This window comes from Schistocerca serialis, chromosome 2 (assembly GCF_023864345.2).
Source record: "Schistocerca serialis cubense isolate TAMUIC-IGC-003099 chromosome 2, iqSchSeri2.2, whole genome shotgun sequence".
Taxonomy (NCBI): Eukaryota; Metazoa; Arthropoda; class Insecta; order Orthoptera; family Acrididae; genus Schistocerca; species Schistocerca serialis.
This window is the reverse complement of record NC_064639.1, coordinates 975509344-975653522: the sequence shown is the minus strand read 5'-3', so window position 1 is coordinate 975653522 and position 144179 is coordinate 975509344. Positions and strand designations below refer to the sequence as shown.

Sequence of the window (144179 nt, the reverse complement as noted above, 5' to 3'; positions counted from 1 at the left end):
TCCATAATATTCGAGAGGCTTTTCACCAAGTGGCTGTGTCAGAATGTTAGGGAGGATGATCTTGCCCCAGACAAGTAATTCGGTTTTTTGAGAGGGCACTCCACTCAACAGCAATTACTTCGACTGGTGGAGCAGCCATCGTTGGTTTTGGAATACTTAGGGTCAGTGTTCTTAAGCTAGGGTCACACACGTAACTCAAGTGACGCCACAGCTTGTGGTTTACTGTAGTGGCATCATGAGCTACCGTTCGTTCAAACAGGATGTCGCAAATTCTATGTAGCTGCACACCTTTCAACATGACATCAGTTGAAATCATATGGGTTAGCATCAATGTTATAGGGCAGGTTATGGCATTAGAGCTGTGACTTGAGTTAAATATAAGGAAGATGACATACAAATGAGGGATATGTAAACAGATTTTGCACTGGGATAAATCAGGGGTCACAAACACTTTTATAAGGGAAATAACATTTCGAGACGAAAATGCTGCCTGCTATGGCAAATTAACCAAGAGCTGACATGTAAAAATCGTCTGCAGACACACCAAACGTTTACAGTTTGGTTTACAGTCTTACTTGTGTCCACTAGCAAGCAACTTCTGCAAGCACTTGCTGAGGTGTTTACATTAGAACAAAAACTTATTCAAGCTTATTTCTTCAAGCCACTGAGGCAAGTTTATTTCACAAACCTGCTGCAAGTACTTGTTGAAGAAGTGCAGTTATTCCTAAAAACCAGAGTAGTAGCCATTGTTTTTGCATGATTATTAATAAATAAAATCGCGAAAAAGAACAAAAATAAAAAAGTGATAGAGGAGTTACATTGATGTCACCAAACCACTGTTTGGTTAACTAAAATCAGAGGACTTCACATTATAAACCTTGAGGATGTCGAATGCACATTTGCAACATCTCTTGCCTATTGTATAATCAAATATTTGTTAACAGGAAACAAAAGTGCGGCTCGGAATCTCACTAGGAGCATGTGTGTAATTACCTTTCAATTTTTGCACGCAGTATTTACTATTATTATCACAAATGTATTGCATTTATGTTTACACTAACGTTAAAAAATCAGCTAAAATTTAAAGACCTCTGTACTGCCATTCTAGTTTCCCTTCTGGAGAAACTAATTGATTGGTAAATTTATTTCTCACTTCCTTTACTGATGGTGGGAATTATGTGTGTTTAGAGGTCCCAATTGTATGTCTGTTTCAGCCTGTCTGTCTATGTGCCATTCTCCTGTTTGACTCTGATGTTTTCGCACTGGTACTGAACACACACAACTTCTGTGAGTTTGAGTAAAACTGTCACGAAAAGAAATATTCTTCAAGTACCTCCAGCAAGATGCAAGAACTAGAACGAATTTTCGTCCTACAGCGGAGTGTGCGCTGATTTGAAACTTCCTAACAAATTTGAACTATGTGCTAGACCAGAAGTCGATCCTTGGAACCCATCTGGCACGCAGTTTTAATTTGTCAGGAAGCTGCATGCAAGAAACCGTTTCCACTAACTTGTGAACTTCTTTAAGTTGACTAAACTAGTGGAAATGGACGGGAGGAGGGTTACAGATATGGTGTTCCCTAATATTCCAGCCAGTTCTAGGATTGTGTGGATAATGCACAATACCACCACAGGAAGTTCGACAGAATGCTTAATAAACATGATTTCAGGATTACGATGTTAGAGTGGTTGCGAAACAGGAAAATTAACTGCAACAACTGAGTGAGGAAGGTTGAACTATTATCTAAAATAAAATAAAACAAACTAGCCATGAAAGTGTACACTGTGGATAAAATCGCTGAGAGGAGAGGCCACAAATCGTCCCTTTACCTCCCTACAACTGCGATTGAATTCCGATAGAACAGGCATGGGTCAAAATTAAGCAGTTTCAGGGAAAACAACGTCACTAGTGACATGCCTAAGGAAAAATTGCAAAACCTTGTTAATGTTGCTTTCCTTTCAGTTACTGCACTGGAGTGGCAAGGTTATTACAGGAAAGTCCAGCAACTGGAGCAAGAGTATGGACACAAGACAGAATAATGGAAATAGTCACTGATGAAGTATCATCAATGATGTTGTTGTTGATGATGATGATCTTGAACCAGACACAAGTGGTAGTGATCTTTAGTGAACATCGTTTTCAAAATTTTTTCAGGAACAGTTAATTACACTTTGTAAACATTACTGTTGTGTTATGTTTAATAAATGCAATGTACAGATTCTAAATATCAGTTTCTGACTCTCAATTCATAGTGTCCTAAGTTATACATTCATCTATTCTGATTTTTCATTATTTTCAATACATAAATAATAAATAAGTTGTAGATAAAACTCCTGATCATGAAAATGTAAACAAATTAGGTGATTTCCTATTCGACGACAGTGTCACTTAGTGAGCAATGTTAATGCTAGTGCCAGCTCCGATTTAGTGATAAGCACAGAATTCAGGTAGTAGTGCCAGCACTAATACAGCCAGCTGACCCTTTCTGCCCCTCACAGCCCCTATCCCCTTGGCAGCCATAAAGCACGGGCATGGCCATTCCTGACAACCACCGTGTTAATTGTCAACTTATCGCAGACAAAAAATGTGGGCTCCATAGCACATCACTTTCACCTTTATTATCACTTTCATCTAACAAATGACCTTCTATTTCTTTAAATTCCATACCTTTCCCTTCTTCTGTTAACTCTTCTTCTTCTGTTAACTGTTGCAAAGCACCCAAAGATTCATTACATTCGCTTAACTCATTATTTGTTTCGGAATCCAACCTGCCCCCTTCCCAATCTGCATGCAAGTCCTGTGAAACCTCTTCCTAAACATCATGTACCTGACTACTTTTTCCCACATAATTATAAAGCTCTCATGTTACCTTTAATTTTTATCTGAAGTAAGTTCGATTTGCTTTGATACATAATTAAAAATGGGCACAATTTCACTGATGTCTACAGGTATGATATGATTGTCATGTATTTTCCTAATATTCTCCTTTTCTTTTCTGCCACAAATAACTGTATTCCTAGTATGATTATGCACTATTTTTTTCTCTTTCACTTCAATACAAATCATCCCATCAAATTCTTCACAAAGTAACACATTTTCCCATTCTTCATTATCAGAATCCTCACCATCAGCATTACGGAGCATGCCATACCTGTCTGTCTCTATTTCTTAATTTTTCTCATTCTAAAGATCGCTAATAATTTCAACATTCTCTTCACAACTTCTACCTGTCTTGTTTTCTGTCCTTTTTGTACATGATCCTCATACCTTCAACCCAAGCAATAACAGTTTCACGGCCTTTCTCTACATTTTCATCTCTATTAATCTCACAATTCCCTATTAATTATAATTATTATTCTCTTTCTCTTCTGCTGACACAGGCTGGCTACTTGATTCATAAAAAACGATTGTCAAAACATCCTCACCCAGTTCTGTTTCACTGCTTTGATTCCTGTCTTGCTCATCTTTCATTTCACTCAGTACAATTTCCCAGAACTGTCTATCAAAATTAGCCAGGTATGTTCTCCATTTCTTCTCTTCTTCTGTCACCATTAGCCTTATTTCCATGCGTTTTTCTCATCCCAACCTGACATACATACATACATACATTAATCCTTGTTCCATAGATCATGAATGCGACATTTTGTAATGATGTAGACTGTGTCACCTCTACATACATTTCATTTACATAAAATCATTAATTAATTAATTTTTTTTCAGTTGCTACTTCATATCTAAGAATTCATCTACTGAATAGAAGGAGTTATCATTCAGAAATTCTTCTAATTTGCTTTTAAATGTTGGTTGGCTATCTGTCAGACTTTGGCAAATGATCAAAGATTTTTGTAGCAGCATGATTCACCACTCTCTGTGCCAAAGTGAGATTTAATCCAGTGTAGTGAATATCATCCTTTCTTCTAATGCTGCAGCTATGCACTTTGCTGTTATTTTTTAATTGGGATGGGTTATTAATGACAAATTCCATAAGTGAATATATGTATTCCGAAGGTACAGTGAATATCTCACATTCTTAAATAAATGTCTGCAAGGTGATCTTGGATGGGCTCCAGCTATTATTCTGATTATATGCTTTTTTGCAATGAATACTTTCTCTCTTAATGACGAATTGTCCCAAAATATGATGCCATAAGAAAGCAGTGAATGAAAATAGGCATAGTAGGCTAATTTACTGATATGTTTATCACCAAAATTTGCAATAACCCTAATAGCATAAGTAGCAGATCATCGATGTGTTTCTTCCAATTCATTTTCTCATCAATGCACACACCCAGAAATTTTGAGTATTCTACCTTAGCAACAGACCTCCATTCATAGTCTATATTTATCAATGATGCTATGCCATTTACTGTACAGAATTGTATAAACTGTGTTTTCTCAAAATTTAGTGAGAGTCCATTTGCAGAGAACCACTTAGTAATTTTCTGGAAGACATTATTTGCAATTTCCTCAGCTGATTATTGCATCTTGGGTGTGATTACTATACTTGTATCATCAGCAAAGAGAACTAGCTTTGCATTTTCGTTAATATTGAGTGGCAAGTTGTATATTAAGAACAATAAGGGACGCAAGACTGAACCCTGAGGGACATAATTCTTGATACATCCCCAGTTAGAGGACTCTGCTGGTTTTTGCAGTCTATCTGTACTGTTAATTTCAACCTTCTTCAAGTTAAGTATGAACTAAACCGTTTGTACACTGTCCCACTAATACCACAATACTTAAGATTATCTAGAAGAATTTCATGATTCACACAATCCAAAGCCTTTGAGAGATCACAAAATATCCCAATGGTTAATATACAGTTATTCAATGCACTTAATATTTGATCAGTGAAAGCATATATATATAGCATTTTCTGTTGAAAAGACTTTCTGAAAACCAAATTGACATTTTTACAAATATGTGATGCAATTTTCTTAGGGAAACTGTTTTCAAATATACTCACAAATCTTGAAATAGCTTAAATTTTAAATTATCATCATGTTCCCTGTACATCTCATCTGAGTCTAACTGTTGCAAGCTTTCCCTAAAATTTTGACTTCTTAAATCGTTAATGGAACACACTATTTTCGAGGACTGTTTTGCATTACTGTATGCAGCTATATCACATACTGTAACTAGCTGTGCATCATGATCAGTCAGACCACTCTTAACAGGAAAAGTTTTTCTATGATTAAATTTATCTTTGTCTATGAAAACGTTATCTATCAGTGTGCTGCTTTCCTGTATCACCTGAGTAGGAAAATCAGTAACTGATGTCAAATTGAAAGAACCAAGTAATACTTCAAGGTCAAGCTTTCTATCAGACTCTTTCAGAAATTCTACGTTGAAATCCCCAAAAACAATAAATTGCTTTCCTTTGTCAGACAGGTAGCACAATAAAGAATCCAAATTTTTCAAAAACAGTCGAAAATATCCCAATAGGGACATATACATGCCTACTATTATAAAAGTGCCATTATTAAGTTTAAGCTCACATGCACATGCTTCTATATGTTGCTCTATGTGCAATTTGTTAGTTTCCAAATTGTTCACACTATGACTGATTTTAACATGTGTGGCAATTCCTCCTCTCTCCATAGTGTCTCTACTTACATGTGCTCAAAGCTTATATCCACCTATTTCACCCTCAGTTTCTAAATCTTCTAACAAACAACAAGCTCATCTACTTTGTTCTTCAATCCCCTGATATTCTGATGCAATATATTTATTTAATTTTTCATTATGCTTTTATGTGAATCTTGTGACATACTAACATTATTTTTCACTGTACTGTTATGAGTGTTTTGTGACATTTTGGCATCTCTAGTACCTACCTGTCTGAACTTCCCATTGAGCTTAATTTCAATCAATGTAGGATGAATGGACACTGATCTTAGCCTAAAAGAGTACTCCCATGAGTTTCAATGCACCCCCCCCTAAAGATTTTGCTATCATCCCAGCCAGTTTACCCTTCCCTTTCATACTGATATGCAGGCCATGTCTTGTGAAGTTCCACCTGCCAATACCATCAACATGCACCAAACCTATGCCTCCCAATGGGATGTTTCGCAGTTTTCCTGACTGTTTCCTCTATTTTCAATCTACCTGTTGTCAAATTGTCTGCTTTTTCTTTCCCATGATCAACCTCTCTGTTCATATCCCTATTTTCATGTCTATTTCTGTCATTTCAATAGTTTTGCCTCCTATCATTACTACCCTGTTAATAATGTCTATAGCTTCCCAGCTCTCTCCTCCTATATCTCTCCTAATGATCTTGAGACCACCCCTTATTCTGGTGTTGACCATATTCTCTTTGTCTATCTCCTTGTCTTACATTTCTCTCACATAGTCTGTCTAACTTGTCTGCATATCATAGAAACATTTCTATAGAATCATATTGTTGTTGTTGTTGTGGTCTTCAGTACTGAGATTGGTTTGATGCAGCTCTCCATGCTACTCTATCCTGTGCAAGCTTCTTCATCTCCCAGTACCTACTGCAACCTACATCCTTCTGAATCTGCTTAGTGTATTCATCTCTTGGTCTCCCTCTACGATTTTTACCCTCCACGCAGCACTCCAGTGCTAAACTGGTGACCACTTGATGCCTCAGAACACGTCCTACCAACCGATCCCTTCTTCTAGTCAAGTTGTGCCACAAACTTCTCTTCTCCCCAACTCTATTCAATACCTCCTCATTAGTTATGTGATCTACCCATCTAATCTTCAGCATTCTTCTGTAGCACCACATTTCGAAAGCTTCTATTCTCTTCTTGTCTAAACTATTTATCATCCATGTTTCACTTCCATACACGGCTACACTCCATACACTTTCAGAAACGACTTCCTGACACTTAAATCTATACTCTTCAGAAACGCTTTCCTCGCCATTTCCAGTCTACATTTTATATCCTCTCTACTTCGACCATCATCAGTTATTTTACTCCCCAAATAGCAAAACTCCTTTACTACTTTAAGTGTCTCATTTCCTAATCTAATTCCCTCAGCATCACCCGACTTAATTCGACTACATTCCAATATCCTCGTTTTGCTTTTGTTGATGTTCATCTTATATCCTCCTTTCAAGACACTGTCCATTCCGTTCAACTGCTCTTCCAAGTCCTTTGCTGTCTCTGATAGAATTACAATGTCATCGGCGAACCTCAAAGTTTTTATTTCTTCTCCATGGATTTTAATACCTACTCCGAACTTTTCTTTTGTTTCCTTTACTGCTTGCTCAATATACAGATTGAATAGCATCGAGGAGAGGGTACAACCCTGTCTCACTCCCTTCCCAACCACTGCTTCCCTTTCATGTCCCTCAACTCTTATAACTGCCATCTGCTTTCTGTACAAAATGTAAATAGCCTTTCGCTCCCTGTATTTTACCCCTGCCACCTTTAGAATTTGTATTCCAGTAAACATTGGCAAAAGCTTTCTCTTTAGTCTACAAATGCTAGAAACATAGGTTTGCCTTTCCTTAATCTTTCTTCTAAGATAAGTCATAGGGTCAGTATTGCCTCACGTGTTCCAATATCTCTACAGAATCCAAACTGACCTTCCCCGAGGTCGGCTTCTACTAATTTTTCCATTTCTCTGTAAAGAATTCGTGTTAGTATTTTGCAGCTGTGACTTATTAAACTGATAGTTTAATTTTAGCTTAATTTTCACGTCTGTCAACACCTGATTTCCTTGGGATTGGAATTATTATATTCTTCTTGATGTCTGATGGAATTTCGCCTGTCTCATACATCTTGCTCACCAGATGGTAGAGTTTTGTCAGGACTGGCTCTCTGAAGGCTGTCAGTAGTTCTAATGGAATGTTGTCTACTCCCAGGGCCTAATATGGTGGCGAGTGAGTGACGTGCGTTAGCTTGGCTCGCAAGTTTACGTGAAAATTGGAGGTGTTTCTATGCAGTTAGGCTAGTCTACATATACTAAGGTCGTATATCTAGTGCCAGTGTCGTGCTTTGAATCACATACTGAGTACCAATTACACGGAATCGCACTTAAAATGGAAAATCGCCGAACAACACGCAGTGCAGCCAACGGCCAGGCCGGCGACAGTGCAGGAGTGGAATCTACAACAGGAGTTGCGGCCGCTGCGCCCAGCGTCGCTGACATCGCCGCACTCGTGAAGGTTGAGGTGAGTGCCACGCTGCAGGCTCGGGATCGTTGTTCAAACCGTCACTGATGCTGTCACTGCAGCAGTGATACACAAAATACAGAAAACTCTGGAGGCGAATGCGAGCGTGATTCGTGCACTAGACTCATCGTCAAAAGCAAGTGAGGAGAGAGCACGACTGCTCGAACAGAAACTGATCGAGAAGTCTGACGAGCTCGAACAATATCAGAGACGCAATAATCTCAGACTGTTCGGCATTCCAGAGAGCAGCAGAGAGAACACAGATGAACTAGTGATAAACCTTGCCCAAGAAAAGCTAGGCGTGTGGGTCTCTCTGAGTGACATTGACAGAAGTCATAGAATGGGGTTTGTAGGTCGCCATATTCTACAAAACCAAAACCTATAATACTGAAATTTGTGTCCTATAGCCTGTAAGAAATGATCTGAAATCTTCAGAGCAGAGAAGAATCTCGCAAAGTTGGGTCTGACAGTATGCGAGGATCTGACCTCTGAAAGACTAAACATTTTGAACAGTGCGATTTTGAAATTTTGGCTACAGAACGTATGGACAAATGATGACAGGATAATGGTTAAGACCGAAAAAGGAAAGAGAACAATTTGCAGTGTTAATGAACTCGAAAGCCTGTGCTTTAGTAGCTAAATCATGTCAAATCTTGCTGCCACTAACCTGTATGTTTATATGTTTACATTGTCATCCATAACTTGACCAATGTATTATCAACTTTTTCGTTTCTCCACACAACATTTTTATCTCTATTTTTTCTCATGTAATTTTGTTATTATTTGTGTTATCAACTTTTCGTTTCTTCACATAACTATTTTTATGTCAAATTGTTTTCTCATGTAATTTTGTTAATTATTACCTAAGTTGGTCTTACTTCCATCTGTAGTTAGCAACCCACTATCATATTTTAGTCGTTATCCTCATAAGTGCCATTACTATTACACTCTATCCTCGTCTTGAAAACTGTTATGTGCAGATTACCCCCGTTGTGTTTAGTGAGTTTCCTTCCGTTGACAGCACATAACTACTTTCAGGAACGTTGCAAACCTCGCCGACCTTGGTTATAGGTCCTGTCGCCTCCTCTGGTGGGACCTACGCCCCCCCCCCCCCCCTCTGCGCCGCTTTCCCTGCAGAGAACTGGGAGAACACTCCCCCTCCCCCCTTCTCCTCACGCCTTCCACATTCCTCATGCCAGACCCCCTTGTCAGCGCTAACCGCGACCCGCAACCATCTGTCAGCAACCTCCTCGGCCTACCAACACCTGAACGCACCAAGCTGCATATTGCACATGCAAATTTCCAGTCTCTGCCAGCTCACTTCGACGAGTTCAAATATATATTTCAAACTACTGATATACACGTAGTACTTTTGTCAGAGACTTGGCTCAAACCAAGTATTCCCACAACTTCCATAAACCTTGATGGCTATATCTTTCTCATGCATGACAGATGCAACAGATGAGGGGGTGGAGTAGGGGCGTACATACACTCTGATTTATCAGCTGCTGTGCTACATACATTCGACAATAATGTAGATAAACAGGAGGAATATATGGTCATAGAGATCAAATCCCTTAACAGAAAGTGCTTAATATGTGTCCCTTACAAACCTCCTAAAGTAGATGGGTTCGCCTTCTTCGAAACTGCCCTCTCAAGTCTCACGGTCATATGAACATGTAAAAATACCAGGTGACACTAACATTGATTTTCTGCACAATAGTCCTTCCAGTGGGAAATTTAAGAGGATGCTTTCTTCCTCAAATATGACGCTACTTCAGCTGGAACCTACTCATCACACCACTACCAATCACACTTTCATACATAGACAAGCAACGAAATCTCTAAACAGAATAATCTGCACCTCTCAAATATCTGCGCCTGGCATGTATGCCTATGACATTATTTTCATGATGTATTCACTAGCATGTCCTAGAAAGAAACCAAAACTGTTTACATACCGACACTTCAAGATAGGCACGAAGCCTATGCCTACTACAGTAGTACAAGTTTATATGCCAACTAGCTCTGCGGATGATGAAGAAACTGATGAAATGTATGATGAGATAAAAGAAATCATTCAGGTAGTGAAGGGAGACGAAAATTTAATAGTCATTGGTGACTGGAATTCGACAGTAGGAAAAGGAAGAGAAGGAGACGTAGTAGGTGAATATGGATTGGGGGTTCGAAATGAAAGAGGAAGCCGCCTGATAGAATTTTGCACAGAGCATAACTTAATCATAGCTAACACTTGGTTCAAGAATCATGAAAGAAGGTTGTATACAAAGAAGAACCCTGGAGATACTAGAAGGTGTCAGATAGATTATACAATGGTAAGACAAAGATTTAGGAACCAGATTTTAAATTGTAAGACATTTCCAGGGGCAGATGTGGACTCTGACCACATCTATTGGTTATGAACTGTAGATTAAAACTGAAGAAAATACAAAAAGGTGGGAATTTAAGGAGATGGGACCTGGATAAACTGAAAGAACCAGAGGTTGTACAGAGTTTCAGGGAGAGCATTAGGGAACAATTGACAGGAATGGAGGAAAGAAATACAGTAGACGAAGAATGGGTAGCTTTGAGAAATAAAATAGTGAAGGCAGCAGAGGCTCAAGTAGGTAAAAAGACGAGGGCTAGTAGAAATCCTTGGCTATCAGAAAAAATATTGAATTTAATTGATGAAAGGAGAAAACATAAAAATGCAGTATATGAAGCAGGCAAAAAGGAATGAAAACGTCTCAAAAATGAGATCGACAGGAAGTGCAAAATGGCTAAGCAGGGATGGCTAGAGGACAAATGTAAGGATGTATAGATTTATCTCACTAGGGGTAAGAAAGATACTGCCTACAGGAAAATTAGAGAGACCTTTGGAGAAAAGAGAACCACTTGCATGAATATCAAGAGCTCAGATGGAAACCCAGTTCTAGGCAAAGAAGGGAAAGCAGAAATGTGGAAGGAGTATATAGAGGGTCTATACAGGGGCGATGTTTTTGAGGACAATATTATGGAAATGGAAGAGGATGTAGATGAAGATGAAGTGGGACATATGATACTGCGTGAAGGGTTTGACAGAGCACTGAAAGACCTACTGATAGCCTTGGGAGAGCCAGCCCTGACAAAACTCTACCATCTGGTGAGCAAGATGTATGAGACAGGCGAAATACCATTAGACTTCAAGAAGAATATAATAATTCGTGTTCTCACACGTGCTGCCTTCATTTGAAATCAAAGAAACTGGAATTTGAGGAAGTAACTTGTTTTTCCATATCGCTCACAATGCGTTGTCAAGCATAAAAGCAGCGTCCATCAATACCTGCAGATGTCGCCAGAACTGGGAAGGTGATCTGCTGTTTAGTTTTTTTGTATAAATCGGCTGATGAACTTGTTGCTCTGGCTATTTGGACAATTATTGAGGTGAAGCTCCTTCGATGTTTGTAACTTGTGAGTGACCAGAGGTGACTGGATGAAGTCACTGATGATAGATGTATAATCGACAATATTGCACAACAAAGTAGAAATTTTGACACGTCATCAGTAATGTTGTGGGTAGTCAGAACAATCTCTGTGATGTCTAAACCAAGTCTATCGCTTTTCAGATTGAAATAAGAGCAGGTTATGTAATGAATGCTCTATTGTAGGAATGTCACTGAAATTGTGCCTGTATAGCACTAGGTTATCTGATCCAGGGGTGTCGTCATACGGAACCCCATTGATCATACACAGCTGAGGAGATAAATCACAATTCTTCTCGTGTGACCCAGTTGGTCATGTTCCATGGAGGAAGAAACGGTTTCGTCTGCTCCATTTCTGGTGTGGAAGCACAATGGAATACATATGGACATATTCTTGATGTTGAAACTGCATATGAAAACGTGGTTCAGTTACATGTACACAGTTTTGTATTGAGCTAGTGTGACCTGTCTTATTGACTCAGTCATTGTGATGAGAGGTTGTGCCACACTAATTCGTTGCAAGAGTTCCACGTGGTGTTCCACATGTGTGGGAGGGAAAACATAATCACTCTTATTTTCAACTCACAAATGGTTTGCTGCATATCATTTGTCACACCTTGTAATTCACTAAAAATAGTGTTTGGTTGGGCGAAAGGTCGCATTTACCTTTGTCTAGCTTCATCATCCACTGTTTGGCAGCCTCCTGGTGGGAGGTCACACCTCTGTAATTGGTAGTGTGAGGTGCCACGTCACCCACGCCACCGTATAAGGGAGGTGGGCTGGTCACAACCTGCTGCCCATCGGTAGAGGTCAAACTGCTGCTAGGCGAGCCTGGAGTGGTTTACCAGAGGAGTGGCGCCAAGTCCTGGAAGGAGGGCTTTGTGTTGGTAGCTGACACTGTAGCTGCAGCTGACCGGGCTTATGGTGACTGCTTATTGACCCATGGTATGGCAGAGCCTGTCCGCCCCTCGTGGTCTCGCGGTAGCGTTCTCGCTTCCCGAGCACGGGGTCAGGAATTTTTCCTGCCTCGAGATGACTGGGTGTTGTTGTGTCGTCTTCATCATCATCATTCATTCCCATTACGGTCGGAGGAAGGCAACGGCAAACCACCTCCATTAGGACCTCGCCTAGTAAGGCAGTGCGGGTCTCCCACATCGTTCCCCTACACTCTGTAAAGAAGCATGGGACTTCATCATCATCATGGCAGAGCCTGGCATGGTCGCCTCGACATAGCTGGTCTGCTGAGCTGTGAATATTTCTGCTAAAAAGTCCAGTTGATTATAGGAGAGAATGGCTTATATGTTGTGTCGATGCATCATTTCTAGTCATCTTCCAGACAACATTTCCATGGCCCACTTGTGGGGCAGCTATTGGCCTATTCTATAAGAATGCTGTCTTGCTGCTGTGCTGGGAGGTTCACTGCGCTGGGTCTTGTCTGTCTTGCAATATATAAACAGACCCTTATTGTGACTGGCATGCCGAGATCGGCACCTACCAGCTGCCTATGTCTTCTGTAATGCTGCACTGCCATGCTTGCACGGAATCACCAAAAATAAGTGGGGGCGCTACAGAACCACAAAACTTTGGAAGATATGCCCGTGGGTCTCTATCCTGGACTGCTCTACAGCAAAAGTCATCAAGCAAAGCTAACAAATTACATTTACAAAAATTTTCAGTATATTAGTACTAACCTGCTTGAAAAAGAAGTTCAGAGGTTAGGAATTTACACTACAATGATTAGCCCTTTAGATCCTTACTTACTATACAAGTGTACACTTGTCTCATACTAATTACTAGTCCTTAATTCTGTTGGGAATGTACAGAATAGCATATGACTATACTAATATCCCACTAGCCATGTCATCCTGACAGTGGTCCAGATACCCCTTATCACATTTTCAAGGTCCTCAACTCTCAAAAGTTGTGAAATACATGTCTTACTATTATCCTAATTACAATCTTCCATGCACAATTATCTTTTACTTCTCACTTTATACATACAACAAAAAATGATATGAAAATCTCTTTCTCTTTTAATAATTTATCCTGAACAAACTTTTACCAGCATATGGTGTGACTCTGTTAACCTTCAGTGCTCAGCATTACCTTTGTCTATCCAGTGGTATTTGGCTCATTGTTTTGTAATTTCGTTCAGAACTTTGTCCCTGTGAACACAGTTCCGTTTATGCTTTCCTAGAAAGCATATTCCCAACCCTATCCTCGCATGTGAGCCACATATGGTATTATGACTCAGAATACATCGACATTTAATCCCAATTACTTATCTCACTATATTGTTAATCACAGGCTGAATTCCTCCCACAAATTCTTGGCTTACTGGAACCTCTTGTGGCGTCGCAGCTATTACGCGACTGCAGATTTTTGCAGTAAGTTTTGTTACGTTATGGCAAGCTGTTTTGGAAGCCTGCAGTATAGTAGCATTCGGCGGCGGCCGACTTGTGGCCTGCCATATGCGTCATAGCCACACCTGTCGCTAAAGCGGACCATGAGAATGCTCACTGTGGCGGGTACTAAAATCACTTATTCACCTCTCCTAAGAAACTAAATAACTATGTTAAATATTGTCTGTTTTATACCAAATTTGGTACATGACCTTTTGTTATTCAGACGAACGTTATGTCAAAATTTGATACCGCTACCTATAATAATTTTGGAGCTATAAAAAACCCATTACAATGTACTTAACTGACACTTAAGAATAACAGTTTATATTTCTTTTGTTATTTGAAAGCAGTAATAGCACTCTCAGTGAGCCGATTTATTTTATAAAGACTTTCAATTCTAAGCTATCAACAATTTTTCTTTCGTAATGAAAATAACAGTTTAAAAGTTAATATTTATATTTTGTGTTAGGGTGAGAGTAAATGAGTGTGAATGTGAGTGTGTATGTGGGACATATGTCAAATTTCAATTCTACGAGGGTAATCCCAAAAGTAAGGTCTCCTATTTTTTTTATAAGTACATAGACCTGTTTATTTCTACAATGGTTTACATCAGTTTACAGCTTGAACATTTAACTATTTCTCGACATAATCACCATTTCTGTTGATGCATTTTTGTAGAATCTGTGGCAGTTTTTGTATGACCATGTCATACCAGCTCGCCGCCATGCTGTTCAGAAAGTTATGAACCTCTTCTTTCACCTCATCGTCGGAGCTGAATCGCATTCTGGCCAAATGTTCTTCTAACCTAGGGAACTGGGCACCAAGTCAGGACTATAGGGCAGGTGGGTGATTATGTTTCACTGAAACTGTTGCAAGAGAGCAACGGTTTGTTGAGCGACGTGTGGGCGAGCGTTACAGAGATACCTACATACGTCCATTAATCCTTGTTCCATAGATTAGAATACGGCATTTCGTAATGATGTGTAACGTGTCAATTTAACATAAGTTTTCTTTACACAAAATAGTTAATAAATTTTTTTATAGAAACTACTTCATATCTAAGAATTCATCTATTGAGTAGGAGTTGTCATTCAGAAATTCTTTTCATTTCCTTTTAAATGTTGGTTGGCTATCTGTCAGACTTTTAATACGATTTGGCAAATGGACAAAGATTATTGTGGCAGCATAATCACCCCTTTCCGTGCCAAAGCGAGATTCAATCGAGAATAGTGAATATCATCCTTTCTTCTAGTGTTGTAGCTAAGCATTTGGCTGTTATTTTTGAATTGGGATGTGTTATTAATGACAAATTTCATAAGTGAATATATGTATTGCGAAGGTACTGTGAATATCCCGAGTTCCTTAAACCAATGTCTGCAAGTTGATCTTGGATGGGCTCCAGCTATTATTCTGATTACACACTTTTGTGCAATGAATACTTTCTCTCTTAATGACGAATTGCTCCAAAATATGATGTCGTATGAAAGCAGTGAATGAAAATAGGCATAGTAGGCTAATTTACTGATATGTTTATCACCTTAATTTGCAGTAACTGTAATAGCATAAGTAGCTGAACCTAACTGTTTCAGCAGATCATCGATGTGTTTCTTCCAGTTCAATTTCTCATCAATGCACACAACCAGAAATTTTGAATATTCTACCTTAGCAACAGACTTCCGTTCATAGTCTATATTTATCAATGGTGTTATGCCATTTGCTGTACAGAATTGTATAAACTGCGTTCCTCAAAATTTAGTGGGAGTCCATTATGGAGAATGTGTACGCCCTTGCTCAACATTCCTCTTCTCCGGTTCTGAATTGCCCGTTTGTGTTTTTCAGAGTCTCACAGTACCTGTCAACGTTAATTGTGGCCTTAGCGATTCAGCTCCGACGACAAGGTGAAAGATGAAGATCATAACTTTCTGAGCAGCCTGGCGGCGAGCTGGTATTACATGGGCATACAAAAACTGCCACAGCATCTACAAAAATGCATCGACAAAAATGGTGCTTATGTCGAAAAATTGATAAATGTTCAAGCTGTAATCTGATGTAAATCATTGTAGAAATAAACAGGTCTGTGTACTTATAAAAAAAAATAGGAGATCTTACTTTTGGGATTACCCTCGTATTTTGTATTACCTTACGTAACTAGCAAGTTTTACGCTACCAGGGTGTCATGAAAAATGTAAATCCCCCTAACTGGTGGATGACGTATGTCTGCGAGTGTTTGCTTTTGTAATAAGTCACTCAGAAAAGTAATAACAGGATAATCAGTTCTAAAGTATATTTCAAGCAAAGATTCTCTTAGTTTTCGTTTCGTTTGATTTGGTGGAACATTTTGTTAATATTTGCAGCATGAAATGACGTAAATGCCTCTGCGAATTCTGATTGGAGTTATACCGTTTAAGTGGAAATATGATCTTGTATGACCTGAAAGCAACGGCATTCGGTCAGTCGTGGATTAGCTGAAGGACGAGAGGGTAATGTTACACATGTCCGAAAAAATTATTTGTAAAACGGAGAAGTTACTGTTATTTCCCATTCGGTTTATATCGCCATGCAAGCAGATGCATTTACGGACAGTTCTGTGAAGTTTGAGAGATTTTGGAGAGTTTCTTGTAGAGAAAACTGCGTGTGAAACTATCGGCATTTGTGAAGAATTCTGCGTGGCACGTTCAGTGTGCATTTACAGTACATTTTTTGGCGAGTATCTTCCTTTGTAGAATCTACTGAAAAGAACCGAGCGTGAAATTCATTTCGTAGCAGAGTATTGACTGTATTAATCTCGTAATATTTCGGATGAACTTGTACATTTCTGGCTGTCTTGCGTGTGATATAAGCTGCATGAATTAGTAGTAGATGTACTATCGACGTAAATGTGGACTTGTTGACACCATTACTAAAAGACAATAAACAACATTAGTTTGGGGAAGCGGACATTTTCAATGAATGAAGGAAGTATCCACCTTTGCCCGTTACTACCAGAGATTTACAGGTTTATTTTTTTACCTGAGTTACACGGACTATTCAGTCGTAAGTATGGACGACGGTTTTCTTCAACGCTGCTTTAGCATCGTTTACATAGTACCTACGAATGCAGAGCAACGGATGGTGAACGAACGCTGTACTCAGGTAGGTGTACATTAATTTGCAGCTTGCTTCACTCGGTGTTAGCGAACATTTTTAACTCCGCTCCGCCGCACTCTGATCACCAAAAACAATTTCCTGGTGACTTCTGATACTATAGCACACGAATTAAGCTTTAATGGTTTTATTCTCAATTTAACTGGCTTGCCCTGTAATGTGGACGAACTTCATGACAGCATTGCGTTGACGACAGTGTGCCCTAGCTGGAATTTTGCCCTTCTAAGTTTTACGGTGCATCACCAAAGGTCAATTTTGGCATGATGTTCACGCAGAAAGTTTACTCTCAGGTTTGTCTCATAACCTTCACTTACATTATGCTCAGGCCGGCCGAGCGGTTCTAGGCGCTTCAGTCTGGAACCGCGCGACTGCTACGGTCACAGGTTCGAATCCTGCCTCAGGATTGGATGGGTGTGATGTCCTTAGGTTAGTTAGGCTTAAGTGGTTCTAAGTTCTAGGGGACTGATGACCTCAGATGTTAAATCCCATAGTGCTCAGAGCCATTATGCTCATGCACATCAAACTGGGTTCATTGTAAATGGATCAGAATGGACTTCAGCAGGTTGCTGTGCTAGGATGTGACCTTTGTTTGCACTATTGATAATACGCCCTGAACCTCTGGCATACACTCTTCGAAATACTCTGCTTTGTCGATCCAATCATTAACTTCATGAATTGGTCTTCTCTTCCTTTTCCTATGGTCACCCAGCTTCTGAGGAAATATATGCATCTATATTGTTTCTTTCACAAGATCTGCAACACCTGAAACACGACTATCAAAATTAATGGCTTCCTGTGCATTTCTTGTAATATGTACAAGAACATCATTTTCTGCAGTTCTGCACTGAATGACACAAAAATCAGTGTCACTTGTACTTCTGTGTACCTCTGGCCCAGCCTCCATGGTCCTAAACTAAAACCATTATCACCCAGTGGGATATAGGTACTACTGCACTTAAATCATCCATGTTGCTATCTGCACACTTATTCACTTTGGTGCAGCCCACAGTTTCCCCATCTGGCACTATGGCTACATGATATTCTAAAGTTTCACGTGATACCAGAGCTGATGCTTCCCTGTAACTCCTTTCAACTTCCACAATGATAGTACTCTGTGTATTGCACAACCTGTCACAACGCTAGGACCCTCTTCATTAACTATCTTAATTTTCCCACTTAAAAGATCGTCCCACAAGTTGTCAAATTTCGTCCTACTCTTCACTGGATTGACAGGTTTAACTACACCAGCATTTCTCACACATCTTACAGCAACAAGCAAACTAGACAAAGCCTGTTCCTCTCCCTTTCAGCTTTCTCCTTTACCTTACACTCTTCTCCCTCTTTTACCTTTTTCCCCATCCCATCCAAAATCTTCCTATTCCTCATGTTCTGAGGCTTGTTTTTAATCCACAAGTCACTGAGTCTTCTCTGCATCTCCTCTCCATACTCTAGGTAAGTACAGAAAACTATGTCATTCTCCTAGCCAGAATTACTTACAGTCCTTTAGACAACTTCACATTGTCTACTTGCATCCTATCTATTTTGGCTTCTACAGTTTTTAACAACTCCCTTGTAGTAACTCTGTTCCCTCTGGCTCTGACCATGACATAGTTACCCTTCATCAATCACACACATAGAAACGACAAAGACACTTAAGTACACTACTCTCCAAACACTCTTCATTATTTGACATTCTTATATACCAAGCCATATTCCTTGCTCAGCACTACTGCCCTTCTCAACTGCACAAACTAACACACTTAAGGCCAATTCACACTGGCTATCACAGCACTATCACATCACATCGCACCACTGTCACGTCAAGTACAGTAGTACACGCTGTCCATCGCGTCTTGGCATGCCAAGTGAGTTCAATTTATCTGATTCAACTCGCATGGCTCTCCTCAATTATTTTTTGGGGTAATTGCGCTCTTTGCAAGATGATTTTCAATTGTTTTTACACACAAAGTGTACATACACAATGTGGTAGCTCTTGTACATGGATGCTGGAGTCCAAATTTGTACGAAAATGATATTTATCGGACTCAAATTTGCAGTTTCCAGGGATAGCTTGTATATTATAGAAGACAGCAGAGGCACAAAACAACGTAAAAAATGAGTGTGGATCCAAAAATGTCATTATGTGGTATAGAAAGGGAATTTAACATACCATAAAAGGATTATGAGGTTATTTTTGATCCGTCATTGCAACTACAAAAATGTGTGATTTCTTCACCAGACCCGTTTCGCTTTATTAAGGTAAAGCATCATCAGTGGTCTATAATTAAATTTATTTACATTTTGATTTGCTTTTTAGATCGAAAAACAGTTCGTTAAGAATGGGTTGGTTTGTAATTACGGTGATTTTTCGGCTGATTTCTCGCTTACGTCGTGGAATGCCGTCTGCTAGCACATCGTTGTTTTTCTGTGTTAGATGCAGATGTAAGCGAGAAACCAGCCGAGAAATCACCGTAAGTACAAACCAACCTATTCTTAATGGACTGTTTTTCGATCTAAAAAGCAAATCAAAATGTAAATAAACTGAATCACAGACCACTGATGATGCTTTACCTCAATAAAGCGAAACGCCTGTGTTGAAAAAAATCACGCATTTTTGTAGTTGCATCGATGGATCAAAAATATCCTCATGAATTATGAAGCAACTACGGACACTATGGCCACACAAATGAAGAATTTAGATCCATAAAAGAAGTTCTAGGAAGAGGAATCTGCATTTATAAATCTTTTAGAAAATCGAAGCACCAGTTTTTCTCATTTGTTATGTCAAGTAGGAGTCAGAATTACTAAAAGGGACACAATGTTGCGAGCTGCCATCACATCCTATGAAACATTGGTTTGTTTAGCGTTTAGTTGCAGTTCAGTGCAAATTTTTATGCAATTATATAACTCCCCCAGTACCTCTCGCTTCAAGATTTATAGGTTCTCTTTACATCTTGTATTTGGGTTTTAATAGTTCAAGTGCCTTATTTGTACTGGGGTTCACTAGTAAAATCACATATATATGGTCCACTGGTGCTTGCAAAATTGTTTCAAACACAGTCCAGAGAGCTACTTAGCAAAAGATAAGTCTGCCACAAACACATATTTAAATGGACAACTATAGTACATAACATGATGTGCTTTACAAATATGCTGATGCTTCACAAGAAAAGCATTTTACCACTCTTGTAGTGTTTGGTTTCAGTCCATTTCTGTGTAAAACACTGCAAATGCCTGGCAACATACAAATAAATTCCACTAATTAATCTCTGGTTCCACCTACAGCAATTCTTTCACTTCGAGTTTCAGCCATATTGCAGTCCATTTCATTGTAAAATACTAAATATGATAACATAATATATAAAAATCGCCATTATATATGTAGTACAGGGCAAGTAATTTAGTAGGCTTATATCGTACAATTTAGACTGCTGCTTCACTGCTTCAATTAGTCTTTCATCATTTATTACAAAATTATAAATTTTAACAAAAGAAATAATGAAATAAAACAATTTATAACAAACACTGAATAACTGATATCAAGCATGAAAACAATGATGAAATGAAATATGGAGATCTGCATTGGCCATGTATTGTGAAGAAATGAGCTTGGTGTGTCATGTGCTCAACAAGGGATAGAAGATCTCAGCTGTCAAAACTTCCTTCCCAAAAACCTTGATGGTACCAGGATGTGACAAGACATGATGGAACACCCAGAGTGGACACAGCCATTTTAAATGCATTGCAGAATGTTTTGACAGAATGTGACATGATAGCCAGTGTGATTTGGCCTTTATCCTATTATTCTCAGACTTCAGCAGTGTGAAAACTGAATACTTCTTACAGCACTCAGTTTCCTCTCCTGAATCACTTGGCATGATTAACACATTACATACTCCTACCCAAAGAGGCATACCCCTTGCTTGAGACAAAACGTACTAGACAACAAATTCTTATTTACTGCCCTACCCTTACTGATCTTAGCAATAAAAATACCCATTGTCTCTCCATGATATTTCAATAAAACATAAGCAAAAAGGCTGAACCTATGTTCGTGAATCTACAACCCTACAGTTGTCAAGTCCCTTTCCTCATCGAGAGATGACAGTTGTAGGCTTTATTGGGCCCTCTTCCATTACCAATTGAAGCCGATCTGGGGGTGACGGAAGATTTCTGTTCTGGATTGGGCAGTGATGGTGGGTCACTGTGATATTTAGGCTGGTGGCTGCTGGGTAAAACAATATCAACAAGTCCATCACTTTATTATAACTAATGGAGATACACTCAGATGCCAGGGTGTGGTAGCCACACCCATCATTGCATGTGGTGAACTAGATTTATGCAGTGCAGTTTTAGCTGGGACCAGCCAATTGGTCCCGGTGTATGGGCCCCAGAATGCTGATGTCTGCAGCCTGTTAGCAGCCTGTATCCTTGTTTAGTATGCCACACAGTGCGAGTTCTATCAGCATTGCAGTAAATGACTGGAACACTTGCAGAGAATGCCAGCCTCTGTACAGGAAGCCCCCATCTCTGTGTGTGGCAGTGCAAACGGTCATAGCACCCACACCATCATAAATGGGAGAGAGGCTGTACTGCCCTCATCACGACCCACTGCCCACTGGGCAGAATTCGACTTGCTGCTGAGGCGAGCCTGTGGCAGCAACATGTGTCATAAAGAGGACCTGGTGCTAGTAGGTAGTGCTGTAGCTGGGCTAGTGGTGGCTGCTTACTGATCCCTGGTGTGGTAGTGCCTAGCATTACCCCCTTGTCGTGTTTGGTCTGTCAGACTGTGAATATCTCTAATAAAAACTCACGGCTACTTACACAAGACAGCGACTCATATTTCGTGCCAATGCATCACTACACCTACATAGATACTCAGCAAGCCACCTTACAGTGCGTGGCGGAGGGTACCCTGTACAACCACTAGTCATTTCCTTTCCTGTTCCATTCACAAATACAGTGGGGGAAATACGACTGTCTATATGCCTCTGTATGAGCACTAATTTCTCACACGTAATATATGTTGGCGGCAGCAGAATCGCTCCTTGTCATGTTCCTGACAACATTTCTGCTAGCGGCCGGTGGGGAAACTGCTGGCCTCATTCTGTAGGACTCTTGTCTTACTGCTGTGCTGGTAGGTTCGTAGTGCCACGGCTTGTCTGTCTCGCAGTGTATAAACAGTCACGTTTCTTTGATGTCTACCAGTTGCCTGTAGCTTCTGCAATGCTGCATTATCATGCTTCCACGAAATCGCCAATAAATAGTGGCAGCGCTGCAATACTTAAAAATAAATTGCTTCGGGAAATGCATAGAGAATGAGATGTGGAGACAACATGGAACACAGTTGTTGTCATAATAAAGACATCTGTAAATGTGTCACAAGTAAAAATACAAGTGATATATCAGTATGGAGAAACGTACAATGCTGTGACTGAGAAATGGCAACAGACTTTGTTCGATACCTGGATGAATTTAGACGTACCATACGGTATCTTTCAGAATTTATTAGTAGATGCAGATGTAACTGACAAGAAAATGTTCCCAAATGAAGAACATCTGTTTATTTCTATTTAAATTTAAATTTTTGCTCCTTGAAGTCATTGTTTCAAAACTTGTGTGTTGTGACCAACGAATTGAAACTGAACAAGTTAAGGAAAAGTGGCGTACAGCAACTGCGTTGGTTCAGGCACCTTCGAAGGTTCGCATTCGCTAAACGAGTTCGGATGTAGACACGGTGACTTGTCTTTGCATCAGGCGGGTGAGAGACAGCACCTTGGATGCTCGAGCAACTTTATATTCTGGAAGCAGCCTGGTTGCAAGAACGGAACGAATCTGTGAGACGTGATAGGCAAACGCCGTAGAAAGAAAAACAATCTAGAAAAATCGTCACAGAGTGAACATACTTATGCACTAAGATCTGCTTTGTAAACTACTGACTGCTTTGGAAAGAGACACGTGTTGTATACGCGCTAGGGGATGAAGGCGATCACAGCAAAATAAAATAGTCATCTGTAAACGATGTTGGAGTATCTTCGCGCTCTTTCTGTCTTTGAGCTCGCTGTTGTAAGAGTTGAACGGCAGATTTTGGCAGATATTGCGTGATTATGAGGGTGATTGGTAGTGGTTGTTTGCTTCCTAATTGAATCACCTGTGACGAATCGATTTGAGCAAGCTACTTAATCGTTTGGTAGTCATATTTGTGCCGGTTTGGTTCATGTTGTGACATCAACCATGTCTGAGTTGGAAAATAAAGTTAACCTACTGCATAACGCCCTTCATCGGGCTTTGAGTATGCTTGTTAAGCCAGCGGATGAAAGTAAGTGGAATTTCACAGTTCTGAAGTTGTCACTTCTTTAGCTGCTGTAATCTGCAGCCAAGCGGTGAAAAAGAGACTCCATGAAGTAATGCCCGCATAGTTGATGTACGCGAAATAAAGATCAAGTAACGTGTTGCAAATTAGAGTGACGCGATTTCTGTACATTTCACTGGTGCTGCGCAGGCACTGTTTGCGTGATAGATAATTTCGTTCCCTTCACCCCTCTACTTCCTATTGCCTCTTTACCGCCGTTTGCTTAGGAAATGGAAAAGGGTATATACTACACATGCACACATTAAATTCATTCAGGGTAGCAGTTATTGATTAAAGAACTGAATATGTGTCAAATAGGATTTGCTGTTATGTAAATGAAGAAATAAAGAACCATAATGACAGTTTTCCCTTCCTCCTTAAAGTCATAGTCTTGCCACACAGCATTAGACCCCAGCGTTTTTAAATATTTGCTGTATTTTGCAACTGATTCATCACCTTATGTATGTCATTCTGGGTTGCTTCTGTATGGTTTCTCTCACCTTATGAACATATACTGAAATGACAATAAATTTGTAGTAGTTAGTAATTCTAAAATTGTAACTACTATATTCTTTATTTAGGTATTGACTTATAATTGGTAGCTCAATCCTTGCATTACCACTACCAGGTCTTGTCAGCAACTTGGGTCCAACATCTGTTTATTCATATGCTGCAAACATATTTGGCAGTGTTTTAGAAACCTTCAAAAGGGCAGTTGTTTGACTAAAAATACTTACTAATCACTGTATCTGTGCTACAGCAGATAATTTATAGCCAAAATCTGTGAGAGAATGACAATTCAGTGCATATTAGTGTCCAGGAATAAACAGATCATTCTAAAGAGTGAGAATAGATACAATAGAAACATTATTGTAATGAGCTGCTGATAATTTAAAATTAAATTTTATGGTGCCAGTGCTTTTGTGTGTGTGTGTGTGTGTGTGTGTGTGTGTGTGTGTGAGAGAGAGAGAGAGAGAGAGTGCCACATGCAAGCAATTTGCTGTTTTGATCTTGTGTGTGTTGTACACGTTTTGGGTGAGAGCTGCAGTAGGTTGCCCTGTCTTTTGGAACATTTTTTTGTAGAATAGGTCTGTTACTTAAAAAATTTGAGTGCGTTTAGAACCTGTATCTTCAGAGCCTGTAGCTGAATCTTCTTTAGAGCTTCTTGGAGTTCAGTGTATACTTACATACTGCAATGTAAGATTTACTAGCCAAAGAATGTTGCAGTATGAGGCATAATGGGAGTGAAACAACTGTCAAAAATGGTAGAAGTTGCTCCTTCTCAGGGAAGTTGTGTAGCTCCTTCAATTTTAGTTGACAAACTGGTGTATTATTATATGGAGGACAGGCTAAAGCTCTTACACAGTTGTTGAAATACATAGGAAATTGTCAAAGCTATTGGTAGACAAAATAAAAAGCCATCAGTACTGCAAAAAATTTTTCTGATATGCCGCAATACTAATCAGATTCTGATAGGCGGGAAAATCTAATGTTAGATGTCGAAACTAGTAGTGTATGTGGAGCTTAAAAAATAATTTATATCCGGACTGAACTGTTTTTAGTAAAAGATCAAACCGATTGCTAATTCCTACACAAACTTTTGTGAAATAATTTAATACAGTTATAAAATATCCACATAATTACGAGCACATTAAAGATCACCAAAACAGTTTCATAGATGACAGGCTAAGAATGACCACCAAAAACTGTTTGCAGAGTACATGAGAAGACCATTATGAGAAGTTCACATGGCTAAATAAATCATATTGGAGTGACCATGCAGAAAGTTTACAAAATATTTAATTGTTCAACTTACACCTATAAAACACAGCAAGTAAAACAAATGACTATGACATAAATGAGAATAATTATACTCCACCTGGAGCACTCCTGAGACGATTTTATGGGGCTGTATTTTGAGTTGACATTAAGATTAGGTTATGACAAGCTAGATTATCAATATACCCACATTAGAACAATAAATTCTGAGGAAGTAGAGTTTGAGCACAAAAAACTGAGTAACATAAGTGCAGAGCTATCACTTGACCTGCTAATATATGGTATTGCACCTTATAAGTCTCATTCAAAGAAAGAAATTCAATGTAAAATATGAAGCAGAGTTGGGTGAAATAAGATTACAAAAAAAGGGGGAGGGGGCAGCCTTCAAGGTAAACAAATTTGCAAAGCAGTTTGTACTGTTCTTTCTCACAGCATCCAACTAATTTAAAGAATTACTGAACAATTAATCTCATTTATTGAAAAAGAAGTCAGCAACAGCATGGAATACAGAAATAACAAAATGACTAGAAAGAAATGCCATCAAATAATGAGAAATCATACATTTCTTTTTAAGAATATTAAATTTAGAAGGCTTTTGAGGCCAAGAAAGTAAGAAATGGGTAACAAAGTGGACAGAAAAAAGAAAAAAATGACACTGGGAGAATGTGGTATACTGGAGAGAGAGAGAGAGAGAGAGAGAGAGAGAGAGAGAGAGAGAGAGAGAGAGAGAGAGAGAACAACAACAACAACAACAAAGATAGAAGAATTGTAATTCTTGTCTCATCATTGTTGGTCAACAGGGAGGAAAATACTTACAAAAATTCAATTTGTTTATGCTGGAACTAACATTACAACATACCATGTGAGACTGTAATTAGTGGTAATCATTGGATTCAGGTGAAAGTAACTTCTGCAAGGTGATGCAAATCATTAAAATCATTTGGTATCAGATCTAAAGACAGAAGCAAGCTGGTTATGAAATTAGATTGGAACTGTAAGAGTCAGATGACAGGAAACCATTTTCAGTCACACTCTATGAAGATGGAATAAGTGTTAATAGAAGTTGAGTCCGACTTGTGATATCAAACTTAATTAGGGACATAAAGAAAATAAGGTCGTTGATTATTGACATTTATGATAGAACTAATCTGTAACCTCTCCCTCCTAACATGTCCTTCCATTGACTAAGTTTTATGTGACTGACATTCAAGATTGTTAGTGAATCAGATGATTTTCTGTTCTCTACTAGAGAAGTACCTGTATTGTGTACTGTCTTTGTTAAACAGGTAACAAGGGAGAACTTCATGAAATACTTGAGCTTAACATTCAAAATGCCATGAAGGAGTTAAAACTGGATGATTTCAGTGATATGCAACCTCTTCATGGGATAAAATGTACTGTCAATGCAAACAGCAGTGTGAGGTAAGTTTGTTATGATTGCATTTTATGTTTGCTTTTCCCATGTATGCAACAAGTACCATTTCCTTCTTCAACACCTTGCTTTCTGTGTCCATGTTTTCATTATCAAGGAACCCTTAACTGTGTCCTTGCATGGTAGGCCCTATTCTGATGTGGGTCAGTGAGAATTACACCAACTGAAGCAGAACAGTTAAAAGCACTTCAGAATGCCCATACATTAGAAGATAATTTTGGAGTAAAGAAGGCTGCTCACCAAATAGCAGTTAGTAAGCAGCTGCACACACAGAGAACTTGCTGGCTTTGGGAATCAAGTCTTTCTTGAGCTACAGAACAAATACACACACAAAATGCACACTGTCATGTGCCTGTGTCCCTCCATAGTGCCAGCTGGACACACAGTGGCCCTAGTGCAGTTTGGCAAGTGCATTGGGTGGAAGGCAGGAAGAGGGGTTAGGGGTGGGTAGGTAGCAACTTGCTGGTTTGCTGGCTTGGAATTGGGGAGAGAGAGGTGACAGATATATGGGCTCGGCATATGATGCGTGAATACTGGAGTCGCTGGGGGGAGGGGTAGCACATGATGGTGATGTAGAGACATGAATTGGGAAGACAAAGAAGAAACTGAGGGGTGGAAGCTGTGAGACAATGGATTAACAGAGACTGGGGCAAGAAGAGTTACGGGAGTGAAGAATGTTTTACAAAGATATCTACCATCTGTGTAGTTAAGGAAAGCTGCTAATGGAGGGCAGGATCCAGATGGCCTGATTGTGAAGCAGTTATTGAAATCAAGCATGTAGTTCTAGCTGCATGTAACACCACAGGGTTGTCAACTTCATTTTTGGCCACAGTTTGGCAGTGGCCATTCAGTTTGGTGGACAGCTGGTTTGTTGTCATACCAACATAAAAAGCTGTGCAGTGATTGCAGTAGAGTTGATATGGCTGCTTTCATAGATGGCCCTGGCTCTAATGGGTTAGGATAAGCCTGTGACAAGACTTGAGTAGGAAGTGCTGGGTGGGTGGATTGAGCAGGTCTGGCACCTGGGTCTTGTACAGGGATATAATCCCTGTGGCAAGGGGTTGGATTTGGGAGTGAAGGAGGGATGGACTAGGATGGCATGTAGGTTGGATGGGCTATGGAATACCACTTTAGGAGGGGTGGGAAGATCTTTGGTTGGATGTCACTCTTTTCATGGCATGATGATAGATAATCAAAGCCCTGGCGAAGCATGTAGTTCAGTGGTTCCAGTTCACCTGTCCTAAAATGATATTCTGTTGCCCACCCAACCTACAAAGGTTTTGTAGTCCAGCTGTATGCTACTTGTAATCCCTTGCCACACGATTCATATCCATGTCGGAGACCCAGGTACAAGATGTGCCAAATGTACCCACCCAGCACTCCCAACTAGTCTGCACACACAACTATGCTACTCCACAGAGGCTGAGACACCTGTGAAGGCAGCCATGCCACAAACCAATTCTGCTGCAATCACCACACATTGTTTTATGTTGGTATATGACAACCAACCAGCTGTCCACCAGAATGAATGGCCACTACCAAACAGTATGGCCAAAAAGAAAGTTGACCACCCCGTGGCACAAAATGCTGCTGAGCACAAGATGCTTGTTTTCAGTGTTGGCTTCACAAACTGGGCCACTTGTATTCTTGCCTCCACCACCACCTTTTCTGAACTGTGCAGGTGGACATTTTCCTTGTAACATGTCATTTGTTCCCGTAACCCTCATGGCCTCAATCTCTGTTAATCCACTGTCCCCACATTTGCCGCTCAACAGTTTGCTCTTCCTGTGTTATCACCCCTTACCAGTTCACATGTCCATGTCACCTTCATCGTACACTGCTCCCCACCAGCTGTGAAAACTGCGCATCACATGCCTAGCCCATACATTTACCACCCCACACTCTTGCATTCCTTTTCTGAGCCATTGGCTACCTAACTCCTTTCTATATATGAGATTATTTTACATTTTATTTTGAAATAAAGTACAATATTTTCCTTAATGTGCTTAAATTATGTTAAAGCTGCATCACCTAAAAATTATTGCTTTGTTAAATAATTTCAGTAATTTGCAGTGCAGGACAGCCCCTTGATTTCTGCAAGTAGTATTTTGCATCATTCTGCTAGAGTCGTCCCGCCCCAGTAGCTGAGTGGTCAGCGTGACGGATTGCCGTCCTCTGGGCCCGGGTTCGATTCCCGGCTGGGTCGGAGATTTTCTCCGCTCAGGGACTGGGTGTTGTGTTGTGTTCATCATCATTTCATCCCCATCCGGCGTGCAGGTCGCCCAATGTGGCGCCGAATGTAATAAGACCTGCGCTATGGCGGCCGGACCTGCCCCGCGAGGGGCCTCCCGGCCAATGACGCCAAACGCTCATCATCATCATCACCTTAGACATACCCTGTTTCTCTGTTTAGCCATGTATTCTGTCATTAAAAATTTATGAGCTCAGTACTAAAGAAGTGTGGTTGGACATTTGTGTCACTAGTAGTGTTTGTCGATGAACTGCTTTCACTGTTAGCGTTGCCACTTTTTGGGAGGGACAGGTGATACGGAATTTTTACATCAAATTTGACTTTAAAGTACAGGGTTGGAGCAGTGGACATACGTAGAGGCTGCCACAGTCAAGTCCCAAGCCCTAAATCATAATGTTATTGTGTTGAACTGTGTTCTGAATGCTGTGGCAGATTAGTTGGTTTGGGAACATGCACATGAAGATTTGCATGCGCAAACCATCAAGATAAGCTTTATCAAGCAGTAGCAGTGGTGTTTATAAGATTTTTGTACAAACAGGGGAAACATTATGTACAAAGACTTTAATACTGACTTTGTGGAGGAAAAAAACTGATCATGTATACATAGTTACTGATGTCCATCTTTGTATTACTTTCCACAGAAGTGTCTGCAAACTGACGAGGATAAGGCAGTGATTGAAATTTTCATTTTTATTGCATGCTATAAGGTAAAAATTGCTCTGCCAAACTGGTTTTGAACTGAAACACCTGCCTTTCATGTACGCTGAGCTCCCGGTTATGCTGGATTGCTTATAGGTGGCAAATTAAAACTCTGCTCAGAGCAATGTAATTCAGTCTGAATGGAAACCTGTGGCTATTGATAAATGGAACTCTTCTTTATACCATTTCACTTGGAGGTGCTTGTCTTCGGCACTGTGGGAGTGTCCCTGTGGAATCTCGAAGGAAAGAGTGGTAGTCCATAACAAGCTGGACATTTGTGGGTTTAAAAACGGTGCTCATTTAGTATCATTATTAATTTACCTGTGAATATTGGGAACTAAAAACTAGTCCAGCACACAGTTTTAATTTATAACATGCAATCATTTCGGCGTGTACTTTATACAAAGGAAGTGATTTCAGTCTTAACTTTACTTTCAGTTCAACAGAGTTTAATGAATTGTTTATAAACATGTTATAAATACTTTGAGCTACTTATTGTGTTGTATATTTGCAGGATCTGGACCTAGTTTTGTTACAAAGACAGATTATGATAAATTTAAACAAAAGTGGATGGAAATTGAAGTTCTAGATATTTAGTTCAAATGGTTTAATTTAACTGACAGCAGTTTCATTATGAACAGTACTATAAAGTTCTTCATTGCTCCACCAAAAGGCAAAAAGTCACACCTGGCAAATTAAATAAACTGATGAAATTAAAGTGATTTAATTGGAAAGTGATGTAAAAATTGACACACACAGAATATAGGTCTCTGACCTCTGATTTTGGACAGATAATAGTGAAATCCTTGGGCTATGAATTCACTTAATTAAAGAAATAAATAGTTTAGCACCAAAAGTGTATACCCTGGTAAGTTTTATTGATACCATTTAGGCACCAATATCAATCTTATAATGAGGAAAAATTTTACAAAAATCACTGTCATTGAAAAACAATCGTTCTTTTGATCATGACCATTTGTTCAGCATGGTAATGAAACACTTTGCAACCACTCAATGCCTTACCACTAGACCAAGCAATGGTGTCCCCCACTTATACACTTACATTATTACTCTGTAATTCACTCAAAAATGTGTGGCAGAGTGTTCGCAGAACTACTTTCAGGCTCTCTCTGCCATTCCGCTCTTGAGTATCACATGAGAAAAATGAACAACTAACTCCTTGTGTAGGAGATTTGATTTCTCTTATTTTATCATGATGGTCATTTCCCTGCATTCTGAAAATAAAGTTGGTGATTGTAATTTCATGAAAAGATCCTGCCGCTATGAAAAGTGCCTTTGTTTCAGTGATTGCACCCCCCCGCCCCCCCCCCCCCCCTCCCCACACACACTGACTTATCATATCTGTGACATGCTCTCCCATACTTTTTGATTATACAAAATGAGTTGCCCTCCTTTGAACTTTTTCAATGATTTCTGTCAGTACTGTTTGCAGTAAGGATACTACAATGTGCAGTAGTATTGCAGAAGAGGACAGACAGGGGTAGTGTAGGCAATCTCTATAGTAGATTTGTTGCAAATTGAGTGTTTTGCCAAAAAACACAGTCTTCGGTTTGTCCTCCCTACAACATTTTCCATGTTATGCTTCCAGTTTAAGTTGTTACTGATTGTAATCCCTGGATATTTAGTTGAATTGATAGCCTTTATATTTTATATTAAGTGTCAGGAAGTCATTTCTGAAAGTATTTGTATGGAGTGTAGCCATGTATGGAAGTGAAACATGGACGATAAATAGATTGGACAAGAAGAGAATAGAAGCTTTCAAAATGTGGTGCTACAGAAGAATGCTGAAGATTAGATGGGTAGATCACATATCTAATGAGGAGGTATTGAATAGAATTGGGAAGAAGAGGAGTTTGTGGCACAACTTGACAAAAAGAAGGGATCGGTTGGTAGGACATGTTTTGAGGCATCAAGGGATCATAAATTTAGCATTGGAGGGCAGCGTGGAGGGTAAAAATCGTAGAGGGAGACCAAGAGATGAATACACTAAGCAGATTCAGAAGGATGTAGGTTGCAGTAAGTACTGGGAGATGAAGCTGCTTGCACAGGATAGAGTAGCATAGAGAGCTGCATCAAACCAGTCTCTGGACTGAAGACCACAACAACAATATTTGTGTGATTTATCTTGTATCCAAAATGTAACATTCCTTTTAGTACACATGTGGAGGACTTGACATTTTGTTATTGTTTAGTCAGTTGCCACTTTTCACACCTACAAATATCTAGCTATTGATTTGGATCTTCTGGGAACTTCATTAGATGATAAATGTCGTCATCTGAGAACAATCTAAGAGTGCTCCTAAATTGTCATATAGATTAGGAACAGCAGAAGACACACAACACTGCCTTGGGGGAATGCCAGATATCACTTTGTACTGTGACCTTTCTGACATGAACTCACAAGTCCTGTTGCACAGCTGAGGCAGTACTCCATAGGCACAGAATTTAATTAGAAACCACTAATGAAGAGCATTGTCAAAAGACTCCAGGAAATAAAATGTGGAATCAACTTCAGATGTTTTGTCAATAATACTTACTACTTCACGTGGATAAAGAGCCAGTTGTATTTCACAAGAATATCATCCTGATTTGTGTTGATTGTCTGTCAGTAAATCATTTTCTTCAAGTGTTTCCTAAGAGATGAGCACAGTACATGTTCCAAAATACTATTGCAAATTGATGTCAGTGATATGGGTCTGTATTTCAGCAGGTTACTTCTATTCTCTTTCTTGTACATTTGTGTGACTTGTGCAACTTCCCAATCTTTAGGTATGGATCTTTTAGTTCAGCAAACTGTTGTACACGATTGCTAAAAATTGAGATATTTCATCAACATACTCTGAAAGGAACATAATTAGAATATCATGTGGACTGGAAGACTTCCTTTTAAGTGATTTAAGTTGCTTTGCCGCACCAAAGAGATTGAATTCCAGATGACAGAACCTTTTTGAATTTCCTGTCAGATTTCAAGACTTTCATTTTGGAAACAGTTAAAAGTGCCTTGACTTAAAAATGGACACTAAGCCAAGCATCTGTAAACTCTTTCGTTAAAACTTCTGGGCTGAGAGGCCGTGGTCGATTGTATTTGAGTCACATTTGGTCTGCGCTTTTATAGTTTATAGAAAAGGACTGGATACTGTCTCTTAGGAAGGCATCAAGCAGAATTTTTATCTGCTCTTTAAATATTTATGTTTTGTGTTTATTCTTAGTGGATTTAGATGTTATGGTATTCAGTCTTGCTTTAACAATTTTGTGGTGTTTATTTCTTATTTCTTTCGTGACATTCTCTATTTGGTAAGGACTGTTTGTCACTTAGACGTAAATTATGCTGTCATAACCGTTCACACTTAAGGGATCCTGAACTAATTGCTTGAAATAATTGTAGGAGAAAGCATTCAATAAAATTTTTGATGTTACTTTATGCCTTCTTTCAAATCTATTTTTGCCACCATATTGAGATTAGACTATAGACTTAACTGACTACTGACATATACTGGTGTTAACATGATAGCAATCTGTGCTAGGCTTCTGTAAATGACACCGACTGACATGATAAATTTTTCTCTGTTGAATGTGTCAAGTATGATAACCAATAAAAGTATGCTTTTGGCATTTTCTACTACCTTGCCAATGTCATAAAATTTTACTTGAAAAACAAAAAACAAAAACAAAAAAAACTTGCCAATGTCATAAAATTTTACTTGAAAAAAAAAAAAAGTGGTGTCATTTGTACAGCACTTGGTCAACTGTAGTCATAGCTTCATAACATGAGCTAGAGGGTCACCCTAGCAGACAACACAAAAGATACAAAACAAATCTGAGTTTGGGAAAGCCAATAGTTGCAGCTAACAAGATTTGTACTTAGTCCAATCCTATTCATATGTTGTATATGAGTGATATTTCAAACTGTGAATTGTGTTAATGTAAGTGTACTATTTGCTATTGTCATAAGTTAAGGAGCATTTCACTTGGCTGGATATTTGGAAGGAACATTAGTGTATCTGTCCATTTGTAAGTATGTGTTATATATTTTGGGTTTTATGGCCTGTCCTACAGCCTTGATCTTCTGCCCATGAATTTTGAAAACAAAATCTGTCCCATTATACAGTAATAACAATTGATATAGAACCAAGGCAACAAGTGAGTTTGATTTGACTGTGTTATAGAAAACATCTTAATTCTTTAACATCACAAAACCCAGCTTGGGCAATTCTCAGTGACAGAATTGACTTACTAGTCCCAAAAATAGATATTGTATGTCACCTAAGAGACAAAACCTATTGTACAGATTTGCTAGTGCCCAGATTGTTAACAAATTAAAATTGAATATCATGTCAATTGATCAAAAACCTTCATTCCATTTTGAGGTTAAAGTTAAGAATAGGGGCAATGCGACCTGATGTTTGTTCGACTTATTTTATAGAATTCTCGGATGTACGACCAGGTCATGTCATAATTCCTCCACGGTATTTCAACAGACAGACACATTGCCATTCATCAGGGATCACCTGAAGAAGGCAACAGGTCTGTTTGCTGAAATATTGTGGAGGAGTTACGGCTTGACCCAGCAGGACACTCAAGAATTCTATACAATAGGGAGAATGTTGGCCAGGCCTTGTTCCCTGTAATATATTTATGTTGGTGAGGCACCAATTTTGGATAGCCAATGGGAGGGTGCTTTTTGGTAATTAGAACTCTTATCTTTCATACTGATTTGTATTTAAAAGTACATATATGTTATTGTAAGTACTTAAGAATTAAAGATCACTCACCAAAAAAGTATAAGTGTTGAGTTGTCAGTAGGAAAACTTGCTAGTTTTTTGAGTTATCCTTTGATGAGCTGGATTAAAGTTCAAAGTTAGCTAGTTTTCCTTCTTTTGTGTGTACCTATTGACAACTCAATGCTTCTTCTTTTTGATGAGTGGTCTCCTTCAATCCTAAAGTACTTACCACAACATTTATGTGTGGTAATGTGTTATTTTGAGACAAGGCTGTAGCGTACTATCAGAAGATATTTTTTTCCCAAATCAGTGGAGCCAGTGTCAAAAAAAGTAGCAGTGCTAAGAGCATTATGTAGAATTGATAGTGTAATATCTGGCAAAGATCTGAAAAATCTCGGGGTCTTGCCTTATTTGTCAATACATTACATTTACCATTTAATAATAATCACTATAGATAAAAAGTCATCACTTAAGGTATCAGTTTGCAGTCATTAAGTACTGTAGTTTTGGGAGCTGAGAAAGTGCCCCTGACATGCAATAATTCCTATCATTAATGATAGTTATTAATATACTCCTCAGAAACGGGTTATAGTTGCTGTATCTTTTTGGTAATGGATACCTTGACTCTTGCTGCATCCTTAAGGATTCTTTATGTTTGTGGATGCAGGCAATGTTCAGCTTTTTATGTCAACATGATCATTATGAAATTCTTTAAACCAAATGGTGCAGGTATCATAAACTAGTAACACAGTATATATATCTAAAACCAAAGATGATGTGACTTACCAAATGAAAGTGCTGGCAGGTCGAAAGACACACAACAAACACAAACATACACACAAAATTCAAGCTTTCGCAACCAACGGTTGCTTCATCAGGAAAGAGGGAAGGAGAGGGAAAGATGAAAGGATGTGGGTTTTAAGGGAGAGGGTAAGGAGTCATTCCAATACCGGGAGCGGAAAGACTTACCTTAGGGGGAAAAAAGGACAGGTATACGCGCGTGCGCGCGCACACACACACACACACACACACACACACACACACACACACACACACACACACACACATCCCCACATACATAGACACAAGCAGACATTTGTAAAGATCTCTGCCCAAACTCTTTGCCTTTACAAATGTCTACTTGTGTCTGTGTATGAAAAATTATATATAAAAACAAAGATGAGGTGACTTACCGAACAAAAGCGCTGGCAGGTCGATAGACACACAAACATACACACAAAATTCAAGCTTTCGCAACAAACTGTTGCCTCATCAGGAAAGAGGGAAGGAGAGGGGAAGACGAAAGGAAGTGGGTTTTAAAGGAGAGGGTAAGGAGTCATTCCAATCCCGGGAGCGGAAAGACTTACCTTAGGGGGAAAAAAGGACAGGTATACACTCGCACACACGCACATATCCATCCACACATACAGACACAAGCAGACATATTTAATGTGTCTGTGTATGTGCGGATGGATATGTGTGTGTGTGTGCACGTGAGTGTATACCTGTCCTTTTTTCCCCCCTAAGGTAAGTCTTTCCGCTCCGGGGATTGGAATGACTCCTTACCCTCTCCCTTAAAACACACATCCTTTCGTCTTTCCCTCTCCTTCCCTCTTTCCTGATGAAGCAACCATTGGTTGCGAAAGCTTGAATTTTGTGTATATGTTTGTGTTTGTTGTGTGTCTATCGACCTGCCAGCACTTTCGTTTGGTAAGTCACATCATCTTTGTTTTTAGATATATTTTTCCCATGTGGAATGTTTCCCTCTATTATATTAACACAGTATATAGTTTGATGACTGATGAGGATCTTGCACACTCACCACCACGTCACCTCCCCCTCTCCCCCACACGTGGAAATAATCATGTTCAATATAGTGTAATTTTGGATTGATTTGGGTGCCAATAGTATTAAGTGTGAATCCCTAACACTTCAGAGTCTTATTGGTGGCATCATGTAAATATCCTTATCCATCACTCCTCTGCCAGTCTTCTGCTGTTGGGTTGTTTGGGGAAGGACACCAGACAGCGAGATCATCGGTCTCATCGGATTAGGGAAGGAAGTTGGCCGTGCCCTTTCAAAGGAACCATCCCAGCATTTGCCTGGAGCAATTTGGGGAAATTGTGGAAAACCTAAATCAGGATGGCGGGATGCGAGATTGAACTGTCGTCCTCCTGAATGCGTGTCCAGTGTGCTAGCCACTGCACCACCTTGCTTGGTCCCTCTGCTGTTATATGCATTAGTGCCCCATTTTATGTGACTCGCCCACCCCCTACCCCCAACATCTCTCCCCATTATAAGTATAAACCCTTTCTTCAGATACCTGCCTTCCCATTCTTGCCCTTACAGTGCTATAGGAGTTCAAATTGTGATTTAATTTTCCCATGGTTTTCAAAATCACTTAAAGGAAATATCAGGGTGTTCCCATTTCCAATACTTAAGTGTCTTTCTCCTGCTGAGCTTGTTTAATTTCTTTATATGTTTTCATTCATATTATATTACCTACTAGTTTATACAAAATGGTTGGCAGTTATTAGTACCAGAATTACTTGCTTTGTTGTTTGTATTAACATGCTAACTCCTTACTGATACAACTAATCACTTCTTTGCAAAGCTTTATTTATACCTTGCAAATGTTCTTTCATGCTGTGGCATGTTTCTATTTCTATTTTCTGAACACTCTTGTGTTTGTCTAAATATTTAGAATTTTGGGAAAATTTAAATGAAATGTAATTTAATAGTTCCATGTCCATCTTTGTAGAGTTAAGTGAACACTAAATACTAAAAGGAAATGTTTACATAGTGTGGGTAGCAGTCACAACACAAAATAGTGACCTGCCTCTCTAGGACACCATATCAGTTTTATATGAAATAAAATATTAGTTCAGTACACTTGATTAGCCAGTTATCAAAAGTAATCTCCCGATGTAAAAAACAGTCTCTTATGGGACAGTTTTTGCACTGATTAATTATGGGATAGATATATGGGGCTATGCTGCTCACATACATACAAACAGAATATTAACCTGGGAGAAAAGAGCAGTCAGGATTATCCATGGACTAGAGTATAAAGACTTCTGCAGGGAAATATTTGTACATCATTAATACTTCAGTCTACTCATTGTATCTTTACAAATTAATGAAATTCTGTGTGACACATCTGAACAAAGCAACAAAAGTGTTCCAATGTGCGTGCAATACAAGAAAGAGAGAGTGCTGCTATCACCAATTTTGTAGCCTTATAAAGTACACTAATATTTTTAGCATGGATAAGTAATCACTTACCCATATGTAAAATGTATCTACTCTCTGTTTGAACAAAACTTGTAAAAAAAAAGTGCTATGAAGGTTGCAAAAGTCATCAGTTGGTGGCTCCATGTGAAACATGCAGTATAATAGATAAATAAACTATGCAAACGAGTTTTAGAATTTCCCCCGATACTGCAGTTATACAGTCATTGTAAGAAAAGAAAACAAAAACAAATACCTAAGTAAATATTGCACAAGGTATTATTTTTAGTATGTGGACTGAGACGTGCCCACAGCCCATGTGCCACCAAAAAGATAAATATGAGCCATGAAAGCCAACAATGTGTGATGAAAATACTGCCTTCTGGTATATTTTGTGGCCTCTTTTTGGCTTTTTTTTTTTTTTTTAAATCTGTATAAGAGATTTTAATTTCTTTCAATGCAGTTGTTATTACTGTTAGATTATTTTAATAAAGAGGCAAAAAGTTATCCATGCTATTTACTGTACTAGCAGTGTCTTGGAAATTACGACTTATTTTTGGTAGTTGAGGTTTTATTTTCTTGTGTTAAATTGACCTAAAATTGTAGACTTTTGCAATATGTGACTGCTTATTTCACAAAACATTTCATTAACAAATATCTGTATTAGATACTCCTTTCATTCTTGTGATTTTACTAACACTAACCCGTGTACTTTTCCATAGGTGGAAGTTTGTATGTGTAACTCTTCACATCCTGCTATCAATGAAGGTGACACTGAAGCTGCTAAGTGCAATGCCAGCAGAAGGCAGGAATAAGGGACCGAAAGACTTGCTGAGTGTTGCACAACAGAAGACCATTCGCACCTGCCTCCAGTTTGTCGTGTCCATGGGGCTGCTGCCCAGCCTTCTGCCTGGAGTTGGTGTTGCCTTGGCTGCACGCTGCTCCAGTGCTGCCAATCTTAAGGATGAGGAGCTTCTGTTGCTGGAAGTAAGTCACTATGCTGTATGTGTTGCCTTCTGCTGATAGTGAGGCCAGACGTAGCAGACCTTGTTGCTCTTGCTCTGACATTGCCTCTCCTCTGTTGAGGTCCAGGTAGCTGTAGACAGGAGCTTTTAGTGGTAGGAGACTTGCAGAGTCACTTTGGATGGCTCAGGTGTGCGCTATATGCTGAAAATGGCCACTTGGGTGTCAGAGTGCACATGCAATCCAAATGTGACTGAAAGCTGAAGTAGAAAGTAAAATTTTCCACAATATATGGAACATACACTATCTGATCAAAAGTATCCAGACACTCTTTGTAGTGCAGAAGTAGTCACGAGAGGCAGATCCACCAGTATAAAAGGAGGTGGGCAGTATTCTGTTGTCTGTATAGAAGCAGTAACAGCAGACTGGCTTGGTCAGGAGCACGCAGTGACTTCAAATGTGAACTAGTTATTGGACATCAGTGAACTAAAAAATCCTTAAGGGACATTTAAACTCTTCTGAAGCTGTCCAAGTTCTGTCAGTGCTGTGATAGTGAAGTGGAAACACGAAGGAACAACCACAGCTAAACTGAGACCAGGCAGACCTCATGTACTGATGGGTGAGAACCAGCATTATGGAGGATGGCTGTAAACAATTACATGAAATCAGCAGAAGGAACCACTCAGGAGTTCCAAAGTGCTACCAGCAGTCCTACTAGCACAATGACTTGCGTAGGGAGTTAGAAAGGATGGACTACAGTGTTCGAGCAGCTTCTTGTCACACAGTCCTGTAGTCAGTGCTAAGTGACCTTTGAGTTGGTGTAAAAAAACAATGCCACCAGACAGTGGATGACTGGAAACGAGGATTAATCATGCTATACCCTGTGGCAAGCTGGTGGAAGGATTTACATTTGTCAAATTCCTGGGAAATATTATGTGTGGTGTGGTCCCCTTGTTAGAAAATGCTAAAATGCAGAAGGATATGAAGACATTCTGCACCATTATGTACTGTGAACAGTTGAGGAACAATTTGAAGACTGTATTAGCAAGCCACTGCACCCTGTCATAAAGCAGCATCTTTGAAACCGAGGTTTGTGGACAAATATATTGCTGAAATAGACTGGCCTGCCCAGAATCCTAATCTGAACCCAATGGTACAATTTCAGGCTGAGTAAGAATGTCAACTTTGTTCTAGGCCCCTGCTTCAAACTTCACTACCCCCACTCTGGATTTCGCTCTTAAGGAAGAATTGCTGGCACTCCCCCGGTCATTGAAAATGTCCCAAACACTGTCAAGTGTCTCCAAATCGAAGAATGGACACACCTACATTAATTTCCACTAAGAGGTGTCTAGATACTTTTGATCAGATAATGTATATAGGAAAGACTGACATGCCACCCTCACCCTCACCCTCACCCTCACCCTCACCCTCACCCTCACCCTCACCCTCACCCTCACCCTCACCCTCACCCTCACCCTCACCCTCACCCTCACCCTCCTCCTCCTCCTCCAGGACATGTAGTGTTTAAAGTTACAGATAGAAATAGTAGATCTAGCAAAACACCAAAGTAATATGACAGTGAAGTCAAGTAAACGTCTGTCATGTTGATCATAAAGTCATTCAAATGTAGCTTGAATATGATAACAAGAAAATATTGAAACGATATGGTGATACTGGGTTACTGTTATTTACCTAGTACTAACTGAAAAAACTGCACATACAATATTATGCTGAGAACAGGCAGTCTTGTGAAGTAATACTGAATGCATTACCAGGCAGTAGTTTTGAACAACTAGCATTACAGCCCACTTGAGAAGAAGTATTTTAGGCCTGCAGCTGCTATAGTTGGAGTCACGAATGATGGCAGTTGAGCTTAAGCGTGTTCTGCGTCCCTATGTCACGCGTTCTCCGACAACCAATGGGCATTCAGTAGTGTTCTGAGTGCTCTGTTGTGAATGCCGTAGCTAGTGTGAGCATTAAATGTGATCGTAGCGAGTTGTTTACATAATTTCTATTCCATTTATTGCGGGTTGTCATTGATGGTGGTAACAAGCGACAAATTCTGCTTAAGGAAACAAGAGACATAATTTGCAGGCTTATACGCTTTCTTCAAGTGCAAAGCACATGCGTGCACATACTGCAGCTGTTGCTTGGAATTGGCAACAACGCAATCCCTGTCCGTAGCTTGATATGCACGAATTGCCATCATTAGTGGATTGGGCTATACCATACCCACATTTTGTCACCAAATACACATGGATGTGACCATGGTGCTATTACTATGGCAGTGATCAGAAAATGTGTAAAGGTAATCTGGAAAGTTATAGTGTGTGTGTGTGTGTGTGTGTGTGTGTGTGTGTGTGTGTGTGTGTGTGTGTGTGTGTTAGTTGCTAACTTCCTATGTGCAATAAAAGTGTTGTGGTTAGAAGTTCAAACACAGCCAATCATGCTCCAAATAAATGCATACCAAGTAAAATAATAAGAGGGCAAATACACGCCTCCGTATAGTGATAACATCTACATGTATACACTGCAGACCACTATGAAGTTCATGGCCAGAGGGTATGTGCTGCTCTACCAGTTAGTAGGGTTTCTTCACATTCCATTCTTGTATAGAGAGTGGGAAGAATGATTACTTAAATGCCTATGTGTGTGCAGTAATTAATCTAATTTTATCCTCAAGATCCCTATGTGAGTGATACATGAGGGTTTGTAGTATATTCCTAGAGTCATCCCTTAAAGCCAGTTCTTGAAACTTTTAGTAGACTTTCTTGTGATAGTTTACATTTGTCTTCAAGAGTGTGAGAGTTTACTTTCTTCAGCATTGCTCTGATTCTCTCCCATGGGTCAAACAAACCTGTGACGAATTGTGGTGCCCTTCTTTATGCATTTTATATCCCCTGGTAGTTCTATTTGATATGGGTCCCACACATTTGAGCAATATTCTAGAACTGGTCGCATGAGTGATTTGTATGCAATTTCCTTTGTAGGCTGATTGCATTTCCCCCAGAAGTCTACCAATAAACTGAATTCTACCCCCTGCTTTATCCACAACTGAGCCTTTGCGATCATTCAGTTTCATATGCCTACAATCTGTTACACCTAAGTATCTGTGCTAGTTGACCAATTCCAACTGTGAGTCATTGATATTATAGTCATAGGATACTACACTTCTTCGTTTTGTGAAGTGCACAATTTTACATTTCTGAACATTTAAAACAAGTTGTCAGTCTTCGAACCACTTTGAAATCTTATCAAGATCTGACTGAATATTTATGCAGCTTCTTTCAGATAGTGCTGCATTATAGATAACTGCATCCTCTACAAAAAAGTCTGAGGCTATTATCAATATTGTCTGTAAAGTTGTTACTATACAACATGTATAGCAAGGGTCACAAGACACCTTCCCTGGGGCAAACCCGAAGTTACTTCTACATCTGACAATGACTCTCCATCCAAGATAACGTGCTGCATCCTTCCCACCAAAAAATTCTCAGGCCAGTCACAAGGTTTACTTGATACTCCATACGATTGTACTTTTGACAATAAGCATAGGTGTGGTACTGGGTCAAATACTTTTCGGAAATCAAGAACTACTGCATCGACCTTATTGCCTTGATCCAAAGCTTTAAGTGTGTTGTGTGAGAAAAGTGGGAGTTCAGTTTCGCTTCATTGATGTTCCTGGACTCTATGCTGGTTGGCATTGAGGAGGTCATTCTGTTAGAGATACCTCATATTCTTAAGATTCTACAACAAATGGATGTCAAAGATATTAGACAGTAGTTTTGTGGATCACTTCTACTAATCTTCTTATAGACAAGTGCGACTTGTGCTTTCTTCCAACTTTGGGCACAGTTTTTTTTTTATCAAAGGATGTACAATAGATTATAATTGGAAGCGAGGCTAACTCATCTGTAAATTCAGTATAGAATCTGAAAGGGATTCCTGTACCTTTCAACTACTGAGCACGGTTTTGTGTTTAAGTGATTTACAACAGATTATAGTTGGAATAGGGGATAACTCAGCTGCAAATTCAGTATAGAATCTGATATGTTTCCATCAAGCCCTGGAGCTTTTTTCAGTTTCAACAATTTCAGCTGTTTCTCAACCGCCACTGACACTAACCTTTACTTCGCTCATCTTGTCACCTTTACTTCGCTCATCTCTTCAGTGGTACAAGGATTAAATTAGGGCAATCCTCCTGGGGTTTCCTTTGTAAAGGAAGATTTGAGTTAAGCATTTCAGCTTTTGTTTTGCTACCCACAGTTTCAGTTCCTATCTCATACGTGATTGGACACTAACTTCGGTGCCACTAACAGCCTTTAAGTATGATCAGAATTTCTTTGGCTTTTGTGAAAGATCATTTGAAAATATTCTGCTATGGTAGTCATTGAAGGCTTCGCGCATTGGTCTCTTGACAGCCAAACGCATTCCATTCAGCAACCCTCTCTCTATAGTCCTGTGTTTTGTTTTACACCTATTATGCAGCAGTCCCTGTTTCTTTAGAAGTTTCTTTACAGTGACTGTATGCCATGGACAGTCCCTGCCATTATGAACTGTTCTACTGTGCACATCTCGACAGATTGCATGGTCAATTATTCTTTTAACTTGAGCCATAGTTCCTCTCCATGCTCCTGCCCTGTGCTGAAAGTTTCTAGCTCCTCATTGAGATATGACACTACTGAATTTTCATCTAGTTTGCTGAACATATACAAGATAAAATCTTTTGGCTTGTTTTGGTTGCCCTTTGTACTTTGCTAATAACTGTTGCCACATCTGTATCATGGTCACTGATACCATTTTCGGTGTGGACATCCTCAAAGACATTATGCCTTCTTGTTGCCATTAGATCCAATATATTTCCATCATGAGTGGCGGCTCTAAATTATCTGTTCCTAGCAGTTTTTAGAGAAGGCATTTAGTAATGTTGCAAGGGATGTCGTACCCACAACTAACGAAACTGTAATTTTCCCAATTGATTATTGATGATTATAGTATGATGGGGGAACTTGTGTATGAGGTTTTTCTCTAAAGTTTTCAGTTACATCAGGAGATGAGTCTGGTGGCCAATAGAAGGATCCATGTACTGGTGGGCAATAGAAGGATCCATGTACCATTTTATGCCCACCCCTGATACTGAGTCGTGCACAATCAATCTCTCAAGCAGTTGCAATCTCTATCTTGGTGTATTCGAGTTTCATGTGTAATGTGACAGATAACCACTCTCATTACCCATTTGCCTATTCTGTCGATATACACTTAAAATGTCCCCAAAAGTCTCACTGCTATCAATTTGTTTTCAACTTTTGTAGCATGTTGGAAAAATAAATATTGTAAGATGATTGTTTCAAATAAGTAAACTAATAGAAAATAATGTATATAAATATATGATTAGGACTGTGCAAGGAACATGCAACAATTAGCATAGCCAGATTTTGGAAAAGATTTATCAGAAAGTGCTAGATAGGTTTGATCCAATCTCTTATTGATCTGTGACATATTGGAGGTGAATACAAGAGGCAGAAAACAGAAATGCTAAATCCTACATTTTACAGGGTGATTCAAAAAGAATACCACAACTTTAAAAATGTGTATTTAATGAAAGAAACATAATATAACCTTCTGTTATACATCATTACAAAGAGTATTTAAAAAGGTTTTTTTCACTCAAAAACAAGTTCAGAGATGTTCAATATGGCCCCCTCCAGACACTCGAGCAATATCAACTCGATACTCCAACTCGTTCCACACTCTCTGTAGCATATCAGGCGTAACAGTTTGGATAGCTGCTGTTATTTCTCGTTTCAAATCATCAATGGTGGCTGGGAGAGGTGGCCGAAACGCCATATCCTTAACATACCCCCATAAGAAAAAATCGCAGGGGTAAGATCAGGGCTTCTTGGAGGCCAGTGATGAAGTGCTCTGTCACGGGCTGCCTGGCGGCCGATCCATCGCCGCGGGTAGTTGACGTTCAGGTTTCATAACTAACCTTTTTCGTAGGACTCTCCATACAATTGATTGTGGAATTTGCAGCTCTCTGCTAGCTCTGCGAGTCGATTTTCCTGGGCTGCGAACAAATGCTTGCTGGATGCGTGCTACATTTTCATCACTCGTTCTCGGCCGTCCAGAACTTTTCCCTTTGCACAAACACCCATTCTCTGTAAACTGTTTATACCAACGTTTAATACACCACCTATCAGGAGGTTTAACACCATACTTCGTTTGAAATGCACGCTGAGCAACTGTCGATTCACTTCTGCCGTACTCAATAACACAAAAAGCTTTCTCTTGAGCGGTCGCCATCTTAGCATCAACTGACGCTGATGACTAGTCAACAGTGCCTCAAGCGAACAAATGTACAACTAAATGAAACTTTATAGCTCCCTTAATTCGCCGACAGATAGTGCTTAGCTCTGCCTTTTGTCGTTGCAGAGTTTTAAATTCCTAAAGTTGTGGTATTCTTTTTGAATCACCCTGTAAATGTGTTCATGCATGAGGATCCTATTATTGTACTATTGTTTGCCCATGGCTCACTTGTAGTAAATAAATGACACTGAAACAATCAATCTTGGTACTGAGAATGATTAAAACTGGTGTGGAAAGGCATTAGGTGATGACGGAATTTCTTTTAGATTTGATGCTAAATGCACTGTGAAAGCAGGCTGCTTCCTGGCACATATTTATCAAAAATGTCTTGTTTTTCATGTCATCTGCTGTGATTGGCAAATAAAGTGGATCACTTCAGTTTATAGAAAGAGTATATTGTAAGCTTCAAGTTCCGACAATGAGGATGAGGATGCTAGATCTCCAAAAAGCCTTCAGTATTTTACCAAAATGCTGACTGAAGATAAAGATACCCTCATATTGAGTATCTTAACATAAGAGGGCATGCTGAAAAATAAATTTCTGATTTTTTTATGTGAAAACTCTTAAAACTTTTCAAATAAAACAAACTTTGTTAACATTTTGTTAATCAACTATTGCATCTGGGAGCAAAGGCACGTCGTTCATCTTACTGTGAGTTTTTATCATGAAATTTCGTGAGGACAAGCTAAACCACTTGATAATATATGCACAACTGCCTTAAAGTCTTTCATAGTGTGATGTGTTTTCCTTAGTCACCACTTTGTCTATTGCAGTGTCACCATATGTTTCCAGTAACAACCACGAGAGGCCAAGTGCAGTAATATCATGAAGGGTAGCACATCTTCATATTTATTTCTCAACATAGCCACCCTGGCAACGAACACATTTCTCCCAACGAGAGACCAGTTTGTGTTGATATTGTCACTGTGGAATGTCTGACTTTGTTGACGGAGCCACAATCTCACCTCTGCTTGCATCGCTTGATCACTATCAAAGTGAAGTTCTGAAAGGTATTCTTTAAGTTCTGGAAACAGATGAAAATCGGGTAGGGCCAACTCAGGACACCTTGCTGGATGGTTGTTGGCAGTGAACCCAAGGCATCAGATTCTTGGGGGTGTTGCAGTGCTCATGTGGTGTCTGACATTTTCATGCTGAAGGAGAGGGTGCTCCATGTGTGGATGAAATCCTCAAATTCCAAACTCAATTACAGCATGCTATTTCTCACACACAGACAGTGTTACCTAACATGTCCACGTTGTTGTTGTTGTGGTCTTCAGTCCTGAGACTGGTTTGATGCAGCTCTCCATGCTACTCTATCCTGTGCAAGCTTTTTCATCTCCCAGTACCTACTGCAACCTACATCCTTCTGAATCTGCTTAGTGTATTCATCTCTTGGTCTCCCTCTACGATTTTTACCCTCCACGCTGCCCTCCAATACTAAATTGGTGATCCCTTGATGCCTCAGAACATGTCCTACCAACCGATCCCTTCTTCTGGTCAAGTTGTGCCACAAACTTCTCTTCTCCCCAATCCTATTCAATACTTCCTCATTAGTTATGTGATCTACCCATCTAATCTTCAGCATTCTTCTGTAGCACCACATTTTGAAAGCTTCTATTCTCTTCTTGTCCAAACTATTTATCGTCCATGTTTCACTTCCATACATGGCTACACTCCATACGAATACTTTCAGAAATGACTTCCTGACACTTAAATCAATACTGGATGTTAACAAATTTCTCTTCTTCAGAAACGCTTTCCTTGCCATTGCCAGCCTACATTTTATATCCTCTCTACTTCGACCATCATCAGTTATTTTGCTCCCCAAATAGCAAAACTCCTTTACTACTTTAAGTGCCTCATTTCCTAATCTAATTCCCTCAGCATCACCCGACTTAATTAGACTACATTCCATTATCCTTGTTTTCCTTTTGTTGATGTTCATCTTATATCCTCCTTTCAAGACACTGTCCATTCCATTCAACTGCTCTTCCAAGTCCTTTGCTGTCTCTGACAGAATTACAATGTCATCGGCGAACCTCAAAGTTTTTATTTCTTCTCCATGAATTTTAATACCTACCCCGAATTTTTCTTTTGTTTCCTTTACTGCTTGCTCAATATACAGATTGAACAACATCGGGGAGAGGCTACAACCCTGTCTTACTCCCTTCCCAACCACTGCTTCCCTTTCATGTCCCTCGACTCTTATAACTGCCATCTGGTTTCTGTACAAATTGTAAATAGCCTTTCGCTCCCTGTATTTTACCCCTGCCACCTTTAGAATTTGAAAGAGAGTATTCCAGTCAACATTGTCAAAAGCTTTCTCTAAGTCTACAAATGCTAGAAACGTAGGTTTGCCTTTCCTTAATCTTTCTTCTAAGATAAGTCGTAAGGTCAGTATTGCCTCACGTGTTCCAGTGTTTCTACGGAATCCAAACTGATCTTCCCCGAGGTTGGCTTCTACTAGTTTTTCCATTCGTCTGTAAAGAATTCGTGTTAGTATTTTGCAGCTGTGGCTTATTAAGCTGATAGTTCGGTAATTTTCACATCTGTCAACACCTGCTTTCTTCGGGATTGGAATTATTATATTCTTCTTGAAGTCTGAGGGTATTTCGCCTGTTTCATACATCTTGCTCACCAGATGGTAGAGTTTTGTCAGGACTGGCTCTCCCACGGCCGTCAGTAGTTCCAATGGAATATTGTCTACTCCGGGGGCCTTGTTTCGACTCAGGTCTTTCAGTGCTCTGTCAAACTCTTCACGCAGTATCGTATCTCCCATTTCATCTTCATCTACATCCTCTTCCATTTCCATAATATTGTCCTCAAGTACATCGCCCTTGTATAGACCCTCTATATACTCCTTCCACCTTTCTGCTTTCCCTTCTTTGCTTAGAACTGGGTTTCCATCTGAGCTCTTGATATTCATACAAGTCGTTCTCTGATCTCCAAAGGTCTCTTTAATTTTCCTGTAGGCGGTATCTATCTTACCCCTAGTGAGATAGGCCTCTACATCCTTACATTTGTCCTCTAGCCATCCCTGCTTAGCCGTTTTGCACTTCCTGGCGATCTCATTTTTGAGACGTTTGTATTCCTTTTTGCCTGTTTCACTTACTGCATTTTTATATTTTCTCCTTTCATCAATTAAATTCAATATTTCTTCTGTTACCCAAGGATTTCTACTAGCCCTCGTCTTTTTACCTACTTGATCCTCTGCTGCCTTCACTACTTCATCCCTCAAAGCTACCCATTCTTCTTCTACTGTAATTATTTTCCCCATTCCTGTCAATTGCTCCCTTATGCTCTCCCTGAATCTCTGTACAACCTCTGGTTCTTTCAGTTTATCCAGGTCCCATCTCCTTAAATTCCCACCTTTTTGCAGTTTCTTCAGTTTTAATCTACAGGTCATAACCAATAGATTGTGGTCAGAGTCCACATCTGGCCCTGGAAATGTCTTACAATTTAAAACCTGGTTCCTAAATCTCTGTCTTACCATTATGTAATCTATCTGATACCTTTTAGTATCTCCAGGGTTCTTCCATGTATACAACCTTCTTTCATGATTCTTAAACCAAGTGTTAGTTATGATTAAGTTATGCTCTGTGCAAAATTCTACCAGGCGGCTTCCTCTTTCATTTCTGTCCCCCAATCCATATTCACCCACTATGTTTCCTTCTCTCCCTTTTCCTACACTCGAATTCCAGTCACCCATGACTATTAAATTTTCGTCTCCCTTCACAATCTGAATAATTTCTTTTATTTCATCATACATTCCTTCAATTTCTTCGTCATCTGCAGAGCTAGTTGGCATATAAACTTGTACTACTGTAGTAGGTGTGGGCTACGTATCTATCTTGGCCACAATAATGCGTTCACTATGCTGTTTGTAGTAGCTTACCCGCATTCCTATTTTCCTATTCATTATTAAACCTACTCCTGCATTACCCCTATTTGATTTTGTGTTTATAATCCTGTATTCACCTGACCAAAAGTCTTGTTCCTCCTGCCACCGAACTTCACTAATTCCCACTATATCTAACTTCAACCTATCCATTTCCCTTTTTAAATTTTCTAACCTACCTGCCCGATTAAGGGATCTGACATTCCACGCTCCGATCCAAAGAACGCCAGTTTTCTTTCTCCTGATAACGACATCCTCTTGAGTAGTCCCCGCCCGGAGATCCGAATGGGGGACTATTTTACCTCCGGAATATTTTACCCAAGAGGACGCCATCATCATGTAATCATACAGTAAAGCTGCATGCCCTCGGGAAAAATTACGGCTGTAGTTTCCCCTTGCTTTCAGCCGTTCGCAGTACCAGCACAGCAAGGCCGTTTTGGTTATTGTTACAAGGTCAGATCAGTCAATCATCCAGACTGTTGCCCTTGCAACTACTGAAAAGGCTGCTGCCCCTCTTCAGGAACCACACGTTTGTCTGGCCTCTCAACAGATACCCCTCCGTTGTGGTTGCACCTACGGTACGGCTATCTGTATCGCTGAGGCACGCAAGCCTCCCCACCAACGGCAAGGTCCATGGTTCATGGGGGGGGAATATGTCCACGTATTGCATGCTAAAATTTGGAGCCCTCTAGTGGTAGAAGGCTGCAGATATGTAGACATAAATATGTAGGATGTTAATAATGTTTAAAAAATTTTAAAAGTTTTCATATTAAAATTCGGATGCATTACTTTTCAGCACACACTCGTTCTTGTGATTTGTTTAATAACTTTTAACTGATAATAGGTAGGGTAGATAGGACAATAAACGATAAATAGAAATGAGTTTAACTTTCGGTGGGCCATGGTAGTGTAAGAGGATCTATTCTGTTCCAAGTACGTATAAACAATTCTTTTGTGGGCAGCAACTCTGATATTTGCTTAGAAAGTGTTTGCATTTTTTAAATATAGGGCATTCTAGGAGGAACGGTCAATATTCAGGGATATGACAGGACACTCATTTGAAGCAAAAATGTCCAATAAACATGGACTCAAAAATACATACCTTAAAAGTTATGAGCACTTTTTAAGTAAGAGAGATGTTTCACAGTACCAAAAATGAGAAGGTGATTATAGCTCGTAAGATATGCGTTTTTAAAGCCCATGTTTAGTGGATGTTCTAGTTTCTAATGATCATTCCTGTCATATCCCTGAATATTGACCATTCTACTGGGACACACTATAAACAAAAGCAAGGTATGTCCAGAAAGAAGTCGTCTTTGATTATTTCCAATAACAGTACCAAAGTGGTAAACTCATAGACTGTCACACGATTTAAATTTTTCAACAGTAATATTACAAAAGAAATAAAATAGTATGAACTCTCAAAATTAGTAGTAGGTAAGATGGATGGAAGACTTAAATTTCTTTGGAGGGTTCTGGGTGTGGTGGATCTTGTAGCGGTTTGCCTTCTTTGTTTCATCATTTGTTGTCCTCGGTGTTGATGTACTGCGTTACTACACTGGCTGAAAAATGGGATTTGTAATTTGGACACTGACTATGGTAAATAATGTAGCACAGTGCACAGTTGCATTTCACAGTTGTTTACTTTTACTTTTCAGAACCCCCCCCCATACACACATTTAGTATGGCCAGTGCACTATTGTTTAACTTTCCATAAGCCTCATTAATAGTTGGCAGGTGAACATCCACAAACTGCTACAATAATTTACTGTTGTAAATTTATGAGCAATAAAAAACTTAACCACAAAGTTCACAGTTCTTGGAGAATAGAAAGGTACTTATGGAGCAGACACCGTCATTGTTTTTACACACGGCCTAATTGTTTAACACTTATTCCACAGTTAAGTTGAAGCATTGTTGTTGTTCTAACCAACATAGGTTTCTCATCTGAAACTCGACCGTGGACTGACTGTCTCATGACCAAAAATCGGGTCCTTAGATATCATCACAATAATAGGTGCTGAAACTACACATTGTTTGAAGTTTAATTTACAGTTAAAACTTAACTCTTTAAATTAACTGAATACATAAAAAAAATTGGTTCTTTTTAACAGTTTCTTCAATTACAAGGGTTAAGCCGAATTATTTGTTTAAATGATGAAATTAACAGATATCATTACACAAACAATACTTTTGACAAAACTGTTAATTACTTTGGAATTAATTAAGGGCTAGTTTTGCTAACATGTTTCTGACTAGAGCCATATAGATAATTTAAGAATATTAGCATTTTGTCTTCCAAATGTTTACAATTATTACAGAATTAATATATGTTTATACGTCAACAATAGGATTTAAGGTACAAAACAGTTGCTGATTTCACCCTATAATGAAAGATGCGAACTAGGAATAGTCAGAATAAATTGTCAGAATAAATTATAAACTCAATTACATACATAAAACTAGACATTAGATCTAGTGCTATATTCCTTAAAACTTAGGGCCAACCTTCCTCTTTTATGAAAATGCAGATTATAATAATGTATGTTAATCATAATTAGTTACAAGTGAAAAAACGAATTTTAAGGAGGCTGATGGCAACACATGAGGGGAAGTAAAAATATCCCAGCTTGCCGTGTTACAACCTGAAACAGAAACCAAATACAATGTGCTACACTATTTGGAAGTGAAATTGCCATCTGGAGGAGAATGTATGGAAAGGACACCCCCCCCCCCCCACCCCAATCTTTCCTGTATGTTTCAACTGGTGTTCTCACCATAGACCACAGTGGCAGAAATTAGGAGCCTTCAGGTCTACATCCATGCATGTCATGCCAGACTCCACAAATAAAATCAACAAACCAGCCACCACACTCAGTGTATTCCCAGTCACTGTTCTGTCATGTTTTGATAAATTGTTGGTAGGAGGAAAGAAAGGGTAAGAAGACAGAATGGAATGGAATGAGGTAACAGTGTTTATAAGTCCGAGGCAAGAGAAAGTACAAGAAACAGGTAATCTATTTTCTTATTGTCCTGTTCTGAGGAGGTAAGTGTTTCCGAAAGTTCATTGTCCATGTTGTCATTTTAAGCAATGAAAGTATGTTTTTTTGCTGAGTTGTTCCCTGCGATTGTCAGTAGTAGTAGAACAATCAGAATTATTTTTTTTAGTTGGTATGTGACTCTACAGTGGCATACTGTTTCCAGTGTAACACATTTGTACACTGTGGTTAAGTACATTGTGGAGGTCCTCTGTATGACTGTTCCCCTTTTCCACTAATAAGAGGTATACTATGTACACTACTTTATAAAGAATGTATATTGTGATTTTGGTCAAAGTTGCTACTTCTAAAGCTCTTGCCTTTCCTATATCTCATGTTTTCACATGCGTTATGAAAAAACTCATTTGTATGACACATTGTTCCAGGGCTGTCTTCTTCCAGTAATCAAATCAGACTTTTTCACTCTGATACTATTCTGTGTATGCTGTGCCACTCTAATGCTATAGTGTTGACACTTTCATAGATATATGAAAATAGTATTTGGTGGTTCAGTGTCCTATTTCATTACCAGTAGAAGTTGTTGAATTTCTTCTAGTGTGTAACTAATGTAATAGACTCCATCTTCCATATGGTTTTTAACTGTAGCAATGACTGAGTGGAAGCAAGCATTCTATCACTACTTTCTCTCGTACATTTCTCGAGACTCATTTCCAAATAGACTCAAGTTGACTTAAGAAATTGTAGCGATATTCCTTTCTCAAAACAGTGAGGTGGCACATTCGTTAAAACAAAGGTTATTACCTTTCACAGGCTGGCGGTTTCAAACCCTCCTCCAAATTTACATTTTTCAGTATTTCCCCAAATTACTTTAGACAAATGCTGGAATTCTTCCTTTCAGAAGAACATGGCCAATTTACTACCCCATTTTGAACTTGTGCTCCGTGTCTAATATATCATTAATGTGATCTAAAACTGTAAATTTGGTTTGTTTTTTTCCTTCCTTATTAGAGGATAAGTGGAGTCTTAGCTCCCTGATAAATCTGATCAGTCTATAAATGAAATTTTTTCAATTTTCTGTTGGCTGTATGTTGTATATCCAGTATGCATGCACCTCTGCTTTTTTGTTGTTGATACGTGATTATTTATGAGGTTAACAAACATTTTGACAGTGCACAATCATGGTATCTTCTTGAGTTCATTTCATTACTTAAAAAAGATACGTAGAATGCATGTAGGCTCTTTGTGATAATCCTTCAGCGATGTTTAAATATGCTATCGGTTGTATGTTCTGTGTATATTTACTGTGTGTTTGCTGTATATTTACTGTGTGTTGTCTGTCTGTGTATGTTAACTAGAGCCCTCCTATGCCATTCTCTTTACAGACCATCTGGAGGATACCTTTGTACCCACCCAAAATCCCAAACACCCTGTCTGGTTCAGGCTCATTGATATCATCAGAATCTGGATCCAGGACCAAGCACTCTATCCTCATTCCACCACAGCCTCAACACCTTTCCCATCTCCTTCACACTTACCCAGTATTCTGTCTTATTGAACATTGACTTCATCCCCTCTGTTAGCTCCATTCAAACCTCTGTTCCTGTCAAGCCCTTATGAAGGCCCCTTCGCAGTGCGTGTACGCAGACGCGGTCATGCATGCGCGCGCGCGCGCGCGCGCGCGCGCGCTCCCACACACACACACACACACACACACACACACACACACACACACACAGCTCTAATCCTCCAAACATCGCCTGTAACCAGCTGCAGTGGAGCACCCCTACCATCACCTAGTATCATCCGAGAGTGCAACAACTATACCACATCATCCTATCGGGCTTCAACTATTTATCACTGTGTCTGGAAATGAGGAACACCCTTCACAAAGTAGGATTCAGTTGCCCACCCATGAACACAATGTCCTAGGCCACCCTTATGCCACACATATTTACAAGCCTGTTGAAAACCTAGGTGCAAGGCCACCCAGCACGTCCTACTCTAGTCACATCACAGGCTTATCTTAGATTGTATTGGAGACAAGGTCGCCTGTGAAACCAGTTGCAGTGTATACCAACTCCATTGTAATTTTTGCACAGCATTTTATGTGGGCTTGATCACCAACCAGCTACCCATCCTGTCCAACCCCCAAACTGCGGCCATGAGAAGAGTCGACTACCTGGTGGCAGAACACATTGCTGAACACAAAATGCTAAATTTCAGTGGCTGCTTCCAATCCATGCTATTTGGATTGTAGTAGTACAAGCAGTAGTATTCAGCCATAGATCACTTTTACAAGGATACTGCACAGGTCTTGGTATTACAATTTAAGAACAAAAAAAAAATGTTTTGATGCATATATACAGGCATTTACATTCAATTAGGTGTAGTTTGACAAGGATGGGACAGACAAGGTTTAGTTCAGTTGTTGAAACACTGTGTTTGCATGAAGTGATTTAGGGAAACTACAGAAAAACTAAGTCAAGATAGCTGTATGAAGATTGGAACTTCCACTGTGCCAAATACAAGGCTGAGCTGTTTAAAACAGTGCTGCCTCATTTGGTTTGTCTACAGTGTTCAGTACTGTTTTGCAAAGAAGTTACTTAATAATGTAAAAGGCTAGTGCTACACCGTTCCCTCATTTCTGACTCCAGCCACTGCACACACTAAACACATGTTGTTTCAGAATGTCACTACATGCACTATCAACTGCGTCAGAACCATAGTGATGACGTTTGTTTTCTATTTTGTGTGCTGCAGCTTCCCATTTGTTAGCCTGAAAAGATGAGTCAGTATCCCTCTATAAACACAGTGTTGAATTCAGAAAGAGGAAAAGGCCTTAGAATTACACATTCTGTAACTCTGTAAGTAAGTTTTCCCAAAAAAGAAAAAGAACAAAGAAGGAAAAAACATAGTGTGAAAGTGTTATGTGTAATGATGTTTTGTCGTGGTGGTGGTCTTCAGACTGTTTTGATGCAGCTCTCCATGTTGCTCTATCCTGTGCATGCCTCATCACCTCCAAATAACTACGGCAACTTACACTTTCCTGAATGTGCTTACTGTATTCATCTTGTGGTCTCCCTGTACAGTTTTTGCCTCCCATACTTCCCTCCAACATTAAATTGATGATCCCTTGATGTCTCAGAATGTGTCCTATCGACCAATCCCTTCTTCTAGTCAGGTTCTACCACAAAGTTCTTTTCTCCTCAGTTCCATTCCGTACTTCATTAGTTACGTGGTCTGCCCATATAATCGTCGTCATTCTTCTGTAGCATCACATTTCAAAAACTTTGACTCTCTTCTTTTCTAAATTGTTTATTATCCATGTTTCACAATACTAAACTCCATACAAATACTTCCAGGAAAGACTTCCTAACACTTAAATCAATATTTGATGTTGACAAAATTCTCTTTTTCAGACACTTTTCTTGCTGTTGCCAGTCAACATTTAATATTGTCACTTATTTTAGTCGTCAGTTATTGTGCTGCCAAAGTAACAAAACTCATCTACTTCTTTGGGTGTCTCGTGTTCTTTACCAGTTCCTTCATCGTAATCTGATTTAATTTGAACACATTCCATTATCCTTATTTTGTGTTTGTTGTTGATTATCTTATATCCTCCTTTCAAGACAATGTGTATTCTGTTCAGCAGCTCTTCCAGTCCTTTAATATCTCTGACATAATTACAATGTCATTGGCAAACCTCAAAGTTTTTTATTTCTTCTTCTTGAAATTTAATTCCTACTCCAAATTTTTCTTTGGTTTCCTTTACGGCTTGCTCAATGTACACATTGAATAACATTGGAAGTAGACTTCAACCCTCCTTTCTCAACCACTACTGCCCTTTCATACTCCTCAACTCTGATTTCTGTAAAAGTTGTAAATAGACTTTTGCTCCCTGTATGTTACCCCTATTACCTTCAGAATTTCAAAGAAGGTATTCTAGTCAACATTGTCAAAAGCTTTCTGTAAGTCTACAAATGCTGCAAACGTTGGTTTGCCTTTCCTTAACCTGTCTTCTAAGATATGTTGTAGGGTCAATATGGCCCTGCGCATACCTACATTTCTCCAGAATCCAAAATGATCTTCCCCGATGTCTGGTTCTACCAGTTTTTCCATTCTACTTCTTCTTCTTCTGTAAATAAATCATGTTAGTAGTTTGCTGTCATGACTTCTCAGACTGATAGTTCAGTGATATTCACATATGTCAGCACCTGCTTTCTTTGGTAGTGAAATTATTACATTCTTCTTGAAATCTGAGGGTACTTAGCATGTCTCATACATCTAGCACACCTGGTAGAACAGTTTTGTCATTGCTGGCTCTCCCAGGGCAAGCAGTAGTTCTGATGGAATATCATCTACTCCCCGAGCCTTGTTTTGACTGAGGTCTTTCAGTGCTCTGTCAGATTCTTCTTGCAGTATCGTACCTCCCATCTCATCTTCTTGCTCTTCCTCTTCCATTCCTGTAACATTGCCTTAAAGTTCATCTCCCCCTCTGTGGGTCCGGGGAATAGAATAGGCCTGAGGTATCCCTGCCTGTCATAAGGTGTACCGGTATGAAATGAGCATCAAGATACAAATGTGTCGATAGGGAACATTTGTTGTGAACGAGCCTCAATTTTTTGTTTGTTTGGTTGGTACGACGTCTGTCGAAGATATTTAGTATACATCAAGTCATGGAACAAACATCAGCATATGTTTTCATCGTGTTAACAATGTTGAATTTTGTACCAGAAAGTGATGATTTGCAGAAAGCATTAATTTTTTGTTTTCATTTGAAAAGAAGTGCTGCAGAGTCGCATTGAATGCTTGTTGAGGCATATGGTGATCATGCTCTATCAGAAGCAGCATGCAAAAGATGGTTCCAGCAGTTCAGAAATAACGATTTTGATATAAGAAATGAAGAACTTGGAAGACCACCAAAAAAGTTCGAAGATGCCGAATTGCAAGCAATATTGGATGAAGATGATTCTTTGAGTCAGAAGCAAATGGCAGCAATGCTAATTGTTGCACAACAATCAATTTCTGACCGTTTAAAAGCTATGGGAAAGATCCAAAAGTTTGTAAAATGGGTGCCACATGAATTTTACTGGCAATGAAAAATGGATTTATTTTAAGAATCCTAAACGGGAAAAGTCATGCGTTAATCCGGGACAACCATCAACATCGACTGCAAAACCAGATCGATTCGGCAAGAAGACAATGCTCTGTGTTTGGTGGGATCAGAAAGGTGAGGTGTATCATGAGCTTCTAAAACCCGATGAAACTGTGAGCACTAATCGCTACAGACAACAAATGATCAATTTGAATTATGCATTGATCGAAAAAAGACCAGAATGGGCCAGAAGCATTGGCAAAGTAATTTTTTTACACGACAATGCACCCGCACACAAAGCAAAACTGGTTCAGGATACAATCAAAACACTTGGCTGGGAGCTGCTACCCCACCCGCCGTTTTCACCAGACTTGGCTCCTTCCAACTACCATATGTTTTCATCAATGGGACACGCATTGGCTGAGGGACACTTCGATTCCTACAAAGAAGTCGAAAATTGGGTGTCTGATTGGTTTGCTTCAAAAGACGAACATTTCTATTGGCGTGGTGTCCACAAATTGCCAGAAAGGTGGCCAAAATGTATAGAAAGCAATGGTCAGTACTTTGAATAAAATGTTTTTACTTTTCAGTTCAAAATTAGTGTTACATCTTCACAAAAAAACGCTCATTTCATACCGGTACACCTGGTAAAAGGAGTCTCTCACTTTTCGGCCCTATAATTTCAGGTCCCATTTTATGGTTTGTCCTGCTACTTTCCAAATTCTACAGAAGTGCAGACCATATGGGGAAGGATGCCTTACATGGTGCATGAGTTATCCATAGTGCCCTTAGATTCGATCTCCTGAACCTCTTGTCATGGCTTTACATCTCCCCCTGCAATTCAACTATATGGGTGAGGACACTTTCTGGTGTATGTCATCTTCTTCTGTTGTCTCCTGTCCTCTTTTGCCCCCATGACTATTGGATTTCTCTGCACCCAGTATCCAGCACAGTAGCTAGTCTGTTGTGGTGGGGCCGTCATGTACCCACTTGGTGGTAGCCTCCTGACAACACAGGGATCACACTGCTGATGCCTGAGCTGTAAACTCCCCATGTATGCCAAGGAGTAGATGTCTGTCTTCCTGGGGCATCAGGACTCCCAGCAACGGCCATCATGCCAGGTGGCTTTGCTGTGGCTGGGTGGCACCCGTGGGGAGGGCCCTCGATTGGAGTGGGTGGCATCAGGGCAGATGACCCGCAATGAAGTGCACTAAGTCATCTCTCGCTGGTGACCGTACAGCGCGCCATCAGTCTCTAAGAAGGGCAAGATAGAGTACAATGCAGACAGATATGACACTAAATCGTTTCCTTCCGTCGCTACACCATGGGAGAAATATAGGGCTACAGTAAGAAGAGAGCCATATTCGCTTCGGTATTTAGTCTGTAGCAGAATGGACGGGGACTCCTTTCTACCTATGAAGCCTCAATTTTTTGTTGAACACCTTTAGGATAAGTTTGGAAAAGTGACAGCGCTGTCCAAGATGAGAAACGGTGCAGTGTTGATTCAGACAGCATCCCCAGCCCAATCCCAGGTGTTACTCGCTTGTGACCAGCTGGGTGATATTCCTGGTTCCGTCACTCCCCATAAAAGCCTCAACATGGTCCAGGGATTTATTTTCCATCGTGACCTCTGCTTGCAGTCTGATAACAAGCTCCGCACCTACCTAGAATGGCGGGGTGTTCATTTCATCCAGTGCATTTACAAGGGACCCAAAGACAAGGCTACTGGTGCCTTCATCTTGGCCTTTGAGGGTGATTCATTGCCTGAAAAGGTCAAGGTGATGGTTTACCGCTGTGATGTTAAATCATATGTCCCTCCCCCTACGCAGTGCTTTAAGTGCTGGAAATTAAGGCATATGTCTGCCCGCTGCACTTCCAACGCCACATGTCGAGACTGTGGACGTCCACTGCGTCCAGATACTACCTGTGCGCCTCCTCTTACTTGTATCAACTGCAGAGAGCAGCACTACCCTGCTCACCAGACTGCACAGTACTCCAAAAGGAGTGGAAAATCATGGGGTGCAAGACCCTGGACTGGTTGACTTACCAAGAGGCTAAATGTAAATTTAAACGATTACACCTTGTTCGGTTGACATCCACATATGCTGCAGCTACATTACCATTACCATCACCATCACCATCACAAGTGCCAGTTGTACCACACTCTGTGCCATGAACAGTGGGCCCTGCGGGCCACCAGAATACATCTTCCCCCTTTGTGGTAGGGGGAAAATCTCCTTCCATTGCTCCCAAAGTACCTACATCGAGACCAAGTGCCCCCCCCCCCCCTCGCCCAAACGCAGGGGACAGTGGTCCCCTCCCCCCCGGCTGGAGAAGCAACAGTCTCCTCTGGCTCCTCTCGTGCAGAAGGTGTCCCTTGGGACCCTCTCTCCCAAGGTCTCCACTTACGCCACAGCGGACACTCGCCAGTGGCTAAAGGAGCCAAAAGCTGCTGGACAAAGAGCTTCACGGTCTTCCTCCATGCATGAAGCCACTTCGGATAAGTCCTCCCAGCAAGCCCCTAAAGAGAAGCGAGAGGGCAAGCAAACAAAGAAGTCTGCTAAGAGGAAGGACCCTCTGGTGGCCCGAACACCACCGCTCCCTACCTATTCTGCACCTGTGGATGAGGTGGAGACCGCAGCCTCCCCTGAGGACCTGGATCTCACTGATGCCTCATCCACAATAGGAATGGATACAAATACTCAATCGGTTGCAAGGTGATCCTGAGGCATAACCTGCCTCCTTGCATGCTTCATGTCTTCCCAGCCTCATGATAACGTCATCCTCCAGTGGAATTGCTGCGGTTTTTTCCACCAACTGGGTGAGCTTTACACCTGCTTTCTGCATTACCCTTCAGGAAACCTGGTTCTCGAAAATGCGGACCCCTGCCCTTCGCAGCTATAGGGGGTATGGCAAGAACCGTAGCGACTGTAAGAGTGTGTCAGGTGGAGTTTGTGTCTGTGACCTGAGTTCAGTATGTAGTGAACCTGTGCCCATTCAAACACCTCTTGAAGCTGTGGCTGTCAGGATAAGGATGACACAGGAAATAACTGTCTGCAACATATAGAGTAAATCCATATGAAGTGGTCCAGTGATGGTTGCTTGACCATTTTTAAATATTTTCATTTTTTATATGTGATTGCCCTATATTTGAGAAGTTCAAAACAGTTTTTAAAATAATTTATCTTGCACCTTTACTGGATGGTGGCCATTTTATTTGTAGGCATGCGAAGATTTTTCAGTCTGGAGACATAAGCGAAAATTTGAAAAATCTATGCACTGGGTTAAGTTACAACATTGCAATTGACATGATTGTTTTTAGAAAAGTGTCCTCTACAGCATTGTCTATTATACAAAATACCCTAAATTCAAAAATAACCAGTCAAAATGACCTGCAAAGTTTGGTATCCAAATTTTCAAAAATCCACTTTTTAGGCCAAAAAATAACAAACAAGAAGTGATTTATGAGAGTTTATTTTTTTCCTGTAGTTAGATATCATGCATTACTAGCCTCATATAGAGGAAGAACACTTACAAAGGTTTCCTTAATTTTTTATGAATTTTTGAAATTTGAAAATTTTCCTCTTGTGTAAAGTTTAGGGCTAGTTATCTCAGGGGGACTGAATATAAAAATGATTTTTCACATATGTACACCTATATGATTGCAACGTACTGTAAAAATTTCGAGATTGATATCTGACTGTGAACAAAGATATGAATTTTTGAAAATGAGGAAATAATTCGCATTACTCTACAGCTGATCTTATGGCTGTTGCCTATTTAAATGGTTTATTGTTTCATTGTAATAAAATTTGTGACGTATATTTATTTAACACTATCACCCAATGTTCATTTAGTTTATTTTTAATAATGCAATATTAAACAATAGGCGCTTTCATTTTTGTTTTATGGTAATAAAAATTTACGTTTCGGTTTATTGTCAATAAAGAAGTACATTATTGCTGGGTGTGGCATTGTTGTAGTCGGTCTGTTGTGAAACCTCTGTTAGAATGGATGTACATACTTCATTGAGAGTGTAGAATGTGTTATGTGCTTTGTTCTGTGTGTAATTTGTAATCAATTTTGAGAGATTAACTGGAATGCAATAAGATGGGTGAACAGTGCTATGTTGGACAGATAGCAAGTGAAGTGAGTCACAAAACAGTTTACGGTTCAGTTTCAAAAAACTTGAAAAATGGCAATTACTTTGATGAAGTTAGACAAACTTTGTTTAAACTTTGAGTACGTTATTCTGTAACAGTGTGTGAGTATCGTGAGAAGAAATATGTTCTGAAGTACAACCACATTTTAGGAAGAAAGTGCTGTGATCCACTTAAAGTTCATAAAAAACCTATTGCTAAAGGTTTGAAGGAAATAAAACTTGAACGTTTGTCCTTGTTATGTGAGAGTGAAACAGCTTCCCTAGTGAAATGTGATGCGATTCCTGGAAATTCCCTCTGTCCAAATTGTTACTCAAAAATATTTGTTGTGAATCCAGAACCAGAATCATATAACCGTGTTAATGACATTTATATTCCTAATGAGGAAGCTGTTAGCATATTGGATTTTGCTTGTTCTAAGTTAGACGTATCTCCTGCTTCAAAAATTATAAAATTAAGTAGCAGAAAAAGAAAAGCAGTTACTGAAAATAAGGAACAACAAATTTCAGACAAAATTAGAAAAAACTTGGAATCATGCTTTTTATAATACAGATAACATTATTTCTAATGAAGAAGAAAACCTACCACCAGTGTCATCTGACACTGAATATTTGAGCTTAATAGAGAAATTAAAAATTAAATGTTCAGTGACATCTAAAGAGGAAAAAGCTAAAATCTTAAGTTCGCTCCCTGACTCATGTTGTTAAAGAGAAAAAATAGTTCATGAATTCAGTGTTTCTCATCGTTTGGTTAAACTAACCAGAAAATTAGTGAAAGAGCCAAGGCATTTTTCCAGTTTTAGGAAAGAAGAAAGGAGTAGGTATAAGTGAATAAACAATTTAAAAGCAGTTTTTGAAGATGATGAAAACAGTAGAATGTGCCCAGGTTGCAAAGATAGCAAAAGAGTTGTTACAAATGTAGTTAAAGTAACAAAATAGAAATGACTAGTGCTGTCAAATTTAAATGAACTTTATGTAGCTTTCAAATATTCTCAACCTGAATGCAAAATTGGAAGGTCAACATTTGGTGACCTCCGCCCTAAATGGTGTATTTTGGCTGGATCCTCAGGGACACACTCGATGTGTTGCTTTATATCATCAAAATGTCAAACTGATGATTGCGGGTGCAAAACTCAGTGATCTTAACTAAAAAGAGTTACTAGATTTAATAGTCTGTGACACTAACAGTTGTCACTGCATGATGAGTTTGTGTAATAAATGCCCTGGTAAGGAAACTGCTGTTGAATTGTTTCATGAATATGATGAGGAAATGCCAGACAGCGGGGTCATAAATGACAGGGCAGAAATGATAACAGTTGTTAAATCTCAGGAAGAGTACTTGAAATCTTTAATTGATAACTTACAAAAACTCATAAGTCACCACTATGTTTCTAAAATCCAAAGTTAGTTTTTGAAGGACAGAAAAGCAGAACTTCATGAAACTGAATTCATAGTGCTAGTTGATTTTGCAGAAAATTTTTCATTTGTGATTCAGGATGCAATACAAGGGTATCACTGGGTCAGTGACCAGACAACAGTGCATCCATTTATTCTCTACTTTAAAAATAAGAAAGATGAAGTTTGCAGTTCTTCAATTTGCATTCTAAGCGATTACTTGGAGCACAACACTTCAGCTGTACATGTGTTTCAAAATTATGTAATAAATTACATAAAAGAAAATTTTCCCAAGCTTGAGAAGCTGATATATTTTTCCGATGGAAGTGGTAGTCAGTATAAGAACAAAAAGAATTTTTCAAATCTGTGCAACCACAAAGTAGACTTTTGGTTGGAGGCTGAATGGCACTTTTTTGCATCTTGCCATCGTAAAAATGCATGTAATGGAATAGGAGGTACAACAAAACATGAAGTAAGTAAAACCAGCCTACAAAGACCAACCACAGACCAAATTCTCACAGTACAGGACATGTATGTCTTTTGCAAGGATAATTTTAAAGGCATTACCTATTTTCTTATCAAGAAAGTTGTTCTGCATATGAAAACAACACTTCAAACCAGATTTGAAAACTGTATAGCAATAAAAGGAACAAGGCATTTCCACAAATTCCTTGGCATTGCAGAAAATTTAGTTCGATGCTATGTAACATCAGAAACCAAAATTTATAATGATCATTGTGTCAGTAAAATTACATCTGTCTTTAACGTTGAATGACATAGTGGCATGTGTGTATGATGGACAGTGGTGGTTTGCAGAGGTTGAAATAATAAGTTTGGAAAACAGTTATGTTTTTGTGCATTTTTACCAACCTGCTGGCCCAAGAACACCATTCAAGAAATCTACTAGTGACAAAGTTTAGATACCAATGAAAAATGTTTTAAGAAAACTTTCAGTGCTTGAACTTACCACAGCAACTAGGAGTTCTTATTCTATATCACAGAAGCTGTCTGAAGAAATAAGTGTTCTTAACATTCACCATCAGGTTTAGGAACAGTCGCATCTCTAAGAATGTTAACTGAAAATATTTAAGTATGTCAGAATAATATACATGTTAATTTCAGAGATGTTTCCACTTTTTATATGTAATTCAGTACCCTATGTCAATAATAATTGATTATATCCCACCAATATCACACATGAATAGGCAACAGCCATAAGATCAGTTGTAAAGTAATGTGAATTATCTCCTCATTTTCAAAAATTCATGTCTTTGTTCACACTAAGGTATCAGTGTTGAAATTTTTACAGAATGTTGCTATCATATAGCATTATATTAAGTCCCACCTTGAGATAACTAACCCAAACTTTACAAAAATTTAAAATTTTCAAATTTCAAAAATTCATAAAAAATTAAGGGAACATTTGTAAGTGTTCTTCCTCTGTATGAGACTACTAGTTTATGATATCTAAATATTGGAAAAAAATAGCCTCTCATAAATCACTCCTTGTTTGTTATTTTTTGGCCTAAAAAGTGGATTTTTGAAAATTTGGTTACCAAACTTTGGAGGTCATTTTGACTGGTTATTTTTGTATTTAGGGTATTTTGTGTAATAGGCAATGTTGTAGAGGACACTTTTCTAAAAACAATCATGTCAATTGCAATGTTGTAACTTAACCCAGTGCAGAGATATTCATATTTTTGCTAACGTCTCTAAACTGAAACATCGTCGCGCGCTTACAAGCAGAAATGGCCGCCGTTCAGGAAAGGTGAAAGGTAAGTGTTTTAAAAACTGATTTGAACTTCTCAATTAGAGGGTAATCACATATAAAACAATTAAAATATTTAAAAATGGTCAAGCAACCAACTTAATTTTTATTGGACCACTTCATTTGGATTTACCCTATATGTTCCTCTAGGTGGTGGAGTACCCCTGAACATATTGGCTGCACTGATTCATCAACTCCCTAAACCTTTCCTACTTTTGGGAGATTTTAACGACCCTAAACCCTTGTGGGTCACATTTCAGTGTGGTTCATGGCACTTATTTGGCCATTGATTTATCCCTCTGCAGCCCGGGACTCTCCCATCTGTCCACTGGAGAGCCCAAGATGACTTGTGTGGTAGTGACCACTTTCCCATCTTCCTGCCACTCCCCCAGCGCTGTTCCCCTGGACATATATTAAGATGGGCTTTAAACAAGGCAGAGTGGGACACTTTCACTTCTGCTGTCACCGTTGAATCTCCCCCACATGGTACCATCGATGTGGCAGTTGAGCAGGTCACTAGAACAATCTTTTCTGTGTCGGAAAACACGATCCCTTGTTCCTTAGGGTGCCCCCTGTGAAAGTTAGTACCTTGCTGGTCGCCAGAAATCGCTGAGGCCATTAAAGAGTGTTGGTGAGCTCTACAGCGACATAAATGACGCTTTTCCCTAGAGCACATAATATCTTTTAAATGGCTTCGTGCCTGTGTTCACCAGCTTATAAAAAGACGGAAACAGGAGTGTGGGGAGGGGTACCTCTCAACCATTGGGTGCCATACGTCACCTTCCCAAGTCTGGACAGAGATCAGACGTGTTTGTGAGTACCAGACCCCGACAGGTGTTACTGGCATTAACATCAGTGACGTGTTATCTACTGACTCAAACGCAGTTGCCGAGCACTTTGCTGAGCACTACACTCGAGCCTCCGCATCAGAGAATCGTTCCCCAGCATTTCGCACCCTCAAACAGTGGATGGAAAGGAAAGCCCTCTCATTCACTGAATGTCACAGTGAACCCTATAATGCTCCGTTTACAGAGTGGGAGCTGCTCAGCGTCCTTGCACATTGCTCCTACGCAGCTCCTGGGCCAGATCGGATCCACAGTCAGATGATCAAACATCTTTCGTCCAACTACAAGCGACATCTCCTCATCATCTTCAACCAGATCTGGTGATGGCATCTTTCCATCACAGCGGCAGGAAAGCACCATAATTCCAGTGCTCAAACCCAGTAAAAACCCAATTCATGTGGATAGCTACCGGCCCATCAGCCTCACCAACATTCTTTGTAAGCTGTTAGAACGTATGGTAAGTTGGCGGTCATGTTGGCTCTTGGAGTCACATGGCCCACTGGCTCCATGCCAGAGTAGTTCCCGCCAGGGTTGCTTTACCATTGATAATCTAGTTTCCATTGAGCCTGCTATCCGAACAGCCTTTTCCAGATGGCAACCAGGTGTTGGTCACATATGACTGTCATCCACATCTTGCTGAATTGCCCACTTTTAGCCACTCTATGGTGGACTTTTAACCTTCCCAGCACCCTACCTTCGGTGTTGGATGACAATGCCTCAGCAGCAGATTTAGTTTTACGTTTTAGTTTTATTGGTGTGTGTGTGTGGGGGGGGGGGGGGGTAGTGTACCATCTAAGGGTGGGCATTTAGCCTTCTCTATGAGGTCGCCACCCTCTCTCCATTTTAACTCTGTCACACTTTCTTGGCATTTGTTTGTCTTGGTGGTCATCTTTTCCCTACGTGTGTTCATCTCACTTTCTCTCTTTGGGGTGGACATTTTAATGTGTTGCAAAGTGGCTGGCTCATCCTCTTTTATTATTTTGATCAGCCAGTCCAGACCATCTGCTCTATGGTTTTAACACCTTTCTCTGCTTTTCCTCGTGGTGTATGTTTTCCCCAATTTTTGTTCATTCCATTTGTTTTCTTTTTAGCTGTGGTGCTGGGCGTTTTTGTACCTTGAACCCTGCTTGGGTCAGGAAAAAGGGACTGATGACCCTGTAGTTTGGTCCCTTTATACCCCAAACCAACCAACCAACCAAAGTTCATCTCCCTTGTTTAGGACTGATTTTTTTCCATCTGAGCTGTTGATGTTCATATAGCTGCTTATCTTTTTTCCAACAGCCTCTTTAATATTCCTGTAGAAGGTATCTATCTTCACCCTAGGAGTGCACTTTTAAATCCTTACATTTGTCCTCTGGGTATTTTGCACTACCTGTCAATATCATTTTTTAGACATTTGTATTTCCTTTAGCCTGCTTCGTTTGCTGCATTTTTATATTTTCTCCTTTCATCAGTTTAATTTAGCATCTCCTTTGTTATACAAGGATTTCTATTAGGCCTTGTATTTTTACCTATTTCATCAATGCCGTATTTCACCTCTCAGAGTTATCCATTTGTTTTCCACGGTATTCCTTTGCCCTAGTCTTGTCAGTCATTGCCTAATGGTCCCTCTGAAACTCTCAGCATGCTCTAGTATCTTCAGGTTATACATATCCCGTCTTCTTAATGGCCTACCTTTTTTTCAGTCTCTTTAGTTTTAATCTCTAGTTCATAACCAACAAATTGTTATCGGAGTCCACATGTGCTCCTGGAAATGTCTCACAATTTAAAAGCTGGTTCTGAAATCTCTCTCTTGCCTTTTATATAAATCAGTACTGCTTTGTATAAGTAATCCTCCATTGCATAGAATACATTGCGTAACGGGTACTTTTTATCTGCCTGTTTAAATAAGTTTTAGCAATTTTTGTAATATCCTTGGGTGATTTGTTGTATAATACTTTGTAGGAAATGCTGTTTTGAGTTTTAAGTTTATTCTTTCTGGGTAAATAGAAGTTCAGTCTAGATATTGTTTCATGGAAATGTGCGAGCCATTTGACGAGTCCCCCCCCCCCCATATCTGATTTACTTAAATAAGGACTGTCCTTGCAATGTCTTCTTCAGCCCTGTAATTCTTGTGGCCTTAATCTCCACTACCCTTTGCCCCAACATCCCCCCCCCCCCCCCCCCAAACACTGCTCCAGCACCACACACACCCATCCTGCTGCACCATCCTCTTCTCTACATCGTCCCTCTTCCTCCCAACACCCTCTTATGTATGGCCTCCTTCCTTTGTTACATCTCCCCTCCCAATCCACTCTTCCACATTGTGCACAGCATGAAACTCCCTCTGCTTGAGACCAAGCAGAGTTCATTGGTGCCACATCCCTATCCCGTGCACCTGCTGCCTCTCCGTCTCAATCAGCTTCCCCCTTGAATAAAATCATCTCGGTTTTTAAGCCACGTCAATTCGAATTAAATTATTGAGCTTTCGATGGCTATCTCTGAGGCCAGCCAGAGACAGTGGTCTTGGGTGTGTGCGCATGTGCGAGTGAGTTGCTTTTGCATGAATGTGCATGTATATGTTGTGTATTTCAGAAGAAGGCCTTCTGGCCGAAAGCTTAGGTGTTCAGCAGTATTTCTGTTGTGCCTGTCTATGACTCAGCATCTCTGCTATATATTGAGTAGTAATCTATCCTTTTCATAATATTGTCTTGATTTATGAGTAATATGTTTCATATTAAATTTTTGTCTTTGGTTTTATTATTCACGGATTGGTACCAGGTATTGAAATATTACTGTGATTAGCCCTCGAGTGGGCGCACCTTTTTTTATGATACAAGCGAACGTGTGGCATGCTTTGGTTACATGTAAAGAATGACTGTCTTTGTTACCATGGTAAACATGGATGAGCAAACTTGCAGTTTTAGTTTTCTTTATATGAGCTACATCACTGCTTAATTAAACAATAATAAAATATAATTTCATTATATCACTCTGCTGCTGCGTGCAACTGTTACAGTGATGAGCCACTTGAAGCATCAAACAGATCAGTTGGCAGAAGATAACAGCCAGCCGGTTATTCAATTGCTAATTATCTCATAGACAGCTGCCTCATAGAGGGGGTGTACCACTAGCTTGAAACCTGGGTCATTTTCTTGCAAGGGTCTTAATTTTTTTTGTCCTCATGTAGCTCGCTGTTGCATATTACTGCTGCTCAATTGGGCATATGACAGCACAACTTACCATTGTGTTGGTTGAGGCGAGAATGAAGGAATAGTAGGTATGGGCTTGCAATTGTAAAACAACAGTGGAATGGTACAGCACAATGTTGTTTGTGGACTGTGCACTTATACACAGGTGCGCCTGCTTGAGGGTCAAGAAATACTTTTGAAGGCAACTTCAGATATACAACTGCTACTTGCTATATCATTTGGTATAATTCTTCACCAGATGTGTTTCTTAGTAAGTTACTTAAAATACTTGTAACTGGCACTCCTATACTTCTAAGAGCCGATATGTTAGATGACGATGATGATGATGATGTAACCTCTTGGTAAAAATATGGACAGTGTAGGAAAAGACAGATTGCTACTTAGTGTAAAGAAGACATGCGAAGTTGCAGAGAGGCACAATTAAAAGACAATTACATAAAGCTTTCATCTGTGATGTTAATCAGCAAGAGAGAAACACAGACCATTCGCACTCACAAGCAAGTATACCTCATGCACACGACTGCCAATTTCAGCATCTCGGCTGATAAGTAACACTCTGTCTTTTCCTACAGTGTTGATATTCCTACCCTGAGTTTCCATTGTTTGATTTAACCTCTTGGTAAACTATTTTGCATAGTTTCATTAAAGTTTTACAGCATCTGTTTTTGCAGAAGTACGAGCGGCTGGCTGCAGTTACAAGAGGCCTGCTTGTGTGCGCCGAGAACCCATCCTTGCGCCAGATCATTGTTTCGCACCATTTGGGTGATCTAATGGCTGCTCTCTCCCAGCTGAGCTTTGTGCCACTGAAGAAACCTGCAGAGCCACCACCACAAGCATCGACAACTGTAGTGGCAACGACCACAGTGGCAGCAACAGCGGTAGTAGCGTCATCTGGATCGGAAGCAGCTCAGCGTGAGACAAATTCAACAAATGGCCAGAGCGAAGAGTTTGTGATGACACCTGAACTATGGGTGCGCCTGCAAAGAGACCGTTCTCAGTTTCGTATATATTATTTGTCTTTCATCTGGGAAATGTACCAACCACTCGTCATCAGGGAACTTCTAATACTGCATGGTGCTGCTGGATTAAAGAGAGTGAGTATGAGACTATACTTCAGTACTACACGTTTCTTTTTTATGTGTCATACATTGATTTTAAGAGCATTGTGAAGTGTTGTATTCTGCAAGGAAGGACTTGAACAATAAATGTGGTAGCAGGGGAAGATAATACGCAATCCATGACAGAGCTTATGCGGAAATAAACAGGTGGCAGTCTTTGCTGTTACTGCATAATACGTTAGGTGAAGGGAATGGTCCCAGTGAGCGTAAATTAATGAAGTAGGTATGTTGCTCTGCTACTAATATTTTACAGTTGTTTCTAAAAGGTGCGTGTGTGGTGTGTTTCTTGGCAAACACTGCTTACCTGTTGGAAGTACTGAGTCAAATTAAAACCATTTTAATCAAATATAATTGTGTTAGAATACATAAACAACTTTTGCAATTAAGTAAACAATGCAGTTCTACATAATAAAATACAAACTGAGAGTCAGAATATTATAGTTGATTGACTCTTCTAACATTACACTTATCATCAAACTGAAACACAGGTATATATATAACCTGGTCATTTGTAGCTTCAGGAGATATTACTCCTAGTACTGCCAATAGAAACACAGAAATAAATGACAGTATGCTTGGCATTTGGAACCACAGGTTCCTTTTAGGGAGAAACAAGGGAATCATTGTAGAGTTTAGCCAGAAGAATGGGTGTGGGAGACAGTCCACTTAGAACATAAGGTAAGAGTTAACCGGGAACCAGAAAGTCCGTCTAAAGTTAAATGGTTGCATTTAACACTATTTCAAATGCAGATTTGTATTTCCTAAGTACTAAGAACCTGCATCTGCATTGCTTGTACAACTGCTACATGTATACTTCAAAACCCGTTATGCAGTGATTTGTGCATGGTGCTTCATACCAATATTACCAACTCTTTTGTCCTTTTCCCCTTTGCATATGAAGCTGGGTAAAAGTGACTACTCAGTACATGTCCTAATCTGTTATTTTCCTGAACCTACATTATATACACAGTGCAGGAAATAAAACTGCAATATCTATTTCCACTATCGGTTCTTAAGATCTGCTGAGCAGAGTTTCACAAGAACAACATAACTTTGCTCCAACGATTCCTATTAAAGTTTGATGGTTATCTCCATTAGACTTATTTCAGAAATACGAAGAACTATTTTGTTGCCACTGACATTTAATCTTTATTCAAAAAGTATCTTCCAAAAAGCTCTTGAAAAAGTTGAATAATGTATGTTCTTGAATAGAGAGAAGATGGGCAATATCCATCATGCTGATGATGCTGTAATATTTGCTGACAACTTAGTCTTCAACATCTTCTGTCCTTAGTTAACGAAAGTAGTGAGTGTAAAGAACTAGAAACAACAACAATAAAACAAAATTAATGGTCACCTGTAAGAAAGACATATCAAACTGTCATCTAAACATTAACAACAAAAGGTATAACTCACAAATTAAAGTCCGTATCAAGAAAGCCAGACCCAAGTTTTGTAAAATGACTACTGTGTAAAAGAGCCATCACCTTTCAATTGAAACAAAATTGATATTTGTATGTTTACCATCCTTTTCTATGCAGCTGATAGGGTCCCCACTGTGGAGATGGGGAGACATGCTCCACTAGTTCACTGTCAATGTTGCTGTTGGATTCATTCAGGTTTTTTCTTTTTATGTGTATCATTTATGTCTGTGGACATTGAAAGAGATGTCTAATACACAAAGCAGAAATGCTGTTGAAGTTTTTCTGCATTTCCCTGTAATCTACTAGGGGCTTTACTTTACTATCTTATAACAATATTATGAAAAGGAAAGTTGCCACTCACCATGTAGTGGGGATGCTGAGTTGCAGAGGGGCACAACAAAAAGACTGTCAAAGGTAAAGCTTTCGGCCCATAAGGCCTTTGCCAAAAATACACACACACACACACACACACACACACACACACACACACACACACACACACACACACACACTACTACTACTACTACTACTACTACTACAGTCTCAGGCAACTGTAGCCACACTGCTTAGGCAACAAGAGAAACACAGGAAAGAAGAGAAAGGAGGACAGACATTTAGCATAGTGATGCATAAGAAAATAGTGGCAGTGTGGCTACAATTCCCTGAGACTGCAGTTGTGTGTGTGTGTGTGTGTGTGTGTGTGTGTGTGTGTGTCTCCGCTATGTGGTGAGTGACAACTTTTTTTTTCATAATATTGTTACATTCCATCGTGGATTTTCCATTGTTAGATTACTATCTGATAAATTATTTCTATACTTTGAGAATGTTAGTGACCTTACTGTGTATCATTTGGGGGACATCCAGTTTTCTTTTTGATTCTACTGGACATTCACTATGTACTGGGTTGAGTCAGTCATATATTCTTAGAGCCAGTCTCTCAGCTGTGAGGATACTCTGTCTGGCCAAATCTTGCATATGTCAACAGTGTGGTACAATGTCAGACCTTTTGAAAATCTGCAGTGATGTTATGTATCTGTTCACATTCATACATATATTGCCTCTTAGGTATTAGTGTCTTGATGAATTATGCATTAACAAATTTCATTATGTTTTAAGCTTAATTTCTGTGTAAGCGTTGTGATCATTTTTGAATATTTTTAGTTGCAGAATTGTGCACGCACCAACCCTCCAACATGGCTTAAGAAATCTTGCATCATACTGCTAATCCATTGCATAATGAGGCCAAAAGGCGTCAGTTCTCTTATACGTGCAATTTGTGATGCTGATCCAGATACTGGTACTGATTGGAGTAAACTGGAGACAGTTGTTAATCTTATAACGACTGTTCATACGTCTGATCCAGAAAAGTATAATAAGAATATATGTTCCCAGGTAAGTTTAGTGACTTTCTCAAAAATTCCATTAATAAAAGCAGTAACTGCTGTCAGCTCCCCCTCCCTCCCTCTCCCTCTCCCCCACCTGCCCTTTCCCACTTTCTCCTTCTCCCTCTCTCCCCCCCCCCTTAAAGACATGAAAAAGTGTAGTTATGCAGCTGCAGCTACATCTACATTCTGCTAACCCCCATGAATTGCATGGCAAAGTGTATGTCTCATTGTACCATTTATTTGGGTTTCTTCCCATTCCATTCACCTATGTAGTGCTGGAGGAATGATTCTCTGAATGCCTCTGCATGTGCTGTAATTATTCTCATCTCGTCCTCACAATTCCTAAGTGAGCGATAAGTGTGGGGTTGTACTATATTCCTGGGGTAGTCATTCAAAGCTGGTTTTTTGAAATTTTGTCTGTAGTCTTTCTTGTGATAGTTCACATCTACCTTCAAGTGTCTGCCATTTCACTTTCTCCAGTATCTCTGGGACACTCTCCCATAGATCAAACAAATCTGTAACCACTTGTGCTGCACTTCTCTATGCGTTTAATATTCCCTCTTAGTTTTATTTGATGTGGGTCCCACACTCTTGATGAATTTTCTAGACTGGGTTGCGTGAGTGGCCTGTAAGCAATTTCTTTTGTAGGCTGACTGCGCTTCCCCCAGAATTCTACAAAGAAACTAAAGTCTGCCATCTGCTTTACCCACAACTGAGCCTATGTATTCATTCTATTGCTTATCTCTATGAAGTGTTACACCCAGGCATTTCTTAGAATTAACTGATTCCAACAGTGACTGATATAGTAATAGGATACTATGTGTTTTTCATTCTGTGATGTGAACAATTTTACATTCTGAACACTTAAAACAAGTTTCCATTCTTTGTGCCACTTTCAAATCTTATCAAGATCTGACTGAATATTTGTGCAGCTTCTTTCAGACAGTAATTTATCATAGATAACTGCATCATTTGCAAAAAGTCTGAGGTTACTATTAATATTGTCTGCAAGGTCATTGATATACGGCATGAACAGTAAGGGTCCCAACACACTTCCCTGGGCACACCTGAAGTTACTTTTACATCTGACAGTGACTCTCCATCCAAGGTAATATGCTGTGTCATTCCTACCAAAAAGTCTCCATTACAGTCACAAATTTCACTTTATTCCCAGTATAACCGTACTTTTGACAATAAGCAAAGGTGTGGTACTGAGTCAAATGCTTTTTGGAAAGAAAAAGACTCAACTCTGCAGAAAGGCTTCCTTCTTGACTGTTGTTTGCTGGTCTGTTCTTATACCAGTTACCTAATGAAGCAGCATTATAGTGTGACAGTTCACTTTGCAGCTTCCATGTTTTGTTGCTATTCTGTTACTTACCTGATCATAGGAATAAGTACTGCAACCTTTGCATAATAAAGTAAGTATACATTCTTTCTGAAAGTGCATTACTGTTGAATGAACTTCAGATAAGGACAGTGACATACTATTATTATTTCACTTCTTACAGTTGGTGGAAATCTTGAAAGGATCTGATAAGCTTCCAGGTTCTGTGGGACAACTCCAGTTAATGATTGCTGTTCGTTGTATTGAGGTAAGTGCTGCTTCGTTTTGTAGTTGCTTCTGAGGATGGGAAATGATAGGAAGTATAAAGTAAGAAAATGTTTATGGTTTTTCAATTGTATGCTGTTACTCACTTTTTATATGAGGAAGCATACTAAACATAATAGCTGATAGTTTGGCTCCAATATCAGTGGCCAATATATTGGCATCGAGTTTTAGGAATGTTATGTTGTTTTGAACTAATACTAAAATTCTTCAGTTTTGGTTCTGCCTCAAATACACTAATGAAAATGTGTAAAGAAATTAATAAAATTTTGTAGCCATTGAGTTAGTAATTCGCACAATGTGGTTGTGGAGGAACTTTATACTTAAGAACTTGACTTATTTTGTTTTGTTTATTTGTGTTTTATAATTATTATTGTTAGTGTAGACATGAAACTAAGTTATTCAGTTTATCGTCTCTATCTCCCAAGGAAAAAGCCATGGTGCTAAATGTTTTTCTTATTGATGCAGTCTACTCGATTAAAATTTGTGCTTCAATAGACATTAAAAATACAAATGGTGTAGAGCTAACTTGCAGAAGCATAAGCACAGTTAAGAATAGTGGGGCTGCTGTAGTTGTTCGTTGCCAGAAGTAGGAAATACCGTTAGAATAAACTTCATGCTGCATAAAAGGTTGACATATTTCGGCCTCTGTTTTGTATCTTTTTTTCTTACTTCAGGCACTGTACAAGAAAGATGAAGAACTCATTCGCAGACATGTCCTTGATATCATTCTTAAGCCACTGCTGACGTGTTGCGTTCCACCAAGCAGCATTGCCTGGGAGGATAGTGAAGTAGAGGAAGATGATACCATAGATGAAATGCCAATTATGAATAGTATTGAAGGCATTGGCCTCTTGGATTCCACAGATGATGAGGCAGGGCCATTGTTAAAAATAGAGGAGAAGATGGAAATCTTGGAAGAATCTGAAACAGAACAAGCAGAAGAATCAGAACAATCTACAACAGCAGTGGAGGTAGTTCCCTCACCTGATGCCACTGATGAAACAGATAAAGGTTAGTTACTTGGTGGCCTGATATGTTTTTTCTTGCTTTTGCATGTTATTTATTTTCTGATGATGGGTGCTTAGCAGCCTCTCCTCAATTATCTGTAAACACACTTCTCCTTTGTATTGCTTTCTCCAGTTTTGAATAACATGTTTTTAACAAGAGAAATGTTCATGTTTAATGTTTGCTTTCATGCTATTCATCTGTACAAACATGATTTGAATATTTAAATATTAATGACATTTATCATTGGCTGCATTCATTTTTAAAATGGGATATTTTTGAAATGGATGTTTGAAACTTCAAAAAATTAACTGGATGTTTCTAGAAGTGTCTTGAGGTTAAATGCAAATCAAAACAGAACTGAAGAACCTGAGAATTTGTAGGAGCATAGCATATATGTGGATGGAGCAAGATATGTTGGTGGGGAGGTGGTGTGTGATATTGCACAAAGCTTTTTGACAAAATTCAGTTTACAATTTGATAAGTTCTTCCTGCTTCTTAGTAAATAAAATTTCAGCTTTTTCAGGTCTGTTTTTTCTAATCTATGATGTGATAACTTATTTAACATAATTATTCCTGTCTGTGAAAGATGTTTTTAATTTTCTTCCTCAGACTTTTCTATACTTTTTCAGTCAATTGCTTCTGTGTGATTTATGGTGTTCCCAGATTCCTCCTACAATAGTAATTGAGTCAGTTCTGCCACTTGATCGTTCTAGCTTTTTGCAGTGCACCTAATCGAAAAACTCTTTATATTAAGAAACCATACAAATTCGTGTGCTGTCCATTACAGCCTTTAACCATGCATTTTGACAGCTATCACTTCTTCCACACCAAAAAAAAGATACTGTCCAACCTGGCCACCAGTGAATGGCGTATCTGCTGTGAGGAGAATTCTCTTTCCCTGTATGCTGAAGATCCCACAAAGACCTACACAGGCAGGCACGACCACCGCCAACCTTGTCCACAAATGGATTTCTGGTGCCATAACCTTATTCACCCCTAATGCCCCCACCACCCCCAAAAATAAACTGCAAAGGAATGCCCCCCTTGTCGCTAAGTATCACTCCTGACAGAAGCAACTTAATCCTGTCCTCCTCCAGAGTTTTGACTATCATCTTGCCCAGAAATAAGGCACATCCTGAGAACAAAGTCATTTGCGATGGCACTGTCGTGTAAAACATTCTCGGACTTCTTGCCATGGCAATTCGGAGTAAAATCTTGAGCTTTTAACAACTTCCAACATCGTCTCCATCAGGAGTAACAGTTACTCCTGATGAAGATTGTGGTGGAAATCTTCGAAAGCTCAAGGTTTTACCCTGAATTGAAGTGGCAAGAAGCCCAAGAATGTTTTATACAAAGGACATCCTACTTAATTTCCTTCCTACATTTCATAAAGTGGCATTCTGTCACCCAGCCAACCAACGCAATCCTGGTCAATCCATATGCCCCTCCCACTCTCAAGCCCTTGCCACAGGGGTCACATTGCTGTGGAAGACCCAGGTGCAAGATCAGTCTGATTCACCCACCTAGCACATTCTGCTCCATTCCTGTCACAGTTTTAATACTATTCCATCAGAGGCGAGGCCACATATCAAAGCAACCATATAATACACCAGCTCTGTTGCAGTAACCACACAGAATTTTATGTGGCATGACCACCAATCAGCTGTCCACCAGAACGAATGCCTACTGCCAAACTTTGGTCAGGATTAAAGTTGATCACCCAGTGGCTTAACAAGCTGATGAGCACAATGTGTTGGAGTTCAGTGGTTGCTTCACAACCCATGTCATCTGGGTCCTTCCCTCCAGCTTCAGCTTTTCTGAACTATGTAGATGGTAGTTACCCTTGCAGCAGGTATTTGAATCCCATAATCCTCCTGGCCTTAATCTCCACTAACCCACTGCCCCACACACTGTACCCAACAGTGCTGTCTCCCCCTCCCAATCCACACCTGTACATCATCTTTATGGTGCACCACACCTCACCAGTTCTGATGTCTGTGTGACACATGACAGCTTGTGCACATGCCATCCCCCCTTCAGATTCCTAGCTAAAGATTAGCTTTAAGCATCAAAGTTTCTTACGCTGTACTGTATGGATTATCAATGGGAGAAAAGACACTAAACATGAACACAGTACGTAGTGTTTCTGTTAGTATTGAGCACTGGTTAATATTTTGATGACTCTTTTACAGTAGAATAAATATGAAAGGTTAGTATTCACTGACTGTTTCACACAAGAATAAACACAAAACAGAGCAGTGCATTATGGGACTTTTTTTCTGTTATGAAGTTAAAACAACAATTCTGCTTCTTGTCCATTGCTGTTGGATGTATACACTGGTTCATTCTTAACTTTCTGTACGGTATAACATTGGTAAATTGTTTGCTAATGGATTTGTTAGCTTTCTGTTATGTTTTATGAAACTCATAAGACACTGCTCCTGTTTATGTGTATGTGAAATTGTTAGTGAAAACCAATTGCTGTGGTAATAATGCCCAAAGCTAAAAGAAACAAAATGCCCATTACCCATGCTCAGTGACTTTGCCTCCCCCACTGGGCTACCATTGCAACCTAATCACAGGGAGACAAACAATGGATTTGTTATGAGAGTGAGTCCCTGGCTGGCTGATATTCCCTATAGTATCACAAAGCAAGCTGTAGAGGTTTTGTCACTTTGTCCTTTTCGTAGGGTATTTCTACAATCTTGTGAATGCCCAAAAAACTAAGTAGCTTCTATTTTTCTTTAATTTATTCCTTCTTTCTTTTTTTCATTTCTGAAATAGTTATTTGGAAAAATAATGAAAACCACGAAATCGCATTGAATGATTGAGTGCTCAAATGAATCTTTTGTAATTTGTGGTCTACAGAGAATCTATATCTAGCCTCAGGCAGCCACTTGGTGGTGCTGGCAGATAGTGCCCACATATAGAGCTGTTTCAGTGGGATGGTTGTATGTGGCGGTTGGTCAGAAGGTTTCTGTATTTCTGATTAATAGTTTTGATGCATTGCTGCCTACCGATAATGAGATGTAGTCAGTTTGTCTTGCCTTTCATGTTCAAGCAGTGGTTTCTTTACCTGTGAAGATAGAGACAACAAGAGGGGAAAGAAGGGGCTGGTAGTTGTAAGCAGTTTGGATGTTAGGCATAGGATTGGCCCCTGTACGGAAGTAGCATCACAAGAGGAGAAAAATTCAGATTTGTATTTGGACTGTATCCCATGAGGAATTGTCAGCCAACTAGAGGTGACCATTCTGTGAGCAATTGACAGCACATATTGCAGACAGCTGTGGATTGTCAGTCATGTCAGCTTCAGTAATATGTTGCATACAATCAGATACTGTTGCCAGCTCTTTCTAGAGACTCGTGCAGCTGGTGAAGGCAGTTAGCATTATTCCTGGGGTCTCTGCATGTTAAGCTGATTGGAATGTACCCTTGTGTGCAGTACAACTTCACTGGATTTTAGCTAACTTATCGTACAGTAGAAAATATTGAATAAACTTACACTGTCAAATATATGGCAAATGATCTGACTTTTCAGAATATAATAGTTAGGAAGTTATTGTAGTAAGATTGCTATAAGTAAACACCATCAATTCGTCAGACTATGTGCAGTGTGCCACAGCAGTATGATTTTCAATATCTACCACTTGATTTTTGAGGACTCATTGGTTGATTGTCAACAGAAGCACTGCAATACACCTAGACTTACTTTTATCGGTACCTTTTCCTCACACAATGCCACGTCATGTGCAACTAAGCACTGCTTAAGAGCAAAGTAACTTTCCTATGAATGTATACAGGTAGCGCACTGCAGAGAGTAATTTTAATATTAAACAAATACCATGCCAGGCCAAGACTACAGTTAGTGAAAGTTCACATGTGAGCTCGAATAGAAGTGACACTGGCGCACAGCAGCAGTTCGACACCTATATACTACTGCATTGTTGACATAGCAAGCTACTTCCTACACTGTTGATACAAATGAATATCCTCTCTCATACTGTAATAAGATGATGAAGATTAAGCTACATATCTCACAGCAGAAAATTTAATTTTTTGAAATAGGTTTTTGATATTAAAAAATAGAAAATAAAATATTCCACTAAAATAGCAAAAAAGTTAATTTTTTAAAAATATTCATGGATATTCATTAGTTAAAACTTCCGGGCTGAATTGCCGTGGTCCTTATATAAAACTGCGTCTCCTTCCTGACGTTTCGTTGCCTACTGCGGGCAACATCTTCTGAGGTGAGTCGGCAACTGGCTGCCAGGCGCTGGAGGTCCCGCTTATATAGAGCACTTAGATGGCGCCACCAATCACCACGTGCTTTCGACTTTAAATCTATCTCTGGCTAGTGCCATCTGTCTCGATTATAGGTAATCGATAGTCACTTTGTTGGTGCAGAGTCGACCGCCATATCTTGTCTAGTTTTAATCCTTCTTCTTTTTTATTAAAATTATTTTCGTGCTTGTAGATTTGTATAGCTTCTCTATACATGCGGGTATAATAATGTGAGGTCCTAGCTATCACGTTTGTCTCACTAAATTTTATTTCGTGATCACCGTCTTTGAAAACGTGTTCCTCTACAGCTGATTTATCAATTTGTCCCAATCTACAGTTCCTTTTGTGTTCCGTTAGGCGGGTATTAACACTCCTTTTAGTTGTTCCAATATAAACCATGCCACAGCTACACGGAATTTTATACACACCTAAGGGGTGTCGTGTGTCTTTCGCCGATCTTAAACTTTCACTAATTTTCTTGGTAGGTCAAAAGATTGTCTCCACTTGAAACTTGGCCAAAACTTTCCGAATACGGTCCCTGATGTTATGAATAAATGGAAGAAAAATTTTTCCAGCCGACGGGGGTTGTTGTCCTGTATTTTCGGACAATTTTCTTCTAGAGTGGAGTGCTCGATCTATTTCGTTGTCAGTGTACCCATTTCTCTTGAAAGCCATTTGCAAATGGCTTAATTCATTCTGCAAATAAATTGGCTCACAGATGTTATCAGCCCTGTCCACTAAAGTTTTTATGACTCCTCTCTTCTGCCTAGGATGATGATTCGAATCCTTATGTAGGTAACGATCGGTGTGTTTGTCTTTCCTATATACCTTGTGCCCCAAAGTCCCATCTGCCCGTTTAATAACCAATATATCCAAAAAATTTAGTTGTCCATTACTCTCTTTCTCCATGGTGAATTGTATGTTTGAATTGAAACTGTTTGTGCACCAAAAAATCACTCAGTTCCTCTTCAGCATGATTCCATATCACAAAGGTGTCATCCACGTATTGATACCATTTCAAAGGGCTTTTTTTTGGCCGACTGCAGCACTTGTTGTTCGGAAAACTCCATAAATAGATTAGCAATAGCAGGACTCGGAGGGCTACCCATGGCCACCCCATCAGTTTGTTCATAAAACTCGCCGTTGTATTGAAAATAAGTCGAGGATAGACAATGTCGAAACAAAGCTGTTATATCATTAGGAAACATATCAGCTACGTAAGAAAGAGCTTCAACAGGGACCATGGTGAACAGGGATACTACATCGAAACTGACAAGGATGTCACTTGGACTAACTGTGATCTCCCTCAGTTTTTCAATAAAATGCATGGAATTTTTAATATGAGTGACAGTTTTACCTGTATACGGTTGCAACAAGAAGCAGGAAATCTAGCCAGCTCTTGAGTAGGAGCCCCAGTGGCGCTTACTATCAGTCTCAATGGGACGTTGGGCTTGGGTATCTTAGGTGACCCATACAGTCTATAGGAGGGTAAGCTTCCGTTTTTCAAAGGTATTTTTTATCTTCTTATCTTGTTGACACAAATGAATATACTCGAGCATGCTGTAATATGATTAATGAAGTCAAACTACAGATCTTAAATGTTGTTAAACAAAATACTGGTGTAGCTTTATGGTCTTTGTGCACACAAATTCATCCGAGACATATTTGTTGGCTGTGAGGCACGGTGTTCAGAAAAAGCTTGATTACTTTATGTATATTTAAATATTTGTTGAAAGAATTTACTTTCGCTCTTTCTCTTAAGTTTGTGATCACAAAATGATAGCTGGGCTGTCTATTCCTTGGCTTTAGGAGCTACAGCTCCCAGCACAGCCAATAGACACATCCAGTAATCCCTGAATTTAACTTACGTAAGTCTACCTGCTCCTCCTCTTTCTTTTCTGCAGTTGGTATTTAAGATGGCTTACTTTGGAAGAAAATGTTTGTTGTAATGAGAATTAGTGTCATTTGTACATCACTGTGTCCCTAGCATAGATCTTCCTTTAGTTACTGTCCTTGTGTCTCATGTGCTTGTTAAGTCTGTCTTGAAAGGTTGTCAGTAGCTGTTGAGTGCCCTCTGTAGTGCATGTTTTTGTTACAGAGTCACGCAAGCTTATTGTACCGGAGGAAGAACTAACACTGTGCATAGTGAACATGCACCGGCTGTTTGCAGAACATGTCAGTGGCTCCTCAGAGCCTGCCCTGCCTCCAGTGTCCTATGCCAGCTTTACACCTGTGTTATTTGCCCTCTACAAGAGAGTATACTCCAGTGCATGCCATTACAAATCTAAAGTAAGTAGTGTCATAAACCTTAATAAATACTTTTCATGTGGTATGAAGTCATGATAGTCTGAATATAGTGAAAAAAAATTTAACTGAATTCTGGAGAGCGTTTTCAGAAATATTTGATTCACAGATTGTAATTAAAGCTGTCCACATTCTACAATGTTCTTGTACTGCCATAAGTTTGGTCTATAATTAATAAGACGAGCAAAACAGTATTGAACCTGCAAACGAGGTGAATGTGCTCTTTGTTCCAGATGTCTTCACATGGGTTTCAACTCACTAGCATAACATGATGATTCACACTGAATTTTCCATGGAACAATTGTTTTGAATGAATTATGAAAGGAGTAGGAACCTGAAAAATTTGCTATTTTGTAATAAATGCAAATGTAGATGCAGGTTCTGACTCAATTTGCAAAAATGTGAAATTGCGGAGTTGCCTAATAATATAGCAAATTATATCTGGAGGGACCATTTTATGAGACAGTTTTAAATACCTTTATATTCTCCAAATAAGTATTGAAAATGGTGTTTCACAATAAGTCATACCTGTGCATGAATGTGACGACATATCAGTTTGCTCCTAAGTTCTGCTGTGGTCCCACATCAATTGTTGGCAGTGGAATGATCCCTTCAAGATACATACAATGTGTGGTAATGTAGGACCCGGCCGTGCATCTAGCATCATAGACCCGATAAACATGTCTGTTTTTTTAGCTAGCTAAAATTTTTTATTGTGGTTCACTGTAGCACTTTCAGATGAAAGGTGGGCAGGGATGTTGGTTTGACCTACATTTGCTTAATATACCACTACAGGTCAGGCTTGAACTACCTCCTTCATGACACTGGCCAGCTTGGCAAGCAATTGTGCAGCAGCCATTACCAAATGCTTTGTGTACTCAGCTTTGCTTTGGGTTGTGTGTGTTGCTTGTTGTTTACTTTTCTCATTTTGAAATGAGTGAAGACACATGCTAGCCCCTCGTGGAGCTGGAGTACGACTCCTGTAACACCAGAAGGGATTAGGGATTCGTTTGACTGTGTCAGTTCTGTTTCCACAGAAGCAGAGACCATGGATGTAGATTTAACAGCCCACTGAGAGGGAGATGGGGTCCCATTTCCCAAACTGCCCATCTCCCCTAGGTTGTCTAAGTTATCATTGTTTATCTCATTGCTGACTGCCATGTTATAGTGTCTTCTTTTATAGCAACTGCAAAACAAAATCAGTCAACAATCAAATGCACGGTCTTCCTGTAAAGTGTGAATAGTTACACTGCCTTTGGAAGTGTGCAGGTACATGGTGGGGAGAGATGGGCTGCTGGGTGCAGAGTCAGGAGGCTGTGCTGTTGGAGACAAGTAGATTTTTTGGTGGGGTGCAAGGCATGAAGTGTTGGAAGGGGAGCAGAGGAGGAGACAGGTAGGTGGAAGGCAGGAACTAGCGTAGGTTCAGGCCAGAGGGGTTACAGGAATGAAGGATATATTGTAGAGAAAGTTCCTGCCAGCATGATTCAGAAAAGCTGATGTTAGTAGGAAGAATCCAGATGGTGCAGGCTGTGAAACAGTCATTGAAGTGAAGCACATTGTGTTGGGAAGCATGTTCAGCAACTGGGTGGTCCATCTGTCTCTTGTCCACTATTTGGCTGTGGCCATTAATGTGGACATACACTTGAAAGTTGTTCTGTCCATGTAGAAAGCAGCAAACTGAGCAGCTTAGTTTTTAGATAACATGGGTGTTTTCACAGGTAGCCCTACTTTTGATGGGATAGGAGATGTCTGTGACAGGGCTAAAGTAGGTGGTAGTGGGGGGATGTATGGGACAGATCTTGCATCTAGGTCTATTGCAGAGAAATTAACCTTGTAGCACGGGGCTGGGAGCTGGGGTGGAGCAGAGATGGACAAGGATACTCCAATTTCCAGTGAGTTATGAAATGAGTAGGAACCTGAAAATTTTGCTATTCTGTAATAAATGCAAATATAGATGCAGGTTCTGTCTGATTGCAAAAATGTGAAATTGCCTAATAATATAGCAAATTATATCCTTATGGACCATTTTGTGAAACAGTTTTAAATACCTTTACATTCTGCAAATAAGTATTGAAAAAGTAATCAGTTTCCAGTTACTGACGTTGCACAACATCCAACGAAGTGTAGTTTGGAAAGAATGCACATAATAATTTATTTTCAAAATAAAAACCATACCTATATGCTATTTATGGGCTGTAGAATACCACTGTGGTAGGGGAACGGAGGATAGTGGGTAGGTTATTTTACATTTCGGGTCATGATGAGAGGTAGTCGAAACTCTGGCGAAGAATGTGATTCACTTGCTCTGGTCCTAGGTGGTACTGAGTCATGGAGGAGTGCTTCTTCGTGACCGCATGGTGAATTTGTGGGAGGTGTTAGGTGACTGGAGAGATAACGCTTGGGGAATCTGTATCTGGACTAGGTTGTGTGGGTAATTTCAGTAGGATCCTTGGTATATTTGGTTTAGGGATTGCTTGTCACTGCACAAGAGACAACCTCTGGTGTTTTACGTTGTATGGAAGGAACTTTTGGTATAGAATGGAATTGCTGGTTGTAGATTTGGTGTAGACTGAGATACTTGTGTACCCATCCTTGAGGTGGAGGTCAACATTGAGGAAGGTGGCTTGCTTGGATGAGAAGCTCCAGATGAAATGAATGAGGGAGGAGGAGTTGAGGCTCTGGAGGAATGTGATATGGTATCCTCACTGTCAGTCCAGGCCATGCAGATGTCATAATTAAATCTGAACCAGGTGATGGGTTTGGGATTGTGGGTGGTTGGGAATGATTCCTGTAGATGGCACATGGTCAGGGAGACCAGGAAGGAGATTGTAGCTTTGGAGTCAGTTGAGCATTGTTAAAGGTGTTGTTCAGTAGCAGCAGTACCATGAGGATTGGGATGATGGTGTACTGGGAGGTAGCATGGACAGCGACAAGCAGGGCATGAGGTGGTAAAGGAGCAGCAAGTGTGAAGAGTCATAGGAGGAAATGGCTGTTGCCTTCTATGCTGTAAGGTAGGTTACGGGTAGTAGGTTGAAGGTGTTAGTCCATGAGAACAGAGATTCTCTCTATAGGGGCACAGTAATAGGGCATCCTTGGTGATTGATTCATTTACGAACTTCAGGAATCGTGTAGAAAGTAGAGGTGCAAGAAGTGTTTGGGAGTGAAAAGAGACGTAGCCTCAGGGCAGAGATTCTGGGACGGACCTAAGGGCTTGAGGAGGGACTAGAGATGCTGCTGGATTTCAGGAATGGGATCACTGTGCCAGGGTTTGTAGGTGGACATTTCTGCCAGCTGGTTGAATCCCATGCTAGGTAATCCCTGTGGTTTATAACCAGTGGTGCAACCTATGTGGGCAGGTAGGATTATAGGTTAGTCAGTTTTTAGGTGGTGGATTGTGGTTCTTTCTGTGAATGTAAGAGTGGTTTCCATGTTGAAGGATTTGGAGAACGATGGTGAGGCAAGGTTCGAGGTTAAGAAATTATTGAAAGTTAACAGCATTGATTTGAGGGCTGCGAGGTGGATCACAATTTGATGGGTAAGTTAGTGGAGTCAGACTGGGTTCAATATTGATTTTGGGTTAAGTTTGATGGGTGAGGTTGGTGGCAAAAAAACTGTTTCCACTGTAAGGAACAGGTGAAGAGAAGGTCTTTGAATAGTAATTACTCTTTTCTCCTATTAAACCTTTGTCACTTTAAATATCACCCAAGACACTTTAACAATAAACTGTTGTTAATAGCATTCGAACAGTAACTATTATTTATTGCTACTGGCTGAATCTAATTGCTTTCAGTGGCAGACTGCTTCTGGCTAGCCAGGCTCAAATTGCCCCACCATCGATGTTTGTCACATTACTCTTATTTCATCATACTATATTCTTAAAATTTTATTTTTTTAATTATTTCATCAAAAATTATTAGAGAGATGGAATGCTAGTTTGACTATGGCTTCAATCAAGGTCAGCTTAAGATTTCAGTGTGTAAACATAATTATTAAGATTTAACTTTAAACAATTTGCTGCCAATTTTCATATGGGGTTTTTCAACATGTTTCAAGAGAAGTTTACCCATATCAGTTGATGTAACTCAGTGCCAAAGCAAAATGATTATAGCAAAATGGAATGAACATTGAGGGGGTTCAGAGTGGCCAAAGTGCGAAAATTTTGGTACACGTTTAATATTGATACGTTGCTTACAATTACTCTTCAGCTTCTGCCCTTGAAATAACTTCAGCTGTTACAGGTGATGATCAATATTTATTGTATATCCAACTAAAGATACCACATTTGTGTAAGGTCTTGAAACACACTGCGTCTGACTAAAACTTTTTTGACGTCAGTATGCTTTTTGTCACCTGGTGACATATGTTGATTTCTATTGTGAAAACTAACACGAATTCTTTACAGACGAATGGAAAAACTAGTAGAAGCCAACCTCGGGGAAGATCAGTTTGGATTCCGTAGAAACACTGGAACACGTGAGGCAATACTGACCTTACGACTTATCTTAGAAGAAAGATTAAGGAAAGGCAAACCTACGTTTCTAGCATTTGTAGACTTAGAGAAAGCTTTTGACAATGTTGACTGGAATACTCTCTTTAAAATTCTAAAGGTGGCAGGGGTAAAATACAGGGAGCGAAAGGCTATTTACAATTTGTACAGAAACCAGATGGCAGTTATAAGAGTCGAGGGACATGAAAGGGAAGCAGTGGTTGGGAAGGGAGTAAGACAGGGTTGTAGCCTCTCCCCGATGTTGTTCAATCTGTATATTGAGCAAGCAGTAAAGGAAACAAAAGAAAAATTCGGAGTAGGTATTAAAATTCATGGAGAAGAAATAAAAACTTTGAGGTTCGCCGATGACATTGTAATTCTGTCAGAGACAGCAAAGGACTTGGAAGAGCAGTTGAATGGAATGGACAGTGTCTTGAAAGGAGGATATAAGATGAACATCAACAAAAGCAAAACAAGGATAATGGAATGTAGTCTAATTAAGTCGGGTGATGCTGAGGGAATTAGATTAGGAAATGAGGCACTTAAAGTAGTAAAGGAGTTTTGCTATTTGGGGAGCAAAAACTGATGATGGTCGAAGTAGAGAGGATATAAAATGTAGGCTGGCAATGGCAAGGAAAGCGTTTCTGAAGAAGAGAAATTTGTTAACATCCAGTATTGATTTAAGTGTCAGGAAGTCATTTCTGAAAGTATTCGTATGGAGTGTAGCCATGTATGGAAGTGAAACATGGACGATAAATAGTTTGGACAAGAAGAGAATAGAAGCTTTCGAAATGTGGTGCTACAGAAGAATGCTGAAGATTAGATGGGTAGATCACATAACTAATGAGGAAGTATTGAATAGGATTGGGGAGAAGAGGAGTTTGTGGCACAACTTGACCAGAAGAAGGGATCGGTTGGTAGGACATGTTCTGAGGCATCAAGGGATCACCAATTTAGTATTGGAGGGCAGCGTGGAGGGTAAAAATCGTAGAGGGAGACCAAGAGATGAATACACTAAACAGATTCAGAAGGATGTAGGTTGCAGTAGGTACTGGGAGATGAAAAAGCTTGCACAGGATAGAGTAGCATGGAGAGCTGCATCAAACCAGTCTCAGGACTGAAGACCACAACAACAACAATTGTGAAATGACTGGTGGTGTAAAGGGTAAGAAAGTTGAAGCTTCACGTATGTAACACAATGGCTATTTAGAAGAAAAACAGTGCACTGCTGGTAAAGTTATTTTATCAGAATGGCAGCAATAGCAGTGCTGCAGTGTGGGAATATTGCCGACAGAAACATCTGCAAAGAGGCCCGTTGTCAATAAATGGGTTAAAGAATGTTGTTGTTGTTGTGGTGGTCTTCAGTCCTGAGACTGGTTTGATGCAGCTCTCCATGCTACTCTATCCTGTGCAAGCTTCTTCATCTCCCAGTACCTACTGCAACCTACATCCTTCTGAATCTGTTTAGTGTATTCATCTCTTGGTCTCCCTCTACAATTTTTACCCTCCACGCTGCCCTCCAATACTAAATTGGATTCCCTTGATGCCTAAGAATATGCCCTACCAACCGATCCCTTCCTCTAGTCACGTTGTGCCACAAATTTCTCTTCTTTCCAATTCTATTCAATACCTCCTCATTAGTTATGTGATCTACCCATCTAATTTTCAGCATTCTTCTGTAGCACCATATTTCGAAAGCTTCTATTCTCTTCTTGTCCAAACTATTTATCATCCACGTTTCGCTTCCATACATGGCTACACTCCATACAAATACTTTCAGAAACGACTTCCTGACACTTAAATCTTTACTCAATATTAGCAAATTTCTCTTCTTCAGAAACACTTTCCATGCCATTGCCAGTGTACATTTTATATCCTCTCTACTTCGACCATCATCAGTTATTTTGCTCCCCAAATAGCAAAACTCATTTACTGCTTTAAGCCTCTCATTTCCTAATCTAATTCCAGCAGCATCACCCGATTTAATTCGACTACATTGCATTATCCTCGATTTGCTTCTGTTGATGTTCATCTTATACCCTCCTTCAAGACACTGTCCATTCCGTTCAGCTGCTCTTCCAGGTCCTTTGCTGTCTCTCCATGGATTTTAATTCCTACTCCAAATTTTTCTTTTGTTTCCTTTACTGGTAGCTCAATGTACAGATTGAATAACATTGGGGATAGGCTACAACCCTGTCTCACTCCCTTCCCAACCACTGCTTCCCTTTCATTCTCCTCGACTCTTGTAACTGCCATCTGGTTTTTGTATAAATTGTAAATAGCCTTTCGCTCCCTGTATGTTACCCGTGCCACCTTCAGAATTTGAAAGAGAGTATTCCAGTCAACATTGTCAAAAGCTTTCTCTAAGTCTACAAATGCTAGAAATGTAGGTTTGCCTTTCCTTAATCTATTTTCTAAGATAAGTCATAGGGTCAGTATTGCCTCACGTGTTCCAACATTTGTACGGAATCCAAACTGCTCTTCTCAGAGGTCTGCTTCTACCAGTTTTTCCATTTGTCTGTAAAGAATTCGTGTTAGTATTTTTCAGCCGCGGCTTATTAAACTGATAGTTCGGTTATTTTACATCTAACACCTACTTTCTTTGGGATTGGAATCATTATATTCTTCTTTAAGTCTGAGAGTATTTTGCGTGTCTCATACATCTTGCTCACTAGATGGTAGAGTTTTGTTAGGCCTGGCCCTCCCGAGGCTGTCATTAGTTCTAGTGGGATGTTGTCTACTCCCGGGGCCTTGTTTTGATTTAGGTCTTTCAGTGCTCTGTCAAACTCTTCACGCAGTATCATATCTCCCATTTCATTTTCATCTACATCCATAATATTGTCCTCAAGGACATTGCCCTTGTATAGACCCCTCTATATACTCCTTCCACCTATCTGCTTTCTCTTCTTTGCTTATTACTGGTTTTCCATCTGAGCTTTTGATATTAATGAAAGTTGTTCTCTTTTCTCTAAAGATCTCTTTAATTTTCCTGTAGGCAGTATCTATCTTACCCCTAGTGATATGCGCCTCTAGATCCTTACATTTGTCCTCTAGCCATCCCTGCTTAGCCATTTTGCACTTCCTGTCGATCTCATTTTTGAGACGTTTGTATTCTTTTTTGCCTGCTTTATTTACTGCATTTTTGTATTTTCTCCTTTCATCAATTAAATTCAATATCTCTTCTGTTACCCAAGGATTTCTATTAGTCCTCATCTTTTTACCTGCTTGATCCTCTGCTACCTTCACTATTTCATCTCTCAAAGTTACCCATTCTTCTTCTACTGTGTTTCCTTCCCCCATTCTTTTCAATCGTTCCCTAATGCTCTCCCTGAAGCTCTCTACAACCTCTGGTTCTTTCAGTTTATCCAGGTCCCATCTCCTGAATTTACCACCTTTTTGCAGTTTCTTCAGTTTTAATCTACAGTTCATAACCAGTAGATTGTGGTCAGAGTCCACGTCTGCCCCTGGAAATGTCTTAAAATTTAAAACCTGGTTCCTGAATCTCTTACCATTATATAATCTATCTGATACCTTCCAGTATCTCCAGGCTTCTTCCATGTATACAACCTTCTTTCATGATTCTTGAACCAAGTGTTAGCTATGATTAAGTTACACTCTGTGCAAAATTCTACCAGGCAGCTTCCTCTTTCATTCCTTACTCCCATTCCATATTCACCTACTATGTTTCCTTCTCTTCCTTTCCCTACTGTCGAGTTCCAGTCACCCATGACTATTAAATTTTCGTCTCCCTTCACTATCTGAATAATTTCTTTTATGTCATTGTACATTTCATCCATCTTTTCGTCATCTGCGTAGCTAGTTGGCATATAAACTTGTACTACTGTGGTAGGCGTGGGCTTCATATCTATTTTGGCCACAATACTGCGTTCACTATGCTGTTTGTAGTAGCTTACCTGCATTCCTATTTTTTTATTCATTATTAAACCTACTCCTGCATTACCCCGATTTGATTTTGTATTTATAACCCTGTATTCACCTGACCAAAAGTCTTGTTCCTCCTGCCACCGAACTTCACTAATTCCCACTATATCTAACTTTAACCTGTCCATTTCCCTTTTTAAATTTTCTAACCTACCTGCCCGATTAAGGGATCTGACAGTCCACACTCCGATCCGTAGAACGTGTTTTCTTTCTCCTGATAACAACGCTATTATTAAAGAATATGATCAAGAAATTGGGAAATGCAGGTGAATTAGGTGGTGCAGCAAGGAGGAGGAGGCAGCCCATTCCCATGGCAGTTGTTGACAAAGTTGCTATAGCTATAGTTGACTGTGCAGCACATGCCTTGGATTCTGTAGTCAGTGCTTGAGATATGTCAAGGAAGTTATCTCTCTCCCGAGCAACACTTCAAAAGCTTTTGTTGCTCATTGTACACTAGTATACCAACATGATTCAGAATGTGCACCAAATGAAGCCCCAAGATAGACTACAATGTCATGACTTTGCCCTTCATTTTTTGGTACACATGGAAATGAATTATATGTGCCCGGAAAAGTTCTTTGAATGGACGCTGCACCTTACTCTGTGCTGTGTTGTGAATGCAAAGAACTGTCACATATGGGGCTCTACTCTACAATATGTTTTGCAGGAACATCCACTACACTCTGCTTATGTGACTGTGGTGTGGTTCCACAAGATTCTTAACTTTAGTCTGTTTTTCATTGAAGTGATAACACCTTGTGGGCCTGTTACATGTACAGTGAAATCTGCACATTATAAGGACCTCCTTGTGCAACACGATTCCAACATTGCAAGAGTGCATTTGTGTCCACACCATGATTTTTGTGTCAAATAGGGCGACACCACATGTCACTTTCCAGGTGAAAGATTTGCTTCGAGAAACCTTCGGTGATGACTGTATCACCTCTAGGCAATTTTGAGATGTGTAGCTTTCTAGAGCCTCTGACCTAAATCCATGTGACTTCTGGTTGTGAGGCTATGTGAAAGATAGTGTCTGTCAGGGACATATCCAAACTCTTCCTGATCTGTCGGATAGCATACAATGACATACTTTTCTGATTACACCTGATATGCTGCAACTGTCAACCATGCCATGTTAGGGGTGCAGCCTGTTTGGAAAGTGTAGTTTTAAAGAATGTGCATAATAATTTATTTGCAAAATAAAAACCTTACCTGTGTGTTATTGGTGGGCAGTGGAATACCACTCTGGAAGGGGTGGGAAGGGTAGTGGATAGGATATTCTACATTTCAGGTCACGATGAGAGGTGGTCGAGACCCTGGCAGAGAACGTGATATAATGTGTGACCATATCCTAATAAACATGCCAGAACCACTGTTTTCGTGTATTTATCATTCCTTCCCTTTCCCTACACCCAACAACACATTCTGATTGCTTACAGCACCATGTTTTCACCTGGTGTTAGAAAGTGGAACTGTTATTTTTTTCACTTTGCAAGTGCACCAGTTAATGAACTACGAAGTTTTAGTGTCCTGTGAGGTACACAGCCTACACTGTAGAACTTGGGAACACCATCAGTTTAATTATAACCACCTGTAACTTTATGTATATAAAAGTGATCTATTCACTGGTGGGAAGTGTGCTGCTGTTTCTTAAGAGAAACATTTGTTGAAGAGCTAACAGAGGAAAATAAAAAGTTTTTGTTGGTGCTCAGCCATAGTCAAACGTATTTTTTGAAAGGATTTACCACCATTTGACTGTATATTTCTGTATTTTTCTTGTGTACAATCTAGATTTTGGTTTTCATGCCATTATCGAGTACAATGTTCTTAGACCATTAACATTATTTTTCTGTGTACTGTGCAGGATGACAAATACACAGTTCAACATATTTGCTTAGCATTGATATCAATGGTACAAAATTAACATCTTGTAGGAATGCAAGACATTATCGTGAAAGTGTATTGTATCTTGGAAAGATAGCCCAATGCCAGTAAACTCAAGACTTGTGAAATGTTTGAATCAGTTCTTTGTTTCTTGCTATTACCAGTTGAAATCTGTCAGGCGACGGCTGCACAATGTTTGTGAGAGGCAAATCTAATAATCTGTTACATGTGCAATCACACACAATTGAATCTGAGAGAAAACTAGTTCTTTTTTTAATTCTGAATAATAATAATGTCAAAATATTTTAACAGTGTGATTGTTAGTCCAGCAGGACTAGTTCTGTACACACTGAGCAGCAGAGTATGTAAAAACATAGCAATCTTCCCCCCCCCCCCCCCCCTGCCCCCTTAAAGGTCAACATATTTTGAATGGCAAACTCTTTGCACTGAACTAATGTGAATACTTCAGTGTAAGTATGTGGTAGCATGTAGGTGCTTCTCAATGAAAATGGAAACATGTTGCCTCACAGTTGCTTAAGTTCACAGAGCAGTGCTGTTGCTGTGCTTGAATATGACACAAACATTAACCACACATAACAGTGTAATCCGGCAGCAAAACTTACTGTTAAAAAAGTGACAATTAGTTAACTGTGCTTGCATTGTCAGTAATACACTAGATGATGAAAAGTATCCGGACACCTGGCTGAAAATTACTTAAAAGTTCATGGCGCCCTCCATCGGTAATGCTGGAATTCAGTATGATGTTGTAATGCTGGAATTCAGTATGATGTTGGCCCATTCTTAGCTTTGATGACAGCTTCCACTCTCGCAGGCATATGTCAGGTGGTGGAAGGTTTCTTGGGGAATGGCAGCCCATTCTTCATGGGGTGCTGCACTGAGGAGAGGTATCAATGTCGGTCGGTGAGGCCTGTCACGAAGTCGGCATTCCAAAACATCCCAAAGATGTTCTGTAGGATTCAGGTCAGCACTCTGTGCAGGCCAGTCCATTACAGGGGTGTTATTGTCGTGTAACCATTGCGCCACAGGCTGTGCATTATGAACAGGTGCTTGATTGTGTTGGAAGATGCAGTCACCATCCTTGAATTGCTCTTCAACAGTGGGAAGCAAGAAGGTGCTTAAAACATCAATTTAGTCCTGTGCTTTGATAGTGCCATGCAAAACAACTAGGGGTGCAAGCCCCCTCCATGAAAAGCAAGACCACACCATAACACCACTGCCTCCAAAATTTTACTGTTGATGCTACACACGCTGGCAGATGAAGTTCACCAGGCATTCGCCATACCCACACCCTGCCATCGTATCGCCACATTGTGTACCATGATTCGTCTCTCTACACAAAGTTTTTACACTGTTCAATCGTTCAATGTTCATGCTTCTTACACCAAGCGAGGCATCATTTGGCATATACCGGTGCGATATGTGACTTATGAGCAGCCGCTTGACTATGAATCCAAGTTTTATCACATCCTGCCTAACTTTCATAGTACTTGCAGAGGATCCTGATGCAATTTGGAATTCCTGTGTGATGGTCTGGATAGATGTCTGCCTATTACACATTACAGCTCTCTTCAAATGTCGGCGGTCTCTGTCAGTCAACAGACGAGATCGGCCTGTACGCTTTTGTACTGTATGTGTCCCTTGACGTTTCCACTTGACTATCATGTTGGAAACAGTGGACCTAGGGATGTTTGGGGGAGTGGAAATCTCGCATACAGACAGATGACACAAGTAACATCCAGTCACCTGACCACGTTCGAAGTCCGTGAGTTCTGCGGAGCACCCCATGCTGCTCTCTCACAATGATGTCTAATGACTACTGAGTTTGCTGATATGGAGCACCTGGCAGTAGGTGGTACCACAATGCACCTAATATGAAAAACATATGTTTTTAGGGATGTTTGGATACTTCTGATCACATAGTGTATATACTGAATCGATTACTAATCAAGCAAAGACCACTGTTCTTATGATAGAACAAAATGATTAATGTTTTTTTTGTCACTTTTTTTTCTCTAAGATCAACCAGAAGTGTTTCTAAGTTACATTAAATGATGATATAATTTTCTTCAAAAGTAAGAGAATTCGTCAACAACACTCAGATAGCATTAGAGAACTCTTGGCAAAATAACAATGATGTACTTTAGGGATAAGATCAAGAATTAAGTTTAGACAGTACTATTATTACTCCAAAGTTTAGTACTGAAATACTCAGCAGTTGTTCTACATTTTGTGTGCGTACAGTGTTCTGGCTGTGGAAGCACCAGACCAGAGATGTTGGGAGATGACAAAATATTATGGGACACAATGTTGGCCACTATTTACTTTAAATAGTGAAATTTTTGGTATGCCAGTACACACACATAATATTACCCAAAACTATTATAGCTTTTGGAACTATTGGTTTCCTTTCTGGGTTGAATGAGGGCTGTGTTGGGGAGGTGGAAAAATTAAGGGCAGGTATTGCAAACCCCGTGAGGGAAGTGCCCACCATATGAGGACATAGCACAGATAGTAACATAGGCACTACCAGGTTGTAGACTGTATATGCAACATCTTTGAAAGCAGTCAGCAGTGGAAGTGTGAGAGAGCTGATGAGTCATTTCAGAAAAGCAACAACTATCTTGCTTCCACAGCAGATTGGTTCTTTCCAAAGATATCCCCATACGCAGCCTACTCTTAGACAGTCTTCATTACTAACTGTGCTATGTTCTTGACATTGCTCACTATTTGCAGAAGAGCATATGCGTTTTTTCATAATACACAAAATTATAATGCTTAAATAAAGTGTATTGAATGGTTGAGGTATATTTTGCTGTTGAAACTGAGAAAGATAAAAGGTGATTAGTTATAAATTATACGTTGCTAAGTTACAAGATATTTGCATCTTTCCAATCAGGATATACATTGGGGCACAAGATTCCAACATGCTATTGCCAGTGATTTGACTAGTTTTTTGTCTGGACATTTTCCTTCATATTTTGTAATATTTCATAACATGAAGTGAATAACAGATATTGTTGGAATTGTGCATAACTTAAATACATAAATTGTTGAATGTGAGAAATCAAACTTTGGAAAATCCAGGATGGAATAATGACAGTATTATGAAAAGGATAGATTGCTGCTTACAATATAGTGGAGATGTTCAATTGCAGACAGGCACAACAGAAAGACAGCTAAACAAGTAAGTTTTCAGCCAAAAGGTCTATGAAGCAGACAGCATGCGCGCGCGCCCACACACCCACACACACACACACACACGCCCACACACACACACACACACACACACACACACACACACACAGTCTCTGGCTGTCAAGACCAGACTGCGAGCAACTGTACATGATGGGAGAAGCAATCTGGTTGGTGATGGAAAGGTGGAGGCTGGGGTGGGGAGGGGGAGGGATAGGAAGATAGGGCTGGGGGACAGCAGAGTGCTGCTTGTGGGAGCATATAGTGACATGGTGGAGAGAGTGTAGGGCAACTAGGCTCAGTCATCAGATATAGACAGAGAGCAGAGAGGGGTGGGAGAACGGAGTGTAAGAGGAGAGAAGTAAAAATACTGTGGGTGTGTCAGTGGAATAGAAGGCCATGTAGTACTGGAGTGGGAACAGGGAAGAGGATAGATGGGAAGGGACCCCATCCCTTCCACTCTTTCTCTTCTCTGATTCCAGTTTGCCCACACTGACCTCACCTGCTCAGTCACACTCCATCTGTAAAATTCTCCTGCAATGCAATCCCAAACTTTTGTATCCCATTTCTTGCAAGGAAGCTATAGCCCTCCAGGAACTAGAGCACCATGCACACCACCATCTCAAGAACCCCCCCCCCCCCCCCACCCACCCTCTTCGCCTCCTGCTCCTGTCTTGGACTATATCCATCCACCAACTCTACATGTAAAACCTTGCCTCGTCGTCATTCCTCAAATCTCTCAATATACAAGCAAACCTTACATCCACAGAGAGAACCTCAATCCACCACCCAAAATCTGATCCTGGCATTATTATCCTACCAGTTGACAAAGGCTCCACCAACGTGATTTTCAGCTGCAAGGATTACTCAGTGGAAGGACTCCAACAGCTGTCAGTCATCCACCTACAACTCTGCCACAGTGATTCCATTCCAGAAATGCAACAGGATTTCCAGTCTCTCCTCAAATCCTTAAACCCATCCCGGCACATCTCCCCAGAGTCTCTCTCTCTCTCTCTCTCTCTCTCTCTCTCTCTCTCTCTCTCTCTCTGCTCTTGTAGACCTTCAGCCTATTACATGCATCCTATCCTCCTCCACTGGCTCTCTGCACATCCTATTCCTGTACCACACAGTGCCCTTCTCATCATAATTGCTGCCACCTCCCTTTATATTACTGAGTGAGGTGGCGCAGTGGTTAGCACACTGGACTCGCATTTGGGAGGACAACGGTTCAACCCCGCTTCCAGCCATCCTGATTTAGGTTTCCATGTTTTCCCCAAATCACTTCAGGCAAATGCATGGATGGTTCCTTTGAAAGGGCTTGGTGAACTTCCTTCCCCATCCTTCCCTAATCTGATGGGACCGATGACCTCATTGTTTAGTCCTCTCCCACAATTCAGCCAACCGACCATCCCTTAATACTAACATCCCAGATGCCCATGACCTTGGCACTATTGAATACTACCTTTCTCCAACACCTGATGGATTCCAAACCTAAAACCTGCTTCCTGGTCACCATTACCAACCTCACCCACAGTTACTTCACCTTTGAAGGGAGCACCTACAAACAAATTTGTGGTACAGCAATAAGCACACACTTGGTACCATCCTATGTCAAGCTACACCAGTACCTCCGTCTATGAGGGTAAGTCAATTATTATCCACAATTTAGTTATATTTTTGTTTATTTTGGTAGTACTGTCGTTTCACGTTGATGATGCATGATGCATGCTTTGTTTATTTGCTGTTATATCTTTGCAATTTTCAAGCTGCTAGGTTAATTTCGTTCTCTCTGCCTTGCTGTTAATCATAGCTGCTCCACTGTCTATTTGCACCAAAGAAAGGCAGCTTTCAGTGATCCGTTTTTTGTGGTCGGAAGGTATATCGGGCCTAAATTCATCAAAGACTTTCGCTACAGTACAGGAACAGTGTTATGCCACAATGGAGTGTCTACGAATGGATTGAAAAATTCCGAAATGGTCGCACAAGTGTTACGCACAATGAAGGAGCCAGATGACTGTTTACCGCCACAAATGAAGAAACCATTGAGCATTCAAGTGAAATGATTCTCTTAGACGATTAACTATTGACAAAGTGGCACATCATCTGCAAATTAGTCACGGTATCCACAACATACTTGAGTTTCATAAAGTTTGTGCAAGATGGATCCCAAAACAACTATAACAGTTGCATAAACAAATGCGCTAGGACATCTGCAAAAACCATTCGGATAGCTGTGATAACGAAGGGGGTAACTTCTTAGACAGGATCATTACTCGTGACAAAACATGGATCAATCATTACGAGCCGTAAACGGCAGAGTATGGAATGGAAACATTCAAGTTTGCAGTGCAAGAAAAAGTTAAAGACCCAACAGTCCACAGGAAAACTGATGCTTACGGTTTTTTTGGGATGCACAAGGTCCAGTACTGGAACATTATGGGGAAAGGGGCACAACAATAAACAGTGTACGTTACAATGAGATGCTTACTGCCAGGCTAAAGCCTGCATTTCGAAGCTAATGCCGAGGATTGCTGTCAAACGGTGTTGTGGTGTTGCACAACAATGCCTGTCCGCATACTGCTGCCCACACTGCTGAAATGATCCAGAAACTCAAATTTGAAGTACTGGATCATCCTCCATATAGTCCCAATCTTGCCCCCTTCCCCCTTCTGACTATCACTTGTTTGGTCCACTCAAACAGGCATTAAGGGGTCATTGATTGGCCTCCAACAAAGCAGTGAAAGAAGCGGTGCATTCCTGGCTCGCAACTCAACCGAGAACCTTCTTTTATGAGGACATCAGGGAGCTTGTGCAATGATGGATCAAGTACATTGAAATGCGAGGAGACTATGTCAAAAAATTATGTTTTTGTAAGTTTCCTATTTGATTACAATAAAATTTTATAACTACTTTGACTTACCCTCATACATCAAACCTACAGCCAATAACAACACATCCACTTTGACAATTGCCATCCATTCCATACAAAGAAGTCCCTTCCACACAGCCTAACCATTCGAGGTCATCTCATCTGTAGTGATGCATAGTCCCGCTCCAAATATACCAAGCATCTCACTGAGGCCTTCACAGACCAAAATTACCTTCCCAACCTTGTCCAGAGACAGATCTCCCAAGCCTTGTCTCTCTAGTCACGTACCACCTCCCACATACCCACTGTGCGATAACAAAGAAGCACTCCTCTCATGGTTCAGTACCACCCAGGACTGGAGAAAGTGAATCAGATTCTCCAACAGGGTTTTGGCTGCCTCTCATTGCGACCTGAAATGTACATTGTCCTACCCACTAACCTTCCTACCGCTCCCAGAGTGATGTTCTACTGCCCACTACACCTGCACAATATCCTCGTCCATCTCTCCTCACAACCCTTTGCCACAGAATTAATTTCTCTGTAGTAGACCTAGATGCAAGACCAGTACCATAGATCCTCCCACCGCCGCCACCACCACCACCACCACCACCACCACCACCACCACCTCCTACTCCAGTCCTGTCACAAGTATGACCTATACCTGTAAAAGAAGTCGTGTATATCACACCACTGCAACCACTTTGGTGCATTCTACATTGGCATGACAGCCAACAAGTTGTCTGTTCACATGAATGGCCATCGAAAAACTGTGACCAAGAAACATCACCACCCGGTTGCTGAGCACACTGCCCAAAAAAACATTCTTCATGTCACTGACTGCTTCACAGCCTGTACCATCTGGATCCTTCCTACCAACACGCAGCTTTTCTGAATCGCACAGGTGGGAACTCTCCCTGAAATATATCCTATGTTCCCATAACCTCGTGGTTCTCAACCATCATTAGTCACTGTCCTTCCCCCGCTCATCCTTCTCTGTACCCATTCCAGCACTAGCCTTCTATTCCACCAAAGCACCCACTGTCTTTTTACTCTTCTCTTTTTCCACTCTCTTCTCCCACCCCTCCCCTTCCTCCTCCTAATCTACTGACTACCCTACCCTCTCTCCATAATGTCTCTATACGCTCCCACAAGTAGCACTTTGCCATCCCCCACCCCTTTCCTCCCATCCCTCCCCCTCCCCACCCCAGCCTCCTCCTTTCCATCACCAACCAGATTGCTTCGCAATCTGGCCTCAGAGGCGAGAGACAGTGGTCGTGTGTGCAAATTGTGTTTGTGTGAATATATATCTCTCTCTGTGTGTGTGTGTGTGTGTGTGTGTGTGTGTGTGTGTGTGTGTGTTTTACATACTCAAGAAGGCCTTTTGACTGAAGGCTTACGTGTTTAGCAGTCTTTTTAAAAGCTTACGTGTTTAGCAGTCTTTTTAAAAGCTTACGTGTTTAGCAGTCTTTTTAAAAGCTTACGTGTTTAGCAGTCTTTTTAAAAGCTTACGTGTTTAGCAGTCTTTTTAAAAGCTTACGTGTTTAGCAGTCTTTTTAAAAGCTTACGTGTTTAGCAGTCTTTTTAAAAGCTTACGTGTTTAGCAGTCTTTTTAAAAGCTTGTGTGTTTAGCAGTCTTTTTAAAAGCTTACATGTTCAGCAGTCCTTTTGTTGGGCCTGTTTGTGACTCTACATCTACACTATGCGGTGAGTGGCAATCTATCCTTTTTATAATATTGTCATTAAATATGATAAATTATTTTAAATTTAAATTCAGCATCCACCAACACTTAAAGATTTTTAGGATAATAGTGTTCTGCACATAGGAAGTTTAAAAAACTGAAAAATTTTATGGAACGAAACAAGAAAACTGCTCCAAATCTCTAGAAAGACGCAATTAAAAAGTCTTCAGTAATAGCTACTACAGTATGTCTAATAAGTGTATGCTGATCTGGTTATGTTTTTCTTACTGTACCAGGTGGAAGACTTGCTGTCAAGAATCTTGTGCAACTTCAGATCTGAGGTGTTCGGGGATGTGTTCAGATCATTCATCTTTGGTGATGAAAGTGGGAGTGATGGACTGCTACAGATGAATCCACTGTATGAGTTCTGTTTTGCTTCTGGTGGTGGCGTGGAAGTGCGTGAAAGGGATGGTATTGTTAGTGCAAAAGGAGGCAAGATGCGTGTTCCCTCACCACCATCTGGCCGAGAGGCATTTGAGAACACGGCTGATTGTGTCTTTGAGCTCCTCAACAATGCTGACAAGACAGGAGAGATAACAACTAACTTGTTCCTTGCCTTGCTTCATGTCTTCTTTGAGCCTCTGGACAATGCACAAGATGATGGTTTGTTCTCTTTATGTTTGAATTTCACAGTAATACTCTTGTTATTTAGTGTGTTGTGTGAAAAGAAGTTTATGCTAGTATACAGGTAAGGTTACATTAGAGTAGTCTTCGTATTTGGAATATAAAGTTTACTGTATATTAGCCCTAAAGTAACACGTTTTTGAATTTGATTATGCTGAGCCAAATTGTTTTGGGCATGAGAGCTCTTACTTGAATTCTTGCTGTCATTGCCTTGACCATAATATGACACACTTGCAAGCTGATTTAGTGGAGTGAAATATAAGCTGATTTAGCTGTATTTTGTTGTAGTTGTAATCAGTGAGTTGGCACAATTACAGAACTTCTCTTCAGTGAAAGTAAATATGGAAAAAGATAGATCAGGCAAATCATTTTGCACTGAATTTCTCTTTCAATGCACTTTGGATTTCTCAGGAAAGCTGGAGTGTTCTCCAAATTTAATTTGTAGTTAGAACATTGATGCAAAGAATTGTCAAAATTTCAAAACATTAATTTCATTTTCACGAGTAGTTTCTTGCAAACATCAAAGTTTGTTACATTACAGAGCATCCACATGCAATAACTTCATAAATGAAGAAAACTTGTTCGTGTGTGTGGTCAAGTTGACATCATAGGCATGATAAAGAAACCAGTGAATGAAAATGTAGTAGTTGTTTATTCACATTTTTAAGATAAAACACATTTAAGTAATGTGAGTACAATGGAAATATTAATTCTCACTTTATATCACAGGAGGTGCAACATCTTTCCCGAACCCTGCCACATGCCGCATCAAGGTTCCAACAGAATGTGACAGTGAAAGAACTATTATAGCAGCACAGTTGCTCACTGCACTGTCAGAGAGTGACTATGTGAAACAGAAAATTTTTAGCGATCCAAATTACTTGGTGCGGTATATTTTCTTTATATTGGAAAAAGATGCACGCCAGCTAGCAGAGCGGACAACGGTTGAGAATGGTGACGCTGCCAGTACCGTTTCTTCAGACTGTGATGACAGCCTGGATGAACACCTGTTCATTGTTCTCATGATCTTGAGTGTGGCTGTCAACAGTTCAGCCAACACTCCACTTGAAGGTGCTCTTTTTGAGAGCATTGTGGAACCACTGAAAATGATCTGTGACACGGTGGGTACAGCTACTGTAATGATTAGTGGTTTTTGTTTGAACACTAACTAAAATCATGAAAAATTGAAAAGTAAAACTTCCAATTTAGAAGCATGTGAATTTACAATGTGATCAAAAGTATCCAGCCATCTGGCTGAAAAAGACTTAAAAGTTCGTGGCGCCCTCCATCGGTAATGCTGAAATTCAGTATTGTGTTGGCCCACCCTTTGCCTTGATGACAGCTTCTGCTCTCATAGGCATACGTTCCATCAGGTGCTGGACGGTTTCTTGGGGAATGGTAGACTGGTCTTTACGGAGTGCTGCACTGAGGAGAGGTATCGATGAGGCCTGCCATGAAGTTGGCATTCCAAAACATCCCAAAGATGTTCTGTAGGATTCAGGTCAGGGCTCTATGCAGGAAAGTCCATTACAGGGATGTTATTGTCATGTAACCAATCCGCCACAGGCCTTGCATTATGGACAGGTACTCGATTGTGTTGAAAGATGCAGTCAGCATCCCCCAAATGTTCTTCAACAGTGGGAAGCAAGAAGATACTTAAAACATCAGTGTAGGCCTGTGCTGTGATAGTGCCGTACAAAACAACAAGGGGTGCAAGTACCCTCCATGAAAAACAAGACCACACCATAACATGACTGTCTCCGAATTTTACTGTTGACACTGCACACGCTGGCAGATGATGATCACCGGGCAATCGCCATACCCACACCCTGCCATCGGATTGCCACATTGTGTATCGTGATTTGTCACTCCACACAATGTTTTTCCGCTGTTCAATTGTCCAATGTTTATGCTCCTTACACCAAGCGAGGTGTCATTTGCATATACCAGTGTGATGTGTGGCTTATGAGCAGCTGCTCGACTATGAATCCAAGTTTTCTCACGTCCTGCCTAACTGTCATAGTACTTGCAGAGGATCCTGATGCAATTTGGAATTCCTGTGTGATGGTCTGGATAGATGTCTGCTTATTGCACATTACGACCCTCTTCAACTGTCGGCGGTCTGTCAGTCAACAGATGAGCTCGTCCTGTACGCTTTTCCGCTGTACATGTCCCTTCACATTTCCACTTGACTATCACATTGGAAACAGTGCACCTAGGGATGTTTAGAAGTGTGGAAATCTCGTGTACGGACATACAGCACAAGTAACATCCAATCAGCTGACCACATTTGAAGACCGTGAGTTCCGTGGAGCATTCATTCTGCTCCCTCACAATGTCTAATGACTACTCAGGTCACTGATATGGTGTACCTAATGCACCCAATATGAAATATTTTGGGGGTGTCCGGATACTTTTGATCACATAGTGTATGTGAGAAATATTGCCGAGAAGGGATTTGCCTTTCTGCCTCAGATTTATATTTCGTTTTGTCTGTGTAACAATAATAAAATCTTCCTTGTGAGTGATTCAAGAAATTAATAATGTCTCATCAGCTTCCCTGCCCTGAGCTGTTAGTTTCTTTCACTCACTGTAATCAGGTTTGTTCATAATAGTTTTATCCCTCAGAATACCCTGCATCAGACAGTTAATTTCATATATGTCACCAATTAAAAATATTTGTAAACTTTGCCTCTATTTCTGGAAGGATTTGGGAGATTAGTCACTGTACTGACTGACACCTTCTTTTCTTATTCCACATCTTTGTTTCCAACAGTTTTCTTCATGGAAGTGCTCATGCTATTTATTCCTGTACTCCAGCACTATAACCACTTTTTGTGAGTTCTCATTCAGGGCAAGTGGAAACAGGAAAGATAATGTGGTGGGTGGTACGGAGGGAATACCCACATGGGGGGAGGGGGGGGGGGTTGGTTAGGTGAGAGAAGTCATTACACGATCTGGACTGGGAAGGAATGGTGTGGGCGATGAGAGTAGGGAAACGTTAAGTTGAAGCAGTAGGAAACAGATTATCAGATGTTTAGGTCAGGGGGGATTACTAGAGCGGAATGCACGCAGGATGTGTTACAGAGAGAATTCCATACTTGCATAGTTAATAAAACAATTGTGCCAGAGAGAGGTATCCAAATGGCCTGCATAGCGAAGCAACTGTATGGTCAAGTTTGCTGTTTGCCATAGTTTGGCTGTGGCCATTCATGGGAGTTGACAGTTGGTTACCTAACATGCCCACAAACAGTGCTACACAGTAATTGCAGCATAACTGATATACAACATGGCAGCTTTCACATGTAGCCCTACCTTTTATTGGGCTAGAGATTTCTTTGTCTGAACTGCGGTAGTGCAGGTGTGTGGATGTGTGGGACAGATCTTGCATTTGGGCCGAGTGCAAGGGAATGATCCTTGGGTGCAGAACAGGTTGGAATAGAAATGGACAAAGATATTCTGTAGGTTGAGTGGGTGGTGGAACTCCACTTTGGGGGTGTTGGTAATATGTTGCATAGGATATCCCTTATCTCAAAGCACGACGATAGGTAGTCGAAGCCCAGATGAAGGATGTGGTTGAGCTTTTCAGGCCAGGGTGATACTGGGTGATCAGAAGAGTGCTGCCTGGTGCCTGTATAACAGGTTTATTGGCATCAGAGGATGGGGTTGCACAGGAGGTTTGTTTATGAATGGGCTGGATAGGATATTGTCTGTCAATACAGACTCCAATAATCATGTCACTATATTTAGACAACTCCTGTTTTCAACTGCAGATACAGTGTCCATGAGTGATGAGGTTGTAAGGAAGACGTGTTTTGATGTGAAACATGTGACCATTGTCAGAGTGGAGACCCTGTGTTGGTGTTTGGTGTGCTTGATATGAACAGGTGTATTTATGAAGCCATTGAGAGGTGGGGATCAACATATGGGAAGGTGATGGGTTGAGATGAGAACCAGATGAAGTGGATTTGGGAGCACATGTTGAGGTTATTGATGAAAGAACAAAGGTTGCCCTTCTCATGAGACCAGATCATGAAAATGTCATCAGTGAATCAGAACCTGGTAAGGGGTTTTATAAGTTGACTGGATAGGAAGGATTTCTCCAGATGAACCATAAATAAGTTGGCATAGGAAGGTGACATGCGAGTACCTATGGCAGTACCATGGGTTTCGTGTATAGATTTTGGCTTTGTAAGTGAAATAATTGTGATTCAGGATGTGGTTGATTAGGAGAGAGGTGGTTGGTTTGGTATCAGGACAATGTTGGAGAAGATAGGGGGTTGTTGGCGTATGAGGATGTCAGATCCACAGTGACCAACAAGGAGTATGGTGGTTAATGGGACAGTAACTGTGGTTAGGCAGTGAAAGATATGAGCAGTCTCTTGAATGTAGGATTTGAGGCTAGGGACAGTAGTTTGGAGGTGCTGCACAAAAACAACAGAGTCAGAGGTTTGTTCTGTAGGAGCATTATACCCAGACACAATGTGATGGCCATTAGGGATACCTGTAGAGTTGGTTCATTGGAGTTTGGGGAGTAAGTAAAGGTAGGAGAACTTGGGGGTTCCTGGTGTAAGAAAAGGAACTCAAGTTTTGGGGTGCACCTGATGCCTTATGGAATTACTGGAGTTCATGTTGGACTTCTGGGAATGGATCATGGTCATAAGGTTTGTATGCAGAGATATCAGAAAGTTGGTGGAGAACTTCATCCACATAGTCTCTACAATTCATGACCACTATGGTGGAGCCTTTGTAGCAGTAAGGGCAATAATGTCTGGACTGGTTTTCGAGTTACGGATAGTTGTGTGTTCTGCAGGAATGATGTTGGTCTCACTGGGGAGGAATTCAGGAAAGGGAGGTGAGAACATGTTAAAAGTGAGGAATTCCTGAAAGATTACTGGGAATGAGGGTGTAAGGAGGGGAGGATTACAGTTCAGGGAAGTTCAAACTGTTTTAATAGAGGTTATGTATATGGGGTGTGTGCCAAAGAAATATTTCCACTGCAACAAACAAGTAAAGGAAAGAAGGTTGTTTATGAATCCAGCATGGGTAAACACAGGTTTTGTGTAAAAAGTAAGGCCTTTAGAAAATACTGGGACTTTACAGGGATCAGAGTTCTGGCAAGAATTTTGACAACTGTGTTATGGGATTGGTGTTACGAAGCAGTGTGTTTCAAAGAGGCTGGAGGTAGTTTTTGGAGACGTACAAGGTAGAGTAAGTTACCAAGGCATGGTCAGGGAGCCATGAAGGGTTTGTGGGGAGGTTTGGATCAGAATGGTACCCCCCCCCTCCCTCCCCCCTCCCTCCCTCCCTCCCCCCTCCCTCCCTCCCTCCCCCCTCCCTCCCTCCCTCCCCCCTCCCTCCCTCCCTCCCCCCTCCCTCCCTCCCCCCTCCCTCCCTCCCTCCCCCCTCTCTCCCCTCCCCCCTCTCTCCCCTCCCCCCTCTCTCCCCTCCCCCCTCTCTCCCCTCCCCCCTCTCTCCCCTCCCCCCTCTCTCCCCTCCCCCCTCTCTCCCCTCCCCCCTCTCTCCCCTCCCCCCTCTCTCCCCTCCCCCTCCCTCCCTCCCTCCCTCCCTCCCCCTCTCTCCCTCCCTCCCCCCTCCCTCCCTCCCTCCCCCCTCTCTCCCTCCCTCCCTCCCTCTCTCCCTCCCCCCTCTCTCCCTCCCCCCTCTCTCCCTCCCCCCTCTCTCCCTCCCCCCTCTCTCCCTCCCCCCCTCTCCCTCCCTCCCTCCCTCTCTCCCCCCTCCCCCCTCTCTCCCTCCCTCCCTCCCTCCCCTCTCCCTCCCCCTCCCCCTCCCACTCCCACTCACTACCCCACCCCTTCTGTCTCTCTTCTCTGCTTCCTCCACACCCACATCTGCCATCCACCCTTGCATCACTTCCTCTACCTCCTTGTCTCTCCCCCCCCCCATCTGCACTTCCCCCCCCCCCATCTGCACTCCCCCCCCCCATCTGCACTCTCCCCTCCCCATCTGCACTCTCCCCCCCATCTGCACTCCCCCCCCCATCTGCACTCTCCCCCCCCCCCCCCCCAACTCATTAGCCCACTGCCTTCTATGACACCATCCCTCTTGTCCCTTGTCCTGCCACCATCCTACCCACTGGTGTTCATATTAACTCCAAGACACAACCATCTGTGCACTGAACAATGATGGTATGATTCTCAACACAAAATGTTTCTCCAAATAACGTTGAAACATACATTGGTGTGCAAACATTAAGAATGAAAATAACTTTCAATGAAGTTCAATGTCAAGTACAAGTCACACAGCTGGATGAAAGTTGGACCATACTTAGAAAGAACTGCTACAGCATAGTTAAGAACTTAACTGAAAGAAATACATGATGAGCTGAAGAAAAATGACACTTTTACTCACAAACATTAATTATCCTGAAGTTACCATGATTCATTATGGTCCTCTGGACATTACATAAGGTGAGACATGGCTGTTAATAGGATGTGTGAGCAGTGGAGAAGGCAATGAATGCTCTGCAGTGTGCTCCCATGCTGGCCCCGAGGTTGGCAAGTAGTTTTTGTGGCAGTGTGCTACATTCCTCCATCAGTGCAGTTGACAAATGATGGATTGTTGTTGGTGCATGTGGACATGCTGCAATATGTCTCTCCAACACATGCCACATGCGCTAGATGATATTTAAGTTGGAGGAGGGGGCAGCCTATTCCATTTATTCCATGTCCTCTCATTACAAGAGTTGCTTCACCTGTGCAGTTTGATGCGTTCGCACATTGTCATCCATAAAAATGAAGCCAGGGCTGAATGCATTCCTGTAAAGACACCCATGAGGAAGGATTAGTTTCACAATAATTTTGACTGGTGAGAGTATCATGTTCAAAGATTTGGAGGCCAGTAAACCAATGCAACATTATGCCTCCCACATTGAACATGTAGACCACCAAAGCAATAATGTTTAAGTTCTGGGCACCTTTTGTACCCTCATATGGCTAGAGGTGGAAACATGTTTTCTAGAATAATACATAAAGAAAGATGAAAGCTTTAATAGTAAGCTTAAAAACCACACTAAATATCTTGAACTATTGAAGTGTCCATTTTATAAAAACTTTGACATTGTATAGTAGAAATCTGTCCATATGTAACATATGGAATATCTTTGTAGGTCTTTTTACATCATTTCTCACATCCTGCAAGTGCATTCACTAGTGTAATATGGAGCAGGTACCTAATGCTTTATCCTATCCTGATAAATGTTTTGTATGTACATCTTCTTTTTTACCCTGGGGAAAGTTTTAATATGAAAAACAGATAGTAGTGATTTACTGTATGAAGAACTAATGTGATTCTGGTTTATATTTCTGCAGGTTGCAAATGAGGAACTACGCCACCTGGCCAGTCAGATCTACAACAAGGTTGTGACACATGGTGTTATTACTGAAAGCACAGTTGAACCGATTGAGGATGTCCCCGCTAAAACAGAGAAGCAAGATGATGAGCAGCAGCAACCCCCACCTACCACCAACAAGAACAAGAAGAAAGCTGCTCTGGCAGAGGGTAAGAAGGCAGCTGATCGTATGCTAGCCTTCAGTAACAAGGATGGCCAGAAGAACGGAGAGAAAAAGACGAACAATGCTGGGGAGAAAGATAAAGGCGGAAAACCAAAAGATGGCAAAGCTGCATATCTCAAAGCTGTTGTGGAGACTTATGATCCCTTAATACCTGTGCGTGGTCATGGCCTACTGGAGCTTACGAGGCTCATACTTTCAGGGGACAAGGAGGCTCGCCGCAACAAAGAGGAAATCTTTGTAATATTTCAGGTATCTGGCTAATTTGTTTTACATATGCTTTATGAAATAGTTTTCTCATCTGTAATAAAATTATACTAATTGCTCACATGGGTCATGAATAGTTTTTATGATACTTAATTCTCACATCTTAGCTTGTCTATACTAATAATAAATCTGTAAAACTGTCATGTCTGTCTGTCTGAAAACTTTTCTCTAAACTATTGGATGATATTTTATGGCATTTCACAGGTAAGTTGAGCATCGATTGGGGCATTGTGTAGGCTTTAGTTCATCAGAGTTGGATCTCAGAAAAAAAAAAATCATAAGTGAAAATTATCCATACTAATATTATAAATGCGGGAGTAACTATCAGTTATGTTTTCAGAACTAACCTGCTGTGCCAATTTTGATGAAATTCGGTATGGGAACAGCTTGAACCCTGAGGAAGAACACGGACTACTTTATAAATTGTGTAGTTCAAAATACTTATCAACTTGAAGAATATCACAGGAGTGGGAAACAATATTTACTCTTTGACTTTTTCCCTTTATCATACTTGTGAAAGCAAGGGGAAACTACAGCCGTAACTTTTCCCAAGGGAATGCAGCTTTACTGTATGGTTAAATGGTGATGGCGTCCTCTTGGGTAAAATATTCCACAGTTAAAATAGTCCCCCATTCGGATCTCCAGGTGGGGACTACTCAGGAGGACGTCGTTATCAGGAGAAAGAAAACTGGCATTCTACGGATCGGAGCATGGAATGTCAGATCCCTTAATCGGGCAGGGGCAGATATAGTGGGAATTACTGAAGTTCGGTGACAGGAGGAACAAAACTTGTGGTCAGGTGAATACAGGGTTACAAATACAAAATCGAATAGGGGTAATGCAGGAGTAGGTTTAATAATGAATAGAAAAATATGAGTGCGGGTAAGCTACTACGAACAGCATAGTGAACGCATTATTGTAGCCAAGATAGATATGACGCCCACGCCTACCATAGTAGTACAAGTTTATATACCAACTAGCTCTGCAGATGACGAAGAGATTGAAGAAATGTACAATGAAATAAAAGAAATTATTCAGATAGTGAAGGGAGATGAAAATTTAATAGTCATGGGTGACTGGAATTCGATAGTAGGAAAAGGGAAAGAAGGAAATGTAGTAGGTGAATACGGATCGGGGCTAAGAAATGAAAGAGGAAGCCGCCTGGTATAATTTTGCACAGAGCATAACTTAATCATAGCTAAAACACTTGGCTCAAGAATCATGAAAGGAGGTTGTATATGTGGAAGAGGCCTGGCGACACTGGAAGGTTTCAAGTAGATTATATAATGGTAAGACAGAGATTTAGGAACCAGGTTTTAAATTGTAAGACGTTTCCAGGGGCAGATGTGGATTCTGACCACAATCTATTGGTTATGAAATATAGATTAAAATTGAAGATACTGCAAAAAGGTTGGAATTTAAGGAGATGGGACCTGGATAAACAGAAAGAACCAGAGCATTGGGAAACGCTTGACAAGAATGGGGAAAGAAATAGAATAGGAAAAGAATGGGTAGCTTTGAGTGATGAAATACTGAAGGCAGCAGAGGATCAAGTAGGTAAAAAGATGAGGGCTAATAGGAATCCTTGGGTAAGAGAAGAGATATTGAATTTAATTGATGAAAGGAGAAATGACAAAAATGCAGTAAATAAAGCAGGCAGAAAGGAATGCAAATGTCTCAAAAATAAGGTCGACAGGAAGTGCAAATGGCTAAGCAGGGATGGCTAGAGGACAAATGTAAGAATATAGAGGCGTATATCACTAGGGGTAAGATAGATACTGCCTACAGGAAAATTAGAGAGACCTTTGGAGAAAAGAGAACCACTGGTATGAATATCAAGAGCTCAGATGGAAACCCAGTTCTAAGCATAGAAGGGAAAGTAGAAAGGTGGAAGGAGTATATAGAGGGTCTATACAAGGACGATGTCCTTGAGGACAATATTATGGAAATGGAAGAGGATGTAGATGAAAATGAAATGGGAGATATGATACTGCGTGAAGAATTTGACAGAGCACTGAACGACCTAAGTCGAAACAAGGCCATGGGATTAGACAACATTCCATTAGAACTGCTGGTAGCCTTGGGAGAGCCAGCCCTGACGAAGCTCTACCATCTGGTGAGCAAGATGTATGAGACAGGCAAAATACCCTCATTCTTCAAGAAGAATATAATAATTCCAATCCTAAAGAAAGCAGGTGTTGACAGGTATTGCCGAACTATGACTTTAATAAGTCATGGCTGCAAAATACTAACACGAATTCTTTGCAGACGAATGGAAAAACTAGTAGAAGCTGACCTTGGGGAAGTTCCGTAGAAATGTTGGAACACATGAGGCAGTAAGGAACCTATGACTTACCTTAAGATAGATTAAGGAAAGGCAAACCTACTTTTCTACCATTTGTAGACTTAGAGAAAGCTTTTGACAATGTTGACTGGAATACTCTATTTCAAATTCTGAAGGCGGCAGGCATCAAATATAGGGAGCAAAAGGCTATTTACAGTTTGTATAGAAATCAGATGGCAGTTACAAGAGTAGAGGGGCATTAAAGGGAAACAGTGGTTGGGAAAGGAGTGAGAGAGGGTTGTAGCCTATCCACAATGTTATTTGATCTGTATATTGAGCAAGAAGTAGAGGAAACAAAAGAAAAATTAGGATTAGGAATTAAAATCCATGGAAAAGAAATAAAAACTTTGAGGTTTGCCGATGACATTGTAATTCTGACAGAGACAGCAAAGGACCTGGAAGAGCAGTTGAACAGAATGGACAGTGTCTTGAAAGGAGGATAGTAGATGAACATCAACAAAAGCAAAACGAGAATAATGGAATGTAGTTGAATTAAAGTGGGTGCTGCTGAGAAATTAGATTAGAAAAGGAGACACTTAAAGTAGTAAAGGTGGTTTGCTATTTGGGGAGCAAAATAACTGATGATGGTCGAAGTAGAGAGTATATAAAGTATAGACTGTCAATGGTAAGGAAAGCGTTTCTGAAGAAGAGAAATTTGTTTGCATCGAGTATAGATTTAAGTGTCAGGAAGTCGTTTCTGAAAGTATTTGTACGGAGTGTAGGCACGTATGGAAATCAAACATGGACGATAAATACACTACTGGCCATTAAAATTCGCTACACCAAGAAGAAATGCAGATGATAAACGAGTATTCATTGGACAAATATATTATACTAGAACTGATGCGATTATATTTTCATGCAATTTGGGTGCATAGATCCTGAGAAATCAGTACTCAGAACCACCACCTCTGGCCATAACAACAGCCTTCATATGCCTGGGCATTGAGTCAAACAGAGCTTGGATGGCGTGTACAGGTACAGCTGCCCATGCAGCTTCAACACGATACCACAGTACATCAAGAGTAGTGACTGGCGTATTGTTATGAGCCAGTTGCTCGGCCACCATTGACCAGACGTTTTCAACTGATGAGAGATCTGGAGAATGTGCTGGCCAGGGCAGCAGTCTACATCTACATTGAACATCTTCTGTATCCAGAAAGACCCGTACAGGACCTGCAACATGCGGTCGTGGATTATCCTGCTGAAACGCAGGGTTTCGCAGGCATCGAATGAAGGGTTGAGCCACGGGTCTTAACACATCTGAAATGTAACGTCCACTGTTCAAAGTGCTGTCAATGCGAACGAGAGGTGACAGAGACATGTAACCAATGGCACCCCATACCGTCATGCCGGGTGATACACCAGTATGGCAATGACGAATACACGCTTCCAATGTGCGTTCACCACGATGTCGCCAAACACGGATGCGATTACCATGATGCTGTAAACAGAACCTGGATTCATCAGAAAAAATGTTTTGCCATTTGTCCACCCAGGTTCGTCGTTGAGTACACCATCGCAGGCGCTCCTGTCTATGATGCAGCGTCAAGAGTAACCACAGCCATGGTCTCCGAGCTGATAGTCCAAGCTGCTGCAAACGTCAAGCTGTTGGTGCAGATGGTTGTTGTCTTGCAAACGTCCCCATCTGTTGACTCGGGGATCGAGACGTGGCTGCATGATTCGTTACAGCCCTGTGAGCAAGATGCCTGTCATCTCGACTGCTAGTGATACGAGGCCGTTGGGATCCAGCACGGCATTCCGTATTACCCTCCTGAACCCACCAATTCCATATTCTGCCAACAGTCATTGGATCTTGACCAACGCGAGCAGCGATGTCGCGATACGATAAACAGCAATCGCGATAGGCCACAATCCGACCTCGATCAAAGTCGGCATGTAATGGTACACATTTCTCCTTCTTACATGAGGCATCACAACGTTTCACCAGGCAATGCTGGTCAACTGGTGTTTGTGTATCAGAAATCGGTTGAAAACTTCCCTCATGTCAGCACATTGTAGATGTCGCCACCAGTGACAACCTTGTGTGAATGCTCTGAAAAGCTAATCATTTGCATATCACAGCATCTTCTTCCTGTCGGTTAAATTTCGCGTCTGTAGCACGTCATCTTCGTGGTGTAGCAATTTTAATGGCCAGTAGTGTAGTTTAGACAAGAAAAGAATAGAATCTTTTGAAATGTGGTGCTACAGAAGAATGCTGAAGATTAGATGGGTAGATCACATATCTAATCAGGAGGTACTGAATAGAGTTGAGGAGAAGAGAAATTTGTGGCACAACTTGCCTAGAAGAAGGAATCAGTTGGTAGGACATATTCTGAGGCATCAAGGGATCACCAATTTAGTAACAGAGTGCAGCGTGGAGGGTAAAAATCATAGAGGGAGACCAAAAGATGAATGCACTAAGCAGATTCAGAAGGATGTAGGTTGCAGTAGGTACTGGGAGATGAAGAAGCTTGCACAGGATAGAGTAGCATGGAGAACTGCATCAAACCAGTCTCTGGACTGAAGACAACAACACATTCGTGAAAATGGTTTTATTGGTTGATATGTGCTACATGATGTAATAGTCATAAATACAATGCTTACAGTCTTCGATGTGTTTAATCCACACTTCCACAGTATTTCTTACATAATGTAGCTTTATGCATAGAAGCACGCTCCTGCCCATGCCCTTCTGTATGCTCTGCTTGGCAGTGATGCTGTGCATGTTGAGACATTGTGCTTTGGGATAGCTCGGGGGAGAGGAGAGTCGTGAGGGCAGCTGATGTTATTGCATGTACAGTAGCTTACTTACTCACTGCCTCTCATTGTAACAAAGCTAGGGATATGAGAGAGCAGCGGCACGAAGTAGCTAGTGCTAAATAATTTCGTTGGTAACAGCTAGTGCTAAATAATTTCCAGTAAGTTAATGATGGATATCCAACAATAAAGGAAGTTTCTAGATGGAACAATGCACAAAATTAAGGAAAGCCAACCAGTCACATATAGCACTGTGTGCAGCATAGCAACACGTAACAGGAAGCACTATTCACACGTACTGCTGTGAGATGTTTTAGCTGTTTCGTAAGTTCTTCATTGGTGCATTTATTTTCACAATGCTTGTAATTTAAATTGTAACAACCAGAAAAAAGTTTCCTTAGAAACAAAAAGCACATTCACAAAACTTTGTTTATTGGTACTTAGTTGCGTAAACCTCATAACCTAAGGTAAACACATTACAAATGCAGGAGTGACACTGACAAAAAAAGAAAAAGTACATTGAATTCAGTATTTCGGCATGTAAATAACCAGATTAGATGATTAGTGTAGTGACATAAGAACAGTATTTATGTAAACTTGTAAAATTTGTTGGTGATTACCCTCGTGGGAAATGAGCCAAGAAGAGCAGATGGAAAAAAGGTATTTAACCAGAGGAGCAGGGGAAGAGGTAAGTGAATAACGACAGAGATGAAAGGAAAAGTGTGGTAAACAGAAAATAGTTGTGAAAGATGAAAGGGCGTACAAAAAATCAAGAGGACGATATAGAAATCACATGGTGCCAGAAGAGACATACCAAAATTTAGGCGTCTTCTGTTTAGTGGGCTACCAAAATTATCCAAGATGAACTTGCACATGACTCATTTGAATTGATAGAAATTGGGAATGTTACACCTAACTGAGCTATATGCAAGGTTGAAAATCTCAGAATTGTCTTATGAAAGTTTATAATTAGTAAATGTTTTAGAAACAGTATTGCCAGGGATATATCTATAATGGTCTAAATATTAAAAATCATGCTGAAGATGAAAGTATTGCTGGCATGTTACACCTTAAGAGCATCATTAATTTATAAATTTCTCGGATAATTTTCTGGCTCTTTGGATATATCAAACCAGTCAGTTCAATTGTGCTGTCTTAGAGGGCTCTTTTACCCAAGGCAAATCAATTTTCACAGTTCAGAACATTTAAAGTTGTATTCAGATAGTATATAAATTCTCCAGTTGTATACTACTTTGAAAGTTTGAGTCACCATCTCGTCTATACGTATTATCAGTTTGCGACCTATGCAGTGACTCAATCATCTACATCTACATCTGCATCTACATATGTACTCTGTAATAGATAAAGAATCTACTCACTAAGTAGCGGCAGGAGAACACACATACAAAAGGTATTACAGCAGCAAACTTTGTGTGTGTTCTTGTGCCACCCCTTGATGAGTAGATTTTGTATAAATCCAATTACACTATATTTTCAGAATTATTTTTGCATATGAACATTTATACTCTGCAAGCCATCTTATCATCTATGCTGAAGGGTACTTCATGTGTCATAGTCACTAACCCCACCCCCCCCTGTTCTAGTCGCAAATGATTCACATAAGAAAGACTGCTGGTAAGCCTCTGTGTTAGCTCGAATCTCTCTAATTTTATTTTCATGGTATTTTCGTGATATATTTATGACATGTAATCAAAAAGTAATGAGAATTTTATTTTAATTTTGTGGGCTTTTATACATCAGATTTTCAAAATTTTGTTACATTGTTGGTACGTGTGTTCCTGATACATGTTTGCATTTTCAATATTTGTAGTTTATCGTTCACAGTCAAACAGATTGTGTGTGTTTTTAAGTGCTTGGAAAATTTTTACTTTTGAGAAAGAGGGATCAAAGAATTTGCATTAAGTTTTGCTTGAAAAATGAAATAAAGTGCAGCACCACATTTGAAAAGTTGACTTTGGCTTTTGGTGAACTTACTATGTGTAAGCCAAGAGTTTATGAATGGTATAAATGTTCCAAAGGAGGTCGAGAAGATTTTGAAATCAACTACCGCCCTGGACGCCCTAGCACATTGATGATTGATGACAATATGGATGAAGTGAAGAAAACAGTCCTGGAAAATAGCCAATCACCATCAGACAATGTGCTTGTGATGTTGGCATATCCTTTGCCTCATGCCAAGCCATTTTTCTGATATTTTTTGCATGAAACGTGTAGCAGCATAGTTCGTTCTGAAATTGTTGAATTTCAACCAAAAACAACGTTGCTTAGATATTGCTCAGGAATTGCTCAGTGAAGTAAACAATGATCCAAAACTTCTAAAGAAGGTTATATAACAGGTGACACGGCATGGGTATATATGGGTATGATGTAAAAACCAGGGCCCAATTGTCCCAGTGGAAATTGTCTGAAGAACCAAAACCGAAAAGAAAAAAAAGAAGAAAAAATTGACAAGTTCAGTCACATATAAAGGTTCTTTTCACTGTTTTGTTCAATTACAATGGGATAGTGCATCACCAGTTCCTGCCTTGTGCTCGTAAGATCAATAAGGGACAAATAATACCTGGAAATTATGTGCCATTTGCCTGGAGCAACCTGAAGAAAATGACCAGAATTGTTGCAAAACCACTCATGGAAATTGCCCCATGGTAATGCTCTCACTTGCACCCCTATGCGTGTTCGTGATTTTTTGGCTAGAAACAAAACCATTAAGTTGTCTTAGCCAACATATTTGCCGGACAAGGTCCCTTGCGACTTCTCTCTATTGCCGAGGCTGAAGAGAACCATGAAAGTTCATTGTTTTGCCACAATTGATGCAATAAAAACAGAATCCCTGAAGGAGCTAAACATCATAATGAAAAGTGTCATAAGTGCTCCCAAGATTTAAAAAAGTTCTGGCTCAAATGTATTATATTTAGGGAGATAACTTTGAAGGAGACAAAGTTTATGATGTTCAATAAATAGATTTTCTTTGCTTACTAAATGAACCTGTAGCTAAACGCTTTGCTCTTCTTCGGATCTTTTCTGTTTCCTCAACCAGTCCTGTCTGATACAGATCTCAGTGTGATGAGCAGTTTTCAAAAGATGTCAAAACAAAGTTTTGTAAGCTACCTTCTGGGTGAGTGGACTACATTTCCTGAGGATTTTGCTAATGAATCTGTCTGGCATTTCCATGACCTGCTAGTAGATTTGTGTGGTTGTCCCACTTTAAATCATCCCATACGTTTACTCCTAGATAGAACTGCTGTTTAATAAGGCCAACTGGAGATTCAATGGTAAATACTAAGGCTAGAGCATTTTGAACTAACTTTTATCATTTGACGCGTGGCTGAAATACATTTCACTTTTAAAAGAATTTACAAAACTACACAGAGAAATGAGGGCTTTTATTTACTTTGCAGCCCTCTCAAATAATGCACCAAATGATGATGTCAGATTTTTGTAACCTCCCTAAAGCCAATATTTGCATTTCCTTACGTACTTTCTAAATACTGCCACTGCTGGTCAGGAAATGAGCTGTTGCATTTCTTAAGTTCCAGCATGAAAATTGTTTATGCTCTTTCCTTTATTTCTCTTGACTGACATATTTCCTCACCAAAAGTATAATATTCTGCATTCTAATTGATCCCTGAATGTCCAGTACACACAAATTCCAGCAGCATAACTTTGCTTGAAATTTTAACAGTACATCACCACAGCGGTTAGTTGGTGATATTACATGTGTTGGAAAATCAAAGAGTGATGGGGTAGGATTTGTCCTCAGACAGCCAGACCTCATAAAATAACCTCTTTTTCTTTTTCAAGTGATTTTTCTCCAGAGGCAAGTGCATGGTGTAGGATGAAAGTATTTGAATTTCATGGTAACAACTTGTTTCTGTACCATTGAGGCTATTGTGCATAAAGAAAACAGTAAATTAATAGGTTGCAAACAATTTTATATGTAGTGTATCTGCAATATTTTAAAAACTGGATGAACTTGGGCTACTTGGGAAGGCGTTCCATGTAATATCCTCTATTAATGTTGCCAGGTAGATTGTACCAGTACACTGGCCATTCATTGCATGTCCAAGTATTATCTCAAACCAGACACTGAAATGCAGCTCGCAGTATTCTCTAAATGGCAGTGACTTGGCTGAGAACATTGGGGTCACTTTGATGGAGTAATCTAATAATTTTTGTTGCAGCTGAAGGTGTCTCTGTAAGCTGTAAAATCGTTAGTGTAGTCATTTAAAATCAAAGTTTTACTAGCTGTCAGAAGTGTTTTCATTCATCATGACAAATTAACAATTGCATGAAACAATTCACTACATATAAAAGTGTCTCCTCATTGTCTTATCTGTGGAAAGTTACTTTCCTTATTCCACTGACTTACGCAGATGAAAGGCAAACAGAAAATTACCATTTTCGATGTTCCTTGTCTCTAGAATAAAGGCTGAGCAAAGCTTTCTGCCTAATTGCAATTTCCTGAACACCGTGAATAACAGAACTCTGTAGAAGTCTCATACTCAAAAATCAGTGTGCTGTGTCCAGGTTGTATGTAGGTATTTGGTCCACAGATTTAAGAACAAAAGACATTCAGTATTCAGTCAGCTTTCAGTGTCTCAACTAAGTCAATATACAGTCACAAAAATGTTTGCCATTTACATACTGACACAACATAACTGACAGACAGTTTTACATCCAAACTAAAATAGTTCCTATTAAGGAACTTTTAACTTGAAACTTCCTGGCAGATTAAAACTGTGTGCCCGACCGAGACTCGAACTCGGAAACTCATTCTGGAAACTTTTAACTTCAAAAAAATATTAGTATATGTAGTACAGAAGAAAAATGTTTGTACTTTTATTTCATATTTGCTGTGTCTTGCAGGCTTTGTAAAGTTTATAAATGATTTTTATTTGAACATAAAGACAAGGCTGCTTGCTTTTTATTTATTTTTTAATTTACTGGATCAGTACTTTCTCATCATGAATGGTTGTATAAAAATAATAGGTAACACATGCTGTAGACTGTATGTTATGGGAGTTGGAATGTGTTTATGATGTGTATTTTGTATTAGACTGTTTAGTACTCACTAAATTTTAGCTTTGAGCCTTCATAGAAGTTTTTGCAGATGGTCTATTTATTTTATATGTATCGTCCTACAGTTGCATAAATATGCTGTGTGAGAAATTAGACAAAAATATTATCACTCATAAATATTATGTAATAAGCCCATAGTGTCTGTTATCATCAACTATGCATGAATTAATATTGTATACATTAGTAAATGTCTCAAACAACTCTTCACTGTAGATAGTATAGTGAAAGGGAAGAAATCTAAATAGTAAGGAATATAACAGACAACTGGAGTCTTGTAGCCATCATCCTACAAAGTTCATAGATTGTGAACCCTCTTGAGGTCTTTTCTTTAAGTTATAAACTTTTTAATCACATCAGTGTTCTTATATTCCGTTTCCTTGAAGGATCTGGAACAGGTGCTGCTTTAGAATGTAGAATATTTGTTACCTTCTATGGACCTTCATGTTTGCGAGAGAAATTGCTAATTTCCCTCTGCGTATGTGATATAATAGGCCTTGACCAACTCCATATCGTCTATCTTAAAATTTGGTATTGAAGCATATGGTTATGGTCCTTCATTTACTTTGAGATGTTTTCTTTAATTCATTTTCCATACGTCCTTGAGTGTTGCCCTTATATTTGATTGTATCTTCTGGCCATTCAAATGATTTTAATAGCTGTTCACTTCTATTTAATACCTTTACTAATGAAAGACCCATAGACAAATGAGGCAACTCTTTTAAAATAACTTGAAGCTCCAGAATCATTTGAATCCAAAGTGTTTGTCTATTTGAACAATGCGTTCAATGAAGTCTGTTTGATTCCCTGCAGATGAGTTAGACTGAGAATGGTATTCTGACATGGTAATATTCCCTACCCTTCCAATGCTAAAAATTGTCACTCTTAAATTGTATACCATTATCTCTAAGTAATTTTCTCAGTTTTCCCACATCTGCAAATTACGCTCATAGACAGTTAACTACAGTGCCTGTATTTGCTATTTTAATAAGATATAATTTTACATTTTTTCATCAGCTTTCAGTTGTTACAAAGATCTAAGTCACTCCACCTCTACCTTTTGGTAATGGTTGAAAGATATATTTATCAGGCAGAACATTATGACCACCGACCTACTATAGATATTAACTCATCCAGGCAAGTGCAGCATCACCTGGTGATGGATGGCTGCTAGTCACACATGCACAGAGCATGTAGTGTCACTAAGTGTGCTGTCCATGTGTAGAATGGGGAAGGTGCAAGATCTGAGTTTGACTGAGGGCAGATTGTGATGACTCAGAAGACCAGCACAAGCATTTCGGAAACTGCATGACTAGTTGAGTGTTAGAGGAGTGCTGCGGCAAGTGTCAACATGTGGCGAAACCAAGGTGAAACCATGTCCAGATGTCATGGGGTTGGGCGGCTACCCCTCATTACTGTTGTTGGACGTCATAGGCTGGCAGACTGGTACAACAGGACAGGCGGCGAACTGTGTTGCAGCATCAGAGTACAAATCTGTCTGAAGGCACAGTGCAGGGAAGACACCTAACGATGGGCCTCCGCAGTTGACGACCCATGCATGTGCCAATGTTAATACGACAACATGGACAACTATGACTGAGACGGGCACATGACCATCCGCACTGGATGTTGATGCAGTGGCAGTGTGTTGCATGGTCCGATGAATACCCATACCTTCATTATGCCAGTGGGAGGGTGCGAATCTTTCATCTTCCAGGGAACATTTCCTTGACAACTGTACTGGGGGACAGAGAAAAACTGATGATGGGTTCATTGTGCTCTGGGAAACATTCACATGAGCATCCATGGGTCCAGTGGAGCTCACGCAGGGCACTATGATTGCCGAGGAGTATCATACACTGGTTGCAGACCGCATACATCCCTTCAGGGCGATCATATTTCCCAACAGCACTGACATTTTTCAGCAAGATAGTGTGGCATCTCACAAAGCCAGGAGTGTGATGGAGTGGTTCGAGGAATATAGTGGCAAGTTCCAATTGATGTGTTGCCGCCGCCCCCACCCCAACTTGTCAAATCTGAACCTAATCAGACACATCTGGGATGCGATTGAAAGTGGCATCAGAATTCATCACGTCAACCCCCAAATTTATGGGAATTAGGTGACTTGCTGGATCAGATGTGATGCCACCTTCCTCCAGCGACCTATCGAGCCACCATTGCTTACACGCCACAATGCCTCGCCACTGTTATCTGTGCCAGAGGTGCTACTAGGTAGGTGGTCATAATGTTCAGGTTGATCAGTTATGTGTAGGTGTTAAATCATGTAATGCCTTTGGCACTATTGGATGCTTTTAGAAATTGAGGGCATTATTATTGTCTTTAACCCTCGATACAGGTCATGTGTACATAATTTTTTTTTTTTTTTTTTTTACTTTTCTGCTTAAACTTCTAAAACAGGGGAACTTGTGTAAGTGCCTGATGTGCTTAGGTATTCCAGAGTGTCCATATACTTTGTGTACATACCATACTAGGCCATCAACAGTTATAGTCGGTGCGCTCATTTTCCAGTCTTTCATGATCCATAAATTCTCCAAAATAAAGTATTGTACAACAACCTCTTATGTTTATTGCTCTCAGTTATTGGCCCTTAGTTACAAGACATTACAATACTACCCAAGTAATCATCACATCATAAGCCATCTCTTATTTTTTGTTTTAATGATCTTAAATAGATAATACAATAACTTATTTTAATAAAACTTACTCAGTTTGATTCCAGGTACACCAGTTCTGTTGTTGTTGTTGTTGTTGTTGTTGTTGTTGTTGTTGTTGTCTGCACCTAATTGTGTCTAAAAAAGTGTGTTGGGCATTACATATAGTGAGTGACCTTTTATGTAGGTAATCTCTAACTTAAATTATTATTGTAAAAATAAAACCCATATTGTCAGTCTGCTATGTAACAGTCTGCTTTCCATTAGGGAAAACAAAGCTTGAAGATCTGTTGTTGTTGTTGTTGTTGTTGTTGTGGTCTTCAGTCCTGAGACTGGTTTGATGCAGCTCTTCATGCTGCTCTATCCTGTGCAAGCTTCTTCATCTCCCAATATGTACTGCAGCCTACATCCTTCTGAATCTGTTTAGTGTATTCATCTCTTGGTCTCCCTCTACGATTTTTACCCTCCACACTGCCCTCCAATACTAAATTGGTGATCCCTTGATGCCTCAGAACATGTCCTACCAACCGATCCCTTCTTCTTGTCAAGTTGTGCCACAAACTCCTCTTCTCCCCAATCCTATTCAATACTTCCTCATTAATTACGTGATCTACCCATCTAATCTTCAGCATTCTTCTGTAGCACCACATTTCAAAGGATTCTATTCTCTTCTTGTCCAAACTATTTATCATCCATGTTTCACTTCCATACATGGCTACACTCCATACAAATACTTTCAGAAACGACTTCCTGACATTTAAATCTATACTCGATGTTAACAAATTTTTCTTCTGTAGAAACGCTTTCTTTGCTATTGCCAGTGTACATTTTATATCCTCTCTACTTCGACCATCATCAGTTACTTTGCTCCACAAATAGCAAAACTCCTTTACTACTTTAAGATCTGTATACACTATTATTTTGGAGTCCCATATAGCATCCAGAATTTTTGTAGACTCCAAATGATAGGTAACAATTCTTTCTCAGTAGCTGAATAATTCAGCTGGTGTTTATTAAGACTTTGACTAATGAATGCTATTGTACAATGGTCACCTTTTTCTGGAATCAGATTTCCTTGGAACAGCTCACAGCCCCGGCCTTATGCCAACACTTCTGTGGCCAATGTAAAAACTTGATTTGTTTTAGGGCGATGTAAAATCTTACCTTCCATAAGAGCTCGCTTAATATTATTAAATGTTTCATCTGTAGCATCATCTCAGATCCAAGGAGCTTTTTGTTCTGATAAATTTAATTAACTAGTAGCAACAATATAAGGAAAATGTGCACTGCTACTCACCATGAAGATAAAATGTTGAGTTGCAGACAGGCACAACGAAAACACACTTACACGTTAGCTTTTGGCTAAAACCTCTTTTAGAAAAGCACGCACGCGCGCGCCCACACACACACACACACACACACACACACACACACACACATTCATTTACACAATCAAGAACACCTCGTGTGTGGGGAGGGGGGGGGAGTCTATTGTTTAATAAACTAGTACCACTCAGCCAGCTAAATGTAAAACACTTGCAATTGTTTTAAATTTTTTGGTTGAGGACAGTTTTTTATAGCTTGTATCCTTTCCTTTATCAGTTTGTATGCCCGTTTTTCTGACAATATGATCCAAAAACTTTAATTCTCATGGCCCAAAGTCTAACTTTGAAATTTTTTTTCTCTAATTGCCTTAGACAGAAGTCAGTAATTTGCAGTGGTCTTCCCAAGTCTTAGAGACTAACAGTGTATCACTTACAATCATTATTATTTCCTGCCTCGTGATTTATATAAAGCATTGCCACTGCAGTGTTCAAACCAAATGCTAATTCTTTAAATTGGTAAGATTTTCATTTGAATAAGAAGGCCATGTATTATTTTGATTTTCATGTAATTGGACTTGCCATTAAATCAATTTAACTAAAAGATTTGGTTTCCTCAAACCTAGATAATAAGTATTACATAATGACAGGTCTATCCTGTTTAGTTTCTGTGTGTTTATTAAGTGTTCGTGCATCCCAAACTTAATGAACACCCATTATCCCAGGTTTATCTGAAAACACGTCTTTATATTTTACTAGAATATCCTCTAATAGAAATTTTTGTTCTTGAAGCAATACAAGCTAGTGTCTCACTTTTGGTTTAAGGGGGAACATTCATGAAAAATGCACACGATTTAAAAGATGGACCAAATCCACAATTTTGAAGATATGGCAATCAAATTTTGTACCATGCTTTACTTGAAATTAACACATTTACTGTTAAGTTCCTTGGATTATATATATGTAACTTTTTGTGGAATTCTTCTTCCTTTTTTTTCCAAAAAATAAATTATGTACCTTTCTCTCAGAAACTAATAAATAGGGATTTCTACAAAATTTTCTCTGTTTAATCTCTTTACATATAGCTAGCTTCTCTCATGAGGTTTTCTGAAGATATTGAATAGGAGAATTTTAATAATTTTTAATGATAATTATATAAGTATAATATAAAATTCATGCAAAATTCCCAGTATTTTGCCCCATATCTCAGCTTACGCTCAGAACTTCAAAATTTACTCTTGAGGCAACATTTATTGGGTTTATAGAAATAAGTGCACAAAATTTTATAATCCTAACCCTCATAGATTCTGAGAAAAAAGTACATAAATTTTAAAAAACATTTTTCAGGAAATGCAATTTAAAGTTCAACCTAATATTTTTTCCAGTGTCACTTCTTCAAAAGGCCCCAAATTTGTACTCACGATCCTCTTTCCCTTCAAGACTTCTCGTCTGGTTTCTTGTTTTCTGCTTTCTTGTCCTTTACTAGGTCTTCAACTGTGACTTTCCAGTTGCAGAGAGGCAATGTAAATCTATTTTTCTCAATGTCTTGAGTGAAATTTCCCATGTTAAAGCCCATTGTCCGCAATGCGTTCATTCTCTCTACACTCTCACCACTAAAGACAAGAACTGCAACATAAGCTGCATTTCTGACAACTGTATCAGATGAAAATTTGGTTTTAGGGCATCGTTTTCACACGAGCGAATGTAGAGACTCATTTGGAGTCCGGGTTTGCCATGAACACACTTTTTAGAAGTTCAGAATCTGACAGAAACCTGTAAATGGCTTGACAACATCCAGGATACAATTTAGATGCTCCTCTTTGTGAATGTAGAGGTTGTTATCCCTCTGAGCCTGTAGATATTTACACCAGCTAATGTGGCACATATGATGAATGGGATTTTCATCAGTTGACACCATGTGGAAATATGTAGCCCATACTGCACTTTTCATGTCACTTACACTGGATAGGTTCTGTCTGATAGCCTTGCCATAATACACTGCAAAGTGTCTGTCAACATCTTTGTAAGTCTGGTGTGTCCAGCAGCAGCTGGTTTGTTATTTCCTGGCAGATTAAAACTGTGTGCCAGACAGACTCGAACTCGGGACCTTTGCCTTTCGCAGGCAAGTGCTCTACCAACTGAGCTACCCAAGCACGACTCACGCCCCGTCCTCACAGCTTTACTCCTGCCAGTATCTCGTTTCCTACCTTCCAAACTTTACAGAAGCTCTCGAGCCTCAGTCCGGCACACAGTTTTAATCTGCCAGGAAGTTTCATATCAGCGCACACTCTGCTGCAGAGTGAAAATCTCATTCTGGAAACATCCCTCAGCCTGTGGCTAAGCCACGTCTCCGCAGTATCCTTTCTTTCAGGAGTGCTAGTTCTGCAAGGTTCGCAGGAGAGCTTCTGTGAAGTTTGGAAAGTAGGAGACGGGATACTGACAGAAGTAAAGCTGTGAGGACGGGACGTGAGTCGTGCTTGGATAGCTCAGTTGGTAGAGCACTTGCCCGCGAAAGGCAAAGGTCCCGAGTTCGAGTCTCGGTCTGGCACACAGTTTTAATCTGTCAGGAAGTTTCATATCAGCGCACACCCCGCTGCAGAGTGAAAATCTCATTCTGGTTTGTTATTATTTCTAAGATACGGAACAGATTCGCAGACTATCTATAAAACCAAAGAGTACATATCACACAACCTTCTAGATGAATCTTGTGCAAGTTTGCTTGAAAGTAATCCACAGAATTGTTGCTCACTGAGCTAGTATTACAGTGTTGCTTCAAAAAGTGGGCATGGCAGGATGGTTGCATCACACATGTAGTTATTCTTCAGGCACTATAGATCCAATTTCATCATTAAAACTTTGGGAACTTACTGTTCATGAGTTCTGCTAATAAATAAAAAATAAATTTGAAAATTCGCATTGTCAGTCAATTTCATGAATGTCCCTCCTTAAAGTTATTTAATAACTCTTCTTTTGCCTTTTCAGTTTTTTCTACCACAAGAAAGTTAGTACAAGGCACTTAATACCTTATTCTCTTTTCCACACAGCCCTTCCATGCTTGACATCCAATAATACTGTATTATCGATTAACCTATCCATGCCTAACAAGTCCTCTAGATTTAACCTAGGTACCACAAGCAACATTTGATAAAAGGAAATGTGTTAATTGTATAAGGAGCATTCAAAAAGAAATGAGCCGGATGCATAATTACAGAAACCAGTACCTATATGTTAGAAGTATTGACCCTGGCTTTTGAGACACTTGTCCCACTGTGACACAAGATGGTGAATGGCTGTCTTATAAAATTCCTGGGGCTGCGATGTTAACCAGTTCCACACATACAGCTGGACGTCGTCGTCAGAGGTGACTCGTTTGCCTCTCAGAGCCTTTTTAAGGGGACCAAAAATGGAATAATCACAAGGAGAGAGGTCCGGACCGTATGGAGGGTGGCCGAGAACCTTCCATTTGAATTTCTGCAGGAGTGCTATGACTGTGTTGGCTGTATGAGGCTTTGCATTGTCGTGGAGCAGAATGACTCCAAGAGTGAAATTGCTTGGTCATTTTGATTTGATTGTATGGCGAAGGGTGGTCAAGGTTTTCAAGTAATGCTGGGCAGTCACTGTTGTCCTGTGCTGCAGGAAGTGAATCAGAAGAGGGCCATCTTGGTCAAAGATGAACGTCAGCATAACCTCTTCTGCACTCGTGTGGACGACAACGTCCAGCTGTACGTGCGGAACTGGTTAACATTGGAGCCCTGGGAATTTTATGGAACAGCCATTCACCACCTTGTGTAACTGTGGAACAAGTGTCTCAACAGCCAAGGTCAATACTTCTAACATACAGGTATTGGTTTCTGTAATTATGCCTCCGGCTCGTTTCTTTTTGAATGCCCCTTATTATAGGCTGACCAGTTTCTTCCTTAAGATGCTTTCCCTTCTGATTGATAATTCGGACAACAAACACTCTTGCTACTGGCAGTATGGGGCAAGGATGCTTTTTTTTCTGTTTACTGATAGTAATTCTCATGAGATTAATGACGTTTCACTCGCAGAAACTAAGGTAGTAATGACTTTCTTTCCAAAAATATCATCCACTACAGTTTTTTTCAGATTTTGTTTACTCTTCTTCTATTAACTTGAAGAGTTAGTTCTGTAAGGGCTACTACCACCTCTATATGACAGCCTACTGATCCGTGGTTACATCCTGAAGCCTGGCCACTGCCCCAGAACGTCTGTTGTTTTTTAACTGTTGACTGGTCTGAAAATGACCAGTCAGTTGACACAGTAGGGCAAAAATTATTTATACTATTAGTATGAAATGCCTGTCTGATTACTCACTTCATTAGCTATCTAGCTTTTATTTTGCTTCCTTGCTTTCCAGTATTTACTTTCACTTTCTCTTTGAAATCTTGGCAGATACTGATCCCTTATTGCTATCTGATTGATGATTTTGACTTTGTTTGTAGTCTCCTTGTTTGTTCATTGTATCAAGACCTTCGATAAATAGTAACAAATCATTCACAGTCATCCACTCTCAATACCATATTTATTTTTTTCACATGATAACATAACCTATGAACCAACACTTTAATCTAATGACAGTCCTCTGTGTAGGATCATTGAAGTATTTGGATCTTGCTAGGGTGTCACTGAGTATACATCTTATAACAAGCCTGACTATTATTATAGCATCTTGGGTCGAGTAGATTGAGTGTTAATTTCTATTGGTATTACTACTACTACTACTACTACTACTACTAGAAATCTTCTGAAAATCCTTCCTTCTGTTTTTGCGGGTAGCATTTTGAAGTTTTATCTTATAAAGGATGATAAATTTAGTCATGGCACTATGTCTTTGTAACATATAAATAAGTTTTTGTACTTGAAAATGACCAAAGGCTGAAATCTAGATTGTATAACAGTAAAATAAAAACCATTAAAGTCAAGTAGCAGCAGTATTAAAAAGAGCACTGGCTGTCAATGAATGCAATCTTCCTTCAAAATCGGTTATTTCTTCTTGATATTCTTGTAATATATTCCTCTTTTTCAAAGTTAATTGAATTTCCAACTCAGAAATATTCTGAATCATGCACTGTGTTGCCAGAATGAAGTCTAAAATAGTGTGCACATTCAGATTGGAAGTACTGGTTCTCTTAAGCTCTGAACTGCTGCTTCGTGAAAATACTGTTCAGACAAACCATGTCTTTGTTCTTGGTGTGCATTACCTCTCCATTGTAACCGCTTGTGTGCTGGAATCTGGAAGCTCTAATTCTCTTCTCTTTCTGCCAAAGTAATAGAAACATCTTCTATTCAGTATATTTAAATTGCACCTTCCGTTGCAGTATCATAAATAAGGTAATAGTTTCTGTCCGCCTCCGTAGTGCAGCGGCAGCATTACCACCTACCACGCAAGGGGGCCTGTGTTTGATTTCCGGCGTGGGACTGGGTGTTGTGTGTCCTTCATCATCATTGACACGTAAGTCACTGAAGTGGCATCAGCTAAAAAGACTTTCAATACGGCGGTCGAATCCGAAGGGGATATCCCGGCCAATAAATGCCATACGATCATTTCATTTCAGTTCATTTACAATTTGTGAGCATACACCAATCTCTCATAACTTCTGTGGAATATTCACCAATGACTGTCCTGTGCAATCTCAACAATAGAATTATTGCACCCCCCCCCCCTCCCCATGTGTGTGACTTAAGCATGATTGTCATGGCATGCCCATTTTCTCGATGGTGTGTACTACTTCTCTGAGCCAGAAGGCATAGCACAGAACAAATGCCCATCCAGCAAGTACTGGAATGCATAACAAAACTTCTGTCATCATCTTGCCTTGGAGGTACATGGTGTATCAGGGCCGGTGTAAATGCACGAACACTACAACTTCGTAACAGTTTAAAATTGCAAACAAATTAGCTAATAACAAAGAATTCCATTGTAGCAATCATCATTTTTCAGCAATGTAGACGACACTTTACCATAAGTTATATGTTACACCATAATAGCACTGTCTAAATTATAGTACATGAAAAAGATCAGCAAGAAAATGATTTAGGTTAGATAAGCTTCCTTTGTACCTCATTGTGTCAGATAGCAGCAGCAGCAGCAATACTTTGGTCACATTGACCTTACATGAGCATTTAAGAGTTAATGCTATGCTGAATGATCTTAAACATTTATTATGAGTTACCTCTTGTAAAATTTTCAGTTACTTTGCTCTCCAATTATGTGGGGCTCCTTGTGATGAAAGGATTCCTCATCTGTCTAGAGAATAGTTATTATTCCTAGATAAGTCTGTTCCTCCAGGTTTTAAGTCCTAGTCCTGCATAAATTTTCATTTCATCTTTGTTGATTTTATCAGTCTTACTCCATTTAATTTCAGTAAATCAGTTGACAGGAATTCTACCACTCCCGAATGCCAACTCATCTTGGTATATGAAATGTCACTTCAGCTCTCACTAATCAGTGTCCATTGATCTTATTACCACCATAAATCTTTGCATCACACAGTTTATTAAGAATTCAGTTTAAAATTAATACACTAAATTTCCTGAACTTCAGTTTCTTTATTGTTTCTATTGGTATCATAGTCTGAATATGGCAGATAACAGAAAAGTTAGAGAAGCAAAACACACACAGTACACGTACATACAGCTAGAATTTTCAGTCCCTTCAGCATCAAATTCTTAAAGATTAAGTTTGTTTACATTCACACTTGTCATATTGAAAGAAATTCATTTTGTGTTCAAAGTCCCACAATAATATATGGCCTGCTTAGCAAGCCTTTGTAGTCGTTAAAACTTAGGTTTCTTGTCAAGCCCTCATATTCTAACCATATGTTCAAATGGCATTTCTTAATCATAATTCCGGTCATTAGAGCACATTTTCTGTCCTCTGAATAGGGTATATCTTCAATAATCTCTGTTAATTAAAATTATATTATTTACAAAATTTTACAATTGACTGGAAACTGAATTTCTCTTAATGGAAAAGCAATAGGCAATAAGATGGTTGCTAACAAAATTTATCGATCCCTTTCTTAAAGTTTGCTTGTAGCAAAATACCACAGAGCTTTTTCTCAGTAAGTTTCTATTACATGCTACCATGTAATTGTTAAACACTAAACATAGTTTTTAAATTTGTTTTTAGCATGTAGATGGTCATATTTTTTCTGATGTTGTTGAACCATTATTATTATTATTATTATTATTATTTTAGGAAAACCTTAACCATGAAGATTCATACATATATTTAGCAGCTGTCAATGGTCTAGCTGCATTAGTAGGAATGAATCCTGAGAATGTTATGACAATTTTGATTGAAGAGTATGTGGGAATGAGAACTAAGCGTTCCAAACAATTGGAGAAATCCCCAGAACTTCGGATGAAAGTTGGCGAGGTCCTCGTCAGAGTGACAAAGGCTCTAGGTAACCTTAAGTTATAATGAAAATCCTTTTACAGGTATTGAAATTCTAGGAATTTACCTATATGATTCATAGGCTTTAGACAGCTCAAAATGACTCTTAATTGATGTGCAGGTGACATGATACCAGTTCATAAAGACCTACTTCTCAATGCTTTCATGGGTGCGACAAAGGATCCAGATGAACTAATAAGAGCATCTAGCCTGTCCAATTTAGGAACTCTGTGTAAGGTTATGAAGTTCAGGGTTGGCCCAATTCTTAATGAGGTTAGTAAGAATAGGTTTCTTTTGCAATTTAATAATTGATTGTTCTGTTTGTAAATATCTTATTGGTTCCTGGGAAAAAATTGTGTAAATTGCTCTGTGTAATTTTTCTTTTCTTTGCATCCAGATAATGGTCTGTGTCCAGAGTATTGTGAAAACAGATCCTGTGGTGGAAGTGCGGAGAGCAGCTATCCTTGTTCTCACACTTCTCTTGGAAGGTCTCGGTGATGACACAGTTTCAGTATGTATAATTTCTCATTTGTCACACATCTGTTGATAGCTACCTCATTTAATATTACATTGTGATGTAATTCATAACTGAATGTCTTGATATTGGTTTTAGGTTTTGAAAGATATTATATTAGAACTGTATAGAACGCTGAAACATGTCTACTTAACGGAAAATGATGAGGTTGTAAAACTGCAAGTTCAGCTGGCTTGTGAAGCTTTGGGGAAGTCAACTTTGGAGTTTATTACTAGACCGAGAAAATTAGAGAAGAAAATTTGCATACTGGATCGTCCTGAAATATAAATGGACAAAAGTGGAAGATTGCAAGTTTTTACAAACTTTGTATTGTGGAAGATTTAATGTACTATTGTTAATTTCTATTTCAGTTTCCTACAATTGATTACACAGTGATGAAATGCATTTATTCAGACAGACATATATTGTGGTACTTTGTGTAAACCAAAAATAAACAAACAAGTGAGCTACACATGAGATACTTAAATGTCTGTGGAAGATTGTGATATATACTTAACAGCCTCTCTTTTGCATGCAATTCTGATGTAAATTGTGTAGATTTAAGAGAGTCTTTAATTGTTGCAGAACAAAGCTTAACTTTTTGTTGCTGTTTGCCTGTAGGTTAGTTGTGTTATAGGGGTCAACATGCAGTCGAAAAAATGCACAAAAAATATCAGTGTTGTTTTTGTCACATTATGATTCTTTTTATATTTTTGGATATGTTGCTTTACAGTGAGACTGCCCCAGATAGTAACTGTTTATGTAATGACTGAAGGGGTGATCGTTAATTGACAAAAAATTTTCAACACTCCAGTTAGAACTTTTGCCAAACTCTGTGCTGTAGTATCATAATGTACAGCTGATTATTTATTTCATTGCACAGTTTGGTTACTTCAGCTGTTATATAGTGTTTCAAGAGGATGATTGTGATCATTACATCAGTTTTGATAGCTTAAAAAGCATTAACTGATTGATTTATTCATTTAAGCAGGTAATTTTGAGATAGCTACATTTTCTTTTAAATGGTATGATTGTTTTGAACTGTTTTTAGTGGAAACTAAGATGTTCCTTATTTATGGAAGTGTGTTTATTTTATCTTACCTGTGTAGGTAATAGCAATCGTCTGTGGAAGATTTGAAAATGTTGAAACCATGTGAATGACAGAGAAAATTCAGTTGTGGAAGTGAATGTTGCTTCCATTATTTAAAGACTGCCAAGTAGACACAGTTTTGCATTGTTTTGTTGTTGTTATTGTTGTTGTTTGTGTATAGAAAGTGTTAGCTTTAGGTTTTTTCATTCTGTTTTTGGATGGTAGTAAATTTTTCTGTTTCTTATATGGCAGTGTGTTTCCTCTGTAATTAATGATGAATGTGTGGATATGTGAATGTAATTATTAAATAAATGTTTAAATGTGTAATGATACCTTTGGGATGTCACAATCCTTGTAGTGGTTTACATGGAAGAACATTTATTTTCGTATTATCACACATGAAGCATTGTGTTAAAATGGTAGCCACAGTTAATATAATTGTGGGTTGAAGACAGTATACATTATCACAGCTGCTTTGACTCTGTGCCCCAGTTGGAATTCTTTTCTATTAATGAACTGATAAAATGTTACAAATGTGTGGATAAGTTCCTTCTCACCATAAATTACAGTCCCCATAGTTCTGGTGTCACACACACAAGCAGAAAAGTTGCTTGGGTGCCTTCTATGTACAGGAATAAAGAAATACAGTAAGTGATCTGTTGCAAACTAGTCCATTGCTGCAGGGGAAAGCAGTTTCCAGTAGTAATGAACTATAAGCCCTGTTTTGTATTTTATTCGTATTTCATCCAATTTTGTTTTGTTGGTTCAAGTAGTGCAGGTATTTTAGAAACTTTAATATTGGGAATTTCCAGAAAAAATAATTTCTGTAATGGGGGAGTGGGGGAGGATCAACCTGTGAAATTTGGAAGGAACACTTTGACATCTTGAAGCAAACTTATATTGGACTTAAAAATTCATACAAAATTTTAAAATGTTCCTTGTCAAAACTCATTTTTTCCCTTTCTCTGTCAGTTTTTCAGTCATAATGTATGTAAGGCTACATTGTGCACCCAGTAATTTATTATAAATAAGTGGAGCTAACATTCTTTGCTTCTAAAAGTAAAACATAACTGTTAAAACTTAATCATTATTGTTGTAAATGGTGCAGAAATAATGTCCATCACTGGGGATGAAGCTTGCCTTTTCCAATTCCTTTGCTTTTTGATGTTCTGCATTCAGGGGCCATGCATGAGTGAACAGTTCTGTTATAAATAACTGCAACCAATTTTTAGTACATCTTGAAATGGCAGTGGTAATAATGGCAACAAATCATGTGACCTTCAATATATGGCATTCTTCAGGAGTTAATTGCAGCAAGTAGAATGTCACTTCTTTATTTTCAGAATTTATCGTAACTGTAAACTATATTTTAATCCAGTACTGAATGTACTGCGGCACCTTAGCTTTATGCAGAATCTCTCAAAAGGTTGTCTTCATGCCTTTGTGTGTAATGAGGAACAATTCTGTGAAACTGCAAATAATTCTGTTCCACACATTCCTGAAGTTTCCTAGTTCACTTAAGGGCTGTACAGCATTTGCACATTACTCATATCAAAAATTTGATCCTTTTCTAAGCTTAGTCTGAACTGTTTGACAGTTCTGAGAGTTAATTACTTTTGTGGTACGAGTAGTCCATCAGAGTGGTGTAATGCACTGTCAAACTCAACACACATTTGTTTTCTCACTGTCAGTTCATCATACAACAACCATTATTACTCTAGCAGCTAACTCTTGTAAAGAAATTTTGGAAAATAAAACTACCACAATTGGGGAATGATATAAAGCTGCAGCTACATCTGCAGGTGAAAACTAAAACAGCATTATAATTTAACTTCAGTTTAATTCGGAGAGAAGTTAAAAACAGTCCCTAAAGGAACTTCTTTAAATTAGCGAATGGAGAATTTTCAGCTAATTGACAGATAAAATGCTACTGTACGTATTTCATATATCATCAGCTACCTCAGAAACTGCTGAATTTCCTGTGCTGCTGGATATTAACTGAAGTAGGTAACTAAATATGTTGACTTGTAAATTTAGACAGTGTTATTGATCAGGTGATTTAGTTACTGTTGCGTACTGTTGCTTTGATTAAATGACTATCTACTGTTTTCCTCCACTAGTTTAATTCATTATCGCTTTTCCATCATTAGGAAAGTATCATAAAAGATGAAGAAAGAGTAATGGTTTACATTAACAGAGAGGAGTGCTATGGGAAACTAATTCAGTATGCGTCGTTCTCGCATGATATTTAAACAGCGTGCCGTGCCTCGCTGTTTTCTTCAGGTGTTACCTGAGACTGGGCCTTGGGTCGATCGAGTCCAGTATTTATGCCTGGAAGGAGCTGGGCGTTCCGTTCTGTCTTTGGTCCATGCCGAGTCAAGTGTTTCGTCTGTGGTCCGCGCCCGCCAGACTTGGCTTCAATGGACCCCTCCAGTCACAGATGTTCCGACTGCTGTCCACGCCCATTTTGGCTGACCCCAACGGTTGTGGACATCATCTGAGGTGTGTCAGACCCGATCTGAGGAGTTGGGTACTCTGTCTCATGACCGTTACTATGATTTCCACTTGCGTTTCGTGCTGGACGCTTCATAATCGGTCCACGCTGCGTCGTGTGTTCCGTCTGCGGTCCGAGCCCGCCAGACACGGCTACATTGGCCCTCTCTGGTCGCCGGTGCTCCGACCGCCGTCCCCGCCCGGCCTGGCCATCTTCTGAAGTGGAGTTCATGATCTGGGGTGTGTCAAATCAGGTCTCTAATGTCCGATACCTTGTCTCACGGCTGTTCTCTTGCTCTCCGCTTCTATTTCTTGTAGAATCCTGGAGTGTCCTGCATTGAGTTGTCACAAGCTCAAGTGCTGCATTCCAGGCAGTGCTGATTTGGTATCCCAAGTCATGGTTGATTAGATTATCTGTGACCTTAATCTCAATGGCTTCTTTAATGACACTGTTCCAAAATCTTGAGGTCTGTGTCACAATCTTGGTGTCATTGTAATCCATTGAGTGACCAAGTTCCAGACAATGCTCTGCTATGGCTGATTTAGTTGCCTGTCTAAGTCTGGTGTGTCTTTGGTGTTCTTTACACCTGATGTCCACAGTTCTGGTGGTCTGGCCAATGTATGTCATCCCACACTGTCATTTCTACAAGAAATAGAAGTGGAGACTAAGAGAACAGCCATGAGACAAGGTGACGGACATTAGAGACCAGATTTGACACACCGCAGATCATGAACTTGACTTCAGAAGACGGCAAGGCCGGGCGCGGACTGCAGACGAAACACACGACACAGTGCGGACCGATTCTGGAGCGCCCAACACGAAACGGAAGTGGAAATCATGGAAGTGGAAATCATAGTAACAGTCATGAGACAGAGTACCCAACACCTCAGATCGAGTCTGACACACCTCAGATGACATCCACAACCGTTGCGGTCAGCCAAAATGGGCGTGGGCAGCAGTCGGAACATCTGCGATTGGAGGGGTCCATTGAAGCGGAGTCTGGCGGGCACGGACCACAGAGGGAACACTCGACTCGGTGCGGACTGAAGACAGACGGAATGCCCAGCTCCTTCCAGGCATAAATACTGGACTTGATCGACCCAAGGACCAGTCTCAGGTAGCACCTGAAGAAGACAGCGAGGCACGCTGTTGAAATATCGTGCAAGAACAACGCGAATATCTGGCAGGATTCTCGAATATCCTAGATGTCAACAGATCGCTGGGAAAGCATGAAGAATTACAACAACATTGATGTTCATCAAACAATAACCATCATTTACTTGCTGTAATTACAGAGAACTGCTTTCATAGAATGTTGTTACTTGTCATGTTTTCAACTGGGATTTTCAGTACTTCGGTCTAGGTTTTATGATACTTTGTAGAAGTGGCCAATTGGATTTTTTTTAAATTTTATTTGTAATTTGCAGGGATTCCATATTCCTTTTATGACACAATCAGAGGTGACATAAAGTTGGTGTATAAATGAACTAAAAGTGGACAATCAGACAAGTTCCTGTGCTGATCGGTTCCAGATGGAGAACAAAACCCAACTTCTTGTCAGAAATACCTATTTTGAATCATTTCAATGCCTTTTCTTTTTAAAGTATCTTTTTATTCCCAAGGCAAACATTTATGACCCTTGATACACTCCTAATGACATAGAGGTTTTCTTAGTATTTTGTTCTGACAATTTTTAGCTCCGTGAAAGAAGGAAAAAGGAAACACAAAGTGTACTAGAACTTCAGCGAGGTTTTAACTGATAGCTAGTGCAGCCTTCACTTCCAAATATGTGCTTATTTTGCTAAATTAATGAGATGCTGCTGTGTAACTTACCCTGCATTTCTGTAATGGTGGCTAATGCTAGGTATTCACAGCGTGAAACTTGAAAGTAGTTATAGCTTATCCATGAAATTTTAGTATTCAGTCTCAAACATTGGAAACTTCGAGGAGGAATATCAACAATGTAGGAAAAGACATCAAAGCCCTGGCAAAGGCTGTGGTTCAGTTGTTGCCTGTGTGCAGTCTAATCCCTGCACACTCCACCAGACAGTGTTCACCTCTCTCCCCACCGGTACACAGCTATCCCTTCTGCTTCCTCTTCCCCACCCCTCCAGATTGCTGCTTACATCCCACATGATGTTGCATTCTGGCCTGAGATTCTGGAGTTTCGTGTGTGTGTGTGTGTGTGTGTGTGTGTGTGTGTGTGTGTGTGTGTGCGTGCGTGCGTTAATTTTACTGACAAAGGCATTGGCCGAAAGCTTTGTGTGAGTGTCTTTTTAATTGTGCCTGTCTGCAACTTGATGTGTCCTGAAACTTCCTGGCAGATTAAAACAGTGTGCCGAACCGAGACTCAAACTCGGTCCCGAGTTCGAGTCTCGGTCTGGCACAGTTTTAATCTGCCAGGAAGTTTCATATCGGTGCACACTCCATTGCAGAGTGAAAATCTCATTCTTGATGTGTCCTCTTTACTGTAAATATTCAGTATCATGTATTCCTTGAGAATTATTACAAAAAGTTTGAGAATACAAGAAAATATCAGAAAATATCATGTGGATTTAGGCGGATAATTCATTTATACCATGAAACTGGTGAATGATCTCATTTTTTTGTGATGCTGCAAATTTTCAACTTCAGGTGGCAGTGATTAAGTTTTTTCATAGTTGATCTCCAGTTTGATTGAGTGTTGTGTGTTGTGTTAAAGAAACTATATTAGCCATCCCTCATATATGCAGTAGGGCCAGACACTGACTACGGTGCCAAAGAGCCAAACAAATAATGTATTAAATGTTCCCTTTTCATGGATAGAATAGGTGGGAGTAATAGTCAACTGCGTGGATGGAACTTACTCCATAAGTTGGTTACAAATGGGGTTGTTTATATGGTACTCCTCCACAGCAGCTGTTAAAAGTATTTTGGTTTACTCTGTCTTATGTATGTTATAAATAAAAATACACCATACACCATTTTTTTCCTTTGTGTGGGTGCACACACCAAATAGAATAAACTCCAAACTGCTGTTTGATGCCAAACTAGTAACAATCTCTTTTAAGGTCTGGGAGGTCCATATCATGTTGAGTGGCTACTGAAAGAAGTAGGTGAGGAATGGTGCATGGAAAATTTTAGTGCACAATAATGGCAATTTGTATGGTGGGAAAGCTCCAGATGAACTCTTGTACTTCTACAACTACATCTATACTCTGCAAACCACTGTGAAGTGCATAGCAGTGTGTATGTCCCATTGTACCAGTTATTAAGGTTTCTTCCCATTCCATTCACATGTGGAGTGTGTGAAGAATGAATTTTTTTTTTTAAATGCTTCTGTGTGGGCAGTAGTTATACTAATCTTATCATCACGTTCCCTATGTGAGTGATACATAGGGGATTGTAGTATATTCCTAGAGTCATCATTGAAAGCCAGTTCTTGAAACTTTGTTAATAGACTTTCTCGGGATAGTTTACATCTATTTTCAAGAGTTTTCCAGTTCAGTTCCTTCAGTATCTCTGTGGGACTCTCCCAAGTATCAGCCAAACCTGTAACCATTTGTTCCACCCTTCTCTGTGTATGTTAAATATCTCCTGTTTGTCCTATTTGGTTTCGGGTCCCGCACACTAGAGCATTATTCTAGAACAGATCGCACGAATTATTTGTAAGCAATGTCCTTTGTAGACTGATTGCACTCTCCCAGTACTCTCTATCAGCAAACCTAAGTCTACCACCTGCTTTACCCACGACTAAGCCTGTGTGATCATTCCATTTCATATCCATACAAAGTGTTACACCCAGGTATTTGTGCGAGTTGGCCGATTCCACAACTGACTGATATTATAGTCATAGGATATTACTTTTTTTTTTAATTTTTTAGCAGCCAGAGACTGCTGTCATGTGCGTGTTCTATCTCTGATGAAAGCTTTGTTCACCGAAAGCTAGTTTTCTGACAGTTTTTTTGTTGTGCCCATTTGTGACTCAGCATCTCTGCTATATGGTGGGTAGCAACTGTCCTTGTCAATATTGTTACATTCCATCCTGGATTTTCCATTGTTGAATAAAGCAAATAAGGATGTCCTTCAGATGGAAAGTTTCAATGTGTACATTGTACAGTTCAAATTTGGTACCAAGTGTTTTTTCCCTTCTTTCCAAAGTTGAAGGAATGTCCAAATAAAAGGCTTTTGTGGGTGACATTAATGGTTGAGAAAGAACACAAAAAAATTCTATTATGCTGGAACATCAGTCATATGTAGGCTCACAATGTATATGGACATGATATGCAACACTAAGAGTCTTTTCTGAGGGGCAGTGAGTGCTTACATAACCTAAAAGTCAGCATGGGACTCTGCCAGAAGATATATCATCAGAAGAGAAGTTGTTTCATTTCCTAATATTTGTTTGGACTACCCAATGTGTGTACAGCAAATAAAACATAAAGCTGGCACATAAATACATACAGAGGCCCAAGTGCTAGGGATTGACAGCGGACAACATTGGAAATGTGCCACATATTGCGCACTTATGAACATGGTTTCTTTTCATTAAACACTAGGATCACTGAATCTGAACAGCCTTACAATCTATGATAAAAGTAAAATTGGCCATGACTGAGTGTATTCTGCCTTCCATCTCTCAATTAAGTTCAGCAACACATTTTACTTCCTGTGGAGAAAATTTACCATGCTTGTTTATTCAGAATGTAACAACTTCAACAAGAAAAAAAGTGCCTGTCTTTCTCGTTGCAACCAATTCTTGTCAAGACTCTGTGGTACCTACAAACTCTGGCAGACTTAAGTGTAGTATGTCAGCATTAGTGACAAAGCGAACCATTCATACTAGTGAAATGCCAGAGCAAGAATTTCACAACCTCCAACTTACGAACCCAACAAGAACAGCCACAGGCCTAGCAGTTCCAAATAAATGTATGCACTAAACATACATGAATTTTGGAAAAACACCAATTAACATTTATCTGTGCTTCGTATTCCTACTTTCTTTCGTACTTGTTTCCTGTTTATTGTAAGTTTGTCACTTTCATTGATCATCCAATGATGTTGTAAGCAACACAAATCAAACTGTAGACAGTCTCTGTAATTTGAAACTTTTTCTGAATTGTGAATGTTGTAGAGACATTATGTTAAAACTACCAGAAAATAGTGATAGGTTTTTCAAGGGCAGCAGCATTGTGTTTGTGCTTCTGACTTGATTGCAGTGCATTGTTGGCCCATTTTGTTTATGGCCATCTCGTGTGTAGCAGGCATCATATAAGCAAGCAAACATACAACATTTGTTAATGCTGGAAGTAAGTTCAGTGGATGGGGAATGTAAATAAGAAGGCACAGTAAGCTTTCACCAACATAACAGAAAAATTAAGACAAAATAGATAAATTAGTAATGGACATACACTGAATGAGTATTTCTGAACATCAATTATGTGGCAAAGAAATGCAAAGGCTTCCTTTGGAGGAGTACATGTTATTTCTATGTGAGATCACAGTTTGAGAGAGAGGTAACCATTCCTGTTGCATGCAGTTTCATTCAAGAGAGTTCATGTATCAAGATGATGTAAAGATATCTAAAGATTATGATGGAGAGTTTGAATTTTCAAGGAAAGAACTTGCATTATAGATAGGCCTTTGCTTGTACTCCAGCAGGATTTTCCTCTCGAGACATGACACTGCTAGATTCAATTCTTATGGAATACATGATCACTTTGTGTGAGACTAAAAACCATCATCAGAAATGGTGTCCACGAACCATTCAAGCAGTTATCACATGGGGAAAGCCTCAAACAGTACATCAGTTTATTTTCCAATTAGAGTGCAATACTAATAAGGAATATAGGAATCAAATGGCATGGAGGAGGAAATAAGAGATGTCATAATAGGGGCAGTTACAGAATTTCATTATAGATAGTACTGCAAAGTTTAGATTACATTACATGTATTTCTCATTCCAATACATAATGAGGTGCTCCAGGACATAGAACATGTCAGGAAATGAGAATACACAATACACATTTATGAGGAGAAGTAGATATGCTAACGTACCCTCCGCAGCTCTGAAGTGGAATTGTCCAGATGGATATGAGGTAAGTCAAAAAATCTTAAACATATTTTCATTTAAAATGTGATAGTGCGATAGCAAACTTGCCACAAAACGTGTAAATGTTAGAGACGCTGAGGTGTATACGATGATTTTTAGGCTGTTGACATGCCTACTGAAATATAAAAATAATTTACAACACTTACTTCCGTTGATCACATTACTGCACTCAGTTTGTATAGAAGTCACATTATATACAACATTTGCATTATTATTTAGTAACACACAAGTTAAATCAGTTGGTTCTCCTAAGAAATTCGTCAATCGACCAGTAGTTGGCCATCAATAAATCCTTTACAGCCCTCTGCAGGTTGTTCTTGAGTTCACACAATATAATTTTTATAGCATGTTTTTGGATTAAACTTTAGCTTCGCTTGGAGAGTTACCCAAAAAAATAATCCCATATGACGTTATGGAATGAAAGTATGCTAACTTTATTTTTATATCGCCTATGTCTGGCAACATTTGCATTGCAAATAGATTTTTCAGGCACTTCAATAGTTCTGTGGTATGCCCCTCCCAGTTGAATTTATCAAGAAGCTGTAATCTGAAGTACAAAAGAACGTCATCAGATTGCATGAGAGTAGGAAGCTCTCAGGACAACATTAAAACTATTGTCCACTGTGAAAGAGGTTTTAGGGCAGAATGTGGGATTGCAAAATATGATCCACTAGACTTGTGCAAAATATTTAATAACTTCTTTTCGGTAGTTAAGTTAAACCATAATTCTGTTTGGTGCAGGTAGATATGCGAAACTCTTGAAAGTTTGTGTTCTGAGACAATTATATCACATGCAGCTGCAGGAAAGAAGCAAAACTGAAATTTAATCAGTTATTGAAATCATTAAAAAATAATGGCTCACATGGATATGTTGGGATTCCAAGCAGAATTATGAAGATCAGTGCATCATCAGTCAGTTTCTTGACAGACTGAAATGGTCATTAAAGAAACCAACAAAAGTAATCAATTTTTGAAAATATAATTTAATCGGATGGATAAAAAATCTACTCACCAAGCAGTGGCAGGAGAACACACATATAAAAGGTATTAGTGTTTGCTGGCTTTCAGAGCCAGTGGCTTCTCCTCCTCCTCCTGGCAAAAGGATTGAAGGGGAAGTAAGAGGGGTGATGAAATAGGTCTGGTGATGTTCAGGGACAGGGCAGTGTTCAGAAAAGTTGCCCAGAACCCTAAGTCAGAGGAGACTTACTGGACGGACTGATAAGGAAAGATTGATTGTTGGAGATTGCACCAGATGAGGTCTGAAAACTTAATGGTGGAAGATAGGGTAATGTGCAAGACAAAGACTACTGCTAAAACATGGTGCATGGGTTAGAGTGAAAAATTAAGTGCATTGTATGACCGAGGTGGGAGGGGACAGTGAAAAACAGACAGGCCAGAAAATGAAAGATGGAGAAAACGAAAAGGGAATGAAGAAAGGAATAGTTACCTTGAAGAAATGATAAGAATGAGGAAATTAACGTACATGAAGGCCAGGTGCACGTTGGAGTGCTAGTTCCCACCTGCCAAGCTGTAAGAAAATGGTGTCTGAGAAGAATCCATATGGCATGTGTGATGAAACGGGCACTGAGGTCATGACTGTCATGTAAAGCACATTCTGCCGCAGGATATTGTGTGTTGCCAATATACCCTCTGCCTACGCCCATTCATCCTAACTGGTAACTTGATGGTAGTCGTGCTGGTGTAAAAGGCCGAACAGTGTTTACACAACAGCTAATATATGATATGTGTCATTTCATAGGTGGCTCTCTCTTTGACAGTATATGTTTTGCCATTTACGGGGCTGGTACAGTTAGTGGTAGGAGGGTGTATGGGGCAAGTCTTGCAGCGGCGACACTCAGAGTTAGGAGTCATAGATAGAGAGATAGGTGCAGGGGGTGCATAGGGTTTGACAAGAATATTGCGGAGATTGGGAGGGCAACAAAAAGCTATTCTAGGTGTGGTAGGAAAAGTCTCGGACAGATGGACGTCATTTCAGGGCGTGATTCTAAAGTCAAAGTGCGTAGCTGACCTTTGGTGAGTATGAGATCAACATCAAGGAAATGGCATGGGATTCGGAATAGGACTGAAATAAATTTAATTGGGAGAATATATGTAGGGGTGCCAGGAATCATAGTAGGTCATCCTCACCATGAGTTAGTATGGAAAAGATGTCATCTATTGCAACTAAACCAAAACAGGGGATGAAGACATGGATCCCAGGAGAGCCTCTCCAAGTGACCCATGAAAATGTTGGCATAGGAAGGAGACATCCTGGTTACTGTGACTGTACCCCAGATTTGTTTGTATGTCTGCCCCTCAAAGGTGAAGTAGTTGTTGGTAAGAAGAAAAATGATTAAGGTGAGCAGGAAAGATGTCATCAGTTTGAAATCAGATGGGTGCTGATGGAGGAAATGTTCAACAGCAGACAGATGTGGGGGATGTTGGTATAGAGGGAGGTGCCACCAGTGGTGATAAGTCAGGTGTGTGGTGGGATATGGACGGGCACAGATGTCAGATGATTTGGAAATGGTTGGTGTCTTTTATATATGAAGGACATCTTTGTACTGTGGGTTGCAGGTGTTGATCAACTAAGGCAGGTATACATTCAGTGGGTGCTTTGAAGCAACTATGGGATGGCCGGGGTGATTGGGTTTGTAGAGCTTAGGGAGAAGCTAAAAGGTGGTGGGCACATGGTTTGGGTGGGGTAAGAAGTTCTGTGGACTGAGGTATTAGTCCTTGTGAGGGTCCTGAGGTTTTAAGGAGAGACAGCAGGTTAGTTTGAATCACATGGATGGGATTTTGATGGCATCTGCATACCTTATGACTCCTACCTGTGTGACCATCCCCTTTGCAAGACTTACCTGGTGCACCCTCCTATCCCACCTATGGCAGCCCTGTAACTGGCAAAACACATACTATCAAAGAGAGAGAGCCACCTGTGAAATGACACACATCTTATATCAGCTGTCGTATAAACACTGTTTGGCCTTTTCCATCGGCATGACTACCATCAAGTTATGAGTTATGATGAAAGGGCATAGGCAGAGGGTGTTCTGGCAACACACAATATCCTGTTGCTGAGTGCCCTCTACAACATGACAGTCATGACCTCAGTACCTGTTTCACCTCACGTCCTGTCTGGACTATTCCTCGACAGCAGTTTCTTAGAACTCTGCAGGTGGAAACTGGCACTACAAAATGTCCTTGGTTCTCGCCATGCCTTAATTTTCGTTAATTTCCTCAGTCTTATCATTTCTTTGCCAGGGGGGGGGGGGGGGGGTGGTAGGCAAGCCCCCTTATGCACACACAATTGCCAACTAACTCCAGCAACTTGGGCCGGAATGCCATTCCGGCCAGCACACTTCAGTTTTTGCAAAGTGTCCACATGCCACTGTGTATTATTTGTGACAATTGCTCCCCATGCAATTACCTATTTTTGAAGTCCTACGTGTGCTGCTAATCAAACTGCATATAAATTTGTACATCACAGAAAAGAGTTTTCAGGTTAGGTTCACTTTTAATCTCTGAGGGGGTTTTAACAAAGATCCCAGGACATATCTGCAAAGATATTTATAATTGCACAAGTTCATTCCCAGTTAAAACATCATACTATGGAGGAAAAGAAATAAAATATCTGCACCCTGAATTAAATGTGAAGACAATGTACAACCTCTTTTAAATGTCTCATCCCAGAACAACTGTTAAAAATAGTTTTTATATATCATACCTCAATAAAAGTTTTAAATTAAAGTTTATGAGACCACAAAGTGATTGCATCATGTGTGAAGAGCTTCTAACTAAATTGAAATTACATCAGCTGGCCGAGTCTGTTAAACGGATGGCACAGGGTGGACTGGACATTCACAAAGAAAGAAGCGAGAATTTCTTCAAGCAGCTACAGAAGTAGAAAGAACTGCCACAGACAAATCAGTGTGTGGACTTGTGTTCGACTTTATGCAGAACTTGTCCTTGCCATGAATGCCAGGGCAAAAAGTGTTTTTCTTGAGACAGTAATCTGTGTTCATTTTTTGTGTAACAAAACTTAAGGACAACATTATTTACTTGTACATTGAAGGAAATGTGCTAATGAAGTGTGTAAATTCTTGTATCATTATAATGAAAACTATGTTTCAGCAAGTGCCAAACTTTACATTTATTCTCTGATTCCTTCCCTGGATGAATCAGGAGTCATATGTTCCTGTTTAGGACTCACTGAATCTGGAAAGTGTGAAGATGTAAATTGTTTTCTTGTCACAGGGCAATCATTTCTTGATTGTGTTAGATAATTTGATTTAACAAAACATGCTATAAACAAACATGACAGGGTTTATATCCATAAGGAGCGTGTGTGTCCATAATTTATTCTTCTAGA

General features: G+C 39.9%; 1 protein-coding gene and 1 non-coding gene across 3 annotated transcripts; both read left to right on the top strand.

Annotated features, from left to right (window-relative positions):
* Positions 1–23205: 23205 nt before the first annotated feature.
* Positions 23206–131549, top strand: LOC126458381 (transport and Golgi organization protein 6 homolog). 2 transcript variants are annotated; one of them, XM_050095363.1, is made up of 15 exons: positions 23206–23472; positions 26571–26706; positions 38362–38626; positions 68990–69412; positions 72022–72252; positions 73754–73837; positions 74529–74865; positions 81242–81432; positions 99817–100183; positions 100934–101325; positions 107536–107988; positions 129421–129628; positions 129740–129891; positions 130016–130129; positions 130232–131549. In XM_050095363.1, exons 1-15 carry the CDS (start codon positions 23388–23390, stop codon positions 130418–130420), a joined length of 3627 nt encoding a protein of 1208 aa, XP_049951320.1. In that variant the 5' UTR covers positions 23206–23387; the 3' UTR covers positions 130421–131549. The 2 variants fall into 2 exon arrangements, with proteins under 2 accessions (XP_049951320.1, XP_049951318.1); XM_050095361.1 differs by having other exon boundaries at positions 68975–69412.
* Trnas-cga (transfer RNA serine (anticodon CGA)) lies at positions 124673–124747 on the top strand. The gene has a single exon. It is a non-coding gene; the product is annotated as a tRNA-Ser (tRNA).
* Positions 131550–144179: the final 12630 nt, after the last annotated feature.

Excerpts from the sequence above, each read along its gene's own strand:
- LOC126458381 (XM_050095361.1), top strand. The coding sequence starts at position 23,388 with ATGTCTGAGTTGGAAAATAAAGTTAACCTACTGCATAACGCCCTTCAT. Across the intron at positions 74,866-81,241 it reads CACTGATGAAACAGATAAAG|AGTCACGCAAGCTTATTGTA; the intron begins GTTAGTTACTTG and ends TTTTTGTTACAG. Across the intron at positions 130,130-130,231 it reads TCGGTGATGACACAGTTTCA|GTTTTGAAAGATATTATATT; the intron begins GTATGTATAATT and ends TATTGGTTTTAG.